The sequence below is a fragment of the Accipiter gentilis genome, chromosome 22, assembly GCF_929443795.1.
Source record: "Accipiter gentilis chromosome 22, bAccGen1.1, whole genome shotgun sequence".
Lineage (NCBI taxonomy): Eukaryota > Metazoa > Chordata > Aves > Accipitriformes > Accipitridae > Astur > Astur gentilis.
Window position 1 is genome coordinate 3072058 of NC_064901.1, and position 109359 is coordinate 3181416.

At 48.3% G+C, this 109359-nt stretch overlaps 2 protein-coding genes across 3 annotated transcripts; one reads left to right on the plus strand and one right to left on the minus strand.

The window, feature by feature from the left end:
• Positions 1-41087: 41087 nt before the first annotated feature.
• IFT43 (intraflagellar transport 43) lies at positions 41088-87372 on the minus strand. Its single transcript, XM_049825298.1, is given in 14 exon segments — positions 41088-41448; positions 42257-42319; positions 42673-42748; positions 44148-44220; positions 57155-57201; positions 57717-57749; positions 70551-70618; positions 80005-80034; positions 85962-86051; positions 86629-86760; positions 86762-86797; positions 86799-86850; positions 86852-86949; positions 86951-87372. Coding segments are annotated over 14 exon segments (1002 nt in total). The 5' UTR covers positions 87044-87372; the 3' UTR covers positions 41088-41337.
• A 5341-nt stretch (positions 87373-92713) lies between these two features.
• On the plus strand, positions 92714-109143 carry TGFB3 (transforming growth factor beta 3). 2 transcript variants are annotated; one of them, XM_049825296.1, is made up of 7 exons: positions 92714-93803; positions 99465-99628; positions 100975-101104; positions 102654-102761; positions 103568-103739; positions 104318-104471; positions 106870-109142. In XM_049825296.1, the coding sequence occupies exons 1-7, from the start codon at positions 93089-93091 to the stop codon at positions 107026-107028; spliced, it is 1602 nt and encodes a 533-aa protein (XP_049681253.1). In that variant the 5' UTR covers positions 92714-93088; the 3' UTR covers positions 107029-109142. The 2 variants fall into 2 exon arrangements, with proteins under 2 accessions (XP_049681253.1, XP_049681254.1); XM_049825297.1 differs by having other exon boundaries at positions 93200-93803; positions 100975-101083; positions 106870-109143.
• The last annotated feature ends 216 nt before the right edge of the window (positions 109144-109359 follow it).

Here is a 109359-nt window from a genome sequence, read left to right on the forward strand (position 1 = left end):
AGCTGCAGAGACAGCTCTGTGGCCTTCCCTCACACAGTGGTCCCGTCCCAGCTTCACGCCCTGGTGTCATTCCATGGGTGTTGCCTGAGAAGCCAACAACAGTCCAAATTAGTGACTCCCATGGCCCTGAAAGCACGAGTCAACACATGCTCACCTGTGACAGAGGTTATCACAACACCATCAGTATCATTGCGTGCTGATCTGAGGCCGTTGTCTGGCAGCGCTGGGGGAGAAACCAAGCTGCTGAGAGAGTCAGGGCAAGAAGGGGGAGAGAGAAAAAAAAGCTGAAATTTGGTGTTTTCATTTGCAGCTTCTTTGATGTCATTTGCAGGGCAGATATCCTATCTGCATTCTTTTACACACCATGGTAGTAGATATTTTTTTCTGTATAGTCAATGCTCTTTCTCAGCCCAACACCAGGACTCTTGCCAATGGCTATGGGGCAGAGAGGGTCAGTTTATTTCCATTTACTGTTCTACAAGCATCAGCTGGTGTTTTCCTAATATGCTCTGGTTCTCAATTGTATGTCTTTGAGGGTGAAGTGAAATTCAGGCCTACATTTATGTTCCTGTGAGTAATCTGCTGGCAGCATCTTTGGTGTTCATTTAATGTGGACTTTGAAGGATTCCTGATAGTCCTAATAATCAGGGATGACCTGTATTTCAGTGTCCTGTGATAGACGTGTGCTTAATTTCCAGTGACCCTAATACACTGTGGGGAGATGTCTAAAAGAACTTTCTAGCTATGAGCTTGGAGTAATACAGAAAGTAGGGCTGGCCTGTCTGTAAATGTTGCATTTTAATCTCCCAGGGGGTCAAGCTAGTCTGTTAAATATCGGCTGGCTTTTAGGGCTTATTGTTTGCCCACAGCATCTCTGCATGAGGCCAAAAGACTTCACTTGCACACAGCAAATGGAAGAGGTTTTCACACTTAACAGCAATAAATTAATTTTGTACTTTAAAACATGCATCTTTTCTTTAGACTCACTGAATCAGACATCTGGTCTCACGCTGCTCCCCTACACTGGCAGGCTAGCAGAGTCTATCAAATCACCTCCTCCACCCTTGCTGGCCCACTAGTCATAGAGATGCTCTGACATTCTGGGACTGCTGCCTGCCTTCACATATCTGGCAGAGGATGGACAAAGTCTGCATGGTGGAGACAATGAGCTGAAGTGAGGGGAGCCAGGAGGTTTGTGGAACCTGGTGCATATGAGGGCCACCCTGAAGCTCCTACCTCAGTCAGGATTCACGGGTACTTTGTGGCTGCTAGCAGTTGGCTGAGCAATGACAACATGCAGGGTACATGGTCAGGACTGCTGTTGATATGGCCAAGTCAAACTCCTGACTGCTGTGGAGAGTACATTGTAAATATAGGTGTGAGGCAACATAAACCAAACATGATTATTGTGGTGACAGGTGAGAGACACGGTGTCACAGATGCAGAGTTCCTTGGGAAAGAAATTTAAAAAATGAAATCAATTTTACTTGGATTCTTCCATGGAAAGGACATTTAAACATAGCAAGCAGGATGTTAATAATGCTGTAACTTGGAAGCAAGAACTAAACAAAAAGAGAAACTGAGTGCAAGCAAGGCAGGAACTGAAGAACCAGTAAACAAATTACAGGAATCCCCTTAGTCTTGCAACTGAAAGTCTGGTCATGAAGCTACTCATCTCTTATCTAGCACATTTTACTTCATAGTTTTGCTTCATTTGGCAATAGATCAAGGACTTCTGTAGGACTGGAATGGTCTGGGCTCATACTACAATGCCTGTCCTTGTGCCATTGCTGCTGTAAGAACAGTGGCCTCTGAGCCTCCCAGAGGGGCACTCAGCAGTTTCACAGCCATCCTCAGGGACCCAATTAAATTCCCTGAGGATGCTTTGATGTTGAGAAAAGACATAGATTTGCCATGGCAGTGGAGAGCTGGCAGTGACACCAGTGATGCTGGTGAGGGCTGGAACATCATGGATGTTAATGTCAGGTGGCAGGAACCAAGTGCTAGCTTGCCCTTAGCAAGAACAAGTGCTGTTTCAAAAACTATAGATAGGCATCAAAGAAAGCCAGCAGAGCCAAGTGTGGGGTTCACCCACAAGGACTGGTGAAGCCTCAAGGAGGCTGGAATGATCCCTTTTGCAGTTACAATGATTGCAGATTTTGCTTCCTGAAAGTCCTCTATGGAGTCTCTTGCTCCTCTCTTGCTGTCCCTGCATCCTGCGATTATCTGCCTGTTGCAGTGAGATCACGCAGGAGAGCAGCAGGTCTTCTATAGAGCTGCAAGGCACGTCACAAGTCTGCATAAAGCAGGGGTTGCCAGAAGGCCTCATTGGATGCATTGTCATTCCTTACTCAAGGGGAAGGTGAAGGTGCTCTACTTGTTGGATGTGTGAACCAGCCTGGGCGTTTTAGCCAGGGGCACACTTGTTGGAGTAGCCCTGCAGGTTGGCTGGCATCCGTAGGTTGGGCTGAGCGAGATGGCTTACTTTTAAACATGAAGCTATTATGCGTATGGGATCTATGAATGTGTACCTTTAGAAAGCCACCATGAGGACAGCATTTTCTGAGTCACAAGTGTTACTGGAACACAGTTGCCACAGCCAGATCCCTGCCCCAGCCTGCACTTAACCTCCTCCTGCCCTCCAGACCAGCCTGCAGCTAGGGCTCTCCTACCTTATCTCTATGCACTTGCTCATTCCTCCTACCACTGCTTGCTTTCTGCACAGCATTTTTGCCTGGTCCTTGCCTCTTGTTGCTCAAGACCCAAGTAGATCTGCTGCAAGTCCCTGCCCCTTGAGCAGATCCTGCTCACTGCCTTACCTGGCTTTTGCGTGTCAGGTGCTATGGCCTTCCACGGCCATTCCCAGCACTGCACCAAGGTACCCCCTCCTCCTACCCTGTGCTGTGGCTAGGGGAGCCTGCGATGCTGACATTGCCAACCCTTTCGGAGGGTTGAGAGCGCTTCATGGTAAGGAAGAAGGCAGCAGCGTGGATCCGTGGGGAGGGGGAGGGGAGCAGCCTGACAATCCCCTTCGAATTATAAACATATCCTCTTTAAATACATTTCTAAGGATAACATTTGTATTACTGCGTCCTGTGGCTGCTGATAGGGCCCTGCTTATCGCTTCGGTCTCTCCTCCTTTCTCTGGGTCCTGCTGGGAAAGGTCCCTATCTGGAGCCGAGCTGGCAATCCTCCGCCAAGCAATTGTTTCAGTCCAGGGGAAAAATTAATTTCTGCCTATCGTTAATTGAGGGAATTGTGTGGAGAGCTGGGAGGGGGGCTGGAGGGGGGAGTGGGGGATGGAGAGGGGAAGAGAGAGATCGTGTTATTAACAGTGTCCCTTTCATAACCAAATACCCTGATTTCCATCAGTGAGATGAGAGGCTCATTACAGCAAGAAGGTGATTAGAGAACTTGGAGGAGCTATCAGGCTAAGCAGGAGAGTGGCAGGGAATTCGGGAGGGACTCCCGGCAGAAGGGCAGCCACACCAACCAACCATCCCCTCTCACCCTCACTGACATCTGCTCCACCCCTCCTCTCCCTGTCAGCCCCAGTGACCCCCTACCCACATCTGAGGAAAAAGCAATGTAGAGGTTCTAAAGATCAGCAGTTTTAGTGGCTGGAGAGATGCTCTACATGGTGGCAGAGCCTGCACACTCATAACCAAAAGACCCCTGGAGTTGTTCAGCTCATAAAGGCCCAGCTGACAGCTCATCTTAAACGCGTTTCCCTGATGGCCAAAGAAGAAGATGCACAAAAGTGTTGGCTTCCCTCCCAGCTACATGGGGAGGTCATGCATGGCTATTCAGAGTGTCTCTCATTAGCTGATGCCTCAACAGGTGGCTAAAAACTAGGACCCCTGACTGTCTCACTCACAGAAATGATGTACAAGCAGAAGAAAACTACCCCAGACTGTACTATCATCCAGCTTTTGCACCACTCTTTCCATGCTTGTCTTCTGAGATATTTCCCCTATTTTAGAGATATCACTGCTATGATACAGCCTGCCAGCCCCCAAGCCATCTCATGTACCATGTTTATGTCTTCATGAATTTGCTGTCCTTCAGCTCACAATCACTTCCCTGACAAATAGCTACAGAATCCCCTTGATTCCTGACATTGCTAGAAGTAACTTTCTCCCTCTTCGGGAAGGTAAGCAGCCTTGAAAATTCATCCAGCCCGCATAAACACTAGGGCTTGGGAGTAGGATAAAAAGCTGAACTTGAATGATGCAATGAAAAAAAAACCCATCACTTCAATTTTCCTTCTTTTTTCAATATTAACCTTTGGCATCCCAGACAAATTTGCAGTGGACAGGAAGTTAATAAAGATTCTACTAAATTAGAGTAATCTAACCAACCCATTACTCCCATATTTAATATTAGTTAATGCTTCAGTTATTAGGATTTTTCTGTTGTTAGTCTATTGCCAATGCTGTACTTAAGACTGTCAAAAAACCTGAGATGACAAAGGGGTCTTTGGCAAGGTCCATACTGGAGAGAAAAGCTGCAACAGAGAAGTCAAAGCATCAGCTGAGCAGCCGCAGATTGAAAAAATTATGGGGACTGACCTCTACTCTGCCTTTGACAGAAGCCATTCCTCTAGGCTTGGGATGAGAGGCAGGTTGTCTCACTCTTCAGACTGCAGGAAACTCAATCCAGCAGGGCACTCACAATAAATTGATGCAAACCCAGAAATACTTCTTGTCTAGATTGTGCAGGAGAACAAGAAGGCAGACAGAAGCGCTCACTGTCACACTATGGAGTCTGCATAAAGTAGCACAAACAACCTCTCCTAACTCCCACCCCAGGCAGATATCCTACCTCTTCTTAGCCTAATCCCATCTACCCATGACCATGTGTTGAGCTCTAGTAATCTCCAGCTCCTCTGGGAGATCCAGACAGAAGCAGACCCTCCACACAAGGCAAGGCCTCCCATTTAGCACCAAGTTTCATTGCTGACAAGTAGAGGACATGTCCAGGAATATATGGTCTCTTGGAAAGCTAGCTGGAGGGCAGAGTGGTCACCAAGATCCATTCAATCCTTCGCAATTTCTCTTCATTCACTTATCCCCATGGGACAACTACTGACAAAGAGCAAATTGTTAACAGACAGTTAAGAGTAGGCCCAGAGCCAGACTTAGAAATCTTTGAAGCCAGAATGATTAGTGAGAGTCTGTATATTTAGCCTTTCATCTTTAATGAAGTGTCCATTTCTTGCTGATTTCTTGTGCAAATCACCAGTAAAATGGAAATGGAGAAGAATACTTGTCATAAACAGTTTGTGTGTTGCAATTCTGAGTTACTCATATCATCGTTTTCTAAAAACGCTGAGGGCTTAGCCTTGAATTTCTAGTATCACCAGTCAACTAGCGAATGAAGAGGAAGATCCCGTATTAATAGGTAGCTCTGGTCTAATACAATTGATAACAAGGCAAACACAGGCTTATGCCAGCCCCTCACCTAATCTGACCTCTGGCCAGCGGGGTTCTGGAGATGAACTACAATAGCATGATAGGCAGCCTTACCCAGAGACTAAGCACTCAACCCTGGGCAGTTGGACACAAATACCCTCTCGCCAAGCCTTAAACAGCTGAGACTCCACAGAGGCTACTGTAAGCTGGTAGCCTCCAGCTTTGGATACCTAGTCTGGGCTATTGTTCTGCACTCACATAGCCCAGGTTGCCTTTAAGTGAGGAAGTCTAGGTCTTGGATATCAAACCAAAAATGATCAGGCATTTGCAAAAGCCTCCACTACTAGCTACTTTCTTCGTCAGACAGTATTCTGCCACCAACTTCGCAAGGCTGCAGCAATAAGGTCTGAAGAAGAGCTTGTATGTCTCATTCTCACCCTCTCTTTCTCTCTGGAGCCCGTCAGGAAGTAGAAAGGGGGAGAAACTGCATGGTCAGCCTCCCGCTAAATCCATCCCAACTGATGGCTCTGAAGTGTCAATTATAATGACTAGACTGGAATGAGACTGGGAAAGGGGACACTTGGAATATGTAAAAGGAACAGAAAATGGAGGTGTTTGGGGGGAAAAGAGCCAAGTAGTGACAGTGAACCAAGGACAGTGACTGAGGTAACACAAGTAGACGCATGGGAAAGAGAAGAAAGGATTACAGCTTCTGAAACAGTGCTGAAAAAGAGAAAAAGAAAAGGCAGAACTTAAATATCACAGTGATATAAGTGCTACACAATTGTTTCATTAAATGGGACAGTGAGAAAACAACATGAAAGTTAATAGGTGGTATACAAAGAGAGAAAAAAAAAGCAAATTACCTGAGGGAAGGTAAGGAAACAAGCAAGCCAGTACATGCAGCTTCAATACTGCTGAGGTAAAATGACCAATATTCCTATTTATTATTATTTTCTTAGCCACCACCCTGTATCTAACTTCCCTTTGCCTCCATGTGTTTGGTCCATCATCATGGGATTCAAAAGGGACAGCGTGATTATTTTGACCACATGTTTCTGTATTTTCATGCATGACTCTAGATCTTATAATCAGTCAGCTATAAAAAACAGACCATAACTGAACCCCATCAAAGCATGTGGAATTATTTCAGCAAGTAACAAGAAAGCTCCCTCACACACACTGCTGAAACCCTTCCTGGTGCTCACACTGCTTGGGCACTGCTGGGTGATGTAGAAGACCAGACAGTGGTTAGGTGGAGCCCTTGGAGAGAATGGGATGAGGGTGAAAGTGCTGAAAATCAGTTCACAGGGCAACTCCAAGATGTTCTGATGATGTCTGGTGTCTCAGGGAGTCCCAGGGCAGGGCAAGCTGGCAGGGACCCTATGCTGGCATAAGGAGTGTACACTTCCCAGCATCTTTCCTCCAGTTCAGCACAGAGAAAGAAGCGAGATTAGCCAAACTCATTGAGTGAAAGAGAGCATGACACCTGTACAAAGAGGAACAGGCAAACAAACAGAGCTGCAAGCAGAGAATATGAGGGAATTTCAGAAGGAAGAGTTTGCAAAACAGAAATGTGACTACAAAGAGAGAAGAATAAGGGTGAATTAGACAGAGAGAGATGGAGACATGGGCTGTGTGTGGAGGAAAGAGCATGGGGGGAGAAAGGAGGGGGCAAAGTCCGAGGCACTCAGTGAGTTCAGAACAATCTCCATTCTCTACAGCGCTTTCTGTTTAAAAAAATAAAAAAGGAATGATGGAGAAGGGGAGAGAGTCAGACAAGTTTAATGATGTGTGTTCAAAGCTCAGATTGGAAAAATGACAGAGAAAAGCAGCCTGTTTCGGCTCTAATAAATTGTTCTTTGCTGTAAGAGATGCCTGTCGCAGCATTAATACAGGGCCCTAATACACGGGTCAGGGTTAAGTAATTTTCTCCGGCAACTTAAGCGAATAATGAAGCTGGCAGCGGCTAGTGGCGCAGTGGGAGAGATGGCCCGGGCCGCCGGCACTTTGTCTTCATTTATTATGCCAGCTCTCATGATTTGGGTACTGGCTGCAGCGACGGGAAGCCTCCGCCGAGGAGATATCGCTTCATTTCGGCAAGGTAATGAAAGCTGGGATGGGGGGAGGATAAACCAATTTGCTGGCTGACATGGGAAGGAGTGATTTGCAGACCTGGGTAAGGGAGGGGGGCGACCAAGCGAGAGGAAGCACAAGGCTAAACCAAGGGGGGTGCTCAAGGCCCTTCCCTGAGATAATGGCACCGTGTGTTTGTGGGGAGGGCAACAGAGCAGGACCAAGCAGGAGGGGCTGGTGGGGCTGGAGTGCAGCACATGTCAGGACCTGAGGGTGTGGGGAGTAGGGAAGAGCCACCAGGAAGAACAGTGTGGGCAGGAGAGGCTGGTGGAGGAGGAAGCAGCAGGAGCAGGTCCAAGGGCTGGAGAGAGTGGTCAGTGGAGTAAAGTTGAAGACCATGTAATAGCGGGATGATGGAAGCCAAACAGAAAACAGTTGTGTGGGGGAAGGCAGGCACAAGAAGCAGGGTGAAAGGGAGAGCAAGGGATGTTGTCCTGGCACTGTGGGGAAGGGAGAGCCTCACAAGCAACTTGTCTAAGGCAGAGACACTCAGGAACTGCAGTTCTGGAGCTCACTGAAATTCATCCCCACCGAGCCCATGGCTCTTCTCACGAGGAAAAAACTCCAGAGGAAGCACAAGGCAGACCTGCAGCCACATCCCTCCAAGGAGAAGAGGGAACTTCTGTCTCCTGCACTCCATCCCCACCACAAAGACATAGGCAAGCCATCTCCAAGCCTACTTCTTCAAAGCAGATTAACAATGACCCGTTTTGTGTCTTAACTCCCAAAACGTGTCACTGACCAGCTTGGGCATACTGTTTGCATGCTCACAGTCCCCTCTGATTACCCCTGCACTGCCATCCTCTCTTCTCAACCTGAGAGGATATATGCCTAGTGGCTAGGATGCCATCTTTGTCCCTACTTTAAAACACCTGCATCACTCAAAGCACATCCATACCTCTTTCAACATCCATGCTTCCCACTCCCAAAACAGTGAAGGGAATGGGGGCAACAGAGGCCCGGCAGAGTCAAGTCTGGGAGGACTCTTACACTTTCCTTCCCTCCCCCTCCTCTCGATGTGGGTTAAGGATTTCCAATAAGGACCAAGTGTTGGAGGCTTAACACTGCAGTCTCTGGAGAAGCAGGCCAATTTCACACTAATCTTCTCCATGAAGGGAGAGAGCATCGGAAGCAAGAATTACATCAAAGAGAAGTTAATGCTGAGAAGCAGACGACAAAAAGGAGCTGCTTTCAGTTTCAAATGAATACACACAGCTGGATTAAGAGATCAGGCAGCTCAAAGCCTGTATCACAAGCTTTGGTACCCAGGATTTAGCCAGCAGGGAAGAGTTCTGATCTGGGGGCTCTTTTGAAAGGAGAGGAGGGTCTTTATGGAGCACTGCAGGTATTTGAGAAGAACTGGGTAGAAGACAGGGAGGCTGATCTCTTGGTCTGGCCTCCGCTGACCTCTTCTGATAAATACCATGACAGACTCAGATAATGAGATAGGTTTGCACAGCCTACGTAGCTCCTGAAGGTTTTTGGTTAGCGAGCAGTTACCCTGTCATTTCCCACTGCCCTGCCCAGCCCTCCCTCCGCCTTTCGCCTGGGGCACTGCAGGTGTGTGGGGAATAGCCTTCCAGGTCCTGAAATGCACGCAGTCCTTTTCCTCATGGGAGGAGGTGCGTTCAGCTTCAAATGCCACTAGCAAAGGCAGCTGAGCTGCCTGCAATATAAAACGCACCCTCCGGAGGAAAGGAGAGCAGAGGGTGATTGCAGTAATGTGTCTGTTGTCCCACTTTAAGTGGTGCTGAAGTGAGTCCCAGCGCACTCCCCCCGCCGGGAGGCTGACAGGTGTAAATCCCGCGATGAATGAAGGCACCGAGCCCTATAAAGCTGGTGTCTCTCCACGCATCTCCGCTCTGATTGACTTGTCGGCTCTCTAAGGCTGACTCTATCAGCTCCTCGCTGCCTCCAATTCCAGGTGTGATTTAGTTTGGAGATGAGAGGTGACAGTTAACATTGGTACTCGTCAGTGTAGATCAGACACAGTCACGCTGTCTTCTCCTGGCTCACTCCCTCACCTCCTCCCCCATGCTCCCCACCCCTCTGGTATCTCCCACTCCTATCTGTTGCTCTCATTCTCCCTGCCTGTCCTCATGCAGTCCTTCTGTTTACCACCATATCCTTTTGCCTCCCATCACCATTGCCAGAGCTCATCATCAGTAAATGCTTCCCTTTCTCTTGTCTTTTCTGTCCCAGAATAACAGATTCCTAATGCCTTCTTCAAGGAAACTTCTCTCGTGCAAAGACTAGGAACAGCTGTTTTGGCTTGTCCTTTCCAGCCCCCTGTAAAGCTGAGCAAGCAATATCTAGCAAATACTCTATTTGCCAAAACTAACCTATTTCTCCATTGATACGTTGTTTGTTCAAGTTGAATTCTCTCAAATGTATTTGCTGTTTGGAATTCACCAGACAGTTTTGAGGAATGAGTCTGGGCTTGAAGACAGAAGAAAAGAGGGATTTTGCACTTGATGTGTGAGATTACAACTGAATTGTTTGGTGTGGAAGAGCTCTTTGTAGTCCATACGCTGTAATATCCTAGAACAGCCCTACAACCAAGGTTTGTGACACAAATGCTGAGATTTCACACGTGGAACTCCTCCTCGATTTGAAATTTCCAGTTCACCAAACATTTCCTGCCAATGCCCACTACCTATAACCCTTTTGGAAAAGGAACACAAGGGAAAGGAATCCCACTTTTTATTAGAGTTGATAGTTGCAAAAAGTCTTGGATGTATTCACACCACTCTTTTTAACCCAGGCAACTTTCTACTCTATGTCACTTTTGGTCTCCTATTTCCCAATCTCATTCAGTTTCAGTCCCTAGTACTTTAAGTGACAGGATTTCTTTAAGCCATACTAAAAAAGGCAACTGTTCCAACATCACCAAATAGGAGGTGACTCAGTGGACAATACATTGCCTAGGTTCATCCTTTTGGGTTCCCAACTCCCACCCTTCTAATTTTCAATAACTTTTGTAGCTGATTCCCAATGAGGTATAATCTTTTCCTCTTTCCCAGGGGGTAGTCACCCATCAACACAGGCTTCACTGTACCAGAGAGTTTGCTCATATATTTACAGATTACTTAAGCTGGGAGAGACTGAATGGGCATTGTAGGATGGGCTGAGAATCCCAAATGACCTTGACAAACTGGAGAAAAGATCTGGAAGAAAGGAGGCAGGTCAGCCACAGCACGACACGCAGCCATCAGGTAGGACTAACACAAGCAGATGCAACTATACAACTAAACAGAAGGTGAGAGACTTGCAGAGCCACATTGCCTCAGCACAGGACATATCACATACATGTTGCACTTGGAAGTGATAAAGGAGACGGGCTACAGCTCCCTTAGCATACTCTCTCTCCGAGTACATCGGAGCCTGAATAATCAACTGCACAACTGTGGGTCTGGAGAAGAATCAGGTAGGTAGCATCACTATAGAAATGGATGTAGGGAGAAAGAGTGGATCACAAGTTGAAGACAAATCCCCATGCCAAGCTGTTGTGAAAAGGCAAACAACGTACTGGGCTGTACAAACAAGAGAACAGCCTGTAAGGCACAAGAACTAATACTTGTGCTCTCCTTAATGTTAATAAGGCCTGAGCTGGACTTCCTGGACCTTCCTTGTTCCTCTCTGGATGTTGAAGTTGAAGAAAAAAAGTGGACAAGCCAGAAGGACCAAGGGAAGTTAAGCAAGAATTATCGGGGATCTAGAAAACCTGGCCTGCAGGGAAAAGGCTGTAACAGGGCTTGTTTAGTCTAGAGAAAAAAAAAAGACTGGAGGACACATGATGGCAATCTTCATATACATAGCAGGCTGCTTTGAAGAGGCAGGGTCTTTGGAGAGTAGGAGAAATTGTAGCCTTAAACTGCATCAAGGGAGATCTAGAAAGCTTGGAGAACTTTTTAGCTCTATGTGTAGTAAAGTCTTGAAATAATTTGATTAGACAGGTTGTGGTAGCACAATAATTTTCCTTTAAGACCAAGTTAGGTAAGCATTTGGACAGAATCACATAGGTATCTTTGGGCTGGATTACATGGAATTTTCAGCATTGCTTCCTGCTGTATTTTCTCTGAATCTGCAAATATGTTGATGACACACTGCTAACATGACAGGGACTACACATAACACATAGTCCCTTCCAGAAATAAACACCTAACTGAAAATCTGAAGTGGAGCCACACTAGCACGTGAATGATAATAATATGAGGCATTAGCTAAGTCCTGTCTATGCTTCCCAGCACGGCTATGAAAAAATGAAGCAGAGAGGAGAAGAGCCACACTATACATGTACCATGACACTGCTGAGAATCTGAAGGAGTGTGTCCTTTTCTCTGCATGAAAGGCCAAGATGCATAATTTGGAGACTGAAGATTGCCTGCTGCAGATACTGCTGAGTTTTGTGATTCTTTCTAAGTTTAGGTAATTTAATGATAAATGAAGTTCTGAGCCCTTGAGCTTCAATGAGGTGTGACAGTAGTTCTGTCCAGGGCTGGTGAGAAAGACAATGTTTAGAATATACTTATCCTTTAATTCAGACTGCATGAATAATATTTACTCTAGTTTATTCAGTGATATTTTTCCTCTAACCATAAACTATTCCTCTGGCTGCCCTTAGAGCCACACCAGTGTGGAGATAGTAATGATATGAGAAGCTACTGAGGTTGGTTGGTTCCTTCTTGTTTGGTCTGTTTTGGATTGGTTTAATTTTGTTTATTTCAGGTAGCTTTTGCTCTCTGATATCTATATGTAACAACTCAGTAACCAGGAAGCACCACGAACAGGATACATCCCTGGCCTACGGATCACAGAGAAGTTCCCTCTCTTTCTCTGAGAGAGGAATAGAGGAACTCTGACTTACATATTTTCCGCCTGAGTTTGAAGGGCTGTCATTCCCTGTACTGTCAAAGAACACTAGTCAAAAGCTGAAAGTGGCACTAAGTACAGCTGTCCACATCACCATTTTCCAACTACAAAAGTTTAGGGGAAGGCCTTAGTGGTGGGGCACATCTGTTTCATGAACTTCCCTGTGACACACTGATGACAGCCATGGTTAGAGAATGGATATGGAACTAGACGGACCACTTGCAGGGGTATTCCTGCATCCCTGGATCCTGAGGGCACGACAGCACAGTACTGCGTGTTCTTCACCACCTTCCCATGCATAGTCCAAGGTCATAATACTAAACTTCAGGCTTGTCTATAATGCTATCTGTGGCTTACAAAGACAGTTTGAGTCATTGAAAACATAGGAACTGGAAATGCTCCCATGTATACTCTTGGAAACTGGGGTTTGGGAGCAATCAGTCCTAGCCTAGGGAACACCTTGATGAAGTGGTTCCCAGTTACAAGAGCAAACTAGAAATTCAAGTTTAGGCGATGGAGCCTGAAGAAGGCACAAACAGAATCTATGGGAAAACTTTGATACCCTGGAATTACCTAAGTCAGATCAGATTCAGAAACAGTGAACTCTGAAACGTTCCTGTGGATCTTCTCAGTTCTTGCCCAAAAGCTCAGCAGCACTGGAACCTGACCATACTCATGACTACGCTCACTGCTAAGACATTTCTCAACATCATCTTAGCCTCTCCAGGCCCTATCTGCCAGCCAGCATTCTTAATCTTCCCATTGTCAGAATCTAAATTATTTCTCTCATTTATATGGCAGCTGCCCTCCTGTTCTATCCAAAATCCTCTTCTCCAGAACAGAGGTATGTACCTCCCAATCTGTCTTCATCTACTTTTTCCTCATTCTTTGCTCTGCTGAAGATCCCATCTCTACCTTTGGCCAGAAAGGGGTCATCCAAAGATATAGCCTGCATGGTGTATCTGGGAGACTATTTACCCAGGCAGCCTCATCTTGTCCACAAAAGACTCCAGAGAGGGGAATTGCAGAGGGAAATGGGCACTGTCAGCATAGAGCACGAGCTGACTGAGCCTGCCAACTTCTCTGTCAAATCACCCCGTGCAGAGCACACACGCATCTCATTTTTTAATGTCTGAAGGCACTCTTGCCTGTGTTGTGTTGTCAGTGTTGGGATGCAGCAGCGGAAGGAACTTAAAACATTTTAAATTGGCCAAAAGCCTCTCCAACCAGAGGGCTGCTTCCTGATCCCAGCAGAGATCCCCTGCAGCTTTCCAAATGCCCTTTCTCTCATTCTGGAGGCTAGAAGTTCAGTTTGGGGAACAGACTGGGCTTTACACTTCCTAGTTTCTCTCAAAAATGGAAAGCCCCTGCCTCCCATAACCTCCCTGCCCGCTCTCGCCTCGTGTCCATCCGCTCCCCCTCCCTGCTCCAGCACCTCCCTCCCCACCTCCAGCCCGGGTGACGATCCATGAAAGCCCCCAGCAGTATGTCACAGGAGTGATAATTACATCCCCCGCTCGCATCATGCTGCCTGCTGCTGACCTCTCACCCCTCCTCTCTTTTAATCACCCCCTGGCATCAGTCACTCTGACAGGGCAGCGGCACAAGCCACGTGACCTGTCAGCCCGGGGACATGACTTATAGGGCCCGGCTGGTGGACAAAGGGAAGGGAGATAGGCAGCATAAATCTCCAGGGCGAATAAAAGAGAGTGATGGGGCACTCTGCCGGGGCCTGCGTTAGCAGATTCTCGGCCTCTTGTTATTCAGCCCAGAGTTATGGTGACGAGGAAGTGGCCAAGAGTGACACGCGCTGGTCCCAATCAACCTTGCGAAACCTGCAGAGACCTAGAGGAGCCTTAATGTCATGCATGGCTGGACAGCCTCAACAAGGTGGGCTAGGGCCAAGGGAGCAGCCAGAGCAGTCCCCAGCCTCCAGAGGCATCTGACCAGCAAAAGCTTCAGCTGTCAGAGCAAGGCACTAAGTCACATAGAACAAGGACAGGGGACCCCAGAGTTGTACCTCTCCATCTTTACCGAGCACAGCTGCAGCACCATTTGCATATCAGAGCACCCACCGCTGGCTCAGGACACAGGTTTCTCCCAGCCATCACGTTCCCCCAAGTTCCCCACCAGTCCTCCGCTCACCTGCAGGCTCCCCTTGCTATATATGTCCTTTCCACCTGCTCCCTTGCACTCACCTGTTGCTTGGTAGGATGAAATCACTGGTGCATCAGTCAGCTGCTACCATTATAAAGATACAGGACATCTGGGCTTTCCACCAAGGAGCAGTCCCTTATTGCTCCTCTGCTGGGACAGAAGTGCTCTTCTTAGGACTGCAGAGACAGGGCACAGGAGGGAGTATGGTTCGTGAACACCTGGTACAATGGGTGCTGCAGTGGACAAAGGGCATGAGAAGGACCTATCTGGATCATCAACTCTGTCCTATGACAGTCACCACCCTGGGTCTCCACAGGTCATCTTGTTCCACTCATTCGTATCTTTCTCAGGAGGGAAAGGGGCAAGGGACAGCTGATAACCTCAGCAGTGCTGTAACTCTAGTACCACACCTTCAGAGAAGAGAAGTCCAGGAGCTTTAACCCAGAAGGTGTAGGAAGCAGGAGGAAGCCCAGAGATAAGAACTGGGGGCAGTTTTGAAAATACTGGAGGAGAAATTAGAGAAACATCTGGGAGGAAGACAGGGAAATTTTAAGTACATTTTCTTTGATTTGTTTGAAAACTGAAAGTGGTATCTGAAATTGTAGCTCTTCAGCTGAAAGTCCAAAACATCAATGACTTTCCCTTGTCCTTCAAGGAGCAAAGTAATGAAGCCCATTTCCAGCTTTGGGTGCAGTTGTTTCTGACTTTACACAAGAAAGGTGAAGCCCAGTAACCAGGAAGGATTTGGCTCCATAAACATCTTTACCACCTGGGAACCACCACGTCTCAGGCGCTCAGAAATGCAAAAGCACTGGGGGCAAAGCAGGAAGACCTCTTACACTGGTGCCCTGTCACCATCCTGTCCCATGCTGGCAGTGGTTCCTCTAGACTTCAGGTCTCATCTGCACAGTGAAAACATGAGCAAAGCCATCTACCAATGCTGCCTGTTCATGCTGTGTGTAAGCACCACCTTGACCATTTCCTCTTGCACTTCCCTGAGACCTACAAACTCACAGCACTTGCAGTGCTGCAGCAGATATCCTCTCATTTTTAAAAGATGCTAGCTGCTAAAATGAGAGGTGTATCCAGGCAGTGATGGGTGAAGGTCTGCTTGTACCATTCCCTGGACCAGGGCCTGCTCTTGTATGCCGAGATGTCCCCACTCATGTCCCAGGTGAGGGGCCCCAGACAGGGCTGTACAGACCATACAGCTCAGTGCTGCTCTCACAGCTAAATGAGGGGGAGAAGAGAGGTGCTAAGACCTGCACTTGGACCAAGCAGAGGGCTCAGCACAGCCACAGCAGCATCCTAGGTGTATCCTGTACCCTCCTGCCCCAGTGAGTGCCCACTCCCTGCTACCCTCCTTGGTTTTCCCATCTCTGCCTCCAGCCCCTGCACAGCACAAGGCAGGGAGGGCTGCCTCCCACACAGAAGACACTTCATCTAAGCTGGCACCTGCAGGCAAAACTGCTCACCCCTGGAGACAAGACTGAAGAGGGCCCCAGACTTCCCTCTCCATCCTTCCTGAAGGCCTCCTCTCCACTGGTGACTTCTCTCTGGGCTGAGGGGGAAGCCCTGCAGTCCCCAGCCTCCTCACCAGCTGGGTCCTAGCCTCCGAGACAGGAGCAAACAGCTCCCTACCCTCCTCCCCCCCATCTGCCTTTTAACGATGATGGAAGCTGCTGTCAGCGTGCAGCGACAGTAATAAACACTCTTCTTAATAACACAGGGTGTCCCTCTTATTAAAATGAATAGACTTCGGTGGTGAAACCAGGCTGCCTGCCTTGCAGCCTAGTGTGGACAGCAACCCTCAAGCAGAGCAGTTTATCTGCTGTAATTACTACAGCAGCTTCGGCTCCAGGACATTCCTGGTTATGGCACTGTACTGTATCCCCAGGCAGAGGCACAGGTACATGGACAGACTGAGGTACCTACCAACACATGAGCACACAGAGAAATCCAGGCTAGTCATTGCTGGTGTACCTGCAAACATGTACAGTAATCTCTGAGATACACAGACACAGCAGAGTAGCATTAAATGTATCCACAGCCAGGCTTTCAGGCATCCTAAATCCCACTGAAACCAGCAGCAGCGGCTGGTGTCACTCTTTCTGCTTCTTTATATTAACACATGTGTACCAAAACCACACCGCACTGAAAGCAGGTAGAGGAAGGTAAATGCTTGATCTGTGAGTGAGAATCCCCTCCTCCACCAGCTCACAATGTATCTGCTCAATTTTTCCTGTTCCCTGGTCGATGAGAGGTCACAGGATAAATGTATTTCAGGTTTTACATACCAGTGCAACATGCTGAAAAGAGCTGATGTGGCATCCCTTGTGTCCACTCTTTCTGGATTTTGGATCTCAATTAATGTATTGCTTTCTACCCCATGGGGAAGCTGTCCATTTCCCAAGCACCAAATTCAGAGGATCTCTGTATCCCAGGTACTGACTGTCTTTCACCCTGCATGCTGTAGCCAAACACCAGGTTTGAAATTCATGGGACAGGGAAGGAAACCATCTGACATGATGCTTGATGGTGGTTCTTTTGGAGGTATGTTTGGACTGGCTATTATGCAGCAGCCTCTATGCACACTTCCTGGCCTGGGAAACCAAAGCATCCCTCTCCTCTGCTGACCTAGTTTATTTTCTCAGCCTTTAGTAAGCTGGCTGATTCTGCAAATGTGCCCAGTGCTGACCTGAGGCTACATGTATGTGGAAGAAAAGCTGAACTGAGAAGTTCTTTCCTCCTTTGGAGCTCCCTCAAAGAGATTATCCAAGGGAAAAAATCTATCAGAAAGACAAATGACAGTAGCACGTCCCAACATCCACTCGGCTGCCATCTCAGAGCAGTTCTCTGGGCTCCAGAGACCCAGCAAGACCAAATCTGATCTACTGCATCTCACCCTTCCAGGAGTGAGCACAGAGGAGGCGGCCTCATTGCATCATTTCTCTGCACCTTCAGTGCATTAAGGCAGGTTTCTGCATCACTATGATCAGGCCCCAAACAGCTCATGCCACCACAGGACTCGCACATTCAGCAACACCTAACTCCATCCCACTTTGCAGTGCTCCTCACAGAAGAGCCTGCAGCAGGCAGCAAAGCTAGTGGTAGGCAATTTTGCAAATTTAACAATGGGGTAGAAGAAAAAAAATTGATTCGTGTGCAGCCAGGAGAAGCAGATGGCAGGACCTCATCATGAAGGACTAGACTGAGGTATGTCTGCCTTTATTATCTGTGAGAGACTGGCATCTGTAAGCTCTTCTTAGAAGACACTCCTGGCATGGGATATTACAACCTCACTGGTTTCGCTGGTGTTTAGTACAGCAAGAGAGACTAGAGCAGTGGAGCAGATGATAGAAAAAAAATGAAACACTGGATGAATGAACCAGTCTGTTTCAGCCAGTGACTTCGTGGGCTCAAAAGTCAAATGCATCACAAGAAAGCTGCAGGCATGCTGTTTATTCACATTTCCCAAGTCACTCATATGCCATGTCCTGAATTGTCTGTCTTTCTGCTCAGTGGAAGGTTAGCAAGGATAATCGGGGGGAGCAACTGATGAATGCAAAACAAGACAAGGATCTAATCTAAAAGGCTTCCGAAAGGTCAGTAGTATCCCAGAATCAGTATATCTAGCTACGTGCAAACTGACTATACCACCTCTGTCAACAGTACTTCCACCTTCCCAGGCCCTGGCAGGGATGCTCCAAAGACCACTTCCCACCACCAGGACTAGATTTCCAGATCCACATGGCTCACCTTGCTGAATCACTACCACCAAGGGCTGCAGGTCAGATTGGGGGCTGCCAGCGAGGCTGCTAGCCTGTGTCAGTGGAGAGGTCTAAACCAGCAAACAATAGCTCAGAGGAGACTGGGGGAGCACTGACAGAGCTCTGAGGGACAGCCTGGCTTTGCAGTCTACCTCATCCTATCAGTGCCTTACTTAATAATCACAAACATTTCACCTACTTCTCGTGTTTAAAAAGTAAACAATCAGAAGAGGAGAAAATAAAGGAGAACGTTGCACAAGAAGCTGAGCATAGGAGCTGGGCAGAGCTAGGAAAAGTTGCAGCACACTCTTCACCCATGCTACTAGTGATGCAGGGGATATGCAAGCTCAACATGGCAGCAGGGCTGAGATGGAAGCTACATGAAGTCCACTTGCCCACTCCCAAGGCTGCTTCTGGCATGTTTGCTGCCTGCAAGGCCAGCCCGGCTACAGGAGCTGGGTAACTCCTGCCCTGGACAAACCATCCTGCAGGACCACTCCTGAGACCAGAGGCTGCTGGAGGGGTCCTGATGCTGATGCATTGCCTGCACAGTGGTAATGGCTGCTGCATACCACCACATATGGAAAAGAAAACACAGCATAGAAACAAACTTTCCTTCCCCTGTTGAGAAAGCAGTTGACGCTTCATTCACCACAGCGCTGGGCCCAGGCCCTCACATTGAAGTGAAGTGCTGGTGTCTGAAGTCATTGCCCATCACCAAACAGTGCACAGAAAATGCAAGAGGGGAAAGAAGCCACAGTGTCCTGAGCGAAGTGTTTCTCATAGATGTGGATATCCCAACTCCTGAGCAGGTCTTGTGCTCGAGGTAGCCTGCAGAGGAAGATTTTGCTTGAGGATGTGTTCGCCATTGCTACAGTGAAGCGAGACATGGGAGAGCAGACAACCAATCCTCCAAAAATCTTGGCACCAGTAACACCATTCCCCTCCTTCCACTGGTGTCAGCTCCAAAGCAGCATCAAGGTTTTGCTGCAGGTGCTCTTTACTGGGATGCTGGGGGACTTTGCAGCACCCATCAAGCACACAGGAGTTGCAGAGGCATGAGTGCAGGGGGGCAAGCTGAGACCCATGGCCAACAGCCTGGCCAGAGGACAAGGAGTCAGGAGAGGACCAGCTCTTAACCAGCTTCTAGAAAGCTCAGACCATGGTTTTGGCAAATCACTTTCTGAGCACGTAGCTGGGTGGGCTGACCAAGGGCAAATGGCTATCGATGCCATCCAGCTGCAGAGCCCTGCAGTGCTGAGCAGGGTGCTGGGAAGAGATGGGAGCCTGGGAGAACCAAGCAGCAGAAGGCAGATCCCAGACAAAGACACTCTCAAGCAGTTGACATCCAGAAAAACTGAGCCAGGAGAATTCAGCCCTATGACTTTGCTGGGCTTGCATGCTCTACAAGGCTATGACATGTCAAGAAGTAGATGAAGAAATTATTCTGAGCAAGTGTATTTTTCTCCCATTGCCCTGCAGACAAGCACATACAGATAAAGAGAGACCTCTAGTGATGCTGGAGGGACTCTGCCTGTCCTCCCCCTCTGAGCATCCCTCACAGCCAGAAACAAATATCTCGATTGCTCTGACTAGCACAGTAATCACCTTCCTCCTGAGCGGGAGAAAAACAAGGGTTGATCACAAGAATATCTGCTCATCCGTGGAGGAGGGGTGGTACTTAGTACCCGGGAATGATTATGCCAGACTGGAGGGGGTTCAGAAAAACTAACGAAGGTAAGTGAAATGGGCTCAGGTCTTGCCCACACCCTGCCTCTGCAGTTGCAGCTGCCCAAGCTCCAGCACGGTCCTGGGATCAGGCATATGATTCAGCAGGCATGTGAAGGGTGGGTAATTGCCAGTGCTGGGAGAGGATGTGCAGATCAACTGCAATTTGGAACACGTGCCTGAAGTTTACATTCAGAGGGAGGGAGTTAAGCGGCTGCCAGCTCAGCGTGGTGAGAGGCAGGAGCAAGGAACAGCGGGTTCCTGGCTGAGCCCAGCCCAGCCATGCCAGGAGACGCCATATCCCCCTTGCACAACCCTGACAACTGCAGCTTCTTGTGCTCAGATGTGGACAGAGGGCCATTTCTGACTCTTGCTGAATTCAGCCTCAAAGCCTCAGTGTCCAGGTGTGGACAGAAAGGATGATGGACTGTGCCTAAGGGCATGTTCATGCCAAGCAACCCATGCCCAGCACAAACAGAGACAAGGCAAGCAACCACCACCATTCATCTTCCCAACTCTCTGCACCAAGAAGGCCTGGACACAGGGCCAAGAAAAGAGTTTAAGACTACTCACACATACAACTACTACATTAAACTTTCCAGGTACAATAACGGTTTGAGGGAAAACATGAGGAGAAGAGGCAAATGCTAGGGGGAGACTTGGCTATGGTAGAATCACAGCAATTGTGCTGTGCAACATCAAAAAGCAGACAAATACCCCTGTCCTGTTGCTCCCAAACCCAGGGCGAGAAAAGAAGGTAAGGGCTCCTGCCAGCCAGAAGAGGCGGCCTCTCTCACCTGCTCCTGCCACCTTCTCTGCAGCTCTGAGCTGCGATTACTCAATTAGCAACTCCCGTAGTACCTTCCACTCAGCGGTCTCTCCTGTTGCCCAGCCAGCACGTAAATCAAAAAGGAGCAGCTCTTTCCCTGGGCTTTCTTTTTCTTGTGTTAGTCCAAGCCTCAATGACCTCCTGTTGGGAGAGGGGGCAGTCGTATTTTGCTGGAATGTTTTATTTTCTGTGCTGCATGAAGAGTAATTGTGGAGGGGAGGGAGAACGCGAGCACGGGAAAGCATGTGCGCTGCCAGCCAGGCCGATGTCCTTGTCCCGCAAGGTTATGGATCCATTTTAGCTCAAATAATAATAATAAAAAAGCCTCATAGAAGCAAGGGATTCATAAAACAAAACATGAGCTGGGCATTTGGCAGCAGCTGCCCACAGAGTGGGAAGCACACATTCAAGTCTGGAGGCAGACAAACTCCCTGTATCCTGCCAGCAGCTCGGAGATTTCAGGGAGCTGGCAGGGTTTGCGATAGCGTGTCCATGCATGTGTGCACATGTGTACACAGAGATAGCCGGCACAAGCCTGCTTTCTCTTTCCATGCATACTTCACTGATGTTATTTCAGATATTCGGTGTGACAGAACTCATGAGAGGCGTTCAGACTGAGGACCATATCTGAGCCAACAAGAGCAAGTGGCAGGTGAGAAGAGCATGGTGAACTCCCTCTCTGTCCTGCTGTACCCCAGCATGTTTCCTGACACAGCAAAAATGCAGCTTTTTAACAGCTGCATGGGACACTTCCACTGAGTGTTTCTCTTTCCTGTTTACAGGACAAACATATGAAGCACAGACCAACAAAACAGCTTATGCCTGAGACAGAAGAGCCTCCCCTGCAAGAATTCATGAAACTTTGGGGATTTGCAAGTGTTCTGATGAAATCCCAACAGGCATGTGACTATTTCCAAGTGATAAATAAGGCCCTGAGGACCAAATTCAAGACTTTCTAAAAAAAACAATGATGGTACACTTCATTTTCCTTCATATATAGTGACCTCTAATAACAATAACTATTTCTTTAACAGGCATGCATGATTCTTTCCTGACTGCAGAGGATATCTCATTTGCTCATTTCTAGTGCATCAGGACAAAGACATTTAGATCAAATGCAAAGAGAGCTGGGATGAGTTAAGACTATCTGGTACTTTGGAGAAGTCAATTGTTTAATAAATTATGGGTTAGCCAAAAAAAGTACTGAATAGGTTAGAAATTCAGCTATTGTTGTTGAAAGATAAGATCCATTTGTTCCTGATAGGTATTCTTACATTAGAAAGCCCTACAGGGAAGCTGAAGGCAGGATCTGAACAGTCAGGGGCGATTTCTGAGTTCACTGCTCAGAGTGCCAAGGGTTAGGCCACTGACCAATATCCACATCAGCCTAGACTATAAGTGGCTTTTGCCCATCGACTCTCCAAGCTCAGCATCTCCAGGCTAGAGGTAACAAACTTGGAAGAGCAAAAAGGAATGGAAACTGAGGACAAATCAGAAATGCTTTTCTAAAAGAAAAACAGCCATCCTTAGTCTACTAGAAACCTCTAAGCAAAATTGTGAGAAAAAGATGACGCCATTACCTGGTCTTCCAAAAAAAAAAAGTCATCATCTTGAAGAGGCTGCTGCTGAAGCTAAGCCATGACAAGGTAGAGGTGACAATGAAGTTCTGGCATGGGATTAGAAGGGGAAGGAGTAGATTGCTAATCTTGGCATAGCTGAGAACATCTTTGGGATACAAGGTTGTGACCTCTTAGAAATGCTGTTGGATGCATTTGTCAGTGATTAAGGGTCAGCAGAGGAGTGGCAAGGTTTGTGCGCAAAACTTAGCTGTATTAGCAAATCCAGACCAGAGAAACAGGAAGCTTCAGAGAGATGAATGACAGCAGGCACACACAATGCCAGTGGATGCAAGTCAGGACACATTCAGTTGCTTGTCTTTGTCAGGCCAACTGCAGTTGGCAATTTGTGTCACAGAGCAGTGATGACAGGCTGCTCCTAAGGGAGAGTGAGCTGGGAGCCAAGGGTGATCCTAGCCCAGGCAGTGCCCTCATTGACCAAGGCATGGTCCTGCAGCATCTGAGCACAGTGAGCAGAGGTGGGTGCTGGTAACAGGGTCCATCCACAGCCCTGGACAACGCAAAGTAATGAACAAGGTCCAGGGCTCATCCAGGGAGGGCCATCAGGAGCAGCAAGAGATGGGGCTGGAGACACTGATGCAGTAAGTCTGAGGTCTGTCCAGGAGATGAGGCTGGAGACAGGGCTAGAGACAGACAAACCTACAACACAACTCAGGAAGAAAAGGAGTGGCCCAGGCTGAGCTTAAATGGAGCCCCTGAGGAGACAGTGTGGGTGTGGGCTTCACGTGAGACCACTTGGGGCAATTAAGGCCTATTGGTGCCACCAGGACCCTGACAGTTTTGCTTAAAATACAGACCCCTTTCACATGGGGTAGGATCACCCACATAGGGAGTTTATGTGCAATTGCCCTTATGTGCTAGCTGCCCTTACTGACAGCCTTCCTTATATGCTCTTGTAACATCTGTCTGACTGCATTCACAACAGGGAACATGTGTTCTCATCCCTCAGGAAAGGATTTAGCACCATTCAGGCAACAGCATCAGGAAAAAAAAAAAAAAAGCAACCACACACAAAAAAAGGTAAAAAACACCAAAACGGTATTAAAAATAATGCAAATGCATTTTCACTTCTTCTGAAGGATAAAAACAAAAGGGGGCACATAAAGGGAATACCTTCTAGTGTAGTGCATAACTAGCCTGTAGGAGTTACCAATGGTGTGTGGAGGATGTAAGCCCAGAAGAGGCTCAGACACTCCTGCAGTCTAGGGGAACACCCACAGTTACGGCAGGCAGGATTTTAAAGACAACATGTAATTTGTGAACCTTCCTGGTCAAGGGCATGTGGCGACCGCTAAACAGCTTGGAAGGAGGAAAACAGTACTCTTCTAAGTGGCTTAGCCCCTAGTTGTCCATTTTGGCATTTCTTGGCTTTTTTTCCCTAAAGTCTTCAATTGCGGCCACCCTGAGCGCCGGGGAGGCAAGCCAGCTCTCACTACCTGGGCAATTCACATGCTAAGGGAGTGCTTTTTCCCCCTGCACTCCAGAAGGTGCTGCAGGATCAAACAATAAAGTATATTTTCTGTCCTGAGGAGTGAGCTGTGCAGACAGGAGGGAGCATGAAATGAGGCAGGCAGCCGGGAACAGTGATCAGCAGAGAGCGCAAAGGCAGCACAGGGGCTCGTAAATATAATGTTTTGCTGTTACTTTGCAATGGCAAAGACACGTCCTTGTAAGAGCAAAACCGTACAGATTGCTTTATTATTTTCAGTCCAATGAAATTAGCTGGAGTGGAGGGAGAAGTGGGGGAAATAGCAGGGAGGAAGAGTGGGGACAGAGGGTCAGCACCATGAGGGTGCCCTGTGCTCAGGGCTGCACAAACCCCAGTCCCAAACCCGCAAAGGTGGGTGATGCCTTGGAAGCACAGTGTGGCCAGGTGAATTGAGGGTCTGTCCTCTCAGCCGCAGCAGGCCCCGCTGGTGCCTAGATGGAGGTCCGGCAGCAGGGGCCCTCTGGCTCGCTGCAGGAGGCTGTGGGGATTCTCCAGCTCCCTGCTGCTGCTTCACAGTACTGGGACCCCACAGAGCCCCACACCTCTCCCTGCCCCTTCCCTGGTCCGTGGTCCACCCTGCTGCCCTCCCTGGCCCCAAGAGCAAGAAGAGCCCATACTCTCCCCATCCATCCACCCCACGGGCTCTGAAGGAAGCAGCACAGTGACTGCAATGCCCATAGGCGCATTGGTCACTTATTCCCCTACTGCATTTAGCGATTTATTTATTTGATGTAGAAGCCTTTGCGTGCTCCCCCACCCCTTGTCTCCTTTCGCCATCTGTCCGTTCATTTGGAAATCTGTTCCAGCTGACCTCGAGCTGACCAGCGCTTCCCTCTTCCCTCCATCCTGCCATGGGCTCCTCCAGACGTCCCCAGCTCAGCTCAGGGGCTTTTAGCTGACTATGCAAATGTCGCCCAGCCAGCTGGTGTCTGCCTCCCAGAAACACATGTTCAAAAGCCCCCTGGATGGCCAGGGAGGGAGGAGGGGGCAAGTCCCTGCGCCCCAGCCCAGGGGCTGTGCAGAGAAAGTTACTTAGCCAGGAATTATTCAACAAACAGATGGGAGGAGGGAAGGAAGGCCAGGGAACAGAGAAAATAAGAGTGCAGTGCATCTGTGTGAACGTGTGTGGGTGTATGGGGGTCCCAGGCATGTGTGTGGGAAGTGCAAATGAAATCACTGTGTGACGATGGGTGGTGGTGGAAGGGGTGTGTGAGAGAGATGTACAGATCAGGGCAGGATGTTGCTGATAGTTTTATGGCCTTCTCCTCCTAATAACATCTTCTGCAGCATGCAAAAGGGGGTCTAATAGCACAGTATAACGGAGACACAGCTGTCAGAGGGCCAAACAGCAGGCCCACGGAAACTGCACCCCAAGAGAGTTACTAAAGCAAGGCAAGGCCAGGAGGGCTCATTTAAATTCAAGAGCCCTCTCTTCTCTCCATCACCTAACATGTGACTGTCCACCTAAGATCCCTAGGTCTCCATGGAGGAAGAGGGTGGAGATGTTGAAACTGGAGCTGAGGATTTGAGGAGAGGGATTTGGGACTGAACCAAGGAGAGAAGAGAGCAGAGGACCATTGCCACAGCACCCCAGCAGGGCTGATAACCACTGTAGGACTTGCACGCCCAGCCAGAAAGCCACTCATATGCAGCAGTCCAGCTCACTTGGGTATCTTTTCAGGACACAGGTTGTGACACAGCCATTTCATGAAGTGCTGGCAAGAAACAGAATTAACATGATGATGCCTGCTAGGTCTTTACCATGCATAACATGAGAGGAAGGCTTGAAGAGAACAGAACAAAGCATCCATAGTGCCTCTTACAGACCTCCTCAGCAGCTCTGCTGCTGCACCTAAAGGCTAATGCATCCTCAGTTTCTCAGGCAGAAAGGAAAGTTTGGGTATCTGCATGTAATTATACAGAGCTTGGACACTCTCTCCACAAAGTTGAGAAACTCCTTTTCTTTACCTCTTTCAGATGCTCTCCCTCATCTGACTTCAGGTGTCTGGGTATTTACTGGTAACATTTGAGCAGGGGGACACCAAGTCACATATCACTGCCTTCTCTAGGCTAAAGAAAAATCAGGATATTGGCTCTTAAAATTTAACAAGATTCTTCCTTGTAATAGCAATTAAAACTAGAAGAAGCCAAGGTACCGCTCCCCAACCTAAATTTCTCCTGTCACAACTGCAGATCTGGCCCTCTGATAAGGACCCCTTGGGCTCCCTGGGAGAAGGCAGGATGGCAGCTCCAGATGTAGCTGACAGATGATGCTCTTCCTGGCCATAGGCAAGAACTGTGAAATGGTGAGCTGCCAGGAGGAGCTTAAGGAAGAAATGCAGAGTGTGTGTGCAAGAGAAACCAGGGGATTACAGCATCAATGCAGAGCGTAGGTGAGCTGCTGGACATTGGAGATGTCTCCTTTGTATCCTGACCACAGGTGACAATGAAGCCTGTTCCTGAGTCAAGCCAAATGATAAAGAAAATGTACATTGTGTGGAAGAAACCCCCGCAGTATCACATGGTCCTTTCCACTGAGATTTACAGAACACCAGTGAAGGTAACAGAGCTGAGTTTGTTCCCCAAAATGTACTTGAAGTCCAGGATAAAGAGACCCACTGCTCAGGGATGGAATGGACTGGTCCTACTCCCATCTGTGTCCATCTCGTTTGGAATTAGAGTGGCTCCCGGGATGCCACTGGGTTTTAGAAAGACCAAAGTGGAATATGTGAATGGATACTGCCATTCCTTAGGTGTGTGTTTGATGTGGTTGGATTTGGCATAAGAAATAAAAATGGTGGAGGTTTTTTCTTGCTGAAGAAGAAATATGGGTTATTTTTGCACTATGGCAAGGCTAGACAGAGGCAAACTTAGGGGAAATCACAGGGCGGGTCAGCAGATTATATGAGAACCAGATCTTCTTGTTTCACATATGCTAGATGATGTGTCACAAGTCTTGGTCATCTTGGAGATTATGGTGGAGGTACCCGACAGGCTTAGCTCCTTCAGGATTGGGGGCTTGGGCTAAGGGGAACAAGGCAGCCCTGTACTGGCTGATGCAGTCTTTGGAGCAGAGACTTGCAAGTGCATACTTTAGGCACTATAAGACCAGCTGAATGTCCCTGGACAGTTTGAGGCTGAGAGAGAAGCTCTTCATCACCAACCTGCTGTAGTCTCTCTGGGGCCTTTGACTCAACCTCCATGGCAAGCACAGCAGAAGCACATCATGACAGGCTGTCAGGAGCACAAGATAAGCAGGCTGTACTGGGTTAGTCCAAAGGGCCATCCAACCCACTATCCTGCCTCCAACAGGCAGACTGGGAGCAGCACTGAAGCGGGGCAAGCACCACTGTGGGCTTTAATGTGAAAGAGAGACTGCATCCCACTTCTTCCAGGGCCAAACAAGCATCCGCTAAGCACAGCACGAAGCCAAAAAGAGCAGAAGTTACCTGCACTCAGTGTGCACCCATTTTCCTCACAGTCTTTGATAGGATCTTTGTGCCTTTTACTGCAGTCCTCTCCTGAGCATCTCTCAGCAACATTTTTGTTGCTACATGTTTTTTTCATGGTAATTCTGATATCCTGAGATCTAAAGTCACCCACCAAACAGGGCAAGAAAGAAACCACACGGCTACATCTACACTAATGAATTTACCAGTGCATGAGCTCTAGCACTGGCACTCTTTGAACATGGGCAGGCTTCTGGCGAGGTGCTGGTCCTCACCAGCTAGTGCCCTCCCAGGCACTGCCTGGCTGTGTTTTGTGGGGGGAGCACAGGCAACACACTGTTCCCCATAAGCAGAAGAGGGGAGGCCTCATTGTGCTGTGGTGGAAGAGGTTTGGGACATTTCAGCATGAGCCATGCCCTACAGTTGCTTGAATACACTTGTATAGGATAGGCATAACCACAGAAGCCGCATCGAAGGATGCCAAAGGGAGCCCATTTCAAAGAGAAACTCAGAAACTGCAAATCAGTGGAGTGCCTTCCAATGCTCAGCGCTTAGCCAGACCCACTGAGCAAGAGCCAGCACCTGTGCCCATAAATCCTCAGCGTAACCATAAAACCAGAACTTGAGCATCCAGTTTAACACGGACCCAGGGAGTCGTTCTCTCCTTCTGGCTGCTAGCGTGCAGCACTGGCTCGGCCTCACAAGCAGCCCTGAGCCACTGTGCAAGGCAGCTGGCAGCCCTCCCACCACCCCACTGCAGCCGAGCGGGGTGCGGGGTCCCCGCCAGTCTCCCCTGTCTCTGCAGGAAGGCTGCAAGGCAGAGCGCACGAGGAGGGGGAGTGGGCTGCGTCTCATGTCTCCTCTCCCTTTGTATGTACCTCCTGGTACGATTATTAAACGCAAATTACAAAAGATGTGACCCAAAAGATCTTTATTTCTTCTTTCACCGAGTGGTGCCTGCAGGGTCCTGATTCTGAATTCCGTTTCAATTACCGATGCCATTTTAACATAAAGCGGCTTCTGTCTGCAATTACCAGCACTGACAGCAACGCAGAGACAGCTCCGGTGGCAGAACACAAAAGCCTGGCATCTTCTGGCTGTTTAGAAACTTTCATTTGCCGTGATTAAAGGCAGAAGACGCAGGAGTTGTCTGTCTGCAGAAGTACACTGTACGCCGCACGCGCTCCTTGCCGGTACAGTCCCTGAGAAACCAGCCCTCAGCACTCACCTCCACGAATCACTCAGAAGGACTTTAACTGATGTTCCAGCCGATATTATACAGACAGACTGACAGAGTTAACCCCATCATGCCTTAGCTTAGCAAGGAAACTCTCTGCTTTTACTGCTGGTAAAGCCAAGCCGCCTGAATTGCAGAGCAGAGACGCTGGTATGAGCTGGGGCGCAGGGCGATGCAAAGATGAGTGTTTTTCTTTCACACTGGCAATCTAAAGCACTAGTTAACAATTTACAAAGTACACTCTCTTCACTTGCAGCTGAAATGCAGCCTCCTGTAAGTATGAGGGTGGGAAATGCTACATATATCACCAGCACAAATTAACACAGGGAGAGGTGATGAGGAATCCCAGAGCCAAAAGAAACCAGTAACAGGAGACACACACATCTGCTGGAGTTGGCAGTTACCTGAGACAAGAGGGGTTGACACCTGAAATCCGTGGGGCAGGGACCCAACCCAGCCTTGCATCTCGTTGCAAAACCAGCAGCTCCACCTGCACAGCATTGTCTGGTTCTCAAGCAAAATTCACAGCGACTGCAGTTTTGACAGCTAAAGTCAAACACAATGGAATTCAAAGAGTACATTTCCGTGCAGCAGCTGCACGTCGCTCCCTGCGGCTGTATCTGAGAGCCCCTGCTCTGCCTCGAGCTGGGGCACTGCACTGCCTGTGTGCTGACCCACTGACAGCCACACACATCCCCAGGGTCACCCAAGCCCACGGCCAGGGAGGCAGACACCACCTCTCTTTTGCCCCATCATCCAGGTTAGTTTTTGCTGCTGCTTCTTCAGTATATGTGGCTGTGCCTCTTTGTCCTTCAGCCTCAGCCACAAGCTCGTCTTGCTTGTGCGTGACCCTTGAGCTTATTCTCATATTCCTGATCCCTTCTTTCCTTTCTGTCCAGCCTCCACCAACGACACCTGCTTTGTCCCCCCACTCTCTTTGCCCACACTATCCATAATGTACCAACCATTTTCCATGTGCTCTTTAATGCCACTGCTCTCAATGGAGTTTCCACAGACGCAGGAAGAAGCTGATCGCAGGTGCTGCCGGCTGGTGAGACGTGTTGTTCCCATTTATTTTGTCACCCAGTTTGCTCTTTTTCCCCTTGCCTGTTCCTTGACGTGTGGTTTATTTTTCTCCAGTGGTGGTTTATTTTTCTCTCCTGTATGTTTGTTCGAACACAAGTGCACAGCACCAAGCCCACATGAGCCGTGCAGTGACGTGCAGTGCAAGCGCGCAGCCTGGGCAGCCCTGGCAGGGCCAAGCCCACATGGCAGGCGGAGATGCTCTACCCCAGGGAAGGCTGTGCTCAGCAGCAAGCAGTAGGTGGCTGACGTGCCTCGGCTGGGCTGGTGTGGCACAGGGAACACCGGCCATGGAGGCCCCAGCTCTCAGAGGTGATGTGGTGCCCAGCCAGAGCTGCCAGCCTAGCTCTGTCCCCTGGGAACACAGGGACCCTCAGGAAGACACTGTCATTCTTCCCCTCTAAAACCCTCCCAAGAGCCTGCATGGGTGGAATGAGTCTTGAGAGTCTTGGCTGCAAAATATGACTTAAATAGGTTGTTTGTAGGTCAGAAAGGCAGTTTGCACCCCCTTGCTGCACACCCCCTATTTTCCAACAAGTCCCTGGGGCCCCTTGGGCTGCATGGCCCCATGGAGGAGTGAAACAGGGACATTAAATCTCACAACCCCAAATGGCAGCGCTGGAAAGGTCTCTGCCCCAGCAGTGGCTGGTGTCCAAACTCCCGCTGGTCTTCCCCATCCCACCCTGTGGTGGGGCAGCATACTTCGTGTGGGCCTGACCGAGCTGCCGTTCCCAGGAGCTGGCGGAGGGTGAGGAGGGGGCAATTTACAGCTGTGGTTATTGAGTAGTGTGTGAGCCGTTTGTCACGCTGAGCCCTGGCACCTTGTTCTACCTGTGTTGTGCGTGTTTTATTGGTGTTGAGCACAGGGAGGCCGGAGCAGAGGGGAGTCTGGGAGGAAAGGCACTCAAGTGAAAAATGAACCGAGCCAAACAGGATTGAGAAAGAGAGAGAGAGAGACATGCAGTGGAAGGGGGTGAAGGGGCCAGATTATAAAACACAAGACAAATGTCCCCACTGGCAGCAGGGTTAGGGAAAGAGGGAGAGGGAAGAAATGAGGGGGGGGCAGGGGAGGAAAAAGAAAGAGAGAATAAAGACACTGCCTTGTGGCCAGCACTATCCTAGTGGGATCAGGGATGCACATGTAGTCAGAAAAATAATTCTCAGTTTAACAAAGCAAGAAGAGGGGGGCGGGAGTGGAGGAGAGCTACAGATCCAAATGGAAAGTGCCCCAGGGTGTCCAATCTGCTGGGTTTAAAAAAAAAAAAATAAAAAAAAAATCATCATTTTGCCTCATCGTCCTCCTTCCCCCACCAGGGAGCCAGCTCCTTCCCTGTCCCCCCAGCCACCACCACCAAAAGGAGAGGGACCAGAGAGAGAGCAGAAGGTCTGTTTAGAATTTCACATCCCTTCCATCCTGCTCCCTCAGTGCTAAACTTTCAAGACAAAAATCATAAAACGAGGTGCTTTGTTGGTGAGGCAGATTCAGAGATCTTCCTGTTAGGAACAAGAAAGGGAAGAGAGAGACAGAGAATGAGACAGAGAGATAGCTAGATGGAGGGCTGGCTTTGTGCTTGCAACAAGCCACTAAAGGTGCATTTTTAATTAAATTTATACAAAATGTGTCAGTTTTATCTCTATGTTTCAAACCTGACTCTTTTCTATCAAAGTAAAGTATTGATCTTCACTGCCCCGAAGCTACCTGACTGAATTAAACAGAATAAATAGAAGAAGGACTGAAAGGGCTTAGAAACAACTGCAGAGAGGCGAATGTTTAATGGCTCCACAGTCATTTGCTGCAATTAAAAAACAAAACCGTTTAGAGGGGCTGTTAACACCTTGAAGTCTGAAAATCCTCACTTCAAAAAAGCCCCAAAACAGCTTCCAGGCAAAACATTTTAATTGCCATAAATACTTCCAACCTCAGCCATCACTAGTGCGTGTGCGCGTTGTACAGATAGACGAACAGATCCATGGGCGCAACAGGACAGAACCCACTCAGCTGGTGAGATATAGGTATGCTTTATATGGCACAGAGACACCTCCAGCCAAGGAAAGCTGTGCATCCAGTATGACCAAGATACATATCCACTTTATGCAAGCAAAACCCCCCATTTATCTGAGAAGTTAAGGGTGGATGTTTTAGACCCACACACATATTCCAGATCTGTTTGCCTAATGTGACGTTGCCTATTCTGAACATTATTCTCCAAACTGGTCATACTCAACTGCATGTCATACAAGCCATAGGCATCTTACAAAGCTCTCTCTGTGCCTGTCTTATGTCACAAGAAGCTGTCACAGACTTTGTGCCGCAACTAGTCCCACTCAATTAAGAACTAAGCATGTTGGGTCTGGGGTACCCTGTGACAAGAACCTACAGTCCCTGGGACAGAAAGGGCCCACAATTTCATTAAAGGCTCTTGACCATCATGTGACTTAAAAAAGAAAAAAAAAACCACCGCATGCGCTTGGTTAATCTTAAGGCAATGTGATACTGTGTGACTTACCAAAGGCTTTCTGAATGGCCTCTGCATCTCTCAGCATGGAGAAGATTTCCCATCCCTGCTTTGTGGTCCTCTTCCACTGAGCTCAGCAGAAAAGCTTGATTTTGGGGACTCTGTAGAGACACGCATTAGCAGGCTGGAGAGTTCTATTGGCTTCAGACTTCAGGAGTTTGCACTGGAAAACAGTTTCGTACATTCACAACTCATCCCTTTCCCTGGGTATTTCTGGGGCGAGGGCAGCAGGCTTATGGAAGGAAGCCATTTTTGCAGGAGATGATTCCAGTTTCCTATCTCAGCAGGGGTACTATCAGGTGGGCAGTGTGCTGTGCTGTTCTCGGGGAAGGTGTTTTGTACAGAGACTATGAAGTTTTACTTTGTGTTTTTGAAAATCTGGAAGGAGCTCTATAGCTTAAAACCAGCTTTTGGTTTAAAATCAAAATAAACAAATATACTGGCCTTGTGCATCATTTCAGTTAGTTAGTGAAGTAATGTGGCTGCCGCACTGGATGGATGCTTGGAGGGGCTGGATTCACTTCCTAACTGTGTCACAGTCTCACCGTGGGACCCTGGAGAACTTGCATTATCAGCCCATGATTCTGGTCCCTGTGTATGAAATGAAGAGCATCGAATCCCCTTCACATAGGGACAGACAGGGTCTTAAGTCCTGGGCACCATGGGTTTGAAAGCCCTGGAAGTAAGAGTATCTCTGTGGGTCATAGAGCAATACAGAAGGGCAATACCAAAGATGGCTTTAAAAGAGATAGCTCAGATCCCTGAAGAGGAGCCACAGCACTCAGCTGGGCAAATCCAGGCTGCTTCTCATCCCTCTGGGTTAGATGGAGTTTGCTATCTGCACTAGGTTTGAGTGAGCTCAGGTATACTGACAACAGCCTGAACTATTACCACCCATTTATTTAGCAGGTTGATTCACCAAGCCATACAGCCATCTGTACACATAACCCCACAGGCCTCAGGGAGCCACAAGCTTAACTCCAGCTTGCCTTTGAAGCTCAAAGCACTGAGAAGTTTGCTTGACTTGGACCAAATTCTTTGGCAATTTCTCAAGGCACTTTTCTGGCTTTGCGGGTAGCTCTGCTGAGCGGGTAATGATCAAAGCAAGACTTCAGCCTATCACACGGACTGCAAGTTGATCTTTTTTGGCTGATTCAAAACGTCCCACAACACTAAAAATGGTGTCCCTCATCATTTCAGGGCCAAAAACCATCCTGAGAATTTTCCTTACTTGGATCTGTAGAGGGGATGATTTTTGCTGAAGGAGCAGGGTCAGGTAATAAAAGCTCTGACCAGTTATTAGTGAGTCTTTTTAGGCAAGTGAACCCTGCATTTTCCCATCTTTCAAACATTTTGTTCAACATTAAGTAATGATGAAAAGATTTTCTGTGAGCAGCAGGGCATTTCACACAGAAGCAAACCAGCATGAATGTCACCATGCACAATTCTTGCCTGTGATTGTTACAGAATCACTTGTTTTTAAAGGATCTGCTAAGCCACGTGCATGGGTTTGTATTGTGGCAGCTGCCTCACCAACACCTGAACTGCAGGTTAACATTCGTCCCAGTCAGCTGAAATGCTCAAAAGCAACAGAAGCACAGGGACAGACGCCAGTGTGGCTCTGCTTGACAGGATTTCAGAGCTACACTCTCGCTTGAGCATCAGGAAGTTCTGCCCTATACCCTTCCTGGGCCCGCAGCCTCTCAGGGGTGAAACAGCCCTACAAATCTGAGCCAGTTGCCATATTCTGTAGCAGGGGGTACATACGCATTCAGTCAATGCTGCAACTTGTGCATCTGAAATGAACCGTTTGGGAACCAAAGAATATGCATTTTTAGCGCTAAGGTTGAATACTCCTGCTGCTTATGGCCAAGCTCCTGCTGCTGCACTTCAGAGCGTTTTGCTTTGTTACGGACCCCTGATTAACACTTTCTAAGCATTTCAGCCCACACTCCAGTCACTTTACAGATTGCAATGAATGCAGATTTGAGTTTATGGGTTCATAAAAGTGTGAATTAGCACAACAATTTTCCTGTAGCCTATTTGCACAGCCCTTCCTCGAGTGACCTGTCCCTTTAGACAACACAAATATTTCAGCTCAAGCGAACTGCCCAGCAAGGCATTTTTAAGAGACTCGAACGAGATCTGTGGCCCCAGGAAGCAATGCCTGTGGGAGCACAAAACAGGAGTCACTGTGAAGCCCAGCACTTGCAACTGTTGGCAACATTAGAAAGTGCTGAGAAGCAAAGTCCTTTAACCCCTGTAGGAACTGCAATGATGCCAGCAGTCCCAGCAGTGCCACCCATACAGGCTCTGAGCCTAGCATTGCTATTGCCACCCATGCTAAGCAGAGAAGGGCAAGGGGGACCTCCCCTGCTTGTCTTGCACTGGTGCAGTGGTGCCTCTCGCCTGCAGTACAGATGCAGCTGCACAGCCCTGCACCAATACAATGGGTCAGATGCAGAGACCCCAAGACGAGCACCTCACAGTACCCCAGTGCTGTGCTTCTCCGCACACATGCGCCTTAATCTCTTCCAGCCTCTACTCTGACATCCCATATCTTCAAGCTGTGGAAAACACTGTGACACAGTAATCTGCCCCTTTTCCTGCTCTCTGCATATCACTGGTGTGATCAGTCCTATCTCTGCATGGAGGAGGGGCTGGCTGACCAAATTTCTTTAATTAAAAGAAAAAGGATCAGGTTTATTTCAGATAAGCAGGCAGGATTAAAATAGACAGAAAGAATAGACAAGGGGCAGCTGTCAGCACTCCAACCGATCCAGCGTGATTATTAATAACGATAAGCAGGAGAAGAGGGCTAATAAAAGGATAATGAAGTGGTCCTGAAAGTGACAGGAGATGGAGCCCGATAAGAGGGCCCGTGGCCCAGAGCTGCTCTGGCCCCGGCGCAGAGCAGCCTGCTGGAGCGGACTCGGGTAGCGAGGCACTGGAAGGAAAGGGTACATTGCCCCAGGGACTGTGGCAGAGAGATTAATGAGTTCAGGAGCTATGGCTGTCCATGTCTTGCAGCATTCATGACAGAATCAATCAGGACGCTTCCCAGGCTGTGGCCACAAAGAGTGCGGGTCATCTCCCCGGATAAAGCATGGCCCTGGGAGGACTCATCTCAACAGGGCAGTCGATTGTGGATCCCTCATGGTGCCCCGGAGCTGAGACCCTGCCTTGGCCCTCACGTAGCACTGCACAGTCCCAGCACCGCCCAGGACTGGGATGCCACATTTTGAAAGGGAGTGCAAGCGGGAGAAGCTGCTGAGGTGTGGGGGCAGTTGCTGGGAGAGCACAGAAGCAGCGTGGGGCATCTCTGCTCTGTCTGGGAATCACCCACTGCTCCAGTCTCTCCTGCCTCTGTCAGCTCTCCAGGCCAGGAAAGCGTCCCATATCCCAGGCAGTTGTCTAGAAAGGTGGAAGGAAGAAGCTGAAGAAAGAGCAGCCAGTGGAGGGTTGGCCCTGGGTGCCCTTTCCCAAGGGAAAGCTCACATGCAGAGCATGAAGAACAGGCAAAGATTGCTACAGCCTGGAAACCACACAGTTCACCCACCTGTACTGGCTGGATACAGCTCCTGGCCACGCTGCAGGTCAGTCAAGGGGAAAAAAGGTGTAGAAAATAATTTCCTGGGAGCCATTAAACAGAGAATGAAATCCCACCTAACAGCAAATACAACCTCGGTGCTCTCTGTTGAGGAGAGGATCAAATCATCTGCAGAGATGCAGTGGGAAAGAAGAGGGAGACTGAGGAGTCAGAGCCTCACAGGAAGCCACAGAACAAGTCAGATGGCTGGTGAAGGAAGGACTTGGTCAGGGAATGCTACAGGAGGAATTAAGGCTGTTTGGGACAACCTTCATTAGTTTCCATTTGAATCGGTCTCTTTTCTATCCAAACATCCCCTTCTACCTCCCAAGTCTAGAGCACGTCTCCTTCTTCAGAGGGAGAAAGAGTCTGACCACGGCCACCAACATCCCACCCAGGCCAGACGACGGGCGGGTGGCTGGGTGTGTGCTCAGCCAGAGCGGCCATGCCACCCCCACGCTCAGCTGTGGGCAGACGGCGAGCAAGGCCCAGGAGAGGAGCGGGGAATATGGGCTCTGGCTCGCGCTGCCTGGCACTGCGCTCCCGCCACTCCGGGTCACCGCGGCAGATGCTGGGAGCATATGCCATGAATTAATTCCACTTTCCCTGAGACGCTCCGGTGAGAGGAACGGCAGTGCCTTTCCAACTTATTAACATAGGAGCTCCCCCTCACCTCCCATCACTTTGTCACACTTAATAGAACAGCCAGCCAGAGTCCCTTTAACAGGCTTCTGGCTGGCAGGCAGGCTCTTTAATGGAAAGTTGCTGGGTCTGGCCTTTTTTTCAGCTTTTATTTTCCACATTTTTTCCCAGCCTTGTGTATGCTGTCTCTACCCCAATAGACCCCCCCCCAACAAACTGTACTCTAGTAAAACATCTCCACCGAGAAAGTCCATAATCCACCAAGACAGCCTATAAATATTCTATTATTATAAACAGAACCAGAGATTCCTAAAACTGATAGGACCTAGAATAAATTTTTCCTTTGTGCACTTCTTTTACTTCATCTGTGATGAGGCTCACCATTTGCTCAGGTAGTCTATTGAGCTCTGGGCCTGCAAGAGGCTATCTGTGGGTAGATACTTACACCCATCCAGAATCCCAACAAGTCCCTGGGCAGACACCCCAGATCAGCTCACTGAGGTAAACACGCTGTTGACAACACGCACTTTGACAGGTTTACAGCTCTCCTTCAGCAATGCGTGAACAGAGCAGAACAAAGAGTAAGCAGGACACAAGACTCTACATTGAATTGCCATCTTTGAACTGAAGATGGGAAACACCAGTTATATGAAAGCCATGGTTGAATCGGGAACCTGAAGTTCCTCATTTCTAACCCTGATTCTGCCACAGATTTGCTGTGTGGCCCCAGGCACACCACTGCACCTTGCGTTACCCCTCTGTGATACAGGTCTGTGGAGACCAACAAGGGATTATTGCTCTGTTCCTCAGCTAGGCACAGCCCAAAGGGCTGATCTGAGTTCCTAGGAGCCAGGTGCACTGTTCTGAAAACTGCTCTCACTTCTCAACTCACCTGAGGATCAACCAGAGCTACACCTTTGCAGGATACAAGAAAAAATTTACACCTGCCATCTCTTCCTTTGCACACTCTTTCCACTGGACTTTTCAGAAATGCAGGTTCCTGAGGCAGCTTTGTCACAGCCAATACACACTGGTGCATCACCACTAGCCAAGAGCTGGCCTAAGCATGCAAAAGTACCTCATCGTTTCTTTTTAGCAAGGAGAGTAACAGGAGCAGGTTCTCCTCTGACATGACCAGGGCTTGAGAGAGGAGAAGCAACAGGTCTCAGTCACCTTCCCAGCACTGCAACCAAAACATGATGGTGGAAGGAAGGTGAGTGCTTGCTGGAGGAAGGCCAGGAGTCAGACACTCACCTCCCCCCCTCCAGCTGGGGAAGGAGTTGAAAAGTCATGGAAACAAGTCTCAGCCTATTAAGTTTATTGAAGGAAATTAAAGAGACAATTTGATCACAGTGCACACAAATACTGAAGCAAGGAGAAAACATCTGACAGCATGGCTTAACTGGGAAGGTGAAAGCATAAGGAGGCTCAGGAACAGAAGATGAAACTCAAAAACTGAGTCTAGGCATAAAGCAAATTTTGGAACATAAGGACAATTATCTATTATAAAAACTAACCAGGGAAGATTTTCAAATAGACTGCCTGCCTTTCTAAAAGACAGGCAAAGCTCAGCCACATCTCACTGGACTCTGCCATGGCCTGTATTATAGCAGGTCAGACTAAATGATCAAAGCCACCTCTTCCAGCCTTAAAATAGATGAGGCTGTGATTTTTTCAAGCCCTGCTCTCAAACTCTGCCCATGTATTTGCTCGGCTCCCAAGGGCCCAGAGTGGGCACAGGTCTGGCCCCAACACACTTGCCTCCCACCCCAGAGCATCCTTGTGCAGGGCCTCAAGCCAGACGGGGGTAGCCAACAGCACCCAGCCCTAAGCACACTCCTCTGGGAGATTTTATGCAGCTTTAGAGCAGCTCCTCCAGCACAACATGACCACAGCTCATCAGCAAAGGCTTCATTCAACTCCCACTATGGTCTTATTGTGCTCTGTTCTCTCCCAGTTCTCCACCAGCACCTGCTCTGGCCTCACTCCCCTCCAAATTTAATGCATACTCTGTTCCCAAATCATTCAACCTCCTTGCTCCTCTTGCTTCTACTCTGCCTCTCCCACAAATCCCGGTCTTGCTCCTGGTCCCGTCCTCCCCACACCCTGCCCAAGCCCTCCCCCATTCCTACCTCTCGCCATCTCCAGGAGGATCTCTGGGGTCTGATGTCCCTCCTGCTCTTGTTTCAAGGGGTGCTTTCCTCTTCCTCTTGACTCCTGAAGGGCCCCTGTGGCTTCTGAGGGACTGAGCACGACTGCACAGCGCAGTTCCACTTCTCATTCCTCCCTGCTGGGAGAGCAGCCAGACAGGAGTGCTCTGCCCGCCCAGGATGATCAGAGCAGCTCTTGGAAGCAGAAGATGTCTCTGCGAGCCTTCCTGGAGACAACCCAGGATTGTTGGTGCACCGCACAGCTGCTAGAGGAGCAATAGCCTTGGCATGACTCCTGCATGGAGCACTCAATGGCTGCAGTCTTAACTACGGCTTAGTTATCCACTCCTAATGCTCCATGTGGCCAGCAATGCCACCTCCCCAAGACCCTAAAGAAAGCACAACATATAATAGGTTCCATATCACACACCATACCTCAGGCTGGGCAGCCAGACACTGGATTCATAGTTCCCCCACTCTTGTGCCTCAGGCCTGGGCATCTTCAGCTTTTGTGGTCTTTGAAAACTGGTTGATTTGTACTAGGTGACTGCATGGTTTTATGAGGCCACCTAAAAGTGCAAGGCCTCCTATGCTGTGTGACAGTGACTGAAGGGAGGAAGGTGGGCTCACCTCTCAGCCTCCCTTTCTCTCTCAGCTCACCTCTCAGCCTCCCTTTCTCTCTCGGCTCATGTTGTTTTCCTGCCCTCCTCCTCAACAAACTGGAGGCAAGTGCATAGTAGGAAGACATTTATTTCTCTGGTAGGGACATGGTGCAGAGACCCAAGTTTCAGTGGGGGTACTGGTAGTCTGGTTTGGGCCACTGCTGCAACGACCAAAATTTATCCTCTCATTCTCAGGGCACAGAAAGTTACGTTCGCTTCATGCTTCAAAGAGGCTAGAGTCTCAGTGGAAGCAGGTACCACTTAATAAGGTGATACCACACAAAGCAGCTTACAGGGGCAGTGTGGATTAGAGCCTCAGATCAAGGTAGAAGGGAGAGAACCCACACTAGATGCTCCTACAGTTTGCAACTGAAAGGAAAGTGAGTGCCTCTGCTTTCTCCGTGATCTTTGAGGGATGAACTGAGAAAAATCCATGTCCCATCCCCAAATGGAGGCATTTACCACTCTCTTCCTCTCAGACTGGCTTGCTGGTTTTGTCTAATTTACTAAACTATTTTATTTTGCTGATTCCCCTCCCCCCCCCCCACCCCCACCCCGGAACATAGGAAGCATTCTAAATTCTCTTTGGACAATAACCATAGGTGTCACAGAAAGATAGATGCTAGCTGAGCTGGGAAGTTTCTGTTCATACCAAGATAGGTTTCTCTGCTCAGAGAAAGACTTTGGGATTATCCTCCATATGCTGGCCTCCCAGGCTTCTGTCTCACCTAGTTTTCTAGTTATAGGGCAGATTTCTTGGCTATAAAAAACTTAGTGTCTCCTTGAGACAGATGAGCCTCCCCTTATTTTGGTGGCCCCAGACTGGGACCCAAATGCTTCTCTCTTGTTGGTAGAATTGTCTGGCATATCAACTCTGATCTGAAATTTTGCAGAGTACTGAATTCACAGTGAGTTATTTGACCTGTCCTGCTGTCAGTACAAGAGTGAGAATGCAGTGCTCTATTGGACCGATCAAACAAGCTAAGAAAAGCAGCACAGCAAGCCTTCCTTCCAGCACCTGCACCACCTCCCAGAAGTATATAGCAAGATTCTCCAATGGGACAAGGCTTTGAAGGACATTGGCTTAGAAGTAATGTTACTGTTTCCTGCAAATAATGACCACAGTTCTATGGGGACAAGACATTAAACGCTAAATGGATTTTTCTTTAGATGACAATAAAAGTGGGTTACTTGGTTCCAAGGAGACACCCACAAGGGAGTTACCCTGTTTCAGAGCGGCAGGCTCCATTCTTTCACAGGTGTGGAATAAACAGTATTTTCTTTGCAAACTACCTGTTGCCTGAAGCTATCTCCATTCAGGCTGTGATCTCATCTGATTGCAAAAGCTAAGCGGGGTTAGGCCTGGTCAGAATTTAGCTGGGAAACCTCAAGGGAAAAAAGAGGTGCTGTAGGAAGTGGTGTTGGCAGTTTAATAGGTGATGCTGCTTCCTCTGAGTCAATACAGAGGTAATGTTCCAGGAGAGAGGTTAAACTAGCAGGGGATGGCTGGAGGCTGCTGGATGAAATGTAAAACCAATATCCTGACAACTTGTGGCATCTGTTGTGAGGAGGATGGTAATCTTGATGTCCTAGGCAAACAGATCATATCGGCCTAAGCTTTCTGATAGCCATCACTGAAAACCACACTCCATTGTAAGATGGTCCACTCCAGAGAGGCTACATTTCCTTAGTGGAAAGATCGACCATTGCAGTTATCTGTAAAGGTGTTAGTGAGGTGTAAGCGACTGTTCATAAGTAAGTATTTTATTGTGTTTAGAATTCTTATTCTCTTTTGAGAACAAAGATTCTTATTACAAAATACCCAAAACTTCTCCCGAGCCAGTTTTCCTATGAAACAAGGCCCTATTTATTTTCATGTCTGAAATAAATTCTCAAATACAAACAAGCAAAGAGCAATTTAAAGTGCTAAACTATTTACAGGGCATGCATGTGTGAGATGTCTGGTGTGCCAGTGCTCTAGGGCAGGCTGAGGTGGTCCTCTCTCTCAGACTGTCCCAGGTCCCACTCAGTCACTAGTTCTGAGGACACCTCTGTGAAGAGATGGTCCCAATCCCAGCTGACATCATCCTACCAAGGGAAAAAAGACAAACATGCTGAAATGTTACTGGTGACACCCAAAGGTCTCTGAACGATGCCAAATATTCAAGATGAACAGCAAAGAGAGAAACTAAATGGTAACTGCCCCGGCCAGGGAAGTCACAGATTCAGTTGGCTAGGACAGGAATCTAGCCAGAATGAAATGTGAATCCCTGCTACAATTTAAAGATGTTGACAGAATTATTCATAATGCAAAATTCCATAAAGGACAGATTTTTTGATACTTGTCAGTCTTAGCTACTCCCAGGCAGGGCTTAAAGAGGAGCCATAAAAATCTTCCACACTTCTGCTGAAGCATCTGCAATTCTGAGCTGCAGAAATCCTTTGTTGCAAGTCCTGAGCTCCTGCCCACCCTGTATTGAGGTGGTTCTGTCCTGATTTAAAAAAATCCCTCTGCCCAAACCCCAAATGCTTTCTGCCTTTGTCCCTCTGTACCACCCTGTAGAACCACCTGAAGCTCATGGTAGCTACCAGAAGACAATACACAACAGAGCATTGTTTCTGCAGGGATCTGTGACAGTGCTAGGCCCATCACATTTTCCTTAGTAGCTCTTTCATACTGAAGGAGGCCAATCATAGTGATGCCATAATCTCACACAGAGAAAGCCCTATATAGCTTTAAAATAAACTGCTGGGGAAATCAAACCTCCATCAGCTTGGACAAGTTCCTCCTCACCTCTCTCCTTCACCTCACTGACAAAGGTTTACTTTCCACATACAGTCTGAGACACATTAGAAGTTTTTGCCTTGTTGGTGTTCCCACAAAAGAAAGACTTACCTCTCGTAGTTCATGCTCTGGAGCCAAAACTTTGGTGAGAAGCTTCAGGTCAACCTCTCCATCCTATGAACACACACACAGAGTCACAGTCTTACAGACAGTGAGAAAGCAGACACCATCATTTCACCAGGTAGGTCTCATTAGAGACAGGCACATTTGCCTCATAAGAGACATATACTTTGCCCAGGACAACAGGAGGAGCCTCATCTGAGTAGCAGATACCACACCCACACTATTTACAGACACAAACAAGTATGAAAGCCACATTGCAGAGGGGAACAGACTTGCAGGCAGACTGCAAGTCGTTTGGATGATAGGGCTCTCTATTTTATGCAGCTGACTATTACTGTGGAGGATGATGGGAGCCTGGAAGGATAGGGAGTCACATCAGTCACCCCATAGCAACATCCACTTACCAGAGTCTGAAAGGCAGCATACTTCATTAGATCTTTGTCCAGGTCATGGTAGGTCAGCACTCGGTTCACCTGCACACTGCAACCAGAAAGGGTCAAAGTACAAGCCTGGGTAAGTGTGGAAGTACATCTGAGGAGAAGGATGGCATGAACAGCAGTCTGGTGACACCTATCTTGAGTGTCCACATTGCTCATGCAGACTCTGGAGATGGATATCCCCAGAGAGAAGCACATCTCACCCAGCAAATGAACAGTCGTTTACAAATCTGTGTGCCAGGTTGTGCATGTGCATAAAAATAGGATGTGGAGCAACCACTGACTCCCTCAGAGAAGCCAGCATGCTCAGAGAAGATCCACAGACCAGCTGCAATCGCCAGAAAGAAAACAGGAACACAGTGAACATTCAAAGAGCCCCAGCGCCGTAGCAAAGCAGGCTCTGAGAGCCCCACCATACAAGCTACAGAATAGTAGGGTGATTTCCATATCTGAGCTGAGTCACAGCTATCATGAAATGTAGCCTTCAAAGAGAAACACAGTGTAGGGGAGTAATATACTGTTGTGCCACGATTCCCTTCACAGGTGATGCAATACTGTAGAAAAGGCATGTATTAATTTAATTTCTGTTTGTGATTGTCCATGAAAATCACTTGTCTTTTCTATTGCAGGGAGACTATGGATACAGAAGGAACAGATGGGATTATAAAAAGAGAGAAAACAAAGAAATGAACTCTGGTGAGAGACAAAGTAATTTTAAATTTACTACTATAAAGTGTCATTTGTTTTTGTCAACAGCTATTTAATTAGAATAACTACTCCATACTTGTGAGAGAGGCATCTGTGGTCAGGAGTAAGATATCCTACCCCTCCAAATAAGGGTGAACAGATATCCCAGTCTGTGATCTTGGCAATAGACCCAACAGAGGAGAGACGACTTTCCTGATATGTTTAAGATAAAACCCCCAAAACTTTCTTTTTTTCAAGCTTGCTGGTCTCCCTTGAGCTAACCCCAAGACTACTCTGATAACACCTTCAAACAACAGGATTGTACTTTGCAAATTAACTAGGCACTTGAGTAAGAAGGATATCCTGTAGAGGGCAAAGCAGCCTACGACCATGCATAATCAAAGTGTGTGTGACAATGCATGTGTACTGGAGGCATTTGAGGTTATACGGGCAACCTTAAATCAAGCAATTCCTCACTTTCGAGAGTTCGATTTTGCATCATCAAATATGTTACTCTAACGCAGGTTTTTGAGAGAGAGAGAGAGAATATGCAGTAATCGCTCTCTCTGCGTAATAGGAAACAAGAAATTTGCACTCTTCAGCTTGGAGCCCTGCTGCCACAATACACAGCACCAAATCCTGCTGAATGGCACTGCTGCTGACATCCAGAGAGCATGAGATAAGACAGAGTTTAATTTCACCAGCCATTTCACAATGCTGATTAGAGCCTCAAGAGCACCTAGCAGTGCTCTTACCTGGGGGGAGCTGCCACTTGCATGGCCAGATCTTCCTCCTGGACTTCCTCCAAGTCAGGGATCACGGGAATGTCTGCAACAAGAGAAAGCAGGAGTAAGTGGGGAGCGTTGTGCTCTCCTCTCACTAGAGACAAAGGTTCCCTTGCTTCACAGATCTTAAACAGCCTGCTTCTTATTAGAGGAAAATACAAGGGAGTTATTCAGCAATGATTACAAATATATTGTTTAATATTAAAACAAGGCAATAAAGCTTTGAAGCTTGGGGTCAAAAGAAATCTTGCAAGAGGAGCAGATTTGGGCAGAGTAAGACTCCATAGGCCGTAGACCATGCATTTGAACACGACCTTGAAGCTGAAAGAAGCCAGCTGCGCTAAACCCTGCTGCCTACTTGCCATCATCCTAAGACTGGCAAGAATTTGCTTCTTATGAGATGGGTTATCATTTTCTCGGCTCAGCCGCCAGTCACCTGGACTCTGTTAGAAATGAAATGTGGGGTAAAAGCTGAGAGAAGCCATGTAAAACTACATGTTGAGTTGCCACTGGCAGGGTCTCAGGCTGTGCAGAGGCCTGTGACCTTCCTGATAGCTGAGGAAGGAAGTGCTGGTGGTGTAGCAGATACAAAGACTAGGGAAGATGCATCTAGTTGTAATGTCATAAGCCTTTTCATGATTTCCAGTGTGACCCTGGAATGGCTGACATCTGGGTCACTGGGTATTCCCAGCACAAGGACTACAGCTACTGCACCTAAAAAGGATGCTAAAGAATGGAGGAGAGGAGGAAGAACTGGGCGTACACTGAATCCTGCTAAAGCAGCAAGGGTCTGACAGCATTGCATGCTTTTTGATTTGACAAAGTGCTGTAAACAGTTAAGAGATGGAGAGAGCAAAAAAGGAGAGAGGAAGAGAAGGGAAAGTAACTGGGGGTGCAAAGCAAGGACAGAGTACAGCAGCACAGAGCTCCTTTAAAACTCAAGGCCACAAAGGCTCTCCAGCGACCCTGAGCCCTCAGACCGTGGAAAAGCTGGTGGTTCGGCCCTGGGAAGAGGTTTCACTTGCACAGCATGCGGGTAGAGCTGGCCCCTTCAGCACTGGAGCGAGCAGGCTGCGCCCGGCTTTGTCAGCAGCGCGGCCATGCTACTGATGGACGGCAGCAGGCAGCTGGGCCTGGCTTTGCCCCGTTTTGCAGCCCAAGCCGAGATGAATATTCAGGAGCTGGAGAGACGTTCCCACCTATGGCACTCGGGGCTCTGAGCAGGGTCTTCCCGAAGAGCCCCTTGTCCGGCCGCCTGTCAGAGCTTCACAGGCTCTCAGCTGCTGCACGTCCAGTCCACTGCGTATCCCCCCGGCTCGCCGGCCGGCGGGGCGGGAGGCAGCCCTCGCCCAGCTGCAGCAGGGCACGGGTCAGCCCGGGCCTTGGCGCGCTGGCCGTTCGGAGCTGGCCACACAGTGGGATTTCTCGCTAATTGGCTGCCTGGCGGAAGGCTGAGCGGGACAGGGGCTGCCGCGAGAGCCTGGCTACAGCAAAAGGCAGTGACAGCTTAGCCGGCCTCAGCAGAGCTGTGCCTTCTAGCTCCCCAGCCGCCCAAGGAGCAGGTGCCTGCAGAGAGGCTCTCCAACTACAGCAAACTTCCCAAAGACATTTAAAGGGAAACTGCAGCAACAGGCCCCAGGCCCCCAGGCTGTCCCTTCGATGAGGAGGCATGTGCAAGAAATGCCTCACCAGTGCGTTGCTGGGCAGCTGGGGCAGATCTCTCCCCGCTCTGCTTGTAGGGACAATACACAGTAGAAGCTGCTATCCCGCTGGCTCTTCCCTGCCGGGGCTCCCAGGTCTTGGTAAAACTTGTAGCAAAATGCAATTACTGGACAAAAGCATCTCCATGGACAGACAGACTGACCTGTGGAGGCAGCTAGTAAAACCTGCTCAGTGATAACATGGGAGAAAGTCCCTGTATATAAGCAACCAAGGAGGGAACAGCCTGGTGAGACTGGTCCAAGGGGAGGAATGAAGCACTGTGCAGAGATGCCCTGTTAGTCCAGGCAAAGGAGCATGGGAATGAGAAACAGTGTAATCTCTCCTGAGCTAATTTATCTTTTTCAGCAGAAGACTATGAATATTGCTCAGCAAACACATCTAAACGAAGAACTACCTGGGAACAGAGCTGCCCTCACCCATGGAGCAGCATTCCCTCCAGCAGAAGAAGGTCAGATCCTTATCCTCTTTTGACAGCAGAAATGTGGAAGATGTTTGCTGCAAACTGAATTTCTTCACTCAGTGCTCATTTTGGCAGCTATTTCTGGGGTCTCCACTTCCCAGTTCCCTTTTGCTTTTGTTGATCTCTTTTTGCACTAGAAAAAACTGTAAATTTAGGGCCAAGATCAGTGATGCCTCTTCCATTTTGCAGGTTCCTGAAGACTCCTGGATTCTCCAGTGCTGATTTTATCTCATTGCCATTGAATTCCATGGAGAGATTCCCAAACCCCTTGCAGAGCACTACCACTACTCTATATTAGTAAAATCCAGGCAATCACATAGAAATTCTTGCCAAAAGAAATTCAAGGCTCCAATATTTTATAGACACTTTGAAAATATTTCAGACGGAAGAGCTGGAAACGCTCTGGGGGCTCCTGCCAGCCCCTCCAACAAAGGCCAGTGCATGCTTGTTCTTACTGTGAAGCGTGGATGATTTGTCCATTTCTAGGCAGAAGCAATGCCCTTTAGGACTGCCAGAGACTGACAGGAAACAGAACAAAAATGTCGCAAATTATAAGAAAATATCAGCTCCCCAAGCTAACTGCTATCAGTGGCGAATCAGCCCTGAAATATTTGGGTCTTTATTTCACTTGTTACTCATAATTTCCTCTTCTCTCTGCCAATTCCCATAGTGCCACCTCTCCACAATCCCTCTCCCTTCTCTCTCTGTACAGTTTGCAAAGTGTCTCAGTTCTCACGTTATCACCAAGGTCCCAGCCTTTCCCCTCACTCAGTCTCCAGCCCCCTCATTGTTTTTGTTGCTCTTCTTAGGACTCACATCTTCTTTTCCAGTAAGCTCTTGTAACACAGCCAAGTCATGGCACTATGTCAGCTGCAGGGGGAAGAAGCACACGGGCTATTGTCCTGCAAGAGTGTAGGCATATGCTCTACTTTTAATATTCCCATTAGCTGCAGTGAGGCTACTTAGATATAACATTAGTACATGCAGAAATGTTCGCAGGACCATGTCCTCCCAGTCTCACACTACAGCTTTTTTGAATGACTAGGTTACATTACAAACCCCCACGCTCTGTGCTTTGCTCTGTAACCCACATTTTCCCAGCCCTGCTCAGTGTGGGGGCATCATTTTCCACAAGTCTGTGGTTTTGGTGCAGAATCTTGACACATATTTTACCGTCCAGGCTTTCGTGCCTGAATTCAGTGCCTGCATATGTAAACCTTAGAAATGACTGCACAATATACCTACATGCTAAGAAGCTGCCTGTGGGCAAAAGGAAACACCTTCACAGATACCAGGTCACTGCAATGAAGTGAACAAATAGCCTGTGCATTACAAAAAGAAAATGTTTGGCAGCTGAGAAGAAGGGGTAGCTTCAAAACCTGGAAACAAAAAATTATTCTATGCAGTCTAGCTCTAGGTTTTAAGGAAAGGGGAAGGTTGCATTACTCAGCTGCATTTTGGAGAAGACAGCAGCTTCCATATCAACCGATTTTAATCAAAACTGTAGGCAAATCTCAGAAGCAACATGAAAATACCACAGTTCAGCTGTTCTTCTCTGCTTTTCTGCAGACTTTGAAATCAGAACAAACTGATATGATACTAATAGTAAGAAACATTAAAATAAATTTGAGTTACTGGTAAAAAAATTTTTAACAGGGGAACAAACTGAGTACAAACCATCTTACCAACCTTGGTCCCAGCTGGCCTCTGAACAACATGCCACAAGGTACTGTAACCTATACAACCTCCCTCAACCAGTCTCCCCCTGACAGAACTCCTCTGAATCTCCATTTCATATGGCAGGTAACATTCCCAGAGTGAGTGCTCCTAAAAATGACACTCACTCTTCCCCTGAGAGTGAGTATCCTGCTTTCATTTTAGCTGAAGGGAGGGGAGAATAGGTAGAAACACATGTCAGGTAGTGTTTTAGAAGCAGAAGAAATGAGTGTATGCAATACAGATGGAGGGAGGAACAGAAAAACTCAGTGCATGCAGTGACCTTAAAGAGTAATGGATGAGGCTTCTTTTTATGGCTCAAAATGACTGAGAACAGAGTAATACAAAGCCTTTCCCCATAGATTTCTCAGCCCATAAAGAAACAAGATATTGGCTTCAGACACTGCTTATGGTAGAGGTGTGAAAAACCAAATAAGCACCAAATGCTAGATTACCAATGCAAACTCCCCTCTATCTCCCAGGTGATGGTGAATGAGAGTGAACAAAGAACAAAACCAAAATAAGCGTATCCATGCAGAAGTTATGGTGGGATAGGAGACACCAGTACCAAATCTTGGCTTACAGGAGAGTTATAATATACTGCACCAAACTGATTGTCTCAGAACATCTATATCCCAGCATATAAGTAAGAATCGTATTTTTATTACAATAGCTGGACTGAGCTAGGTCTTACCAAAAAAAGAGCTTCGTGGCTAAGTTATGGCAAGACACCAACAGCATAAGGCAGAAGTGTGTAGATGGTAGGAGGAAAAGATAGAGGGGAAAGACTGAGGGTGACCCATGCTACATGCAGATAACCAAACAATAAGCAAGAAACAGTGGCTTTTTAAGTCACGAACAAAGGAGGGCTTTATGTGTTCATATTAGAGTACATGCAGTAACCATCACCTTTTTTACCTCTTAGCAAATAACTTTTTAGCAAAGACAGCTGAGGAAGATGACTACAGAAAACAGCAAACAGGAGGTGGAAGAACCTGCACCATCTTAATACCCATTTGCTCCTGCAGGTTGGCGAGTTGCACTTCCCCTCCCAGGCAGAGCTCATAATTTGGTTTAGTAGCAACACCTGCAGGCTGGGTCCCTTAAAATCCTGCAAGCTCACAGTAAGATCTGGTCCTAGCTCTAAAGAACAAAGTTCTCTGTTAGAGATGAGACAGCCCATAAGCATGGAGAAACAGAATCTGCTCAAGGTCAGGCAATAAATCAGTGGCAGAGCTGCACCTAGAAACCATGTCCCAGATTAGGCCTGCAGTTAGCAGTGTGGTTGCCACTTTCTCCCTGAGCTGCTTTAAGAGTGTCCCGAGCCAACACCCCGACACCCAAAAAAATGACTCCATCTCACGTAGTCTGATTCACTTCCCCCAACTGGGTGTTTCAAAGGCCAGTTCAGAATGGACACTCTTGCGGTGGGGAGTACGTTGCCCTCCCTGTCCACACACCACCATATCCAGAGAACACAGAGAGGGTAGTGGCTTCTAGAGCTGGCAGTCTCTTGCCACTAAGCAGGCATAAGAATGAAACTAACTTTAGTTTAAGTTGCTTGCTCATAAAATGTAAAACTGAAATAATTACAATATCTCTACTGCAGCAAAACTTTGTTTTACTGAATACTGTTACCTTCTGCATCACGTTTGGGGAATTTTAAACAGGCAAATGGAAGAAGGTCTGATTGAAGATGAAGTTAAGTGAAAGAAATTGGTCTCATTTAGCACATGACAGGATTCATCTGTGTTCCCAAGTCCACTGAGGTAGCATCATGGGCGTTTCATATTCATGAGCTGCTGCGACACTGTGTCCCCTCATTTACAAAGCACCGTGTTCAGCAAATTCTGTCCCTGTGGACACTCCTTGCATTTCATGGTCTTGTCAGAGAGACATCAAACACTTCAGTAACCAAATACCAGAAAATGGCTTTAATTAGCGCATCTCAACGCAATAAATAATTTTTCTCTCTAAGTGGAAAAATGGAGAATTAAAAAAAAAAAAAAAAGAAAAGAAAAAAGTGGAAAGCAACAGGCAAAAAAAAAATCTTCAAAAAACCATAAGGAACAAGGGACACAGACAGCTTCTGCTGAACACACAAACAAGCTTGAAGCCTCTTGGAAGCTTTCTCAGGAGAGGAGCAGGCAAATGGAGAGGATAAAGAACATTTCTTTGGATGCTTAGACATGAATTTCACAGGGATGCCTTTCCCTGACTGGAATTGCCCTACTAGTAGGCCAATACGGAACAGCGTACCTGCCTGATCAGCCAGCAGGGAGATGAAAACAGTAGAGTGAAAAGCAGGCAGTACCACAGCTACTAGGGCACTGCCTTAAAAGCTGAGACAAGAAGATAACCTGAGTGTCCCACGTCCCAAAGCACCCTTTTGAGAAAGAGAATAGTAACAGCAAAACCTGGCCAAGCTGATCGGAAGAGTCACCCAGTGAGCAGGTGCCAGAGGATTCATAGGATCTAGGGGAGGTCATGCAGTAGATTCAGGACTGACCTTCCAGCCTTGCCTTAAAAGATTATGCATTTGCCTTGCATCAGACAAAATAGTTTTTTCTTCTGCCACCAAGCTCTGATGATACTGTCAGCTAGATGTATGACTGGCTGGAAGGTTGGGTAGTCCGTGAGACACTCTACTTGTTTCAATAGTGTTGTGCTTTCACAGACTGCTTGGCACGGCATGGCTTCTTCCTCACCTGAGAGCTTGCTGGGGACAGGCATCAGGCATATTTGCTATTTCCCAAGGCTGCTACTAACACAAAGGCTCTGTCCAGTTTCAACCCCTGGGAAGAGTGAAGAGACAGGGCACAGAACAGCCTTGTCAGATGAGATGCTGGACTCACTGCAGGACTTCAACAGGCAATAATCCATGGCTTGTCTTGTGCAACAAGTAAGAACAGACACGGATGGCTTTGAAGATGAGGAATCTCTTAATGCATAGGTTTGTTCACCAGCAGGAGATAGGAGAGACTGGAGGCCAGGCTCAGGACCTAGAGTCCATCGAATTCCTGAAGTTAGCAGCAGTTAGAGTGGTGACATACCTCCTAGGCTTACCAACAGCCCCGTGACAGAGCACTATGCCTGCCCTCCTTTTTGGTAACATCTGTTTTCCTCTTTTAAAAGGCTGTTTTGCAGTATTCCCCTGCTGAAACATACTCAGAAGGTGGTGGGGCAGCAGATGAGAAGGCATGAGATGCCCAGGGAGGGTCTGGTGAACTCAGAAACACAAAACCGTCCTCAACAATGCTGGAGATGAATGATTTTGCATTAGAGCATTACTGTGGCAGGGAAAGCAGTTTCTCAGGATGCTCCTGTGGAAGTATGTTCGGGAGCAGGCGTGTCTGATTCTATTTCATCCTCTTCATGTTACGCTGGAAAAACAAGACAAACTACATTTCTTTTATGCTAAATCCTTAGGTTTTTTTTATTTTTTCTTATATATATTTATTAAAAAATGCCTCTTTGATCGGCAGCACCCATGACACTTCCACATCCAGCTACTCCTCAGAAGCCTCCCTCCCTCCACACAAGGCCACCGCTGCTGACAGCCAGCCGGGTTTGATCAGAGCCACTCAGAATCGGATTTTCATAAGACAGATGAGGAATCTTACTGCTTCTCCCTCTCATATCAGATGAGAAACTGAGGGGGAGGGGGGACGGGTCCTGAGGGAACGACACTACAATCAAGGGCTACGCAGTTCTCTCTCTGTCCCTCCACTGCTGCAATTTTCAAAAGAGTTTGCCTCAGGCAGTTTTAAATGATGGTGTCTCAATTCTGTAATCATCTTTCAAGAGCTTTTTCTTAAAGGGTATTTTAGGTAAACCTAGTCCGTCAACTACACTTATGGACTCAGCAATCACAGACCCAATATGACTGTGTATCTACCATATCGCAGAATTTAGTGATGGAGGATGCTTACCCAGACCATCATTTTCAGCCCCCAACAAGCTGTGTCTGCTCCCTTGCAATTAAGCTGCCCACTGCCCCTTGGCCAGTGGCCTGCTGTTTCAAATAGGACTTCAGACATATCCCTTGGGACATATTCTCTGCTTCCCCCTGCCCACTGTGGCTGTCAGGAGGGAGCTTTCCTTGAACACCAGAGGCTCTAGATCACAATGCCAGCAGTCACTGGAGGAGTTCAAACTGGCTTGGACCAACAGCTCAGTGGAAACCATCAGGTTGGGCTGAGTCTACCCTTCACTGACCTTGCATAGAGACTCGGGGTAGCGCATTAGGGGAGCAGCCAAGGGGAGGATTGTGGTGTGCTGACAGAGCCACACACAAGAGTCACAGTGCAGAATCCCAGAAACTCAGCAATCACTGTCACTCTTTGCCCCAAGCCCCTCTCTTCAGCCCGTTCACGCTACTTCCAAAACACCATGTTTTTCACGCCATCTCCATTTCACTGATGCTCAGAACTTTTCGTCCATGTAGCTCTCCCCAAACCACTCCACCACTGTCTCCTGAGCCTATGAAGTACCCACTGGCCATCTCCCTGACTGTCCCTGCAAATTCTCCCCCGCCCTGGTCTTACCCTCATGCTCAGCCAATGCAGCTGTCCTTGCAGCTCACAGCCCCTGGAATCCACCAGCACTTGGTGTGTTCTGCAAAAACAGCAGCTGACCAGGGAAGTAACTGGCAAACTGTATGTGGAATGAGAGAACCAACAATAACCGACACCGCACTCTATTCTCAGCTCTGTTTGGAACAATTTCATCGTTGGTGTGTATTCGCACACAGCTCAAGCGGTGTTTGATATTTTATGGCTGTGAATTCCAGGTACTGGATATCCTGTGAGGGCTGTCTCCCACCTGACAGACAGACATCACTCCCCAGAAGGATGCGGGGACCATGGCATATGCCCAGTTCCTCTTCTGTTGTGCATTGAGCCTGGTCTCCCACTCTGTTCAAATGCAAAGGAGCTGCTGGCATACACCAGAAGGGTAAGAAGTCCTTCTAGAGCTTTGACATTGTATAGAGAGGTCTAATCATCAGCTCTGCTTCCTTGAGGAGGCTTCCCAGCAGGCAGGAAGGGGTTTTGCCTTGAGGGCACAGATCTAGTAACTGTCTCCTGGCAGCTTTCCTCACCTGCAGGTCAGGTTTGGGTTGTCTGTGTAGCATAGTCAGGCTTTCATTTCAATCAGCTGTCTCTTTCACACACACTATCTGCTTTAAAATAACAAGCTGTTGTTCCTGCAGACAGAGAATCACACATCACATCCCAATCCTCCAATAAAAGCCCTGTTCTAGGAGCTATGCATCCCAAGGGTAACAGAGAGCAGGGGGGGAAGGGACTTCTGAAGATGGGGCAATAGTCTATGGGGGAGGGATAGCTGGGGGAGAGATTACAACCTTAGCTAACACTAGTAGAGTACCGAGGAGAAAAATCCAAGGGCAATATAGTGAGGAGACAGGCATCTGGGGAAGTGCAACTCAGCAGTGCAGAACTGGTGGACAAAAAAGGAACAACAAAGAAACTTTTAGCCAAAAGGACAAAGCAGTTTGCTGATGAGGGTGGGGAGGGATGACAGCATTTCTCACCCCAACAGGAAACAGCCCTTTGTAGCTGCACGTCAGAAAGAGACACACAAGCAGAGTAAAGCCAAATGAAATACCCAAGCAAAGTCAAAGCAGAGACTCTACTGCCCTGCTGGAGAAAAGAGCAAAGGGAGTGGAAAGCCCTTCAATGTGAACTTTGTTGTTCTGTCTTCCCTTCCAACTCATGACAAAGAATAGTCTGCACTTGGGACAAGCTCTTGGCTGCTACAGAAAAGGAAGCAGTGCTCTGCAGATAGCACTTTTTAAATTCCACTGATAGTCTCACATCTACCATCTCATGCAGTTTCCTTGCCATACAGAGCTCGGTCACTGCTGCCCATTTCCCCTGTTGACACGGACAGAAAATTGAGCAATTACCCTTAAACTCCTCTCTCTCAGATTGCCCAGATTGCTACATACACAGCATTAAGCCCCCAATTGCCCCTGGCCAAAAGTGACTCAACTAGGCCTGTCCTTTAGGAATTAAACACTTTTGTGTTGCTTGTGAAGGTTTATTATTACTCCAGTTGTGATGCATTAAATCCTGCTAAAGCAGGTTTCCCACCATGCAGAGAATGTGCCCACCCCCACCCCAACAAGGTTCAGCTGGACACACATCCACCTATCAAAGGTGCATTATCCATTTGCTATGCCTGTGTACTAGCATGTACCAGTGAGTGTTCAGGAGGACGCACACTAAGCTCACAGTGGGTGCTGTAGGAAACCCCAATATCCATCAGCTAGACACTCCAGAGCTATTTCTGGAGAGGCACTGCACTTTTTCAAAATAGTCTTTCTTTCCAGCCTGGAGTTTTTACAGGAGCAAATGGTGCTTTTAGTCAAACACAAGTCTTTGCTTTCCTATAACTCAAAACTGGCTCCTCTTCAAAGTGGCTCTCTTGTTCTGGACTAGCCTCCATGAAGAAGAAATACGGATTAGAGAAAATGAATTCTGAGCACAACCTGAGCCAAGGTGCTTCACTGCTAGTATTTCAACAGTTTGAATTGCACAGTATGGATGACTTGCACCATCTGGGTTTCCCTGTGTAACTGTAAGGAATGGCTGAAATTGCAGATCGTTCCATGCATGTCCCTGTCTAGTCCACCCCCTTACAATCTCCCATATTACTTCAGTCTTTCTATACAGCCTAAGAAGCGACTGTCCTTCTGTCCCAAACTCCCATTGATATGAGGAATCAGATGCTATTTCATGCATGGGGTGAATGGCCAGGAGCAGTGAGAGAAATCTACTTTTATTTCTGAAACTACAAGGCATATCAAGCCCAAAAGTCTCTACTTGGCTGTACAACATTCCCTCCATTCTCCACATGCCAAACTGGGCTCTCTCTAGGCCCTATGCTTTTTCAACACTTTCTCCAACAAACTCCAAATTCTGAGCCTCTGCGTGTTAGTGATGGATAAATGATCACAACTGAGCACATTTCAAATACACAAGAATACCTTTTTAAGGGCATATAGTTTTGTCCTTCATTCTTTTAATGAAAAGGTTGCATGAGGGACAAACAATGTTAATGGAATGGTACAGCTCAGCTTTCTAATAGGTTAAAGAAAGGCGATTCAAATGTATTGGTTGACAGCAGCAATCATTACGCAACTGTGCCTGTTCATATTAAGGTGTACAAGCTAACACATTATGCAGCACAAAAGAACCATGACCCATCCTTGGGGATCCATACACCAATGTCTTGATTTTTGTACATTTAGAATCTGAGCTTTACTGTTACAGTTAAGGACACAAGCCCAAGTGCAGTTCTGTGCGAACGGGATGCTGATACGGCTTAACTTACTGCACAGCCACAGCATGCTACTCCCTGCCTTCTACACTGGGCAGTTATTTGTATCTCTGCTTATTCAAAAAAGTAATTTTATTTAGGTTCTGGCATTTGTTTATATGTCACTTTTCTCCACTGCAGTTGCTGAGCCCACATGGAAAACTCCTGTCCCAGAATAACTTGCTTAATGTCCCTGTAGAAACAGGACCACAAGCATGCAATGCACTGATCCATTTAGAGATTTTCCACATGCAAATTAGATCCACAACCCAGTGTATTTGACTGTACCATAAACTGCCTGGGTAGGAACGGATTAGTGGGATCTTTCTTCTAACACACAGATTTAATCCAAAACTGAACTCTGGTTTGCAAACAATCCAAATTCAACTGTTAACCATAGGTTAGGCACAGATAAATAAGTGAAGTGTATTAGGACTCGCCATGTCTTCATACCACATTCTGCATCAATTCTATTCTGTATTTATTACCCAAGGTCTTGGAGCACTAAAAGTCACATGCTGCAAACATGTGGCAAGCATTTTTATGGCTGGTTAGCAAAGACAGTTATTATACTCTGAATACAAGACCAAGGTTCAACAAGAAGGACAGCACGTATGCAAACACTCAAAGAGCTGTTCAGAACAGTCTACCAGCCTCAGTGACATACGCTGAAATTTAAGAAGCCCAAGAAACTTCTCAGGGGAAAAATTAAGTCTGTTCTGAAGATGCCAATGCTATAAAGGTGCCACTTCTGGCAGTCATATGTTGCAATGCTTAATTTGTCTGGAAAACCCAAATAAGTCTTCATTTAATCTCATTAACCATACTGATGTCTGATCCTTTGTGACTCCTGGTAATTCTTCTGATGCTTGGTGATATTTTACAGATGCAACTTTTTATACACTGTATAAAATTTATACACTGTATAAAATTCTTAGCCCTTGAAAACTGAGGTAGCTCCCAGAGACTTTAATGAACTTCTATGCTCCCCATAGTTCTCTAGTGCTTGTCCCAAAATCCATAGTGTGGATTTTTCCTGAGATTTCTCTTGGCTTATCCAGTCCTAGAAGAGCAGGTGATACACACTATCAAGAAAACAAGTGCTAAGTCAGGAGTCCAGTAGACTTCACAGCAGCCTGTAGAGGGTTGGGATGGGATTACCCACCAGTGCCTATGTTTTGCTTATAATCTATGAACCTGGATTAGGCAAGTGGATTTTTTAAATTGCCCCATGACAGAGACCCAAGGAGACCAGTGCAGGCACTTGTCCTGATGGGAACAAGACAGGGATGTTATCATAAAACATAAGAGAGACTTTAAGTAGAGCATACTATGACCCAAACTAGGGGACAGCAGCGATTCCTTTCCCTGCTCTTAACCTTTTATTGCTCTTTTAGCTCTCTTTTTGCCCCAGTCCACTATTCTCCATGTGGAGGTAATCACAGAGAAAAGTGTGTTCTCGACACGTTCCTTCTTCCCAAAGGTGCTTTATCGTTTTGTGTTAATGAAGAGCCAGAGTTAGACTCCAGGTTCACTTCCTCATCCTCCTCTCCATCTCCTTCGCTCTCCCTCTCTCATTCAGCAGGTGGGGAGATTTAAGCAGCTCCCACATTTGTCTACCCCCAGGGTGGTTCATTTCCTTGCAATTTCTTACAAGATGCCTCTCCTCACTTTACTGGAGAATCCCCAGATGTGCATGAGGGCACTTCTTGCAGTCAAGTAGGTGATACCTTACCTCCTCCATCATCTGATGCCTCCAGGCTCTGCTGTCTGAGACGATGGCTGCAGCAAAACACAAGGAAGAAAGAATTTCAATCGCAAGCCCAGAAAAGCATCTCGTTGTGTCCCCTTCCTCCCCACAAGCCTCATGGCCTGTCAGTGGCAGAGTTCCCAGGTACGCTTAGCCTGCAGACTGACTTCCTTCCATGCCCCTCATTGCTGGACTCAGCAGAAGTCTCAGCTTAGACTGCTTAAGCAAGATGCCTTGTACCTGAGACAAACCCCTAGGCTGCAGACAGCAGGGCCTGGGGTGGGTCTGGGAGGAAAACAGATGCTTTCTACTTTTCCTTCTTTCTGTCATATGGGAGTGACAGAGCCATCACCTATTCCATATGCAGGGAATTACAGAGTGACCAGCCCTGCACCATCCCAGGACACATGACATGAATTCATGCTAGGCTCTGCACCCTTCCCAAGTTCCAGATCTTGGTGTACTGGTGCTTTGAGTAGCATGTCCCTACTCCATGAGATCAGATGTAAAAGTCATGGAAGAAGTCTCAGCAACAACTGGAACTTACTCTTCTACTTCTTCTGCATGCTTTCTTCCTGACCTGCAAGACAAGGAAAGGCTTATGCTTAGAAAAGTCTAGAAAAAATTTAAAAACTGCACTGTTCCCTATATCACTGTTATTGTGCAAAACAGTTCCTATACCAGATCCGATATAACACATTGCACCTTTGAAAAATTCTGAGTGACCATTAAACCAGTGTATCAAAAAGTCCCTGAGTGCATCAGATTGAAGCAGAACTATTTGGGTCCAAAAAGACAGCCATGCCCAGATACAGCAAGAGCCATAGTCCCTGGTTTTTTAGCTTCTCAGATACTTTTTCATCCCCTCTGCTATCAGCTGCAGGTAAAGTTTGCCTTACCTGAGTAGAGAGGTCAGCACATTACGGAGTGAAGAAGATGCTATACTTTGTCTACCTATCCCTGAGAGATCAACAGGTCCTTCCTCCCCCTGGTCATGCATAAAGATTATCTGGTTGCCTTTGTAGGTTAGAAGCCCCATCTGAGCTGGCCAAGTTCAGGTGAGACATGCTGTTGCTGCAGTAAATCAGGGTTGATCTGGCTGAGTTAACAGGAGTTCATAATAATAACGTGGGGGGGAGGCACTGGCAAATGGCAGCTCCCTTGCTCTCCACCCCAGCAAGCCCAGAAGTAATTCAGTCCCGATTAGGGACGCTTGTTCAATATTCAAAATGTAAAACATGGAGGTTGCTGAACCAGCACTTTGAAAAGTTAATTAAATGCCAGGTTTCTTTTTAGCAGATACTCCATCACTTGCTGATTGCTTTGGCCATTTTGAACAGTGAAGTTTCATCTCTATGCATTGGGAATAAATATTCTCCCCTCCCTTGAAGTCAGGGTGTCATGACAAAGAATACATGGGCCTCTCCCCTACCACATGCACTATCCCAGGACACAGGAAGATGTAAGAGAAGTTGCTTCATTGCCTTGCACTGCTCCTGTCAAAGCACTTCCATGAGATGTGACAGTCCTCTCCTCATCTGCTCTCTGTTCTAGCAGGTTATGGTCCTCATCTAGCTCTCCGGTGCATAACCTACTCTTCTGAGAGCAACGAGCAGGGCACATCTGAGCCCAGTAATATCCACTGCTATAATCAGAACTGCAGCTGTGTAGGTGACATCTGCATCTGGGCTTTCAGCTATATCTGCACACTTCTGTTCATCAGAAGAGGCAGAAGTGCAATGCAGCTGGGGAATTTAGGAAAGAGCTGTTCCAGTGAGGAGCAATTGTCCAGCTCCGACCTTCTCCGCAGTGGTAGTGCAAAGCACTTTTTGTGAACCACCTGATACTATGGAGAAAGAAAGGGATGGCTTCAGAGAGCCCACTCCCAGCTCTCACTAGAGTTTAGAATCTGAGAAGACAGAGATGGAAAGATGATGCAAGATTTATCCTATTTATCCAAGATTTTATCCTCTCCCTTCTGCCTTCACAGAACTGCTTCCCACACCCTGTCTTCAGAGCCTTGCCCTCACTGAGCTGAAGCATCCCAAATGATGGCATTGCACAGCCTTGCACAGTGAGATTATTCCCTGGAGGTTCAATCTAACCTCTTCTTAGCATGATCCTGTTACTCTTGATAATTGTCCAGCCCCAAATAACACTCTATTCCTCAGTACTCACACTCCTTACATCTTTACTCATCTCCTATCCCCAGGCAGGAGTGAAACACTCCACATGTTTATACTTCCCAGGAGAGGGTCACTCCTGCTATCCCTGTAAGCAATTTCTGTCTCTTTTTCCTGAGCTCCCTGTCATAACAGGTATCCAGGTGGCCCACAGGGAAGGCAGTCATATTTTTGTCCTAGAGGAAGAGACTGCTTCACTCATGTTCCAAGACTTAAATCTTTTTCAACTTTTCCTTGTTCCGCTAGGAAAGGACTTATTTAGGGCAATAAGCAAATACTTCATTATGAGATAGCTGCACTAGATTGGAAAAAATAGTAATTTGGGGAACAAATTCATAAACTGGGAGGAAACAATAGTACTGACCCCTTTAATCCCAGAGCCCAGGTGTTAGACCACTCTCCTGTCAAACAAGACAGTTCCCTCCTCTCTCTAAGGCAAGCTAAAGCACCACTGTCAGCCCCCCCAGGAGAACACCCTTGTCCCTATGCCACAGGTCCAAAGGTGGCAGTTGGTGATGCCAGTCTCTCATGCCAACAGTACTGTGATTTATACGGAGCATTTAAATACCAATGGCACTAGAGCAGGAGCTAGAAATTACTGTTGTTCTGTTTAGATGAGACATCTGCTTCCAGTCACCTGTACTAGATATGTCCTTTAATATATGATTTGGAATAGCATTATTTGATGAAACTGGCATTTCAAACCAGCTGATAAGCTCACATGCAGAAATATAGTATGAAACTTCTGGGGCACAGGAAGGAATTGCATGTTTTACACTCTTTGTGGCCTTAATGATTGAGCTATTAGGTAAAGATACCAACCAGCCTACTATTTCCTTTCTTTTTTCAGGAGGCTTCCTTTAATTTTGTTTGATGTCAAATTACTTCTTCATTCCTTGTTTCAGATTGGAAAAAAAAATTCACAAAATATTTTTGGTTTGTTCCTGATTAATCTTTTGCTTTTTCCATCCAATCACATTACCTAAATGTACCTAACAAAGTGACCCTGAGAGAAAAGACAAGCTTTGCCTTGTGCCCTAAGGTTAAAAACCTTCAAGGCAGTAAGCTAAGTCATTAACAGATCCTCAAAAGGTGCCCCACCTCCAACCCTCTCCATTCCATAAGCTTAGCCGAGGGCTAAGCTATAGATGGAGATACTATTCCTGCAGAACCAGTCACTTGCCTGCCTCTTTGCCCTCCAGGTGCTATGGGAAGCCCCACAGGCATTCTCCATAAAGTTATCACACTGCTTTAAGCATTGGGGAGTACCCCTTTCTGAGAACTGGCTCAGCTTATCAGTGCCAATTGCAACAAGTGACCAACAAGTGCCAATGACCAACATTTCATCCTTCAGGAATATCAGGCCTGGGTACACATCATCCTCTTCGTTCACCACAGGGGCAAAGCTCTCTAGAGTGAAAGCAGACATGGAAGAAACCAGACTTAAGCCAGCATAGACAGATTTCCTACTCTTTTCTTACGATCTCAGCAACAAGAAGTGCACTGCTCTGGTTTGTCTGCTCCAGCAGGAGGCACAGCCCAGGGAGGGTAGCAACAAGTGTCTACAAAATGAGCAACTGTGTACGAACTATAGATACACCCATTCAGGGTGTAAGGGCAAACAAGACAATACATTCCTGGGAGCAGTGCTCAGAAATGCATTCAGTCTGCTGTATTATACACCAGCCACCCCCAGTTTTTGTGAGACGGCGATACCTCTGTCTCTTTCATTTCTTCTGACAAGCCCATTGCATCTGGAGGGCCAAAGAACAGGGTCCAACCCCGTCACCCGGACAGCTCCTTTTAAACACCCTTTCCCTGCAAGGCTGCCTGTGCTCCCAAACGTAACCAACATCCCAGAACATTCCCTCTGGCTTTGGCCAGCTGCTGACCCCCTCTCTATTTCAGGGTGTTGAACAGCTGAGAAACTGGGCAGAAGACCCCGACAGACCCCATGTAACCCCATGTTATGTAACTCCTAGTACAGAATACCTATTCCTCTCCTGGGTCAGAGGATATAGATCTGATCTTGCTCGAGTGTTATCTTTGTTCAGTTCTGGCCAGCAGGAATCCTCCCTCCACACTAATGAGAGGAGGTTAAACCTCAAAACTGAGGCTTTCCCCCCCACACCCCTAACTTACAGCCGAGCTGCCTTGGAGCTGCCTGCAACTTCTGCGCTGAAGGGTGAAAGGCAGTTCTAATGTAGACATCATCTCTGTTAAACTGTTTCTTTCTCATTTAATGGACTACCACGGAGATCTAAATGGAGATAAAGTAGCAGGGCTCAGAGAACAGCCAGGATGCTATCTTTATGCAGCATGACAATGTGCAGTGGTTAATTAGACACCGTTAACCTATTTTAGCAGGGGACATAACTGGGATGAATGGGGGGAAACGTCCTTGAAATCCTTTAACGTCCGCAGCTCATGAGAGCTGTAGACACACTTGCATCCTGCGCTGAGCCGCAGCCAGGTGCCGGGAGGCCAGCGTGCAAGATCCGAGGCCCTCTTCTGCGCTCCCAGGGAGGTGCGAGAGCGGGCAGCCCAGCTGAGGAAAAGGGAAGCAATCACGGCGGCTTGTTAAAACAAACGGACATCGAGGCGGCTGGACAGGAATGCCCCGTCCGGCGCGGCGGGGGGCGGCAGCCGAGGTCGAGAGAGGGCTAGGGGCGCGGGCAGCACCCTCGGCCCGCCCGGTTGCCCTCCGCCCGGGCGGGCAGCCTCTCCTCTCGCTGCCGGCCGCTTTGCTCCCCCCCCCCCGCCCCCGGCCCTCCCGCGCCCCGGCGCAGCGCCCGCCTCACCGCCGAGGGGGTCGGTGCCGGGGAGCCGGCGCGGCTCCCGGCGGCGGGGCGGGCCCCGAGGCGGCCGCGCTCCCCGGGGGCCGCCCGCCGGCGCCGCAAGCATTGCCGGGCCGCGGCCGCCCTCTGCCGGGCCCCGGCGGCGCGGCGCGGCGCCCGGCCCGGGCTCCCCGCGGAGGCTGCGGGTCCCCGGGCCGGGCCGCCGGGGCCGCGGCCGAGCGAGGCGGGAGGCCAGCAGCGGGGCTTCGGCGTGACTGTCTGCAGGCGGTCACACCGGCAATCTGCAGGGGCTGCCGGCTGTGCCCGGGAGGACGGGGCGCACCGCAGGCGCGCTGGGGCCACAAGTCGAGATCGAAGCGCGTTCGGGACGTTTTACAGGGCCCCCGCAGCGGGGGGGAGGATTTCATCTGCCTGCGGGTTAGCGTTATTTCCTGGCACGTCTCAGCCGCTTCTCTTTATGACTCACGTGGAACCAGAAAGCTGCTTCGAGCTGCCCTCTTGCTACAAGAATGAAAGGGAAGAAAAGGGAACGTCCTGATGTTCAGAGATACATTTTGTTTTGAGAGAGCAGGGCCATCAAAGCGAGAGCTGCGAGATGGGTTGCGTGTGCGGGAAGCTAGTCACTGGCCGGCGTTCTGCCTCTGCGCTTGCATCCAAAACCGTACCCACCCCAGCGCCGAAGGCTTGGCTCGGCCCACAGGGAGACATGAAGCCTTTTGCCTCTAGGGCACAGACTGTAGTTCAGGTCTAGGCCTGAGGGAGGAGGGGGGGGGGGGGGGGGGAGATTAAAAAGCACGTTGTACTCTCTTGCTCAAGTATTTTTTTAAAGCCCATCACCACAGTGAGTGGGTGGAGAGCTAAGAGTTGCAGCTTGTTCAATAGCCTAAGGCACAACTAAGTTACATATCCAATCTGACGCACAAGTGCTAACTGATCGGTTCTCCCAGCTCTCCACGTGTGGGTCTTGGTCGCTGCTTCTTTGCTGAGGCACACGGGGAGAAAATCACTTATCGAAGCTGTATGTAAACTAGAACTGCAGCCCATGCTGGAAAGCACTACTACTACAAGGTGTCTTCTCAGCTATTCCATTGCACCTTCCTTGGGGCTCTGATCAGTTAAGTTTCCACCCCCTCTCCCTGGACTGTGGCAGCCTGGAAAAGCCAGATTTACCTTGATTAAATCACAGAGTCCAATCTTCACATCTCCTAAAATCAAGGCAAGTTTTGCCATTGATTTCAGCAGAGCGAGGACTACTATGAGCCTTTATTTCTATCATAGGATGTCACCTCATAGCCTTCTACTTCCAAGCCCTGGGGCACATGGCTATCTATATCTCTACAACGGGGTTTTGGGCAGACATGCATTGTTTTAAATGGTAATGGTCCCGCCATCCATTTTCTGGCCCCTCACAGGCTCCCTGGGCTGCCCGGACCACATGTTGAACACGCTGCCCTGGAGCACGGCACTGGAGGAAGAAGGATGCAGCGATGAGCAGGCATGCTCTGTGGGACGGGATCTGATCAACACTGCGGCTAGCTGGCTCCAGCTGAAATAGGCTTGTGAGGCAGTAATCAATCTCTAGCAGAAGTGTTGTTTCTCCTCATGTCCTAACAGGTGGGCTTGCTTAGCAGAAACAACAAAGGAGGAAAGCTCTGGCAAGTGGGACTTTAGGAACTGGCACGAAAGAACAAGCTGACAGAGTTCATGGGGGTCATTGAACCTCAGCCTACTCAGTGCATTGTCCAGTAACAGATGTTCCCAGGGTTCCCCTACTCGCTCACTGCTAGAGAGCTGACCAGCAGAGCCGTTCAGAGCTGCCACTGAGCAACAGAAAAAACAACAACACTCAATACGAATTCCTGCTGTGTGGGAAAACAGCGCTGCAGTTTCTAGAGGTATTCACCACACATCTTCGGTCCCTGAGAACAGGGACTCCCATCCAAGTGATCACATTTTTGGTCTCCAACAAGCACCAGGGCCAACTCACACCAAATGGCTCTTGAGGTTACAGGAGCATTTCAGTTTCCATTTAAAGGGAAAAGCACACTTCTGATCCTCATGGTTACACAGAATAACTGACTGCTAAAGGAGTCAGAACTAGAATGCAAAGAAAAAGCACCTAAGGTTGTTTGGTTTTTTCAAATCCCACAACAGAGAACAAACTCGCGATTCTGAAGTACCAGGCTGAAGACTTCTTTCTTGTTATTTGCCTCACCGAAAACATTTAAATGAAAAACACTAGGAAGAGCTAGGTGTTTATTTACTGAACGGCACCTTGTGCTGTCATCTGAGAGCAACAGCTTCCGAAAGAAGATATTTTAAGAACTTGGATTAAGAACTTGAGAACAGTAGAGGGGTTATATAGAGAGGGGGACTGGGGGAGGGGGAAATAGGGCCAAGCACGTAGATCAGGTCATTGTAGGTCCCTTTCCACAGGTAAACTGCATGAAGTTATTAGACTTCACAGCCAATTTAGAGGTGACCTACAAAGGCCAGACAAGTTTTTAGCCTTGGGTTTGATAGATACCGAAGGGTTGCAAACTGCATGTGTTCTTCAACAGGGTTGTGCTTTTTTAAACAAGAAATATTTGGGACAGCAAGGATAGTATCCCCTGAATTTGCTGGTAAATTCCTTGGAGATGCAGAGAACTAAAGAAGGAAGATGCTTTGGCCTCAGTCAAAAAAAATCAAAGAGATTTCACCCTGAGCACACTCTGCCACCTCAGCAGCTTACATGGACTGTTACCAAAAATGTCATACTCTTGTTCCGTTTTTGTCATGCAGGCTTCATTTTCTAGGGAGCAAGATGCTACAATCCTACTAGTTCTTCCATTGCCCAGTGTCTTTCAGGAAAAAGAAGTCAAAGAAAACTTCACTAACAGAGAAAAAATAAACAGAAATCTAGCTTGGGAAAAAAAAAAAAAGGAAAAAGGAAGAAGAAAAAAAGAAAAAGGGAAATTAAAAAAAAAGAAAAAAGGGGGAAAAATGGCCATCTCTTTTTCCAGGCTCCTCTGGGCACTGCAAAGACACAGGCATGGGCACAAGTCTAGCATTTTCCCATTGCAGAAAACCCTTGCAAGTCACACTAAGCAGGATTAAAAGGAAAAAAATCCCCCATCACAGCCATGGTACTGAGAGATTCTCAGGTGACTCTTCTGTCTCTTAGGGACTTTCCTTTTTCTGCCAGTTATTTTTACTGAGTCTAAACAGAAACACCAAGGAGAGCTCACCCCAGCAATGACATGGAGGGACAAGAGGACAAGAGCCTGTTAGCATTCCTGGAACATCCAGCCTATTAAAAAAAAAAAAAAAAAAAGAAAGAAAAAAGAAAAAGGGAGAGGGGGGGGAGAGGAAAAAGCCCACCCTGGGCCTGCACATTGCAGCTTACCGCCATCTTGATGTCCTTGATGCGTGCCGATGGCATGGAGGCGGCTGGCACCAGATCAGCCCAAGAGAAGGAATGAGAGGCCAATGGAGATTTATGTGAGGAGAGTGAGATGGACAAGGTAAAATTGTCAGGAGGAGTTGTTAGAAAGTAAAATATATTGTGACAATTCCACTCCTGCCGTTCATCAATAAACTGACAGATCATTTAGTGTCAATTAGGAGTGATAGATGGACAAGTCCCCATGATCCTGGGCCAAAATTAATGGCTGGGAGGGAGAGGGTGATTGAAAATGACGGCTGACATTGAGAGGAAAGTCCTGAAGGTCCCCAAGGGGCCATTACTTGCCTCATTCCCTTGCAGATCAATGCAGGGACAAACCCAAAAACAGACACTTCAAGACAAAACTTAATCAGACTTCCTTTTCTTTCTTCTCCTTCGAAGTTGTGCCCCCTCGCTTGGCAGCCTTGATCCTTTGTGCCTATACTCTTCACATCGAGGACATCCACAGATGTCTGCAAGATGCAGAGTGAGGCTGCCGTCTTCCCCACAGCCAGGAGCCCGGCTCCATTCCTAACATGGCAGTGTCACAGGGAAGCCCAGAGTCAGATTTACCTCAACACTGCTGGACTGGGAGTAGAGGGCAGAAGCAATGACACAAACTTCCCCCTACCATGTCAGATAGAGAAACTCATGAGCACTTTACTACTCCCACTTGCAAGACAGGGATGGCTAGAGGTTCTATAAACCAGGCAGTCTCTGGGGTCATTTCGTATAGATACAACGCAGGATAGTTTAAGCCCATATTTTTGAAACAGGAGGTTTTTAACTTTACTTACCTCTAGAGACCTTGAATCATAAAACCCCTTAATCTCTTAAATAACTTTCCTCCAGCTCCAGGGTGCAATCTCACCATTGCCCACCCTCCAGAGCACTAAATGATATCTACACAGAGGATGGGTTACCGTGCTCTAAAGGTCACCCCAACTGCATTCCCCTCCTTCCTACGGGCCCTTAATATTCACCTTCTTGTTAAATGCATTCCTGGACACAGTACCACCACTTCTGTTCCAAAATACTTCAGCGTGGTCATTCTCCTAAACAAGCCTTCATTATTCCAACTCTGTATGACCTATCAGTCAGAAAGGAGAAATTCCAGTTGTAGCTCGAGCACCTGTTGCTAAACTGCCATGATGCCTGTAGAAGAAAGGAGGTACACATGCAGGCACTGGAAGGCACTTCCTACAGAAAACAGCATTTGCGTTTGCTTGCAGGGTCACCTGAAATGAGCTGTGTTTATTCCACAACAACCTTAGCTGCTGCCTGCAGAACTGTATGAATTTTAAGGGGCTGACTGCAAGACCAAAGAGATCAAGCACCCAAGTAAACTGGAAGTGTCCCAAGAAGCAAGGAAATAAAGATGACAATAATAGGGAAAAAAAATGGATGAAGTTCCATAAGGAAAGTCAGAGAGATGAGATCAGCAGAAGCTGGAATTAAATGCATCCTGGAAGCACCTCTCCTTTGTCAAATCCTCACCAGTATGGAAAACTAAGTTCCCTCTTCCCATTGGCAAGCACTTTGTGTTTCTTCCTTCTGATGCATGAGATAACCTGACAATAAACCTCTGCTTTGCTTGTCACAAGTGTCAACACTGATGTCATTAAGGACATCAGCACAGCGTTCAGAATGGCACTTGGGCTCCATCCAGTGGTTAGAGAGCTGCTTCTGTAGCAAAACCAGCTGTAATTACTGTTATTTATGTAATCTCAGCAGAGTACTAGGCCCCAGGTGGCTGCCTAGGTTCTTGGCTGGTCCCCTTTCCTCTAATACTGGGGCTAGAATATTGCTGTGGCAGCAATGGGACTCCTTCTCATAGAGAGTGATTCTTCTCTCTTGACTACAAATTTAAATAAATACAGCAGATTCAGGTGCAGAGACTCATATCGGTAAGGAAAAAAGATTCTTCTCTCACTACTTTGCACCATTTATTTGCTGATTGCAGAGGAACAGTCTGAGGGTTTGCTCAGACATTTACCTGCAGTCCTCATCATTATCTCTTATCCATTTGTGTTTTGTAAATACAAAATGGGAGTCCTAGCAATGACAGCTGTTCTACAGAGGTACTGGGAGTCCAAAGTAATCTTTCCATGCTTGATTTTTGAAAACTTATCAGTAAAAGACAGTATTTTGATAGTTCTCAGGAATTTAAATATCTGGCACTGGTAAATGCTATGGCAACTCATAAAATACTTTATCGTACTTGCACACCATCTGTGCGAATTAATTTCAAAACTAATTACAGGTTGGAAAACCTTAAGGGCCCCCCTCCTCTTCCTGTCTTGCAACAGTCTGAGACAGCAGTAGTCTGATGGAAAGAATCAGCAAGATGGTGAGAATATTTCCAAGTTTACCTAGGTATGACAAGAGCTGGGCAGGTAAGGGACTAAGAGGGAGCAGCAAGGGTAGAAAAACAGAAAACCAGGTTGCAAATCAAATTCTATACTAACATGTGCCAAATGGAAACAAAAATAAAAATTTCAAGTGATCATTTCACACTGCTAAGACTCTGAACTAGAAATGCAGCAGCAAAGAGTTTAATTATCCCTACAGAAAAAGCAACAAGTGTGCAGTTGCAACTGACTGCATCTGTCAGAAACAGAACTAAAAGCTTAGACCTCAAATGGGGAGAGAATAAAACATAAACAGCTACAAGATCATTTCACAAGTGGCTGCAGTATCCCATCTGACCCACAATATATTTACACAACACAGAAAATCTAACTGTAGCCACTCTGCTCATCCTTCCTTTCTAAGGAAAAAAAAAACAAACCACAGATTTTAACACTGTCAGTTCTGAAAAACAAATTACTTAAAGCAGTACAACTCCCAAGTGTAAGCTCAGTTACACTGGCATAAAAGTGCTTATACCTACATCAGATATATCAATAGAAGCATGTTATTCTAACTACATCTACACTAGTGAAATTGGAGCAAGTTAACTTGATGGGCTTCCAAACTGAGTCAAATTGTTTGAAAAGCTGTGGGGAGATAGAGCCTGAGAAAACAGAAACAACAAAGCTACAGCAACATTGGTATGACATCAGCCAATGACTCAGACTTTTCACATGAAGGCTTTACTCTGGGATATGTCACAAAGACAGCCTTACAGGTCAGAACCTCAGACTTTTTTAAGGGAAAGAAGAGAGATCAGCTTGGGGAGAATACACAGCTGAAGGAAAGAAAAGACAGGGGAACTAGTATAAAATCCTTGTACCTCATGTAACTAAAGGAAGTCAGAACAAACCTCCCCTTCACAAAATTTATTCAATAAAAGCTTGTAATACAAATGAAAAGAATAGTCAGATATAACATGATATCATATGCATGACTGAGCAAGGGGCACATCTTCATCTCATGTCCCATTGTGCAGAGTCTCACAGGTAGAAAGGTCTGCAGCCTTCCCAAATAGTGTCCAACCTCATAGGAGCATTTACTCCAGACACCCACTATATCTGTAAACCATGCAATTGGGATGCTGAAGAAGCACCACTGATAGCTACTGCTCCAAAGCTATTAGATGAGGCTAATGTCAAACAATGGAAAACATCCTAAACTAGCACATGGCACAGTGGTTACATTAGGAACCTGTACACTGTCCTTCAGGGCGCATTAGGCACAGCCCTGAATAACTGTATTACCTCCAATCCATTCCTTCACCTAGCCAACAATTACATAATATATTTTTCCTAAACAACGCAATTCACCCTTGTTCTCTGCTGTCACATTTCCGTAAAGCTTCTGCTTAGTCCTACAAAGATCCAGGATCATGGGTGGCACTTTTATAACCCTGAGGTGGATGCATCTTTGCAATGGCAACTTCTAGCTGCAGCCAGCCCGTGAAAAATAATACCATTATCAGAGTTAAACTGGAGAGGAACAGAAGGAATTCAGGCTGAGATCTTTATTCCTTTGCTTACTCCAGTCTCCAGATTTTCAGCTGATTTATTCTTCAGAGACTAACAAAGTGATAATTTTCCCAGAAAAGTACTGTTTTCCAGAAAGGCTACCCCAGAATATTAAACCACTCTTCTCACCTCCCAAGAAATACTGACTATATAACAGGTTTCTGGATGTCCTCTCCCATTCTCAGGGTTCCAGGAAAGAACATATGTAACATTTCCATAAATCAGAGTGCCTCCAAAGTATATGTCCAGGCATATACACTCTTATTATAGGCTTTAATGTATACCATATACACAACTCCATGGCTGAGCTCTTCAGCTCTGTGACTAGGAACTGTAACACCAGCATAACTTTACAGCTTGAAAAATAACAGATAGCTTGAAATCAAGTCATCTCCTCCCAGTCTGAACTGTCCTTTAGTTCTCACACCCATTCTATTACCATGTCCAGGTACTTCCTTCCTCTTAGGTGTCCTTCATAAGCATCAGGCTTCTCAACCTACACTCTACAATTTGTAGGTTTTTTCCTCCCATCTCTTCTCACTGACCATCTCCGTCCATCTTCATTATACCATAACCCCATACACACATAAACATCAACAAATTTCACCTTTACTGTCAAGGCAGATCACTAGATCCTGAACTGTTCATTGCATTCTTGTCAGTGGGGCACTGTCATGTGTCACTGTCCTGGAAAGGAGGCAACCAGTCAAATCCCCTTCCTCCCAGCTCCTGCATTTAACATGCTTACTACGTTCTTGACTCCTTCAAGTTACTGCACCAGGTAAGAAATATACTGCCTCTGGCAGACAGTGACATGTACACAGTTCTGAGCCCCACCAGTCCAATTTATAAAAAGCATTAGCCAGTAGAACCAGGCAAGAGCAATACTTCAAATGGTTTGAAGGCATTACAATGACACTGGAGACACAGGCCATCTACAAGATCCAGAAAAACTGTTCCAATGCCTGTGACAGCAAAGCCCAACTAGTAATGTTCACTTAATCCATGCCTAAGCCCCTCTTAATAAGGAAAGAGGTGAAGACTCACCTGGTAGGTGCCAGTACAGGATCATCTGCCCAGCCTCCTTGCCGGCGTGGGGGTTTAGGTGGTGGACCCTTTAATAAAGAGAAGAGACACGTTACAGCCAGCTCCAGTCAAAGCAGAGTCAAGCCAACTGAGACACCAGGTCCACACATACTAATGTAACACTTTACCAAGTAATAGATGGAGAGAGAGTTTTTAAAATGCTGTTTATTCATAAAATAAAAGGAAGACAAATATTGCAGGACAGGTTTTTAGGGGTCTCTGTAAGCAAAAGATGTGTCACTAATCAGTATCTTGACAAGTTTCAGGTCTGTGTGCCTTTGGCTTGTCCAGGACACAGTACACTAGCAGACTGATCCACTGAGGATGCCTTCCCCTGGCAAAATACGGCTCACCAGGAACTCATTCATTACTGCTCCCCACATTTGGTATTATCATGTTACATCTTTCCTAGGGTAGAAAGCAGCACATTTTAGACATCTTGTTTTAGATGAAGAATTGTTCCTAAAAAGCATCTGCTTTTGTCCACTGCCTAGAACAAGAGGTTAGATGCCGAGTTCAGATACAGCCAGCCATACCAAACACCTCTAAAGCTAGTTGAGATGAATCCCACCACTGCCACTACTGAAATGCTAAAGGGGAAATCATCTGGAGCTTAAAGACACTCCCTGCTCTTTTCTTGCATTGTCTTGTGTGGCACTCTGCCACACAGCAAGAGAGAACATGAATTCAGCTTGGGGCTTAAGATGGGAATTTTCAAAGAATGGGGTCATGAGTGCCCACAGTGTGACAACTGCCTATTGCCTTTTGCAGTTTTGGGCTTGGTTCCACCTGCCTGAAGCACCTTGTACAGTGCCTTCAGTGTTTTGCATGACAGGCAGCGGTGAAAACAGAAGGGCAAGGTGAACCCAGTGGATGAGTTTCAGTTTATGTAGTTCCCAGTTGATGCTGCCCAGTGAGGGAAGATGGGTTACAGGGACCTGTGAAGGGACCATCATGAGAAAAGATGATTGGGTAAAAGATGTCCCAAAACAGGAAAAATGGTAACTGCAAAGGAGCCTAAGCTGAAGCAATGGTGGAGGGGAGGGGGGCAAGTGGCTCCCACAGCTTTTATTACAAAAGGGAACGAGCTGGGCAACTCCTGAGGATTTTTGACTGGACAGAGAGGACCTTGTGTGTGTGGTGGGGTCAACCCTGAGCCAAAGTCAAATTACCTCTTGCCACAGATGAGGAAGAGGTTGAGCTAACCCCTGATGGTAGGGGTCTCCTGTGTTTATTTCTTGAAGCAGAAACATTGTTTGTGAGTGTGGGAAATTAAGAGACCCTGCCAGGGGCAGCCACTGCCTGCTGCAGGGAGGGGGCACGACCCTGCATAGCTCCCTGATAGGAGCAAAAATAGTCATCCTCCAAAAATAAACAGGGAGCAGGAATGAGGCAGGAGCTGCAGTCCCAAAATACCAGCTTTCTTCAGCAAAGGGAGCACAGGAGGGCAGAGGGACAGGCAGGGAGCGTGAAATGCAGGAAACAGCCTCCTTATATGGGCTCATCCGCAGGGGACAGAGCTCAGTCGACTGGAATGACCATGTCACAGAATGTGAAGCCTTCAGGGGCCCAAGTGAATGGAGTTTTCTGATCTTTAAATGATTCCCCCAGATTCTTAAGATGCCAAACCAGAGAAGAGGCTACAGTGCCAAAAAAGGAGCATTTTGAATTCGGTTCTGGACACACCCAGAGCCCAGGAAAAAGGGGAAAAACACACCACATATGGGTGTGCATGCCCACATAAACATCCCTATTCCCATTACACACACCCCTACCTCAAAAACACACTCCCTCCCACACAGATCCTTCCCATGCAAACAACCCTCCTCCCCTCCCACCATCCCTCTGATAGCCAGCAGGCTGTGTTCCCAACACAGCCTCACAACTCCTCACAAAGGTGCACAGTTACACAAATGTCACCAAGGAACCTGGGCCATAAGGCTGAGGGAAAATGCAGCATCTCCAGGGCATTCCAATGGACCTGCAATTTAATTCCCTCATCATCAAAACTAGGCTTCAGATCAAAGATATCTCACTGGAGTGTGGCACTCCAGATCAGAGGGTGATGAGAATGACTGCCCCAGTCTTTGCACAGGGCACAACTCCACGGCACCCAGGGCTTTGATTCCAATGTCTTGCCAATGTTGTAACATCTTCCCATTGATCATACACACCAGGCAACCCTGAATGTGTCAGACCCTGACAAACACCTCACATATGCCTACAGGTCTTTTATTCCTCTTGCAATAAATCAGGTAATTCTTTTTGAACTGCCTACAGGAGCACTAGCAACAGGAAAGGCAATGTTAACTGTCAGCTAAGGATAAATAGCTTTTCTTTGTTAGTTGCCTTGAAAGTGCCATAACAAGGTCACATGCCACATGCACTTTTGTCAAGTAAATAAACTTACCTTCATATACGTTCACATTTCTAAAACCTCAGCATAATTTACAATTGAGAATGCAATGTCATGCATTGCCATAATGTGGTGACAGGTAGGGATGTTGCAGCTGCAAGCAAGAGCTTGAGACAGAAAGTGGGAAGAACGTCAACCCAGAGGGAGCAGAGCAGAAACAGAGGACATTGGTCTTCTGTAATGGAGTAAATGTGCTCCTGAACACACCTTTGGTGAAAAAGACTGGGGGCTTTAAATGATCAGAACTTGTTGGTACCTATGTGTTATATCTTGGGCAAGATTTTTAGGTATGTTCCCAGATGCAAAGCTAAGATATACACCTAAATGGTTTGGTGTTCAAAACACTGAGATGCCACCAGCTCCTGACAACTGTGTTGTCTCTCAGCTCTTGCTGCTCTTTCACTGCATTAACCAATTGCTTGCTGTGGTTTGCTTTTCCGCTTAAGTTTTGTCAGTTATTTATCTCCAGAAAATTTCCTCTACCTTTGTTTCTGCAGATAATCCACTTTTTCAAGGAGCGTTGCCATGGTCTGAGCTTTTTATTTTATTGTTTCTCAGAAACTCAGTTCACCATTTTTGTGATGGTACTTTTACAGTATTTCTCAGGCCACATCCCTTACCAACACTTTCATACTACCACCATAATCAGTATTTTATTTCTCCCTTTGAAAAATGACTGGCCTGAATTCCATCTCTCCTGCATTGAAGTAGAAAGTCTACCTTCTTTATCAGTAGTCAGGCCCTTTCTTATCAGACAGATGTAGAATTCTAATTTGGCTTCCCCATTAAGGCAGAAATTTCCAGGCTACTTGTCAGATCATGTCTGCTGTTTTGAAGGTGCTAGCTGGATGTTGCTTCTCTCATGGAAGCAACTACCCTGTGTGTCTCTGGATCCTCAGGGTCCAGCAAAGTTTCTTTTAGGACCTACCACAAAACAAGCATATTATGGACATGTTGGGTCCCTCAGATTCTCAGGCAGGTCTGGAAATATGGATTAATTTACCTTCATCAACATGACAACTCCTTTGAAACAGCGAGCACTCTGTGCAGGGAAGCAGGGACTCAAATGACATTGACAGCATGCAACAGAGGACACACAATCTTCCTGTCATCTAATACATCTCCTAAAATGTGTGGGATCTATGTTCTGCCCAGTATACAAACACTGTGAAATTTGATACAGTATGTAGGTGCCTTGCTTTTATCCACTATTGACCATGGAGCAGAAAGAAAAAGTATGGCCAGTCTCAAGCTTCCTCTTCTCCAGCAAGTTGCCTGAGGCTCCCCTGACTGAGGAAAAGCAAATCTCCACAAACAGGCCTGATGAATTAGTTTTGACTGCTGCCAGTTAAGGAGCTGCAAGTCAAATAGCCCCACTGCTTCCAAGCAGCCACATAACACTTACAATCTATACCAATCTCAGAGCACACATGATATCAGAAAGGGTAAGTTCCCAGATCTATGCAAGCCTCGGCTTTTTCCAAAGAACAACCCATCTCTGCTAGCCCTCTTTATCATGTCCACAGACAGTTCAAGTAGTGCGTCTGATTTTAATGAATCCCCTCCAAGGACTTCTGCATATCTTAAATGCCTAGCAGAAAATACGGGATTTCCATTTCATCCACAAACTGTCCTTCTTCATGGTCATTGACCTTCCTTTACTAGGGAAAGCGCTATTGAGACAGAAATAGTTCTTGGGGGCTTCAAATATTCTCAGTCATCTATCACAGCAGGTAATGGAGCAGCTCATATTGTTAAACAGCTATCAAGAATTTCGCCCCTAAAACAGTGGTCAGCTATCTAGTCAGTTTACACATGCACCTCATATTGCAATTGGCACCTTAACCTGTCTCAAGAGTTACTGCTCTCCCCTGCATGAAAACAGTGAAGCAGCGCACAACAGTCTGAGTCTTCGAGCAAGGGTTTACCAGGTAGAATCCTCTCACAACCCACAGTTACAGGGAAGTGCTCCTCCAGCCCTCCTAGCCATGAACATCTCAAACAGTTTGCTACTACCTTCTGCTACATACTGTCAGACATGTTCCCATCCATCTCTACCACTCCTACAGTTCTTTTGTTGCCTTCAAGTGGGTCCAGGAGCACTCAAAGCATGAAACAAATGTGTGGAAAAGGAAAAGCTTTTAATAAAACTGTTTTTGATGGGATTGTCCCTAATCCACATCAAGGTAGCCAAGCAGGGGGATACTACTAGAAAGGCTGGGAAACATGGCTGACTAGAAATGCTATTTCAGTAGTTGTCATCAAAAGGCTAGTAAATAAGCTCAGAAAGCTGAAAGTAACTGCCTTGCTGGCCAGCCACTCAGGGTGCACAGAAGAGAGGCAGCGCAAGGCCTTGGGGAGCTCCAGGCCATGCAGTGCTGGGGCTCACACTGGGGAAGTTGGCCTAATTAGGGAACAGAAGTTCAGCTGCATTTTTGAGATTCCTCCTGGAGAATCTGGCCAACTTCCAGCTGAGCGGTCCCCAGGAACAGGCTGGGAGTCCAGCATTTCTACAAGCAACCAGAAGACCACTGGAAAAAAAGAAGCAATCCTGTAAAATGGAAGCACGTAAAAAAGCCAGTGCTTCCTTGGATGCTGGTTCCCTTTGGTGAAAGGTGTTTATTAGCACAATGCAAGAATCCAAACAGATGATAGAAACCCTGGGACATGGAGGAACAAATTCAGCTCAGCCCAGTACAAACACGCAGACGGGAGGGCACTCACAGTGTGCAACAGCTACAGAAAATTCTGCCTCAGAGAACCCTCCCAGGTTCTCAGAGATGCCAGTCACTTCAAGAGCTATCTACTGCCAGTCCATCCCACTCTCAATTGCATGCCTAAGAAGGCAAAATCCTGGCAACATGCCATACACAAAATGCAGCTAGCCCCTGGTGAGGGCTCTTCTACAAGCTGAAGATCACAGGCGAGAACAAGATGCTAAACAATGCAGTCAGACTGTAAAGTCTTTGGGATAGGAACTTTTTGTCCCAGTCACACACCAACATTCTCTAGATCTTACTGCAGTGCAAGTTGTAGATACAAAAAGGGCCATAAGGGACTGCATTACAATTATACACAACTTCTTAGGTCAAGAACTCCCTGAACTAGAGTGGATGGACAGTGCCTAAATGACTGTGATTAATTTTACACATATAAGGTCCCCCAGTAAGGACCAAGCTGAGCGCAGCCAGTGCTGGGCTCCTCAGTCGCACAATTTGAAGTTTCAGCAGATGTGGGGAAGAGCACTTGGGGAGTTGCTGCCATGCAGATCCAGACCAGACCAGACCAGACAATGGTATGAGAGTTTGGAGCTGGGTGCCAACCACTGTGCGAGGGTAAGAACTGGGTCAGGAAAATACCGCTCTGATTAAAGGCCCTGATCATATCAAGCCCCAGGCCATGTCTACACCACAGGTGCAGACACACCTGCAGGCAAGATCCATGTGAGTCAGCTCGAGTCTGGACATGGTCTAGCTTGAGGTACTTCTGGTAACCAAGCTGGTATCTCCCCAGGTAGAGTACAGGTTGCTTCTCACCAGGGGATCTCTGCATCATTCTGCACTATATTTTAGGATGCAAATACACTCAAACCACCCCACCGAACTGGGCAATGTAGCAACTTAAGTCCACAACTGGCTTCACATTTCAGGTACTTCCAACAAAAATTCATTGAAAACAATTGTTCCTGACATGTTGTCTTACCCTAAAAAGCAATAGGCCCCTTTTCCACCCAAATTGTTTTAAAAGCACTGGGAACTAGAACTACAGAAGGACTTGGTTGCTGCCTCTGGAAAGGCCAGATCCTCAAATCCTCTTTCCAATTCTCGCCTTAAAGCACATCATCACTCAAACTTTGAGTGACATAGAACCACAGAGGTCAGCATCCACCTAGCTAAGAGTCAGAAATCACGTGCTCTCCCTGTTTTAGTCCATGAAGGACCTTAAGACTACCCATGGCATGTCTACCAAAGCACAACTAGAGAACAAGGTCCCAGGTGGACTCATTAGGACTGGAACAGATGTCATCCCACTCAAATGTTGTGCCTGTCACTGAGAAGTCCTTCCCTGCGGCCCAAAAATTCTTTCAGTTCCATTTGCAAAGCAGAGCAGCTTCAGGAGAAAGGACTGAGTACCTTCTCAGACCTAGAACAGCTCATAGCTTTGTCGTCATATATAATATTCTCTAAGGAAGTAGGAAACATTACTTGATACATCTTTCAGAAGGAGGAAGAGGACAATAAAATCAGTATCTTCCAGCTTGGAAAGGAGATAGTGGGTTTAATCTTTACGTTTATGTATAAAGCATGCAGCTTCAACATTGAAATGAACACCTCCATCCCTGGAGGTCCCCAAAGGCAAGGAAAAGCAGTACTCCACTACTGAAGACTACAAAACATGGATGGGGATGAGGATCACTCATTGCTAGTGCAGGGACACATGCTCTCAGAGCTCTCAGAATAGGGCCAGAACTCCATGGAAGGACAGGGTTTGAGACACACTGCGGTCCCCAGACACTCTTTACCACCTTAACAGATCCACAGACCCATCCTGATATTGTCTACATCCAACACAGGCACATAATCCAGGCTGCAGCTTTTGCTATGAGGATAAGGCATCTAAACCTCCCTGTGGATCTGTATTTAGGGAATCCCCACAGTTCTTCTGCAAAAAGCTCTAGCCCTCCTTTCAGACAGGGACTCAAGCAAACTTGAGGAGGGACTTCTCCAAGGCCCCAAAGCAAATCCATGGCAAAGCCAGGAGGAGAACCCAGCAAAATCTTGGCTCACAGCCATGTTCATACTCCTCCTGCCTATCCTGCCTCTGCAAATTAACTGAGATATTAGGATACACCCTTTATAATACCATTGATCAGCCTTACAGCCTTTGGCTAAGTGTCCCAGGCAGCCTTGGAAGGTGCAGCCAAATGAGTGATTCAACTGGCAAAAATTCAGATCCAAGATGAGTGGTTTGCCAGGGGATGCAAAACAAGTCTCAGAGCAGGCAGATGGCTGGAGGGCAGGACTTCAGCAGGTAGGTTCACATTGCCAGCCCAGCTGGGGCTGTTTGCTAGTATTCAGGCAGCCACAAAGTATCTTCAGTGCGGCAAGAGGCAAGGGACCAAATCCAGGAAGAGCTCAGATTGTAACACTCAGCACAGCCCAAAGGGAGTTCAGGGAAGGGTTACATGAGCCATCAGGGGGACGAAGGAGCCAACTTCGGACAAATGATTCAAGAAGCCAAGTATTTCAGCTTGGCCAGGCAATGACTAAGGGAGGGATATACTGCAACAAGGTTTGGATCGCACTTTATAATATAAAGTTCCAATAATAATTGGTTTGGAAGAGACTTACGATACAATTAACAAAAGTTTGTAAGCATATAGTATTATAAAGTTACAAGCAGCTTACTATCAGTTAGACTTCTCAACACTGAGTTAACCATTTTGTTACCCTTCACGGGCATTTACAAATGGAAAAATACTATGAAGTGTGACTGTGATGCTTAAGAGCATAAGCCTGAATAAAGGGTGCAGGAATTATCCAAACAACAGGGGTTTCAAAGCAGGGATCATTTCATATGAAGGAAAATCTCCTTGCCAGGCACCATTGCATAACATCCCTGAAGCAACAACAATTGCTCATGTGGAAGAGCCACATCAGTTTAGTTATTTTAATGAAATTTAGCAGCCAGAAGCAAGAAGGCGCCTGTGGCACATGACCAGCCACCACAGACAGACCTTGGGAATCAATGATTTAGGGCACTGTATGGAGGTGGAATTAGTTCCAGTGAAATGACTGTAAGGGCTGGTTCCAGTGAGGGGCGGGGGAAGTTTAGATCAATTATCAGGAAAAATTTCTATTGGGTAACCAGTCCCCAAAACTATACCCATGAGTGGGAGGTCTCTTTGCCTGATAAATGGAAAAGTGCTCTGGGCATAGTCCTGAACCATCCTTCACTGATGAATAAACCCAGTGGATCTTTCCTACAATATCATCTCTAGCACTACCAAGAGAAAACTGAGCTAATCTGAATAGTTTTAACTCCTTGTGATGAGCATACCCTTCTGAGGCCAGAATTAATGAGATGGGTGACACGGGTTTCTTTTCTGCGCTTTAAATTTCACAAATGAATCTACTATGCTACCGGTACTGGGCTGGTGCTTTAGCAGAAGCAATTAAGAGTATGGGAGAGGATGCTTTAATTGTCTGACATATACAGTGAGCAACTCTAGCCAGGGAAAATTGGGCAACCCCAATTCCATGGTTAGGAAGACTGCAAGGCAATTAGCCCAAAGACTTTAACAGAAACAGGTACTAGTTCTCAGGTTGTTCTGAACAGCACCACGCTGGCTTCTAATGCCAAATTAATGGTGAGATATATTTTAGCTTTGCTGCAGGATAAGGATATACTGCAGGATAAAGGATATGTGTATTCCTTTCCTCTGTATAACAGAAGCCTGGTAAGAAGCACAATGCCATCCTATTAACCACAGATATTAGCATTCCAGTGCTGGTACAATAAAAAGGAAAGACTCATAGAAAATACAAAGGCAGACATCCTTGTTACTACTGGCTGGCCTTCTCCTCTGGGGCACCAGCAAGACTTCATAAACCCTGAAGACAAGTTTTCATGTTATGGGAGCAAGCTAACCGTACTGGACAGCAAATCTAGGCTCAGTCACGTTTTGTACTCTATTAGCTAATTGCTGCCCTGACTTTTAAATTAAAATAGAGTATCTTTCCAATGGCCACATATACATCCGTGACCTCAGAACAAGATGCAGCAGCTGATAAGAGCAGCTGTTACAAAGATAATAAAAAAACCCTGTCAGCAATAGGAACAGAGGATGCAGCAAAGGCACTGCATCTGAGGCAAACTTTGTCCTACTCTCCAATACAAGAGTCCCCTCTTAAGGTAGTCTCCAGACACATGAATAGGTTAGTCCTACTAGTCCCCCTCAGAGGAGCTGGCATCTACCTAGAAAGCCTCTAGTCTTACATGGTCAACCTTTTCCTCAGGGTCTTCATCCTAGAAGGATCAGGAAGGAAAAAGAGAGAAAGAAGTTAAAAGAAAGAACTATGGAAGCCTGCACAAAATAGCTTGAAGATTGACATGAATGGCTGTCCTGCAGCACATGATTTGCAACCTTATTCACTTGAACAAAGTGAAAAGCTGATCCCACCATTCTAAGATTTTTATATCCACAGCCATTTATGCATCTATCAGCTGTGATACTATAAAGCAGGTCTGTTTGACGGCAATGGCAGGAAAGTATGCCAACAATCAGACCTTGAAAAGCATACTAAAGAAAAAAACAAACCTACAAATGAGAGTGAGAACAGTATTACTTCTCCCTACAACATGAGAAAACCCAAATTATTCAGGTGTGTAGGACACTAGAAAGATTCGTATGGATAGGCTCTGCAACCATGCCAGAGACCAGAAATTATGCTGGACTGGTCACACTAGGAGTTATATACTGTAGCAGGCTGCAGCCCTTTTTTCAGGAGCTACTGTTTCTCAAGTCAACCTCAGATCCTTCGCTAGGAGCAGGAGCTGTAGCAGTTCACATTAAGATAGGCATAGCTAACAACGGTGCTAGCTTTAGTAGATGAACTTTAGCTAACCATATAGTATATAAGGGAGTAGCTTGATTATGGGGTTAGATGAGTAACTCAAGGAAAGCAGCCTGTTAATCACTGTGAAAGTTGCAAACTGGTTGAGAACCTTTCTGATAAGCAGACTGCCAACACCAGCAGTGGCAACAAACAGTTGTTAGGAACCGAATGCAAGAAGGAGGCAATTAGGAACCCGGTAATCTCTACGCTATCCTAGAAATGACAGTGTTTAGAATCACTCAGGGAGAGAATCTAGAGTATCACATGACCCTGCACCAGGAGTACACACAGTATGGCTGGAAATACTACACTAACCCACCTGATTTTTCTTCTGGACTGCATCATCTCTGCTGTGGAACAGGGAAGCTATGCAATTCATAAATTGCATATAGCTCTGATTAAAGTGGTTTGGTATCTGAGTCCACTTAGTGTCTGTGCTGTCATCTGGTCTTATGGTCTTACCATGACATGAGCAGAGGGAGGCTACATGCAGGTTAGGGCAGCTAGGGTACAGAAGTGTCCATATCAGTGAGCAGCATAAATAAAAGCAGATTTGCCCAACTGGTAAAATCTGTTGGAAATGTGTATCTGTCAGCCAGGGACCCACTTGTGCCCACACCCGAGAGCAGAAAGGCTTCTGCGGGGCCAACCATGACTTAAGCTTCTCTAGATGTACAGAGCCCAAGTGGTACAGGACTTTCAGTAGCATGGAAGAAAATCCAGCTGGACAACACATGTTGGAAAAGCATTTAAATAACCACTTCTTTAAGCAATCTTCCACGTGGATTTCACTCTCAGCAATTGGTTTGCAGTTGTTTATTCACTTGGGTTAGATAACGCAGTCCTATTTAAACGATGCCTGGATGTCAGCCTGAGGAATCACTGCCAGGAGTGTTTGTAAGCTGGGTGGGGGAGGTCCAAATAGCTGCTTTGCAAAATCCACCTGTGGGAACATCCTTCCAATATGCAGTGGAGGTGGCCCAAGCTTTTGTTTGTCTGCATTAGTCTATCCTGAATATGGTATTTTTTTACAGCACAGAAATGCTCACTTTTTAACTGTCACCCAAGAACCACAACTACATAGGCAAGCTTACAAATATCAGGTAGGACAACACAAGAACATACTTCAGAAGTGAAAGCACAGAGCCTTTCCCCAGGCTTTGGTGAAACACAGAGAAGAGAACCAGCATGGAACTTAGATGATCTTGGGGCAAACCCTGATACAAAGTGAGAGTGATCCTGTCCTCCCTGTGTGGAGATATTCTCAACATAATCTGGAAAACCCTCATTCTTTAGGCTGACATACTGCCTATTAAAGCAGTCTCCACTCAAAGGATCTAAAAAGTGCTGCCAGAGAGACACTGCCAACATCATATTGAGATTGTAAGAGGTAGAAACCAGGGAAGTCTTGAACAAGGTCCTAAGGGAATCCCGTCACTGTAGGATGAAGAGAAAACAGACTATGGAAGCAGGATAACATTACAATATTTTTGCATACCAATTTCTTACGGAACAGCAAAGAGTTCACTCTTGCTGAGAGGAGACACAGAAAAGGAAAAATTTGCTGATATATTTTAAAAAAAGCTTTTCCACTCAGCTTTCCAAATCAATCTCCTGAAGAGCTCCAAACCTGGCCAAACAGCTTCTTTTGGTGGATGTCATCAAGCCAGCATTCAGGCTGTTGGATGCAGTGATGTTAGAGTCAGGAAGAAGGTTTTACTTTTATTCTATAAAAGTGTCCAGAAGTCCTGGTAGAATGGGACAGCAAAGATCTTCAACAGATCTCATTATATGATCTGCCCCTCCCATCATACAAATAACATGACCAGCTTGAATATGTCCCATTTTGTCAGAAACTTGACAGCATCAAGATGAGTAAAAAGTAACACATCAAGCCAGGGGATGGGAAAGGCCTCCCAATGGAAAAATGGATACATTACCCCTCTGAAAATGAATGTTTGAAATGCAGAGTTCTGGCATGCAGCAAACAGATTTATCTCTAGGAATTCCCATTTACGGCATATTCCCCTGGGTGCCCAAGAAGTGCCTGCCGATTTGCCAAGGAGTTCTAAAGGCCAGGAACACGCACAGCCATTGTTGCAGGAGGATGCTGACTCTACCAGTTACAGCAAATAATCATGTTCCTTCTTGCCTCATGAAATAATACATAGCTGCAGTGCTGTTTGTTAGTATTTGTACTTCTGAAAAGGCAGGAATGCTCTGCATGTCAGAAGGCAGACTGTGAGCTTTGTGACCCTTAGTGGGCCCTTTGAGAAGGCAGAGGTCTAAACTGGAAGGTAATGCAGATACTTCCATGCAGGAATGGGAATTATCAAATAGAGATTTGGGCAGAGGAATTACAGATACACCACTACAGTTAAGGAACTTATTGTGGGAGATATATACACACAACAGGCACTGAAAAGATACTAAGATATCATACTGTTTTCATAGAGCTTGGGGGAAGTATATTAGGCTATAAGGCACAAGAGATTGCAGTTGTGCCCTAGAAAACAAGGTTTTAACAACACATTTGTGAGAGTAGACACACAGTTGAGGAGATGGACCATTGTTTGGAGTCTCTTTCAGAAGACAGGGTCCAGGTCAAGGAGAGATCAGCAGTAATCTGATAAGATCTATGCTCCAAGTCAGATGATTTGCCTGTTGACTTCAAAACAAAGACCTTTTCCATTATGTTAAATGAGTTGTTCACCCCTCAAAGTGAATTTCCTTCTAAGAAGCCCAAACATTGAAACATGGATAGACAGGTACTTTTTGCTTCCTTCAAGCAAGCTGCTCTGACTGGAAAATACTTCCTGGACGGTTCTCAGTGTCATCAAAAGACCAGAACAATAGCACAAATGGTATGTTCATACCAGAAATTTGAGCTGCGTGGAAACTGGGTGGATCAACATGGAATTAAAAAAAAAAAAAAAGTCAAGGTGAATCTTAAAACAGTTTTAAAAATCTGAGGAACTAAGGGCAGAATCACCATCCTGAATGTGAAACTGCATAGGAAGGTGTGAATATGGCAAAGGTTTAAGGCAAACCCCTTTGTCTTCAAAATCAGTAATAAGAATTAATCCTCCTATGCTGAAATTAATTACATGGGGCCTCCTCCACTACTGCCAGTTCCAGAAAAAAAGTACTGGTTTTTTTATTTTGCTTTTCTTTTGGGAAGGTTCCTTGAAAAGGTTTCAAGATGACCAGATGGCTGAATGAGACATCCATTGCAACAGCTGACCCCGGGACTTGGAGGCAAGCCAAGGCCAAGCTTCCAGAAAATAAAAGGTGATTGCCAATCTTGGGTGAAGGAAAAAACAATATAACAATATTAGTTCTATTAAATGCTCACTTTGGTATCAAACATGATCATGTTTGAGAAGCCTCCAATTCTGGAGCAAAGGAAAAGGCTGAGGATTATTTACAGTGGATTTTGTCTCTTCTCCAGTAGCTCCAAGGTTTTCGGTTAACAGCAACATTTAGCAACAAAGAACTGTCTGAAGGGAGACTATTGACACAGACGGTTCTTCCTGGTGGTTAAGATCCAGTAATAACATATTTGAATCTTGTAAGGCGTGGAAGGCCTCACCCTTCTGCTGCTGAAAAGCTCACCGCTTTCAAACACAAGACTGTAACCATTTCTTAGTCCTCTTCAGGGGTGCCCAAGGCCTGGAGCCTTTACGATCTCTTCCCAGCTACTGTAATGGCCAAAATGTGAGACAGACACACCAAGTACAACTGCAGTAAGTTACAGTCAGTCAGCTGTACCCCTACCTCATGCCTTGGTCCCTTTCTAACCAGGGAATCAGTCCATGAACTAGGATGGCCAGTTCCAGTAAGAGAACAATCTGACAGTGAGCCACCCTAATCTGGAGGCTAACCAACAATTACACCCACTTACACCACCATCTGGTTTCTTTAAGACTTTCTTTACCTATGAGGCCCACGATTATTCTGGTTTCTTAAATTACGCCTTCTGCAAACTCCCTCACTGAACTCCTATAGCATACCCAGGGAGGGAAGAATGCATAGGTGGGAGATGATTCTCCGTTATGCCTATCAAGAGAAAAAAGAATACTTTCTCCAGAAAAAAGCCTATTCTAGGAGGTGTTATTGTAAGCTAAGCCACAACAGTGTATTTTCAACAGGATCACAGGGACTCCAAGGAAATATCCCCCCCCCAAAACAATTTCGGCACAGATAGCTGGGACACAATCTACTCAGTGGAATAGTTAAGTTTCGTCATGGCACAGATGATCAAGGAGTAGCCACTCCCAAGACAGAAGGTCCCAGGGCTCTAAGCACAGTAGCTTGAAGCACAGTTGGTGCCAGGGTGGCCAGCAGGGCAAAGTGGGTTTGCAATTTAAAGAAGCCAAGAATATGTTATGCTGGAGACCATGACTGGCATTGCAAAAAGCTAAGTATCATCTAATTTGAATAAATACCACTGTCAACAAGGTGGAAGTCTGATGACCCTTTTGTCCATCTGAAGGTGTCAGGGAGCAAAACCTGTATGTCATTTCATGGCAGGTGCTCCTTCCAGCAGAAGATACCTATGGAGAAGCCATGCTAACATCAGAGAGAGCAAACTACCAGATAGAAATTGAGCATTCTGCAGCGCTAAGCAAGAAAGTGAATTGAAAGGGTTCAGATCTCATCTTTCTGGGTATGAGAGGATGTTGCCTCAGTCTCCTGTGAAAGAGGGGTTCCAGACCATCTTCTATGTTTTGAAGATGTACTGACAGAACAGACTCTGAACAAAAGTTTTTCCTCCAAAGCCAGGTGGGAACTGAGTCCGCATATTATTACCCACAAGACAAAGTCTCACATGTTGCAAAGCTGGCTCCTAGCATGACCTTTGTAGCCTGTGCATAGAGGAAAGGAAAAAGAGTGTCACTATACAAACTTGATACTGACCATCTCAGATACCGTACTCTGACACTAGCAAAAGCAAAGCATCTGCTTACCTGTATTCAGTCTTACTACCACAGGTGGTTGCGAAACTAGTCACAAAATTATGTGCCTGCTCATGTTTTAATTCCCACGGAAGACACGCATGTACAGGAGGGAGAGGCCCCAAGCCTGTTTGATGCTATTCTCCGTTCCTCACACGGGAGAAACCGCTGCCCCAGGCACGACCCTATGTGAAAACTACGCATCACGCAGAGAGCAACACCAGGAAAGGGACAGGGCAGTCACACGGGTCCCAACTCTTAAGGGCAAACTTCAAAGGACAGAGCACACCACACGGGAAAAAATCTCAGAAGAAACAAAGAATCCTCCACTGCAGACACCAGCAGGATTACAGACAGGTTCTCCTGACAGGACACCCACCTCTCCAAGAGAAGCAGACGGGGAATTCTTCCTGCTGAGATTTTCATCTGGAAAGAAGTCCTGGCGGGCACGACGGCCCATCTTTAGTACCTGTAGTGCAGGGGGAAACACGAAGGAGCAGAGGGTGCGCGGTTACTGACAGGAGCTGCTTCAGATCGGGGGGGGGGGGGGGGGTGGAATTCAAGCAACGGCTCTGCAGTCACGCTAAGCCCCGCAGCGAGGCACGCTCCCCTAACAACGCAAGAGCGTTACCAGCTGCAGGCGCTAACCCTGCAGCCGCCTCCCAGCCCGCGGCCGCTGCGCGGGTGACGCTCCCTCGATCGCACCGGCGGGCCGCTCAGCCCTTCCCGCTGCACGGTGTCCCACGGGAGCCTAACCCCGCGGCGGTCCCCACGGAAAGCCCGGGCTAGGCCTCCCCGGAGGACGGACGACACCGTTTCCCCGCCTCCGCCGCCGTCCGGTGGGGGCTGCCGTCCCCGCGCCCAGCCCCGAGGCTCCCCGCGGCCGCGTTCGTCCCGCTCGCCCGCGGGTTCAAGCCCCCCGGAGCCCCGGCGCGGAGGGACCGGGGCCCGGCCCGGAGGCGGCCCGCTGGCGCCCCGCCACCGTTAACGGCCAGCTCGCGCCGCGGGCGGCAGAGCGGCCTGCGCCGCGGCCCGGGCCCGCTCACCCCGGCGACGCCCCCCCGCCGCAGCGCCTCCGCTCGCTCCGGCTCAGCCTCCATCCGCCGCCGCCGCCGCCGCCGCCGCCGGTGCTTCCGGCAGACGGCCCGCCCCCGCCGGCCCGGCAACCGCCGCCCCCCCGCCCGCGGAGGCCGCGCCGCTGGCCCCCGCCGGCCCAGCGGGCCTGCCCCGCGCCGAGTCCGTCCCTCTGGTCGCTGCGTCCGCCCCGGGGCGCCCGACCTCTCCCCCCGGCCCGGCCCCTTCCCCTCCCAGCCCCTGCGGGGCAGCCCCGCTCCCGGCGGCCTGGGCCCGAGGCCGGCGGCGGCAGCCGCCGTGCAGGCCGCACACTTCGTAAAGACCGGCTGGGTGTTGCTGGCAAACAGCCGGCAGTGAATCACGGCGCTGGGTGCTCCTGGTAGCCATATAAATATCCAGCCCCGCTAGCAATCTCAAAATCTTGGCCCGACTAACGGTGACAGCGGTGCTGCAATTTCTCTGCGCGGTACGTCATGTAAGTACTCTTTTTTATCAGTTTTTAATTTCACGTGCAGCAGGGGCAGGTTAAAAACAGCCTGCCAGTCTCTCTTCTCCAGCACTTTCCTTTGTACACTCTTTTAAGTTCCCACTGAGGCAGCTAATCCCAGCCTTGTAGATCTGTCTCCGCATAGCGGGTTTTGCCAAGTCTCCTGACCGCTTCTGATGCTCTTCCCAATTCTCTCTAGTTCTCTAACACCGCTTTCCAGACAGGGCAGCCGGTCCCCAGAGCGCTCAGTGGAGGCGGTCCCGGGGATCGAATAAAAGCGCCATGATCGTTACACGCATGCCTCTCAAGCGTAAGTTGTGCAGAGATTTCCACTGACCTGCATAAAACGACCCCTGGTCCCTTTCTTGGCTGGACAGATGTATAGACTAATTGTGAATAGATCTGGTTTTAGCTCCACATGTTAAATAAACATTCAGTTCTCCAGTACTTTGTCCGTTTCCCGGTATTTTTCTGGTATCTCTGATATTCCTCACAATCTTCACCCTTCCTCATTAGCCTAAATAATTGTCATCCCTTTATTCTGCTGCTACAATCAAGAACTGTACCACAACACCAATTACACTGTTAACACTTTGCCATGATGAAAATTGACTGTGTAACCCTGAAGTTTTAAGCCTTCCAGGAATACCTTTTACTAAAGGCACCAGATCTCACTGCGTACCTGCTTAGCTTTAGTAGAAGCTCATGGCCTGGCTGAAGAGCTTTAAGAAGTCTAAATAAATTGTGTCAAATAATTTTCCTTTTTTCCATTCCTTACTGACATTTTCGAGTAGTTGTGTTGTGACTGTGATGATCTAAGGATTAAGTGGAATAAGATTTGTGGGCAGAGGTAATAACTTTTTATTAGACCAACTGATATAGCTGGAAAAAAACATACAAGAAGTGTTTCTGTGCCTGAAAGCTTGTCTGTTTTTTCCAGCTATATCAATTGGTCTAATAAAAGATATTATCTCCCTTTACAAACCTTGACATGTTCAAGGAATTCAGTAAGTGAGATGTGATTTTCCTTTTTTGAAGCCAGGCTGGTTAGGCTCTATGAAATGATGATCTTCCAGATACTTCGTTCTTCTCTTTTAATTACAGATTCAAGTATTCATGAGGTAGAGAGGGAAGTTTTCACCTAGCCCCACGTTTCACCAGCAGGGCCACAGGAATATGGCCCTGCATGCCCACTTCCCATCCATTCCTCGGAAGGGCTGCCACAACAGTGCAGCTATGCAGATACCAGGAGACGGAGGGGACAGTAGCCCCCAGGTTGCAATAGCTACTGCAGGATGTCCGAGTACAAGCGTACATTTGCAGCTGACTTTCTTGATCAGGAAAAGAGCATCCTAAGGGGAGTGTGATAGCGTCCAGAGCAACATCTGCTAAAGAAGGATGGCATCCCTGCGACAGGAGTCTTTGGTTAGGAGTGCATTGCCAGCTGTGGCCCCAAAGAGGTGTTCCTCTTTCTACCGGAGGCAGGGTAGGAACAGTACGGGGAGCCACCCTGGACAGACTGATCATGAAGCAGCAGGACCCGTGGGTTCACTCGTCTGGAACTGACACCCCCCCTCCCCCCAAACCCCTCCTCACCATTTCCCTGGGTCCCCATCCCAGACACCTCCCCACTAGCACATCCCAGCTCCCCCCTCACAAGACATGTTGTGCTTCTTGCTGCCCGCACCAGTGACAGGAGTCTTGGGCTGATTGAACGAGGGTGGAGTCCACGTGCAGCAAAGAAAACATTTAAGCACTTGGGGAATTGAGCCTTGCCTCAGAACTTTGACTTCTGACTTCAGAGGTTCTTGATGAGAGAGAAGAGCAGACGTGCAGAAAGAATGAAACCTAAAATCTGTCCTGCCTTGAGTCCCTCTGGTCTCCTCCACTCATCAGAATGGGGTTGGTCATCCACCTGGGCACATTTTTGCCTGCTTGGGGAGGGCAATAGGGGAGAAAGAGTTTTCATCCATCATTTCATGTTGTGGCTAAAATGGATCTTGCTTGCTTTAAACATTGAGGCCACCTTTTCTGAACAGCTTAATTCTCCTCTGCCCTGCTGGTACACCACAGGCAGCATTTGATCCTGGGCCTAGAGCAGCCCCACTCAGCCGAGAAGGAGACACAGTTACCAGGACAAACGTCTGGTGCTGCTGTGGCTGTCTAAAGCCATTTTCTGTGCTTGCTTCCTGTCCAGTTCAGGTCCATGGTGCCTGGGTTTCTCTTTCCCAGCGTACAGTTTCAGGTGTATTCTCAGCTCTCGGTCTGCCTTACTTGTTCAGCTTTGTCCTCACTATAAATCACACTGCTGCCACCTCCTCTCATCTGAACAGCAAGAACTACGCAAGCATTCCATTCATGGACAATTTCTCACACCTAAGCAGGGACTCTCTCCATCTGGTTTCAACCCAAACCCAATCACGCAGAATAGGACTAACAGAGTGCTCCACTAGCACTGTTTGCTGTTGATTACTCCTTGACTGGACCTATGAATAGAGCTTGTGTCTGGTCCTCCTTCTACCCAAGAGACAGTGGGGAGAGTCTGGGAAAGCAATCACACTTGAGCACTCCCACATGCTTCTGGTCCTAGACCACCTTTAGAGCAAGGGCACACACGCGTAGTTAAAGCTACAGCTATGGTGGAAAGCCCACATGGTAGCACTACTGTGGGAGAGAACAATGACCACCTTATTCAGAGCGGCCAAAGGTTTTGTTAAGCAGCTCTCTGGTAGCAGTAGGATTTATGGGATGCAGGGCAATTCCAGGAGCAACCAGTGACACAGCGCTGTGCCTTTCTTCTTCACCCAGTCCTCACGTCAGGCGGCCAGCCAGACTCCCGATTTCGACATGGGCCAATTCATTAAGCTTCCACTGGGAAGCAAAGCGCTCAGTGAAGACTGCTGCCATAGTCTGCTCCACACTAGCAGCACACTGACAGCACCAAGCACTTCAATTTGATTTTTCTGCAATTTTTTTCTCCAACGCACCTCCAAATATTAACCCCATCTCTAAGGGTTTTTGGAGGAGGGAAACAACTGCGAATATTCTGTTATTTGTGTGGGTTCCAGGGCAAAATCTCCTAACAATTGCAAAGCTTCAAACAAGGGGTTCCTGCCTCTGGAAGGTGGAAGGGGCTTTATAGGCAGAAAAGGCCCATGCATTTGCCTGTCTTGATCTCCATGAGAACAGATGCTGTTCGGGTTATATCAGCCCTAGCTCAGACTGTCAAACCCTAGTCAGGGTTGCCAAGCGTGAAATATTGCCTATGATGCTCACATGTTCAGTAGCCCTGTTGGGCTCTCCCTCAGCCCAGGTGGATCCCAGCGTCTCCAGGATGTGCAACCTGTTAGTGACTGCTGCTTGCAGCCACCAGTGGCAGTTCTGGTGCATGTCAGACCACGGAGCTTCCCCACCTCTTCTCAACCCAGAGAGAGCAATGCCTAGAGCAGAAAGTGAGTGGCCCTGTACTGGAACTGGTGCCACACCTACATCCTTCTTCTCTGCTAGGACTTCCAAGCAGTTAAGTCCCCACTCTCAACTCATAACAGAAAAGTCTGCTCTCAGCCATTAACAACACAACCTTACATTTTGTACTACTGCATTTCATCCCATTTCTACTGTCTCAGCCATCAAAATTGCCTACCCCCTCCTACAGGATATCCCAGTCCTCCCCCATATTGACAATGCCTCCCAACTTTGGATAAGCAGCCAATTTCATTAGCATCTCCATTTCGGCGTGCCAAAATCATTAATGAAAACTGGGCCCGGGACCAGCCACTGGGGAACTCCAGTAATCTCTTATAATTCCTGTACTTATCTCCATCTTAACTAATAACTCATCATGCGGCACTGTAGCAAATGGCTTACTGAAGTCCAAAGTAATCAGTTCTACCGCATTTAGTGTGACCTCCAACCTAACGCGGGGTAGAGGAGGTCCCAGAGCGGAAAAGCATCCAAAATTCATTTCAGAAGTGCATGGGGAGCTCTAGAAACATCCATCCCGATCTACATAAAAATATTCCATGGATAGCTAACGGTAGCGCTCAGACTTTGCACCTTACTCCAAGTCGTGACTCACCTGACACCATCTTAGAGCCACTAGATCTTGTTACATCTTTGTCTGCTCCATCAAGGGACTCAGATTCCTATTCCCTGAGCAAAGCACACGCAAACTGTGCAGCTCACCCTTCGGTCTCCTCAGAGCTGCAGGGAACGGGCTCACCAGGTGTCCAGCACCCCCAGCCACCCCACGGATTTCCTCTGAACCTCTTCCACACTCTGTGTCTTTGGTGAGCCGCTGGCCCCCGAGCTGGCAGTGCTGTCCCAGCCCTAGAGCCCCAAAACGTGTGGGAAGGCTCCCGCAGCCCAGCCACGGATCAGCCGCACTGCTGCCGGACACCACCCGCTCCAGGCGCCGGGGCCACGTGCCCCTGAGGCCCACCTCTCCCGGAGCACGAAGCCCCGGGGAACTTGCTTCCGCCAAGGGCTCTGCCCAGCTCCCGCCTTTGCCGCATCTTCCCAACGGCACAGCCAGCTGGCTGGCTTCTTCGGCAGAGCTGCCACTGCTGCGAGTGGCCACGCTGGGTCGGGCGGGCACAAAGCCGCTGTCCCGCCCCATACCTCCAGGCGCCTCGCCAGCCCCGGGGTGTTCGGCTCCCGCTCTGTGGGCCGCCGGCCGGGAGAAGGGCTGGGTGGTGGGGTGGGGAGTCCCTGCATCCCTGGGGTGGGGTCCAGGTGAGGGCAAGAGAAGGGTGCCTGCTCCAGGGGCCGGGAGCCTCTGGGCTTCAGGGCAGCAGGCACAGGCCCAGCCCCGTGCAGGGTGGAGGGAGGCTGTTGTGGCGGGTGGCCACGGTCAGGGCCTGCCCCGGGAGAGGAGCCCGCATAGGCCCAGGTCACGGAGGCGAACCTCAACTGGGGACGGTGTTTGGTCGCCCGCGTGTGGCCCTGGCCCCCCTCGAGGACAGCGGGTGCCTGAAGCAGCCCCTTCCCTCAGCGAGGGCTGCCGTGGCGGGGGACTCCTCTGCGCTGCAGCGGCCACCTGGCCCTCGGGGCCGCAGGGCTTCACCCTGCCTGCCTGCTACCTTCCCTCGGCCCCCGGCGCCAAGAAGGGCCCGCCAGCCCCGCCCGCCGCAGCCCCTCGCCCGCAGCGCGGCGCCCGGCCCCCGCCGGCCTCCCGGCCCCTCCCTCCCTCGGAAAGAAACCACATCAGGAAAGTATTCGGGGTATTTTTAGCCGCTTTTAATGCGATTTCGCAGCTGGAAACGGGAGGGGCCTCCCCGCGCCGCCCGCCAGCGCGCGGCGGACCACCGCGAAGGGCCCAGCTACCGCCGCCGCCGTCGCCCCGCGCCCGCCGCTGCGCGGGCGGCGCCAGCAGGGGGCGGCCGCGCGCCGCCGCCGCGGCGGTGCGGCGGCCACGTCGGAGGGCGCGCGGGGCCGCCCCGCCGCGGAGGGGCCCGGCCCCAGGGCGCGAGGGGCCCGGCGCCGCCGGCCGCGCGGGGGGCGGCGGCGGGGCCCGGCGGGGGGGGCGGCGGCGGCGGCGGCGGCGGGCGGGCGGGCGGGCGGGCGGCGGTGGCTGCGCGGCTGCTGAAGCCATTAGCGCGGTGCTGCGGGCGAAGGCCGGGCTTGGAGCTCCCTCCCCCGCCCGAGCCCCGTCCCGGGGACGTCATGGGAGGGAGGTATAAAATTTCAGCGGTGAGGCCGAGGGAGAGGCAGTGTGCGCGGGAGGGGCGGCGCGGCGCGGTGCGGCTCGGCGCCGGGCGGGCCGGTCGGTGCGGTGCGGTGCGGTGCGCGGCCGGGGCACGGCGGCCAGCGGAGCCCGCGGGGGACAGCGGGTGGCCCGGCGGCGCTGCTCCGGGCGGGGCGGGGAGCGCCGCGGTGCCGCGCTCCCGGCCGCCGGGGGGTCGGGCGCCGGGCGATGTAGGGCGCGGGGCCCGGCGGGGGCATGAATGGTGCAGCGAGAGGGGCGGGCGCCGCGCTCCCCCCGCGGCGGCGGGGCGGCGCGGGCCGCTGACACGTGCGGCGGCGCGGCGCGGCGGGGCGCCCCCGGCTCCGCGGGACGCGGGGCGGCGCATGGGGAAGGAGCCCGGCGCGGCGAGGCACGGCGCCCGCAGCTTCTCCTTGCGGAGCGCTGCCAGCTCTTCCTGGAAGTCCTGAGTCGCGCACGGCGCAGTGAGTTCATGCACCTCCTCGCCAAGCCTCAGCCTGCGGGATCTGGGGAGGCTGCCGCCAGCACACCGCCCGGTCCCCCGCGCCCGCTCGCCGCCGCCCGGGGGTCTCTCCCGGGGGCCCCCGCCGCCGCCCCCTCGCACATGAAGATGTACGTGCAAAGGGCTCTGGTGCTGCTCTCCCTGCTGAGCTTCGCCACCGTGAGCCTCTCGCTGTCCTCCTGCACCACCTTGGACCTGGACCACATCAAGAAGAAGAGGGTGGAAGCCATCCGGGGGCAGATCCTGAGCAAGCTGCGGCTCACCAGCCCCCCCGAGACCGTGGGGCCGGCCCATGTGCCCTACCAGATCCTGGCCCTCTATAACAGCACCCGGGAGCTGCTGGAGGAGATGGAGGAGGAGAAGGAGGAGAGCTGCTCTCAGGACAACACCGAGTCCGAATACTATGCCAAAGAGATCCATAAATTTGACATGATCCAGGGCCTCCCCGAGCACAGTAAGTGCTGGGCTCCCCCCGTGCCGGCCGGGGTGCCGCGCCCGCGGGACAGGCTGTCCGAGACCCCGGGCGCGGAGGAGGGGCGGCCGGCCGGGGCCGAGGGGCGGCCGGCCGGGGCCGAGAGGGGCGCCGGGCCCCCGCGAGAGGGGCCGCTTTCCCGGCGGGGCGGGAGCGCGGAGGCGGCGGGGGGGGGAGCGCGTCTCCGCCTGCCGGCGCGCTCGGGTGCGGAGGCGAGCGGGGGCGGGGGGCGCACGCCGCTGTCCCGGGGACGGGCCGGGGACGGGGAGCCACGGGGGGGGGGGGCGCTCGGAGCACCGACAGGACGGCGCGGAGCTTGGCGGCGAGCGGCCCCGCCGCAGGTGGAGGAGGTGGGCGCCGGTAGCGGCGGCGGGTTGCGGGGCCCGGGAGCGGCATCGGCCCAGGCCCCAGCCGGGAGCGGCGAGCCAAGCCCGCGTCTAGAGCCCTGACACCTGGGGGAAGGCGGGCAGGGGAGGAGAAGGGGGGAAGACGTGAGGGTGGGAAGGCAGCAGGGAAGGAGGCAGCTTGGGTCTTGGGGTGAATGCTGCGCACTGGGCTAGAGCAGGCGCGGGTCTCGTGTTCGGGTGACGAGCGGGTTGACGGGCTCGTCTCTGCTGAAGCTCCAGCGCCTGCCGCAGAGATACGGGCAACCTGTTAGGGCTGTGCAGCACCCGCGCTGGCCGTCGAGAAGGTGAAGAGGCACGCGCCGACGAGACTGCTGCCTGAGGACACTGTCGAGGGTGTTACTCCCGCAGCGTGAGGGTTCGGAGAGCGAGTAGAAGATAACGGGGACGCTGAGCAGGTGCAAAGCAGACAGGGATGCGAAGGGGAGCCCCAAGGGAACATAGGCATCGAGGAAACGTGACAGATGTTGAGCAGGTGCAGAGCAGATGATGAGCAGGCCCAGATGCGGGCACTAAACAGATTCAGGTGCAGAAGCTGAGCAGACGCAGATGCAAAGACAGAGACTGAGCAGACATGACAGATTGCAGATGCTGAGCACATGTAGGCACAGGCAGTCGTGTCGGTCTGTGCTTAGGATTCCAAGATGTTGGTGGGCATGCAGTCGTACCGTCATCCAGGGTGTCCTCCTGTGATGTAGTGCAGTCTTGGGGACACTATTTGAATGCCAGCAGTTCTGGGGAGGAGCTGTGACTTGGTGCAGGCAGCCTCAGAATGCAGTTACTCTGCCAGGTTTATGTTAATCTTGACATATGATGAGCTGGAATAAGAGCTACAGTGTGGTAATGCAACAAATTTCACTTAATCTCTAGCAGACTGCACTCCATATGGTTATATGATTAGCTCTTAGCTGAGGAGACACCAAGACTCAAGAAACAGAAAGTGCACAGGGTATATAGCAGCTTACCCATATCTCACCATTTTTGACCTACTGAAGTATTGTTTGTGAAATTCTAAAAATATATGGGGAAACCAAGTGTCTATGCAAAATAGTACAGCCACATGATGAACCAGGGTGTTTTGGGGAAGGAAACTGGGAAAGGACAACAGGGGGAAATGAAGTCAGAGGAGTGGATTTGGATAAAGTAGAGGGGAAAGAGGAATGAAGACATGTGGTGCATGAGAAGGAGCTGTGAGGAGGGACTGTGGGTTGGGGAAAATTCCTATGGAAATGAATGAACCCATCTCATGTCCCTGCTGTAGGACACTGGGGCAACGTGCTGAGCAGCAGGTTCAAAAGACCAAGTAGTGCTGAGATTGAATTCCTGAGAGTGGGCAGCGCAGATGCCGCCACCACCCAGAGAAAGAGAGAACTTTGAAATTGGGTCACACTGGGAGAGACTAGCTCCAGACAGGCTGTGGTGTCAAGAGATGTACTCCTTTTGAAACCTGGGGGAGTTTCATCGCTTACACCATGGCTGAATTTGGCCCCATGTCTTCAGAAGTGGCTGATGTTCAACTTTCCCATGACTCTGTCACTGTGCCAGGTGGTGATCTCAGAGCATGCTCTGAGCCAAAGCCAGTCTCCTCTGGGGGGGGAAGGGGAGGACCGCTCCATTGAGGGAACTGCGAGGATGATAGAAGTCTAAAATGTGTGCGCACACACACTCACATGCACACAAGCTCTTCTAGCTCCAAACTATTAGTCAAGCGGCTCAGTTGGCTCAGAGAACTCATCCTTCTCAAAGACTTAAGGCCCTAAAGTGAGGAGAGCTGAGGAGCAAAAATAGTAGTGGAGAGAGCCCCATCCCTCTAGGAAGGAAGGATATTCAGGACCAGGTTCCCCATCCCTACTCTGAGCTGTTTGGTGACTCAGGGGATGGTCTTTCTGTTGTGCCTCTCGGGCACATTGCGTAAATTATAAGGGACTTTTGTTCAGACAACAACTTGCTTTTGACCAGCCATTCACTTCAGGGATGTCTTAAAACTCACAGGGGGTCAGACCCCCTTAAGCACGGACTGGGTTAGATTCAAGCTTAGAGAGCATCTGCAATGGTCCTGCAAATGGCTTTGCTTACCTTCCTGAGGAAAAACAGATGCCGTTTTCGAAGCCAGCTTGAGAGACAAGACAATTAAAGCTGTGAGTTGTTGGGGCCAAGCATCTCTTCCCTCCAAACCTGCTGCCTGCAGAGTTCCAGAAGGATCAGTTTTTTCTCCAAAGTTATGCAGCTTTGGCATGAAACACGTTGAAGTACCAGTGGTATAATACGGAGTGAGGCAATACCTGCTCACAGACAGCCTGCCCTTCCTTGACATCAACCTCTAACCGCAAAGCCATCAGCCTTCTTGGGGCTTGTCAGAAACAGCAGCTGTGTAGTAAGCAGCACGTGGAGAACCTGCATCTTGCTGAAAGCAGTGGTAGGAAGAGGGAAGCTCCCAGAAGAACCTGCTCCCTGTATCACATTGTCCATGCTAAGAGGCTAGTGGTCTCATTGTGCAGTCAACAGCTCAGGGCTCCACAGTAATAGCAGGGTCCAATCGTGCGGATACATCCTGTCGTGTCAGACGTAGCCTGGCATGGGTGCACAGGGTGTCACAGCTTCCCTGTCTCCAGGTTTGCACAGCCACTGAGTGTTGTGGACTGGAAGAGCTTGCAGGAATATTGCCTCCAGACTTTGTTCCGTGCTGGTAGGTGGACACATCTGGATTCCAGTGTGATTAACACACCTGAGCTGGGCCTGGACCAAGTTACCTGAAAAATCACCTCGCCTCCTTTGCCTGTGACCTCTTGCGAAAAGTACTTTGCCCCAAAGCAGTCAGCTTTCTGGGAGTGAGACCTGTATCCTGGACACCCTGCTATGAGAAGCAGACTCCAACCTCACAGCGTTGAGAGTGAAACAGAACGCAGCTCCATCTCCCCATCGCAGAGGGCTTGTTCCCAGGCTGTGAAGGGAACATGAAACTTCTTCTTAGGGAAGGGAAGACAGCTGTTACTATTTCCATTAGGAAGGTCTCCTAAGGCACCAGCGCCTTGCTGGTGAAGTAAGTAGGTAGAAAGCGATGTGGGGACAGCAGGCGAAATACAGTAGATACAGCAATCTTTTACCAGCATGGCTGCCTAACTTAGCCAAAAATCTTAAGGAGATGATAAACAATAAATTTTGTCTGTCATCTGCACTGTGCTGTAGGACCAGATCTGCAGTATCTAAATAGAGTGTCAGATAAAGCAGTACTATTGGAAACAGATACCGCGCTAGACTGACCACTGGTCTGATCTAGAAAGGCATTTCCAATGATTACTGGGACACCCCTCATGCACAGGCAGTCAGGTCTGAAATGGAAGGGCAGGCTGTTAACAGCACTATTAATAGGGCTAGGAGCACAAAACAGCTTAAGGGGGTTATAAAACACAGTATCTGCCTAGGTCTAGGACACAGCAGTTGTCAGTGTTCAACTTCAGCTAGGAAGATGCCTTTGGGCATTCAGTGTGATCAGAGCTTAGGTTTTCTGCTGTGCTTTTCTGTGGCATAAAACCTGGAACTGGTCACAGTGGTGGAGTCCCCATAGTGGGTGTCCTGATGTGGCCTGGTATACTCTTTGCACTGCAGTGTTACTGGGCTGAGCATACCAGCTCAAGGCTGCAATGGGGTCTGGTCTCCTGGGATTACCAAACATCCATCTCTTCAATAGCAGCCAGAGATTTTCCTGTATGGGAAAGCTGTTCTGTCCAGTAGTACAAATGACAGAACACCCCTCCAATTAAAGCCCAATGTGAGCATCTGGTCATCAGCTTATTGAGTAAAACTTCAGCACCCTAAGAACACATCCTTGTAAACAGCCAGGCTCCTGCTTGCTGAATCTGAGTGTAGCACATCTTCATGGAGATGACTCTGGACGTCCATCAGTGTTGTTCAAAGCAGAATTTGGCATGGGAGGTGAACCTCTGCACTCAGGTGCTGTTTCACACTAGCCCGTCTTCAGAAGCTGTTTCCCTGGGGAGATAGTGGTGGTGGTGTGAAGAGAGGGGCCGACTCCAGGAATCTAGCTTGAAGGTTGCTTCAGCTAGGGCTTCTACCCTATTTGTCACAGGCTGGAACTGTGGCTGGGAACAGGGGACAGTTTTTTCTTTCTGTTTCTTTTCTTTGTTTAAAAACAACTTAAATATCAGCTGACATGAGCCCCATGTTGCATTGGACAACAGTCAGAGATCATATGAGAGGCTCTGTAGGGCTGCAAACAAACCTGCATGCGGGCATAGAGCAGGAGCTGCTGTGTCTTGTCTGTAGCAAGCCCTAATGATGCTAGAGCTTTGAAAGCTAACAAAGGTCAATAAGAGAGGAACAACAGCAATGACAGACTTTTCCATGGGACCAAAATGGTCCCAATGAAGAGAGGCTTGTTTTCTCTTGAAGTTGTTTGTTTTGGACCTCATAGCTTTTACCTATTCTCTTTTGGGGCATCTGTGAAATGGATTTTTCTGTTCAGTAGGCACACAACAAGGCAGAGAATTGCTGTGTTATTTCCTGCCCATGTGTCTGATCTCTGCAGGCCTCTCGGCACTATTACTCTGTCCTTGAGGAACTGTGTATCTAGTTACTATTCATTAATTCCTTCTCCAGGTCATGAGTGAGAACTGATCTTAAAACCCAGTTCTTTCAGTACACACTGAATAGTCACTGCCCAAAAAAGTCTTCCACATCTCATGCTTGGTGGACACTTGGTAGGATTTCATTCTAGGATACACTGTCAAGGTTGGTAAAACTTAAGATTCAGCGGCAATGGGATCACCTCCTATGTAGCTTCATGTCTCCAGCATGAGCAGAGTCACGCCATCATCGCTCTTGGGAATGGGGCCCACTAGCTGCAAATGAGGTTGCCCCATTGCCTTGGCTGGGGTTGTCACTTTGGATGCAGCAGACTCACGAGCATTAGCAATACACTTGATGAGCAGGGTTAGAAGAGATATATTAAAAATATTGTGGTTGATCTCTACTGATTCTCTGGCTTGTAGCACTGAAACAATGGTGGCAGTAGTGGGAAGATTTTGCAAAATGTTGCAATGTAGACCAAACTTGAATGAATTCATCCTGTGTTATCTTTAGCTAGATAGCCGTGCTTCACAGGTGGCAAGATGTTTGAATGACAGGCTTCTGTTGGGAAGCTCTTTCTCAAACAATATTTATTTGAGATCGCACCCCTCTGACCTGTGGTTCTTATTCTTTCCATCTTTCTTTCTCCTAGATGAGTTGGGCATTTGTCCAAAAGGTGTCACCTCCAACGTGTTCCGCTTTAATGTGTCCTCGGCAGAGAAGAACAGCACCAACTTGTTCCGGGCCGAGTTTCGGGTGCTGCGCGTGCCCAACCCAAGCTCCAAACGCAGCGAGCAGCGCATTGAGCTCTTCCAGGTGAGTATTCTTCTCACCTTCCCCTGTGCCTGAGCCCAGAATAGTTTGGCTCCTTAATGGTTGCCTCAATTGATATATGCATGGCCACCGAAGAGAGAGAGAAGAAATCTCATGCTGTACACCAGGCTTCTTCCAGCATATGCAGTGATACCGTCACCTTTCTTTCCTTTTACAGTGTGGTGCTGTCCTTTCCCCACTCACATTGCCTGGCTGCTCTGGGCACCCTGGCACAGTGCCCACTGCAGCTCTTTGCTGCACTGGAAGGAGAGCCCCTCACCGGTGGAGCAGCTCTGACCCTTCTGTCACATCTGCATGCCTAGGTCCCTTGGCAGTTTTGTTGCTTTGACTGTTGCAGTACAGTTGGTGCTAATCCAACGGGTGGAGCTCTCTGTCTTGTCACTGATTTACTGGAAAAATAATGCTTGCTTTCAATGTTCCCTTCAGCAGCAGCTCCTCAGGGGCGCAATTCATGGCACCGTTAATTCAGGTACTTCCCTGGCAGAATAAGGTCTGGTTGAGGTTTGGAAGTGGTCTCAGGCTGGGCTGGACCACCCAGCTAAGGGTAGAGTTTGGCATCCAGGCGGGACATTCTTACAGGCTGGTGTCTGTCCACTGTGCAGTAAGAGTGCAGCTAAAATTGCCCTGTGGCTGGTGGCTCTTGAGAACTTCCTGGAAATCAGCTTCAAAGGTCAGAGCACCTCTCCACCAGCTGACACAACTGACAAGGAGGCAATCCCAGAGCTTCTCCGTAGGTTCAGTGCTCTGTGGAGTGAACCCGGGGTCCTGCAGGAAGGAACACCTTGCACAGCCTGTGGCTGTTTGTCTGGAAGTGGGAAGAGATGTCAGAGCAGGGGGAGAGGTCTCCAAACCTGATGAGCCCTGGTGTGTTTTGACAGAAGTTGAAGAGTGTAGGACACAAGAAAATGCCACAGTGTAGGACTCAGTAGGCTTGCTCAGCAAGGGACCTGTGGCAAGATGCTCTATTGCCCACTGCTGGTTCTACTCTGAAATCCAGACCCACGTCCCACAGGTGTATACAGAAACAAAACCACCCATTAGATCCATTGCTGTGTGCCTCTGCCTCTGGATATGTGCCCCAAAACAAGGATGAATTGAGAGAGCTGGGCTGCTTAGGACACAGAAATAAGCATTGTGTATATCTCTGGAGTTCAGGTTGGTTGTGAAGCATGCCTTTCTCACCTATGCCAGTGTATTTCTGATGTCTCACTTGCCGGGACCAAGCTTCTGAATTAGTTTTAGCAAGCTGTGGAAGAAGAAAGACCCAAGGCTATCCATTCCTTATGCTTGGCACTGGCTGATTCTCTCTACCACTCCTTCTGACGCAGATCCTTCGGCCGGATGAGCACATAGCAAAGCAGCGCTACCTCAGTGGCAGGAATGTGCAGACACGGGGCTCCCCTGAGTGGCTGTCCTTCGATGTCACCGAGACTGTGCGTGAGTGGCTTCTGCACAGAGGTAGGGTCTTAGCTGGACCGGGTGTCAAGGCATCCCCATAGAAATGTGGAACAATGTTGACAGGAGTATCCCTCTGCTCCCCTTTTTTCCAGGAGCTTGGCTTACATAGAGGACAGCTTCTTTCAGTCTGAGAACAAGCCTTACCCCAGAGAGCTACCTCAGTGCATGATGTTTGCTAGATTCTTAGCTCTGTCCTGGAGTCCCCGCTGTGTAGCTCTGTGGGCTGAGTCAGAATGAGGATTTGTCCTCTGGAGGAGGAAATTGTTTTCACTGAGAGATGCTGGAACTTCTTTAGGTTCTTCGATTATAAGCCCAGAGGGGACTCCTCTGCTTGTTTAAACTATAATCTCTAATACATAGAAAATTAGGATTGCTCTGGTTTAATTTTCCTGGGGACTAGACCAAATCTAGTAGGGAAAAAAAAACAGCAAGGATCCTGGTTTCTTTAGCTGTTTACAGCTTGGCAGGTATAAAGGTGAGGAAATGCCAGAGGCTGACACACCTAGACAGATGGAGTCTTTAGCACTGCAGAGAACATACCTCTGCTGCCACTGGGCAGCCCAACAGATAGTTATGGGGCAGCTCCCAGCAAGAACACTGACCCCATTCACAGCTGGAGCATAGGCATGGTGACTCACAGCTGGATTGGCCCCACAGATAGAAGCTAGGTGCCACTGAAAACTGGAATGCAGGTATTGGCAAGCAGCCACTCCCTGGAAGGGTAAGCTGTGAGCTTGTAGGCTCCTCCTTTTTCAAGCAATTTGTGTCCTGATGGCTGGAGTTCAGGACTGGAACTGGAGTGAGCTCTGGGCAGGCACACTAGCTGACAAGACATCACGGAGTATACAGTGCTTAGGAAAAAAGGTGCTAGGCACCTTTTCAATGCCCCGGGGAGCCAGATGTTTTAATTCATCACACAACATTAAAAAGGAGCTTTCATAAGAGTCTTAGTTCCCTCAGTCAGGCCCACACAGCATGACTGGTCCAGGAGGTTATTATGAAAATAGACTTGCCTCTGGAAAGTCTGTGTGACTTAGACCACTAGCAGTTCAACAAAACAGGAGGTTGCAGCTGCTGAGAAAAATGCTTCCAGTGAAATTACTTGTCCTTATCCAATTCACTTATTTTCAGATCTGTCCTTCAGACACTAACCAGAAGCCAGACAGTAGAAAAGTACTGAGGATGGCAAAACTGATTTAACACAGACACCGCAAGCCAGCTCTTCAAAATACTTGTTTTCCAGTGGAGCTCCTTGAAGCTCACAAATGCTTTTGGATGCTGAATAGCCTAAAAAATGTAATCAGGAACACTCTTCTCACCTGAGCAGGAAGCTCCCTTTAGCAAGAGCAAGGCTTTTGGCACAGGTGAAGCCACTTTCTCCTTTCCAAGGCAGCTTCTGTTCCCCAACTCTGATTGATAGCATCCCTGACGTTGAGACTGACCCACAGTCTAGGAGTTACCACAGTACCTGTCCTCAGTGAAACTTCCCTGCTCCAGGAGCTGTTCCAGCTGAGGAAGACTGTTTCTCACAGAGTCATCTTCTTTGCAGAGTCCAACCTTGGCCTGGAAATTAGCATACACTGTCCTTGCCATACTTTTCAGCCCAACGGGGACATCTTGGAGAATTTGCACGAGGTCTTGGAGATCAAGTTCAAAGGTGATAAAGAGCTGGGTTAGGGGAGGCTGTTGGGGAAGGGAAAGCCTGGAGTATCCAAAGAAAAAATGAGGTCTTGCTTTGCATATTTGAGCGTTTTACATTGCATAACATTTGTCTTAAAGCATACACATCTGGGTTTGCATGTTGATTATATGGGTATATCTGCTTTGTACATAGGTTAGAAATGGAAGGAAGGAAGTGCAGGCTGGGTGGGGTTGCACGAGTGTCTGCAGAAAGGAATAATTTTGTATTTCAGTGTGTCTCTCAAGTTCAACTTGATGCCTTCTCAGATTTCCACAGAGGCTCTGCTTTCCAGTTAGGGTGACTGAAACACAAGGAAGTCAGGCATCCTGTGTGAGGTGGCCCAGAGAGTCAGTGGCTTGGCTGGCTTAAGAACTAGGAACCTCCTGGCTTGCAGCCCTGGGCTGCAGCCACTGGCCCCCACAGGCTCCATTTCTGAGGCTGTTCTGCAGAGTGCCAATGATCTGACATCTTCTTTAAACCATTCATCTTCCTGCCTGTCCTGGGACCGAAGCCAGGATTGAGTGGGATGGATTAATGGCCCCACCAGCAGTTTGCAAATGGTAAAACAGGTGGCCCATAAGCCTCTATTTCAGGCCTGCAGCAGTCAGATTCACCAGCAGTAAAGGGAGGGAAGAAGTCCCAGAGTAAGTGGATGTGGTGCCTGAATCCCTTTCACCCTGGTTCAAGGGCAGGCATGAGGGTGTTAAATGCACTGAAAAGTCTTGTTGCATCCTCCATTTCCGTACTGATTTCTTCTTTGTGGATCCTGTTTTTCTCTGAAGGCATTGACAGTGAGGATGACTATGGCCGTGGGGACTTGGGGCGCCTGAAGAAGCAGAAAGACTTGCATAATCCCCACCTCATCTTGATGATGTTACCCCCACATCGGCTGGAGAGTCCAGCGTTGGGAGGCCAGAGAAAGAAGCGGGCCCTGGATACCAACTACTGTTTCCGGTAAGTGAGAATCCTGCCTGGAATGACTGGGTCCCATGCCCAAGGTGGGCAAGCCTGGCGAGACTCCATGCCACCAGGAAACGGAGAGCCCTCCAAGGGGGTTGTGGGTCACCGTGGTGCCACAGGGGGCCACGCGAGGAGCACAGCTCAGCCAGCTGCTCCTTGTGGTGTCCAAGAAGGGGATGCCAGCCAGCTCAGCAGAGTCACTGTGTGTTTCTGGCTGAGCTGCTGGCTACAGGGAGACTTGGAAGTGGCTTCCTGGAGCATAGCCTGGGCAGGGACCTGCAGCAGCCCCCTGCTAGCTCCAGGTACCGGAGAGCAGCTGGGTGCTGCTGTGGGCAAGCAGGGTGCTGCCTCCCTGGGCCAGTGGGTCAGCCGCCTGCCGGCAGGCACAAGCAGTGCCAGGCTGCTGAGCTGCCAGCCGCTGCTCGCCTGTGTTGCTCCTCTGCACTTGGCGCAAGCAAACACCACGTCCCACTGGGCACTGTGGAACGAGCCCTTCTGTTCAGGAAGCTGCGTCATACAATCACATATAAGGCCCCTCTTTAGATTCACTATGGTTTGATACTGTGTTTCAGGAACCTGGAGGAGAACTGCTGCGTGCGTCCTCTGTACATCGACTTCCGACAGGACCTTGGCTGGAAATGGGTCCACGAGCCTAAGGGCTACTTTGCTAACTTTTGTTCAGGCCCTTGTCCGTACCTCCGCAGCGCAGACACCACTCACAGCACGGTATATCCAGTACATTATCCTGTCAGGGCTTGTGGCTATGACTCCCCCTTCCTCCCTAAGTCTGATCATATCCGGTCTCATCAAAGCAGCAAAAGCAGTTCAGATTAATACTTGTAAAAAAAAGGTCCAAGGAAACTGCAGAAAAGAGTCTAGGTGCTTCAGTAGGGAAAATGTGCTTCCTTTGGAGTCAATACTGCTTCCAGCCAAATGTTGAGGAGGATGCTGCTGTCTCTTGCATAAGATGTGAAACAGCAGGACTGATGATTTTAGGGTACTTACTTGGTAATGGGCAGAGTATTAACCAAATTGTTCACATCAAACATCAACTCTGGTAATTATCTTCTGCCTAAATTTCTCCTACAGTTTGTACTGGACAGAGGATTTTTCCATGTTCTGTGCCAGGTTGTCATGCAAAACCGCTGTGCCATGGCATGCAGCTGCCATCTGCTACCACAGGGGCAGCTGTAGGCCAACAGTGAAGGGAAATCTGTGTCCATGTCCAGAAGTGAACACAGCCATACAGTAAGCACTCCTTTCTGCATAGGCATCCTTCCCAGCTGTATAAGTCCCACCTGACCTGTGGCAGGGAGGAACCTACTAGGCCGTGAGATTCATGGGTAAAACCTGGCAGAAAACAAATGTCTTTAGGTAACTTATGCATAACCTCTGTTTAACAAGTACACTAGGCAGTCTTTGGGAAGAGTACCACCTGAGCCTGGCTACTGTCTAGAGTGGAAGAAAATAAAAGCAATAGAAAAGCACAGGTACAGAAGTACCAAGGAGAGAAGACAGCCTAAGAAGCAGGCAGTCCATTGCTGAAGCAAGAAAAGCCAGAGGAAAATCCTGTGCTTCTGTCCGCAGAAGAGAAAAGGCAGCAATTCAGACAATGCAACAGCTCACTAGCAACTTAGCTTCAGGTTTCACTAAAAAAAGTTACTGGAAAAAGCAGATTCAGCTGAAGAATAGATAACTAGGTAAGGATGATATTGCAGAAAAGATGCTAAAATTTTCTTGATGGTTCGAGGGTCTGCACAGCAGCAAGGCTTGCTGAAGCTCAAGGGCTAATATCAGTGGGAACAGTAGATCTATGGGAATGAAGGAGTGAACAGATGCTGGGCATTAAACACGAGACAAAGCAAGGGAATGAACAGCTTTGAAAGGGTAATGGGCATGTAGCTTTACCATCTGGTTGTCCTGAGAAGCTCTCTAATAGATAACTGAACTGAACCAGTGTGAGAGAAAGGAGATTTTAGAATGGTTCCTAATGTTTCTTTCTTGAGCAAGAAAGGAAACGGTCACCTGAGTGATCCAAGAAGCCTTTAGAACAATATAGCTGCTGCCAGCTTGCCAGCACCACCTAGGAAAAACATGGTGAAAAGACTTCTCACCAGTCTGTTTAACCTACTGTCTCTGAGTGGAGCAGCCCCAGAGCATGTGGTACCCCTGTGGTACAGCCAGGGGTGTTGCCAGTATCCCAGAGAGCTTCTACCAGAATGACTGTGATTACATGGATCCAGATGATAGATCAGCGTGTTTCCTTAGCATCTCTCATCCCCAAAGACTGTAAAGTAGTTAAAAGACAATGTGCCAGACCCTGTCATTTATACCAGATAAGCACTAATGAGACCACAGTAGTACAGGTGAGATCATGTTTTGGCCCCACAACTCAAGAAGTTGCTTACTGCTGAGAAGCGGCCACCTCTGGCAAGAAACATGGCAACTGTTCTGTAGCGGTTATATGGCTAAGTGTACAGTCATCTGTGGGCTGGGGCCAGCTGGGAGGAGGAATCCAGTGGGGTCCCACAGGACACTCTCCTGGCTCCAGCATTATAGTGTAATGACTTGGAGGATGGAGTAGAGGGAGAAAGCATCAGACAGTTCAAAGTTGGGAGGGAATTGTGGATACTCGAGAGGATTGGCGTCCATCCAGTGCTATCTAGAGATGTTGTTTGAAATAAGCAGCACTAATGTTCTGTCTGCTGGTTTCTTTAATGGAACTCAAGACAACATGGCCCCAGGCTGGTTACACCCAGCCTTGTTAAAAGCAAAAATTGTGACACTATCCACCACCACACTAAATTAGAGATGAAAGGAGAGAACTACTTGCACTCCTTCAACCCTTAGGCATCGGCCACAGAGAAAGGCTACTAAAATTTAAAAAAAAAAAAAGAAAAAAGAAGGCTTAAGAGTCAGGCAAGGGCAGGTGAGACCCTTTAGAAGCAGGCCATGATCAGGAAGTGACAGGGAGGTATTACTCACCTCAGGGAAATACTCTCTGATGAGCATAGTCCAAACACCTAGAGACCTGTTGGCTTTGCAGTCCCTTCCTGTCCTCAACCAACTTAAACGTATTCAATGTATTCCTGACTTTGTCACCACATTTAATTTGTTTCTGCAGGTGCTGGGCTTATACAACACGCTGAATCCTGAGGCATCTGCTTCGCCCTGCTGTGTCCCCCAGGACCTGGAGCCACTCACTATCTTGTACTATGTTGGGAGGACCCCTAAAGTGGAGCAGCTCTCCAACATGGTGGTGAAATCCTGCAAGTGCAGCTGAAAGGCACCCTGGCCCACCCAAAGCCAAGAGAGAAACTGTCAGCACCCACTCTCCTGCTCCCAGGCTAACACAAAAGGAACTGGGGGTCAGAGACTATGCATGTGGAGGGCTGAGTGCCAAAGCCTGTGGCTTCGGGTCTGGCAGCCCTTGGGGATCTCTTCTGGAACATTTCTTGGTCTTGTTGGCAGTGTCATGTTCCTTCTGGGAGTTACTTTAGTGACACAAAGGCCACGCTCTCCAAAATGGCTGGACAGTTGGTGCAGAAGAAGAGAGGGTGGAGGAACTGTTGTGTATTTGAATGCTGGGTTGTTAGGCTGGGAATGCAAGGGAATGAGAAAGAGCAGGTGAAAGGGGGAATGCAAATAGGGAGATGTTTTCTATTCTAGCTTTAGCTATCTTAGGACCTCAGCCCTCCCTGCTGGCCTGAAGAACTAAAGGTTTCCCCTGTAGGAGGAAACCCTGAAAGTTTCTTTAGAGAAAGAAAATGCACCAAGAAGGGAAGCTGCTGAGAGAAGAAATGCTCAGAGATACACTTAGACTTTTGTTCCTCAGAGCTGTGATCCAGGAGTCCTGCAGCTGAAACTCTGTGTCTGCCAAACCTCTTAAGTTCAGTTGGCAGATCCTGGCTATTGGCTTCTAAATGCAAACTGCAAGGCTCCCAGCTGGCCTGCTGAGGGTGGGCAAATACACGAAAGAGGGTGCTGAGTCCATTTTTAGAGGGACTGATGTCTCCATTCAGCTCTTTTCCCTTCCTGGAGTTTCTGAGAGATGCTTTCTGGGTCAGGCCAGGAGCAATACCTGTGGGTATATTGGTATACTGGGCCCATTCATTCATGAGCTGATACGCTCCAAGGACCTCTCGTCTGTTGTGGTTTGTGAGGTGCTTTGGGGTGTTCTGCACCTGTTCTGCACGATGATCTGAATGTGGCCCAGGCCTCACCTGCCACAACTTAAAAAATAGTAATCTCAAAAACATTGTAAAAAATAAATATTTTGGGGGGGAGATGCTCTTTTTTTCACAAGCAAGTTGTTTGTTGAAGGGTGAGATGTTTGCTGTTTTTAAACTGCTGTGGCATACTCAGTCAGTCTAAAATCTTACCCCTTTCCAAAATGTCTCTTCAAGAAGAACAGACAGAATTTAGGTCAGCCAGAGAGCCCCGGAATAGAAATTCCTTGGTACCCACAAATCATGCCTGGTGTATATGTGCCCTGTCCTGCCCTAGTCCTTCAGACATGTACATCACCTCCAGCATCTGCTTTTGATAGATTCATATAAAGCTCCCCTCAAATGTAAAACACTTCCAACAATGCTGTTGCCACAGCTGACAAATGTCTTAGGTCCATTTGAATATATATGGTCTGCCAGTACAGACTTGTACACACAGGTAACACACCCCTTTCTCCTGATTTACCATGAACATTGCAGATGCTCATAAAAAGCTCACAGATGTTGCCCAGGCAAGAAATCAATGCACTCTTTTAAAAGTATGGGCTTTTTCAGCCATAAATACTCCAATGGTAAAAATCTCCAGTGCTTGCCTGCCACAGGAGACTCAGAGGCTGCCCCTCTGACTCTCCAAACCACAACTACTTAAAGTCATGTTCTAGAGACCACAGAGGTTCCTCCCTGTCCCCTCCCAATTCCTGGACCCCAGCAACTGAGTGTAAGATGACACCTAGCTGCTTAATAGCTTGTGGCCAGGGCTCATCATGGTCAGCTCAGAATTCAGCTCTTCCATCAAGCCCTTCACAATAGTGGCTGCTTCCATATACCTCACTTGAGGCTGCCACAACATGTAATCAAACATCTTAATAAACTGTAAACAACCCTTCCTGCACCATCACCAGCTGGCTAGAGGTTAGCAAGGGTGGGTCAGTGGAGGGAGCCTGCCAACTTGTGTGACATCTTGGCTGGGGCACACGTGCTCTGGTAGAGGCACTCCCCAAGGCTTAGCTTTTACCACTTTAATCTCTCTGGGGCTCCTTGACCTGTCATCGGTGTGATGATGAAAGGTGCAGCTTTGATCCATCCTGCAGCAGTACTGTATTACTGTGCCCTGTACAGCTCCCCATGCCCATGCTTCCCTCCCCAGCCTGCCCAAGGAGGGAGCAAATAAATGCGTTAGGACTACACTACCATACTGATAGGCCAGAAATTTAGTGGCTGGAATTGGGGGGGTGGGGGGAAATCCAGATGCCAATTGGCTAGGGATTCTCTCTAATCTCCTTTTAGCAGCTGCCCCTGGGGAGGTTTTGGTTTACAAACTGCAATCTGTTCTTTGGTCATTGTTCCTCCTGAGCCCTGGGCTGGCTCTACTGCCCATCCAATTG

Bases quoted from the DNA above. Each gene is read 5' to 3' on its own strand.
- TGFB3 (XM_049825296.1), top strand. From the start codon at position 93,089: ATGGTGCAGCGAGAGGGGCGGGCGCCGCGCTCCCCCCGCGGCGGCGGG. The intron at 101,105-102,653 runs GTAGGGTCTTAG...TCTTCTTTGCAG, and splicing joins TGAGTGGCTTCTGCACAGAG to AGTCCAACCTTGGCCTGGAA. The intron at 102,762-103,567 runs GTGATAAAGAGC...TTTTCTCTGAAG, and splicing joins CTTGGAGATCAAGTTCAAAG to GCATTGACAGTGAGGATGAC.